Source organism: Arvicanthis niloticus, chromosome 8 (assembly GCF_011762505.2).
Source record: "Arvicanthis niloticus isolate mArvNil1 chromosome 8, mArvNil1.pat.X, whole genome shotgun sequence".
In the NCBI taxonomy this organism is placed as follows: Eukaryota; Metazoa; Chordata; class Mammalia; order Rodentia; family Muridae; genus Arvicanthis; species Arvicanthis niloticus.
The window spans coordinates 32,429,777-32,569,454 of NC_047665.1; the positions used below are offsets into that span (position 1 = coordinate 32,429,777).

A 139,678-nucleotide genomic window follows, 5' to 3' on the forward strand; every position below is an offset into this window, starting at 1 on the left:
CCTGCATGGATATCTGTGCCCCAAGTGTATGCCCGGGTCCAGTGAAGTGCAAAAGAGATCGTCAGATCCTGAGGAGCTGAAGTTATAGAGTGTTGCAAGCAGCCATGCGAATGCTGGGAATCAAACCTGGGTTCTCTGAAAGAGCAGCCAGGGCTCTTCAGTCTCCTTTTTGGCTTTTTTTTTTTAGATAGGTTCTAATTGCAACCCAACCTAATCTCAAATTCTCTATGTGTCCAAAGCTGACAGCTAACTCCAGATCCTCCTGCCTTTGTGTTGTAAATTCAGGGACTGCAGTCATGAACTACCACACCCAGCTCCATCCTGGTACTTTCAGCAGGCATAAGAGGACAAGGGTCAAATACTTCTGAATGCCAACAGGGATTGATAATGATCCTGGTTGTTTTAGACATTGCTCTGAGCTCCATAGTTTGACCTATAACTGAATTTCCCTGAAAGTTTTACAATGCATTGATTGAACTTAATTAAATCAAGAGACAGATCCCAATTATCTGCCTTTAAGAAACTTGGTTAAATAAAACATCTCCTGAGCTAGTCAGTACAAAGCCTTGTGTGGTTTGTGTTAGACACCAAACAAAGAAGACTCGGGGCCTTGGTCTTCAGCAGCCTTTGGGTATGTATTCCATACACTAAATCTTGAATAAATGAAAAAGAGCTTTTCCCTTTGCCATGAAGTTATTAGGTTGAAATTGCGCCTAAATTACATATCTGGGATGGCAATGGCTGAGTCTATAGACTTGAAAGTGGTTATTCTTTAAGCAGAGTGTGAGGAATACTGACTTGCTGGTCAGTTTCTTCACCCTAAACCCGGCTATTCCTTCTGCTGTCCATTGTCCTTGTTCTTCTGGAGCACATGTTGGAGAACTCACAAGAACACTCTTAGGATTCTGTCTTAGGCAAAGGGTGGGAACATTTAGACAGAGGGTTTGAGTAATTAAGGTAGGCAGGAAGAGTGAAGGGAGGTCCCTGAGATGGTGGCGTCTTATTCCTGAAAGACACTGCAAGGAGAAAGAGCCAGAAAGCCATGGGGGCAGCTATCTCAACAGATCTAATAGGAGAAAAAGGAGATCCAGGAACCCTAGAAAGTACCCAAACCAGCTTCCACAAAGTAGACTTGTATCTAGTCTTCTTTTTACTTTCTTTATTCTGCATCCTGATCTTCTATCTTCACAAGTCATCCAATTCTTTGTTAATGCCGAAGAACAGAGTCGGCAATGGCAGTGCCCTAGACAACCGTGAACAGCTCCATGAGGACTTTTAAGATATCCGTAGGTAACTTTCGTTCCCTTCACTAGAGAATCTCCTTCCCCAAAACCCACATTCTCATCATTTGTTTACCAGCACCAGTAATTCAGCCCCATGTTTCCCTGAAACTTTTGGTCATCAGCTTTCAACATTCCCGGGTGATTCTCCTGACCAAAAATGTCCTTGGCCTTAGGGAAACGATTAGCACTGCATTAACATGTGCTACAACCCCTTCTTGCCCCTGCTTCATAAAAGACACTGATTCCTTCCTGTCTCAACTACTTTCAAGACTCTGAACCAGCCATAAGAACTAAGTGAGCCAGGTGTGTTGGTACACGCATGTGATCTGGGCACTCTGCAGCTAAGGCAGATGTTTCTTGCATTCCAGGGTAGCTTGGGCTACATAATAAGATCATATCTCAAAAAGGGGTGGGGGTGAACTCAATTAATTTCAATTTTTCAAACATATTTTTTCTCTACCATAACTTTTGAAAATTATATTTGAGGAAAATCATAACTATTCTCTAGAATATCATTTTATATAACTCTCTCGGAGTGAATCCAAGGTAATTATGCTAGTGTGTGTCTACTCATAAGCATATGTACTATAATAACTAAGATACTGTAGAAGGAATATAAAGATCTGCAATCCTAGTGTCAAGTGTGTGTGTATATATACATATTTGGATGTACACTTGTCCCATGGTATCCAGAGAGGGCTGGGTCTAGGATCCTGCAAAGACAACAAAGTACACAGATGCTCAAGCCTTTGTACTAGTTCTGTGGCACCAAATATAGGCTATGCATGTCCTTGTACACTTGTTAAATCATCACTAGATTATTTATAATGTCCAAATAAAATGTAAATATTTATTTTACTATAATGCTTATAGAATGACAAGAGAAGGTTTGTATGTGTGCTGTACTGATGCAAAAACTTTCTGAATATGTTTCAATCTGCGGTTGGCTGAATCCACAGCAGCAGAACAAATAGGAAGAGCCAACTGTATATGCATGAGGAGGTGGGAGTGGGAGGATGGGTGAGTGTATTGGAATTCCTGTATCTAAAACGGATGTGTATAAACTTGTCATTTCAAACTTTGTGATTAATTTCAGAAACTGCACCCACAGTTACAGCAGTTTAAGGCCAGGCAGTAAGTGCTTTGGTTACATCACACAGACTCTCAGACTTCAGCCATATGTGTGGTTAATTTAGAAAATGATCGCTGTGCTTCTCCTTCACAGATTAGCTAAAGCAAATCATTTAACCAAGTCTGTTACTTTCCCAAGATGGAAATACCCTCTTGCACTTCCAAGGTGGTTTGGGGAAACAAATAGAATCGTAGTAATTTAAAAAACAAACCTTCCTTATGTAAAAGAAGGGAGATGTGATTTCACTTCTAGACCCTTGGATGCTTTGTGTTCTTCAAACCAGCAGGAAATTTAGCCAGCAAGCTTATTAAGAGGGGATTTCTTTCTTTGTGGGCTTCCATTAAATTTGCTTTCTATCTTGGATCCCCAAACATCTGAGACCAGTAGCCACTCTAGCTAGAAGATGCTAGAAGACATTATTGGTGTAATAAGTGTTTAATAAAATTACTCTGTGCCAGGCACAGAAAGTTGTAAAACAAATAATTTTTAGACTCAGGCTTGAAGGGCAGGCTATACCTTCTGCATGACCAACTGAAACATGTCTCCCGTAGTAATTGTGGCTTGTTATATCATCCTTCTCTCCCACTCAGAACTACAATTGTGCCTACTGGTTAAGCTCAAGATCAGGTTCTTGATTTGGGTTGTTATGAATGTCTTCCACTCCAGTGCATCCTCTGTAGCTAGAATGACAACTTCTTTTCTTTCTGTAGATCCAGAAGACTTCAGAGTGTCTGAAGACATGGCGTGGTGGTTTAAGTAGGTTTGGCCCCTCCACAGACTCATGTGTTTGAGTGCTTGGTTAATAGGGAGTGGCATTATTAGGTGGTGTGGCCTTGTTGGAAGAGGTGTGGCCTTGTTAGAGGACTGTGGTGGCGGGGCTTTGAAGTCTCAAGCTCCACCCAGGGTAGCACAAAGTCTCCTCCTGGCTTCCTTCGGGTCAAGATGTAGAACTCTCAGCTCCTTCTCCAGCAACATGTCTGCTGGATGCTGTGATGCTACCTGTCATGATGATAAGGGACTGAGCCTCTGAAACTGTAAACCAGCCCCAATTAAATGCTTTCCTTTTAAGAGTTGCCTTGCTGGTGGGGTATCTTCACAGCAAAGAAACCCTAACTAAGACACATAGTGTACTAGTTACTTTTTATCAATGTGACACAAGATAGAGTCATCTGGGAACAGGGAACTTCAGTTAATAAAATGCCTTCAGCCGGACAGTGGTGGCACACGCCTCTAATCCCAGCACTTGGGAGGCAGAGGCAGGCGGATTTCTGAGTTCGAGGCCAGCCTGGTCTTCCGAGTGAGTTCCATGACAGCCAGGGCTACACAGAGAAACCCTGTCTCGAAAAACCAAAAAATTAAAAAAAAAAAATGCCTTCATCAGGTTGGCCTATAGGCAAGTCTGTGAGGGTATTTTCTTGATTAATCTTTGATGGGAAAGAACCCAGCTTAATGTGTGTGTGTGGGGTGCAACACTGGGCAGGTGTTCCTAGGCTGAAGAAAGCAGGGTGAGAAAACCATGCAGATCCATCCAGTAATCAGGTCTCCTCCATGGCCTTTATTTCGGTTCCTGCCTCTAGGTTTCTGTCTTGGGTGCTTGCCCAGAATTCCCATCATAATGGACAATAAAATGTGAGACAAAACAAACCCTTTCCTCACAATGATTTTCGTCAGGATGTTTCTCACACCAATAGGAAGCAAACTAGGACACATGGGCAGCTAAACATGATCAAGTGAGCGAGTGTCTCCGTCTCACTGATGGACAGCGAAACGTCTCATCGCTATTTCCCTTTCCTGTATAACTTATGGGAACCTCAGATTCCACACATGGTTACCGCAGATCCTGCCCAGAACAAGAACATGCTGCAACACTGTCATTTTCCATCATGGCTGTGTGACACAACCACACGTCAGGACTACAAAGGCATAGTTTGTTCTCGTTGTACACATATCGCGAGAGTCAGGTCTGCAGCCAGCTGGCTGATATTTTAGATCTATCAAAAGTAAACACCAGGAATGGGCACAATATTTGTTGGGTGGAAGGATCACAGGTGATGGGGATTTGGTTACTGAGATGAAGGGACTGTGATGAACGGCCATAGGTGTCTATAACTCTTTCTTCCCAGAAATATGACAGCACACCATTGTGCATTTCCTTCATCTTCCTCATCATTCTAAGGGAGCTTCAGGCAAATATCACCTGGCCTGAGTCTGACTGACTCTGGGCTAGAGGTGAGGCTGGAGGTAACTTCAGGCTAATAGAGATGTGTGCTGTCTTCTAGAGGCAGGATTGACAGGAAATGATCACCTGTGGTCTCAGTCCTCACTGCACTAGTGAGGAAATGTGGGATGAGCTTACTCCTCTACTTTTGTTACCTCAAAAAACACTCAGTAAATGGTTTGGACCTTTAAACAGATGGATTGGCAGGTAAGAGCACAGAGGATCTGAGTTTTGTTCCTAGCATACACCTTAGGCAGCTTACAACCCTTCTGTAACTCCAAATCCAGGATGTGATGCTCTCTTCTGACCGCCACAAGCATTTATGCACACGCATGCACAACACGCACACACACGCACGCACACACACACTGAGAAAGAAGGAGATGTGTGTATCAAAAGACTTTTTGAAAGAAATTTATTTTTAATTTTTAAAGATTAGTTCTCCACAAAAGTAAAATTAAATGAAAAGAGAGGTTTACAGCCCTGATGACTAATCTTAATTGTCAACCTGACTGGGTTTGGAATAACCTAAGAGACAAAGTACAAGATGTGCCCATGAGGACATTTCCAGCAAGATTTAAATGGAGAAGGAAGAGCCATCACTAATGAGTGTGGCTGGGATTCCAGACTAAACAAACCAGAGGAAACAAGCTAAGCTCCAGCACTTATTTCTCTTTCCTTCCTGGCTACAAATGCCACACGATCAGGTGCTTTATATCTCTGCCTCCATTCCTTCCTCACCATGATGGACGAAACACTTAAACTGTAAGACAAGCCCTTCCTTCCTTGAGATACTTGGGTCAATTATTTTGTCACAGCAACAACAAAACAACAACAAAATAGCAACTCATTCATATTCCCTGAGTTCATACGTGCATAAGCGTCCCCATTTTCAACATTTTTTGTAACCTATGTGCCCCCAATGGATGTTGCTTACAATTGATGAGCTTACGCGAATACATCACTATAACTCAATTCCATAGTCAACATTAAGTTTATTCATTTTTGGTATTGTGAGTTTTATGACTCTTGGCATCATGTATGATGTGTATCTCCTATTGTATTATGCAGAGTAGTATAACTGCCCCGCAGTCCTCTGGAATAGTTGCCTCATTCCAGGATGTCATTGAATTGAACTCATATAGTTCCTATAGTTAGACTACTTTCAAATTCACCTCTCTCACTCAGTAACTGAAATTTTCTCATGTCTTCTAGTAGCATGATTGATCATTTCTTTATAATAGTGAATGATGTTCCATAGCTTTGATGGGCTACAATTAAGCCATTGACTCATTGTGAAGTTTTTCGGTTCCCCATAAATTTGGAGAATTATTAATAAATTCTAGAGCCCGTTTTGAAAATAATGACCTTTTAAGTTGGAAGCATATTCAATCACTCAGAAGGCTCATATAGAAGTATTAATTAACAACAGCCTGGTCTGCAATGCAAGACCTGTCAAAGAAAGAAAGAAAGAAAGAAAGAAAGAAACAAAGAAAGAAAGAAACTAAAACACCTAATAATAATTAGCATTGAGGTTTTCTTTTTATTACACATAAAGACATATATCAGAAAACCAAAAAAAAAAAAAAAAAAAAAAAAAAAAAAAAAAAAAGAAAGAAAAAGAAAAAGAAAAAAAAGAAAAGGAAAATGTTACTTTACCAAACAAGAGTAAAACCGTAAGGTATTTGATGTATATGTTCAGGACCTCTTCCTATATCTGATAAATTTATTCGTCTGCCTATCCCTACTTTCAAGATAAGTTGGAAATGTGATTTTTATTCTGGGCATCCTGTCTAAAAATTTCACCTTGGGAGAAAGCATCAATAGACATTCGACCTTTGGTTTGGTCATGGAAACCTGATTGCAGTGATGCCAGAATGTTGAAACGAGACACAAAAAGAAAAGAGCTAGGATCAGCTGGGTTGTGCTCACTCTGATGGAGGGCACCTACTAGATGATATATGAAAACTGAGCCTGTTTGTTATGGACAGCGCCAGAAGGAGGTGCTTAGCTCGGCTTGATAGGTCTCTGGAGGGGAGCAGTCTCAGACCGCAGTCATCCAGGAAGAGGAAACAATAACAGATGAGTTTTGTACACACTTGGCAGTTGTTTGTAAACACTCATACGTGGACAACAGAAGGTTTTGCCAGTTTTCCAGAGCCTTGCAAGGGGAAGGTTTTCCCATGAGCCTGAGGCATTGGAGTCCTTGGCATGGCTGTGCTTGTGTCAGCAATGCACGTTCACTCAGGACTTTATCTGCTTTCCACATGGGTACACGTTTTTCTTTTTAACTTTTGAGACATGCTACCTTATCAGTCTGCAAAAAGACTATAGTGATTTGCCATTTCCATCAACCTTGCCAACACAGGGCAATTTGCATATCTTGTAAAATGAATAAATGAGAGTAATAATCATCATACTACTTTATCTTATATTGTCTTAACTACATTCACACCCATTCTTCTTTCCACTGAAACACAGCTCAGATGGCTGCAGCAAATGATTCTGAGGGCGAGGTTACGTGGGGTGCTCACATCTCAGGACTAGAGATTCTCACGAGGCGTGCCAGTGTGCCCAGCATCTCCTGAGGCTCCGTTGTCGCAGATAACTTTAATCCTTGTGTTCAGAGCTGATCCTTTTCCTTTCTTCAAGTACAGACCTCCTGCTGCCAAACATATTGCTATTGGGATATATTATTTCAAAGACTTTCATAGCACAGTGAAGTACCTCTTGAGCATAAAATACACAGAGCCTGAGGAGACAGTTCCTTCTAACTACAGTTAGTCCAAGTTCAGGATCCTTATTGTTTAGTCTTGCAGGTCACCAGAGCCACAATCCGTGGCCAGACTAGAGAGCCTGATTTCTTTGGCTATGATAAAACACTCAAAACAGAAGCAAGTTGGAGAGGAAATGGTTTATTTGGCTCATACTTCCAGGTCACAATCCATCACTGAGGGGAATCAGGGCAGGAACTCAAACAGTTGCCCACAGCAGAAACTATGGAGAAATACCCTGGCTCACTCAGCTAACTTTCTTATTCTAGGACCACTTGTCCTAGGAATAGTATAGCTCACAGCAGCCTGGGCTCTCCTACATCGTTAGCAATCAAGACAACGGCAAGGCCAATCTGATGAAGGCAATTCTACAATTCTTCACTCTTCACAAGTGACTCTAGGTTGTGTCAAACTGCCAGTAACAATCACCATGATGTCTGAGCCACACCAACTAGAATTCCTACCAATCTGGAGATAAGTCCATTGTCAATGAAACTGAATTTCCTTCTTCAAAGAAGCTTGTGTTTACAGCAAAAGGAAACCATTACAGATGACCATTAATAGGACACAGTACAGAAATCAGTGAATTGTGGGAAACCCAGCCTCAGTTGATACATCTGCAGCACAGATCCTGCATCTATGGCTCAGGGAACGTCATGAACGAGGAGGCAGAAAATATCCTAAGGGTCAGAATATAAGGAAGTCTGCTTTGAGACAGTGTCTGCTAGAAATGGCTACAAAAACAAGACCCAAGCAATGACAATATTAATAGAGGGAAAACCACACAGGATCAATCCCAAATAAAGAACCACAGGCAGGTCATAACTACTTAGAGGGGAAGAATTAACCTCTCCCCTGGCTGACCCCCTAACTGGTCACTTGATACAAAGTGGTGAGCTCTGTGTGTGTGTGTGTGTGTGTGTGTGGTGTGTATGCAACAATAATAATAAAAGAAAATGGATTTCAATTAGAGAATGGGGCAGAGCATGGGAGGCACTGGAAGGAGGAAAGAGAGAAGGGATATCATTATACTTTGATTATGTTTTAAAATACGTTTTTAAAAAATATATAAATACACATTAGTTTCCCGTAATGATAGGTCCACCAAATAATACACTACTTAAAATTATAAACTCTGCAAATTTTATACAAAAAATAGGAACCACAAATCTTTATATTGTTTGAAATTTAACTCATTTTATATAGAAAATGTTGAAATTTAGAGGGAAAAAAGAAAAAGAAGATGAACATATTCTGAAGTAACAAATAGCCCCACATTTCAGTGACCTAAAAGTCTTTATGCTTACACTGCTGTCTTCCTGGGCCACTGAGGGAGAGGAGCTTTACTCCGTGTCACAGGTATAAAGAGAGCTAAAATTCCAGAGCTTTCCCACTGACCAGCATGGCAAGCAACATATTCAACGAGAAATGATCTTATATGCAGGTGGCATATTGCTTGCATTCACATCTTATTTGTCAACCCAAGTTCTATGACTAGCCTTTATTCCAAAGGGAAGAAAGATGACTTCACTGTGTACTGTGTAAAAATATTAGAGAACAACAGTAATGACGATTACACTGTATTCCCATGGAGGTGGGGGGTCACAAGTGGGCTTCAGTGTTGAGGAGGACACAATCTCCAAAGCTGTTTTGGGAACTTCTTAGTAGCTTAGAAACCAGAAATAACACATACATGAACTAACAAGGGGATTCGAGTAAAATAATGGTAGGTGGCTACTGAGAATGGAAGGACATTGAACCTCCTGACCCTTCAGATTCCTCATCTTGTTTTATTTGAATTCCGAGCACCTAGCACACAGCTTGGCATATGGTAATTGGTCAGCAAGTGTTTATTGAATTGGAAATGAGACTGGAGATACTATTCCTGGAACAGCTATTATATAAATGTAGACTGAAATGCATAGAACCAAAATGATAGGAAAGATGGACCCAGGCTTAGGGCAATCCAAGCCACCAGGGAAGAAACCAGAAATAACACATACATAAAATAACAAGGAGATTCAAGTAAAATAATGGTAGGTATCTACCTAGAATGGAAGGACATTGAACTGTATGGTCATTGTTTTATACACACAAACACACACGCGCACATGCGTGTGCGCACATATACACACACACAAACACACACACAGCTTTACAACACATATCCTCTCTCTTTCTCAATGGCATGTATTTATTAGCACAGATGCTAGTCTAAGTTTTATTGGTATGCGTGTTGAATGGGGCAAGTGAAGAGGGTGATGAGAAAAATCTTTCTCTCAGATCACAAGATATCCAGAATCACAAGAACAATGCATATTCTCAAAAGAAGGAACAATACTTATTATGTGCTTATGTTGCTTTCAGACTAGAAAATAAAATTCAAAATAAACAAGAAGGAGCAGTCATTGGACAAAATAATATTTATTGTGTACTAATTTTGATATTTAGAAAACATACAGACAAAAAAGTGAAAATTACCAGCATCGCAAAACAGCTGGATATGTGATATATCTGTGTCAGTCAACACTCACCACTGAGGTCAACTGCCAACAAAAGGCCTGAAGAGGGGAGAACTGACTTCACCTGATGGCTTCAGGTCTTAATCTGTCATGTCAAGGAAGGCCCAGGTGAGCAAAGCGGCTCAATGCACAGGAGCCGAGAAACAGAGCAAAGACAGGAAAGGCTCGGGACAAGATGTACCCCTCGAAGACACAGTCAAGCTTCCTGAAATCAGCTCCTCCTTCCTCAGTATCCCCCATATGCATTCATATTTTGAATCCACAAGTGAATCCAACTATTGATTAGATCATAGACACACCCTCATAGAAGGATTCTCTGAATCTAACAAGTCAACAATCAAGATTAACCTTTCTCTAACCACCTGCTATTTCCTTGCATAAACTGAGTTATGCTGTAGATTATGCATATGAAACTTCAGTTCAAAAGATTTTGGAAGAGCTATAGAAAATAATAAGATCGAAAAATAATTCAGGACATGGATATGCGGATGAATTATAAAGGTAATGACCAGTGGACTAATACGTCAACATCCGTGTAGGGATTTTTAGATTCATGGTTTCCAGACCTATAGCCCCAACTGTAAGTAACTTCTGCTGTACATAAATCAGCACCTATCTTCTTTATATTTACGCACCTGTTCATTATCTAACTAGCTTTACCAGTGATGACTCGCTCACCAGATAATGCTTTTCTAACAGACAACCCTGAAGTATCAGAAGGTTGGTGAGCCTGCTTCTTCATGCCCCACGGCAATGCAGGTAGGAAGGAGACTGCTCATCTAGAGGATTAGGAAACAAGACAGAGTGGGCTCTGCTTTACCCAGCAAAGAACAAAGCGTGGCAAAGTACACCCTGGTTCTTAAAACTTTGCCTGAAGTAATACATAATTTCACTTCTACTCACAGTGTATTGGTGAAACGACATCTTCTGACCCAGTTAACCCCAAGGCAGTAATCTATTAGAAATACTAGAATGTTGGCCAATAGTCTGGGTGGCACTTCATTGGTTTGTTTGAGTTTACAAAACAATTTAGCATCAAAATAGAGTTGGAGTGGGCAGTAAAATTTTTCCCAATTTGAAAATCCATTAAGAGGGTAAAATGTTTTAACCAAAGTTTGCATCAGCAGCCATTTCCATCTCTATATCAAACCCTACTGTGTTTTTGCCTCTCTTATCCTTGGCTCATATAACAAGAAACAAACCACAAAGTAAGGAACAGACAGCTGGTGCTCATATCTGACACACAGGATGAAGCTGTGATGTGCTTATTAAAAAGCAACTGCTATTCATTCTAGGTGACTTAAGTCAAACCATGAGTAGTTTTGACTACATAGTCCTAAAAGCTGTCCCTTAATATTAAACATCAACATTAGATGGCTGTCAGGAGTAATTGGGACCAGGAAAGTGTTAAGAAAATTATGTTGATCATAATCTGTAGCTTTGACAGCAGTTAATTTTAAATGTTACCATAGGACTTTGTTGACTGATTAAATGCTTAAGATATTTTTTTTTTTTACAAACGTAGTGCTAAGTATATTGTGCAAATTATAGCAAAGCTGTGGTTGTAATCATTATGTTGTATGTCTGAAATTTTGTTTATACTTTAAATACATTGATGAGTCCCAAGAGACTTTATTTGGAGAGAGTAGAATAGGTCTTCTGAGTATACCAGAGATCAAGAGTTGGGTATCTGCTGGTTTCTAGGTAGATACAGCTGTGTTTTCTCTGCACCCCATGTCTACAAAGGATTGGCTCCAAGGCTACTGTGGAGACCAAGATCCATAGGTGTTCAAATCTCATATAAAAGATGGCTTAGTACTTACAAACACTCTTCATTTTCCTATAGTCCTCCAGATTATTTACAATCTAAACGATATAGAAAGGAGGGCCTATTTAACAAGGTTATCCCCAGACATAATCATCCACTAAAGGCTTTGCCTGCTAACACCTTGATGAACACAGTGTCAGTGAGTAAGTTGGAGAGGCGCACATAGTCAGACCCCAGCGAATCTTGTAACGTTCTGTGAGTTGTACCGTAAAGTTTAGGGAATAACGATAAGGAAAAGCCTCTCTGAGCTCAGTATAAATGGAATTTTCCCCCGCTTTTTCTGCTCTGAGCTTGGCTGAATCTGCACATGTTGAATTCACAGATGAGGATGCGGAAGGGAGGGCTGGCTGTCACCATCTGTCTCAGGAGGGGACCAAGGCAGAAGGCATCGGAGCCTGCTGAGTACGGATGGAAGCCACGGATTTGGGTCAAACAGGGAGGGTGGCCTCTGCTGAGAATAGACACAACTACTCATTTAGAAGCAACTAATGAACTCACTGGGAAGCCTGTACCTGGCCTGGCGTGAGAAGAATGAGGCGGGACAGTTTGCAACCTCAGGAAGGGGAGCTGGGAAGCCGTGGGCACAGCAGAGATTCTCCGAGGCCCAGGGTGAAGGCCTACAGAGACGGAGACAGAGGGTGACTTCTCTGTGTACTGAGGAAGCATCTTAGAAAACAGTTATGAAGATGTAAGGGCAAATGTTATAGCTGAGAAAAATACACTGTTGGGAGTTAATTTAATGTCTACCTTCTTTTTAATGTTCAGTGAACAGGAAAGGAGGGCAAAACTGGAGTATGACATTTACGCTTCCTTCTCCAACCTTGAGGACCTTGAGCCAAGAGAAGAAGGTCTCCTGGGCCCCAAACTGGCACCAATTAGACTTGGTGAGTAAGGGAGAGACTGCATTCGAAAGACGCCGAGAGTCCTGCTTCCGCTCAGCTTAGTCCGCCCTCTTCACAATACAAAGTGTATATGTTTGATAATATTGCTGTGGTCTGATTATTTCTACCCTTCCAAACTCATCAACTGACATTCTACCCACCCAGGGAATAGTTCTAGGAGGAAGACTCTTAGGAGAGTGATTAGGGCCTGAGGATGGATCCCTTATGAAGGGGATCAGCTGCCCTATAGAACAACTTCAAGAGGGACCGAAGAAGTGGCTCAGTGGTTAGGGCATGTACTACTCTCACAGGGGCGCTAAGTTTGGTTCCTGGCCCCCATATCAGGCACTTCATGTCTGGCTGTAACTCCAGCTCCAGGAAAGTCCAACGCCTCTGACTTCCATGGGCTCCATAACTCACATGTATGTCCCTCCTTCCCTAGACATATAGTGTAAAAATTAAATAAATCTCTTTTTTTTTAACTGCAAGAGAAACACCTCTGACTCTTCTCACATTGTGAGGTCAGAGGTGGAGGTTGTACTCCAAGAACTACAAATCGATCTGGCACCAATCACAAAGCCTGCCAGCCTCCGGCTTGATTTTAGACTTCCTGGGACACTTTGGAGTAATTTCTGTTGTCTATAAGCTACCCAGCTTTAGGAACTAGGTAGTTCACGGGGTAAGACCACTCGCTCTGTGTGCATGAGGGCCTGAGTTTGAATTCCCAACGCATATGAAAAAGTTAGTCATGGCTGCTCGCCCGGCACTAGGGGACAGACCCAGGAGCTCAACAGACCAGTCAGCCTAGGTAAAATGGTGAGCTTTGTGTTTAGTGAGAGGCCCTGTCTTGTGGGAAAAAGGCAGGAGGTGATATAGAAAGACACTTGATATCTTCCTCTGGCTTCCACATTCGAGAGCATACAGGTGTGCACCCATGTTTGCCTATATGCACCCATGTAGAACAACATAGTTTCATTATATTTTGTTACAACAACCTAACTGGATTAAGATAAATATAAATGTAAGTTTCAATGAAGTTTTTTTATAGCTCAATATAGCAACTAAAGAAGTAGGATGCCACCATTTTAATGGAACAAACATACTGGAGTTTTAATAATTTGTGTGTGTGTGTGTGTGTGTATGAGCGTGTGTGGTGTGTGTGTATGTAGTGTGTGTATATATTCTGTATGTGTGTGATGAGTGTGTATATGTCGTGTGTTTGTGTATGCATGAGATATATGTGGCATGTGTGTGGCATGTGGTATGTTTGTGTATGTATATGGTGTGTGTAGTTTGTATATATGTGTATGTGATGTGTGTATGTGGTATGTGTGGTGTATGTGTGTGTATATGATGTGTGTGTATGTGTATACTGTGTGTGGTTTGTATATATGTGTATGTGGTGTGTGTGTATGTGGTATATGTGGTGTGTGTGTATGTGTATGATGCATGTGTATACTGTGTGTGGTGTGTGTGTGGTTTGAATATATATGTATGTGGTATATGTGTATGTGTGTGATGTGTGTTTATGTGTATACTGTATGTGGTATGTGTGTATGGTGTTTGTATGTGTGTATATGTGTGTGAAGTAGGTAGATGGCTTAGTAGTTGCTCTTTTGGAAGAACTGAGTTTGATTCCCAGTACCCACGTTTTGTAGCTCCAACTCAACTCCAGAGGATCCAAGGCCTTCTCCTGGCCTCTGTGGGCCTACACACACACACACACACACACACACACACATACACACACACACACACACACACATATACACACAAGCTAAAAATAAATCTTTAAAAATGTGTACAAACTGTAGAAATTTTTAGAAAGGCAGAAAACTATCAAGAAAAAAATTGTCCATAGTCTCACTTGGAGATGGCCACTGTCAGGATTTGATAGTTTCTCCTTATCTCAGATCATATCATGTCTAGTCATTCAGATTTGAAAATACATTTTAGATCATAGTACAAGCAATATGGACCCCACATTTATCATTTTAAAATATGACCATTTTCCTATGTATGAAAAGATTTCATGATATTATTTTAATGGGTTTAAACCATCTTTTGTGATTTTTCTGGTATTAATTTATTCACTTTTTCTATTGATAGTCATTAACTTCATTTCTAATGTTTTATTATTATAAAATATGCTGTAATATATGCATGCATATATATGAGCATAAATCTTTGTACACTTCCTGTGCTTATGCATGTACTGGGAATTGAACTCTGGGTCCTACATACTATATGCTCTCTACTCTCTACTCTCTATAATCTATACTCTCTATACTCTATACTCTATACTGTCTATACACTACACTCTATACTCTCTAAACTCTATACTCTCTATAATCTACAGTCTATATTCTCTATAATCTACAGTCTATACTCTCTATACTCTATACTCGCTATACTCTATACTCTCTATAATCTATAATCTATAATCTATACTCCCTATAATCTATACTCTATACTCTATACTGTCTATACACTACACTCTATACTCTCTAAACTCTATATTCTCTATAATCTACAGTCTATATTCTCTATAATCTACAGTCTATACTCTCTATACTCTATACTCGCTATACTCTATACTCTCTATAATCTATAATCTATACTCTCTATAATCTATACTCTATACTCTCTATAATCTATACTCTATATAATCTATAGTCTATAGTCTATGCTTTCTATACTCTATACTCTCTATAATCTATACTCTCTCTACACTCTATAATCTATAATCTATACTCTCTATACTCTATAATCTATACTCTATACTGTCTATACTCTATAGTCTATACTCTATACTTTATACTATATACTATAGTAGGCAAGTACCCTACCACTGACCTACAGCCTCACCTATATAATCTACATTTAGAATGGTCTCATGAAAATAAATTCTTAGATGTGAAAATACTGGGTCAAAAGTCACAAATATTTCACGATATATGAAACTGGCCTCCATGTTCCTGACCATTCTTCCTATGGAGGTCTGAGATCTATTGTCTTTCCCTTCGCATCTCGCCTGACTTATGGCAACTTCAACCAATAGAGTAAACAAACCACTGAACCTTGATGCCTGGGACCTGCACCCTTGGGAACTCTGAGCTGCCATAGAAACATGATTAGCTTAAAGCCATCATGCTGTAGAGAAGTCAAGACCTGGGGAGGTTCCTTGGGGTATTCCTGGGAGTCTTCCTAAATTTTGTGTCAAATCAGTCTAGAACCCAGATCTGTGAGTGAAGACACCTTCCTTCTGAAGACCAGTCCCCAGCCCTAGTCACCTGGGCCTTTGAGTCCTACCAGCTGAGGTGCTGCAGGCTGTGAAGCATAGAAAAGGCATCCTCCATGTACCCTGTCCAAATTCCCATCCACAGATTCTGTAGGCATAAAAAATGGATGTGTTAAGCCAAGTTTCTGAGTAATTTTTTTTTCATGCAGCAATAAAATAGTAAGTGGAACGAACATTCGGGGGTTCTTGATACATCCTGTCAAACTGTTGTCTAAGCAGATTGCAGCCATTTGGCCTCCCACCTAGCGTGGATGGGCTCTCCCAACACTGCGTTTGATCCACGGTGACATACTTCACAGCTCAGCCTTTTCTGTCTTTACATTTTATCATAGGAATGAATATTCACAGAGGGGCTAGCGTAATGAATATGCCCATCCCTTGGCTTCAGTCATTTCTCCTTATATCATCTGTTCCACTTCCCGCCCTCAACTTTCTATCAGCAGGGTTATTAGATTAGGTAGAAAACAAATGCCAGCAGGAAAGCAAAGAAGATGGTCATTGATATATATTAAGTAGGTACACTAGACTAGACACCGTCCTAAATGTGTCCCACAAAGCAACTCAGTTATGTTTCACAGAAGTCCTAAGAGGCAGATAAATAGACTCTCAGCCTTCCATTGTAGAGATGAGGAGGCAGGGGCACAGCAAGCTGAGGAAGTTGTTAAGTTTGCTCAGCTAGCTAAGAAATGTGAATGGCAGAACGTGAACGGACACAGTCTGGCTCTAAAACCTATGCCCATGGTTCTACTATATCCCAACTCTGCAGAGAGATCTGTTTCTAGGTGTGTGGGGGGCATTATAGCAAACTTAGTTTGTGCGATACATTGGAACAATTCCCTACTCTCCACTATCCTGGTTATCTGGGGGATGTTTGAAAGTTGGGGATAAAACACAGCACTTTCTGATGCAGAAGGCGAAAGGAAAACCATTGTTAGTTTTCATACACAAAGCCTCTTAAAGAAAAAGCCAACCTGGAAAAGAACTCTAGCCTACCAAGTCAAGAGTTCCCTTGTTATACAAAACAGGGTCTCATGTATACTCAAAGGGAAAGTATTACTACTTCTTACTACTTCTAGATTCATATGGAAGAATGAGTCTGCCTCATAGAGAATTCCTTTAATTAAAACAACAACAACAACAAAACAGGGAAAACAAGGCAGTAGAAGCCAATTCTCCAAACCCTTCCCAGCATCAGTCAAGTGGGGAAAAGCATAAAGCAACACTGTGAAGCTCAATGGAGTGGTCCAGGAAGGAGACAAGATTATGGAGCTAAGCTGAGCAGCGTGTTGGCAGAACCTCCGACTCCCTTCTCTCTTGAGCGGTGAAAATGTAAGCTTTCTCATCAATATTCAAATTTTGAAAAGTCATTCTGTGTGGCTGTTCTGTTCCTTTCTGATTGTTGTGGTGACAATGGCTGCCGGGGAGAAACTAGGGAAGCCTAGAATGGCATGAACCAGGGGATCCACTATTAATTGGAAAAGGGAGTCAAAGCCGGAGATGGGGTGCATCAGCAGAGGGGGTGAACTCTGAGACCGGAAGTAAACAGAGAGCTGGGGTTTGCTAATGTAGAGTCCACGTAGTGTCTCGTAGGCCCCCTACCGTGCTGGCTAGGGTACAGGAAAGTAAGAACCACACACAGTAAACAATTCATAGCATTTTGGGGAGAATGAGCTGGTCTTGGGTAAGGTGGGAAGGCAGTCACGAAGTCACCCACACTCCATCAGAGCAAACAAGGGCTTTGACAGAGCTGTCTGAACTTGAGCAAGAAGAAAAGAATCAGCCCTGGCAATGAGGCCTTGATGCCTGCGGGGCTGGGGGTGTAGTGTGGGTGGAAAGAACACAGCCTCACAAAAGACAAACACACCACAGCCTGCATGAACACTGAACTCCCGGAGAAGGAGAAATTGCCCTCTCCACCCTCTAAGGACAAAGGAGAGCTCTCCAGTTAATCAGGCTTTCAAGAGACACAACATGGACTGGGATTTCTCGTTCCCGAGGGGCTAAAAGGCATGTGTCAGCACCGATTTTAAGGTCTTTCCATGAACTCTCCTGATGATGGCTTTCTGAGAACCACAATGTGTGAGGCACTGGAACCTCTCAAGTAGTGACTCATTTAATCCCACAGCCACCCCACGAAACAGACTGGATTACCATCCCATTTTACAGATAAGAAAGCTTGCTCAAGAACACTTCAATCTTGATCCAGAGTTGCTCCTTTTCTCCATTGTACATGCTGGTTTTCCTTTCCCTAAAAGGCGATGCCATCTCTCTTCTGAGGTTGAGGACCCTTTGTGTCTACCTGGTACACAGAAGTGACCAGAAACTGCCTAGGGAGAAGCTAAGAACTCTTTCCACCTCCCACCTTCTTCTCCAAGGATACCTGGGAAGGTGGGAGGCTAGCTCCTACCCAGTTGTACACTCTGCTGCCTCGTTTTATATCTAAATAGCTCATTGAAATTAACTCTATCCTTCCTAAATGTTAAGATCTTTCTTTTAGGTAAATGAAAACGCTTTACCAACAGGTTTAGCTTCCCAGACTGTAGACAACACCCATCCATAAAACACCCACACAGGCACACACAGCTCTCTGCCGTGTTTTAACACAGACATAATTATGACTCACGAATAAGCATGGCCAAAGCATAAAGCACTCAACCAGAAGTTACATAAGCATGGACAACATCCATCTTCTACCCAGGCAACATTAACATGATGTGCTGTGGACTGCAGACTAAATTAACAGAAGACAGAATAGGCCATTTGCTGTAATGAATTCCTGTAGGTGGGGATGTACCGTCTAATCGCTAGCCCACAGTGGGGAGTGCAGTAATCCACCCATCAGCAATAAATCCAACAGTAAGCCCAAACGGTGCTTCCAGAAAGACACTTGGCCCATAAACCAGTGTCTCTAGAAACTGCCTGCCTGGACTTGACATCTTATATTTTGGAGTGGATTATCCGTCAGTAATCTCATTCCCACCGGTGAGTGATGATTCATTTTTTTATAAGTTCAGGGGACTATCTAAACTGCTTCAAGCCTTCAAACCAAGCATAGAAATGAGGGGCAAAACAAAAAGCCTCAGCTCAGTTGCACAGGGAACTCGTGGTGTACCTCTAACCAGGGCGATTTAAGAGTGGTTACGCCAATGTTATACGCTCCTCCCTACGGATAAGTACTTCCTGCTTCGTTTGCCCCTTGATCCTCCTTGAAATATTTGTTGCACTGGTATAAGGGGGAAAACTCGGGAGACTAGAAGAAATCCATATTGCTCTGCCTCCAAAGAGCTACAATTCACAGCCCTTCTTTTATGTTATTATCATTGCATCCTCTACCTACCTGTTCACATAGCTAAAGATTCTGACTGTGAAGTTCATAAGGTAAAGAATACCAAAGACCCCCCAGACACAGGACAGTGACTAAAGAGCAGATATGTGCAGGCGAAAGTCTCTCCGAGGAACATCACCTGTGTGGGAAAATGGTTTCATAGCTTGTAAGACTTTGGGGGCTGTCCCTGGGACTGATCTCAGAACAAGTCAATCAGCACTTCTGTGAGTTAGGGACGTCACTGTATAAGGGTTTGGGAGTGTGCAGGTTTAGAGACAGAAAAAAAGAAGTGTTTTGGTGGCGAACTTAGGAAAAGTGTCAAGAGAAGAAGGAACCTGGAACAGCCCACAGGAGCGAGGTGAGCAGAGTCCTAAGCCTAGTTAAGTGTCGAAGCAGGATTCTTGAATTCTTTAACTTCTTTTTGAAAACTCCTCTCTGGGTCCTACGCATCCACTTTCAGTCACTAATTTCTGCCTGACCACATTCTTTCTCAGGAGTTCTTTTCTTTCTCTGTTAAACAGTCACTGGCTGATTCAATCTATAGCGACTGGCCTACAGTGTATCTGCTACAATGTTTCCATTTGTGACTGGTGACGGTACAATGTGGTCCCATAGGATTAGATTTATGAGCTGGAGATGACTCAGTGGTCAAGTGCTTTGCTGTGCAAACGTTAGGACCTGAGTTCAGATCCCCAGGACCCACATAAAGCTGGATGCAGTAGCCCATGTCTGTAACCCCAACACTCCAATGACAAGACAGAAGGCAGAGATAGGAGAGTCCCCATATACCTTGTGGGCCAGCTAGCCTGGTGAGATGCCGAAGAGCAAGGAGACTTAGCAACACGAGGTGAGGACCAAAACATGAGGTTGCCCTCTGACTTCCACATGCACATTATACCACACGAGCCCACATTTGCACATATGAACATACACACACACACATACATATCATACACACACTCATATACACATACCATACACACATACAGATTTAGAAAAGATTACATTTGTCTAGTGATATAAGCATCTTGGTTAATGGTATACTCTATGATCTTCAGTGACAGGGTTGTCTAATGATTTGTTGTTCATATGTGACTCTATGAGCCACCATGTACTTAGAGATTTCAACTACATCCTAGCTACATAATTTTCTTTTCTTTTATTTTATTTTGGCAATGGGGATTGAACCTAGAGTTTCTCACATGTTTACAAGCATTCTACCGTTAAGCTACAGTTCCAACCCTTAACATTTTTGGACTATATTTATTTATGTATGTGTATTGTCTTAGTTAGGGTTTTACTGCTGTGAGCAGACAGCATGACCAAGGCAAGTCTTCTAAAGGACAACATTTAATTGGGGCTGGCTTACAGGTTCAGAGGTTCAGTCCATTATCATCAAGGTGGGAGCATGGCAGTGTCTAGGCAGGTGTGGTGCAGGCAGAGCTGAGAGTTCTACATCTTCATCTGAAGGCTGCTAGTGGAAGACTGGCTTCTAGGCAGCTAGGACTAGGTAATTAAAACCCACGTCCACAGTGACACACCTACTCCAACAAGGCCACACCTCCAAATAGTGCCACTCCCTGGGCCAGACGTCTACAAACCATCACATGTATATTTATTTTTGTGGGTGTATGGTGTGTGTGTACGAGCTCACATATTATCTAAGTATCTAAGTGGATCAGAGGGCACACCCAGAAACAAATCTGTCCTTCTATCATGTGGGTCTCATAGATCAAATTCAGGTTTTCAGGCTTGGTGGCAAAGCACCTTTACCAATTGTGCCAATATGCTAGACCCTCAGTCCTTTTTTTTTTCTTTTTATCTTTCTCTTTTAGTTATACATGTATGCAAGTGCCCTTGGGGCCAGGGGTATCCAAGCAGCTCAAGCAGGACTTACAGGTGATTATGAGTAGCCTATGTGGGTGCTTGTAGGGTTCATGGTCCCTCATCTGCTCTGCCACAGGTCACATCCTCTACCCGTGGAGGGGCTTGTGGTGTTGCCCATACATGACTAATGTCCACAAATCTATGGTGGGTGGGCTGTGGCTAGTGACAAGGGCCTGGTTCTGGGAATCAGGTGAAGCACCTACCGTCCCTTGAGGGTCACTAGGGTTTCTAGTCTTAGCTCTGCCGGGAACTTGGGATCTGTGCAAGAGCAGCGGTTTTAGTTTGAGACAAGGCCTCACTGAGTATCCCAGGCTGATCTCTGCTGCCCTAGCTGGCCTTGAACTTGTAATTGCCCTACTTTAGCCTTCCAAATAGCTGTAGTTACAAGTCTTAACCTCCAGTCTTGTTTCTATCTACATGTTAATAAGTGTCAGGTCTGTCCTTCCTGCCTAGACTCTTTCCTTTTAATTTAAGGTAGTTTTGTTTGTTTGTTTGTTTGTTTGTTTAAGGCCACCTGGTATTTCATTCTGGTGGCCCTAGTGCAAACTTATTCTCTTTAGTCTCTGGCTGCATCTCAATGTGCTATCAGCTAACAATTACATGAGCTAGACATCCGTGAGTGAGTGTCCATAAATCCTCATTCCTTCAGACTTACCACCTTTGCCTCCTGAGCATTTCCAAGTCCATTACCCAGCTTCCAGCCCGAGTGCCAGCCTTATCATCCCTCTCTTCTATTGCCCTTGAGCCCATCTCTAGGCCAATACTGCTTTGAGATCATCCTTTCCAGGTCCCCAGGGTTTCCTGAAGATGCAGCTCACAATTTTACTATCCTATATTTAGTCCTGCTAGGTATCAAACAGCTTTCCACCTGCTCATCCAGTCTGCGCATTTCTTTCCAGCTATGCTCAAAGAGGCTGTACCAATGGGTTTCCTCTCCACTTATTCCCACAGGTCTGGAAGGGATACCAGCAAGGCAAGGAGAGTAAAGTTAGAGTATTTATTCCCAGGCTTTTCCCTGCTCTGTTGTCATGGTCTAACTGTGACTTTAACTTTAGACCATGCCTGTCTGGAAGCATCTCCACACAGCTTATTGGTACCGCTCTTTCATGTCATGTTCTATCAACTGAGCTCCTACACCTCATCTCAGGCCTGGGGATGGTGATGGGTCCTGACTGTCAGTATCCTTATGGGATTACACTATCTCATGTGCTTTCTCTAAACCATCTATATGGTCCTCAACCTATGCCAGTTGGAAGAGCCACCTGTTCTCTGCAAAGATCCTTGTTACTCCGGCACAGAGATCAAGTCTTATTTGTTGACGTCACTTTTAATGCAACATGATGTTTAGCACATAGTAAACATTCAGAAATAACTGAATAAACAAACATGAAATTCAGCTGCCATCCACCAAGTCTAGCCCAGTTGTATCTCAGATCCCAGAAAATGGTGATAATTCCCTGGCTAAATGACTTTGGTATGAGAGAAAAAAGATGTTTTCAAAACCAGATGTGGAAGTATCGTTCTCAAAATGGGGGTTCATTATCAGTTAAGATTAGAGGAAAGAGAAAGTGAATTGAATTTTCTTAGGAAATTAAGGGAAAAGGAGTTGCTCTTCTAAATGTTAAGAAAAGTTACATAGATCTGAAAAAAATGAAGATACAAAAAAAAAAAAAAAAAAAAAGCCAAAAAACAAAAAACCTGTCAAGTAGCAAAGCATGATATGTCAAGCCAGTATTTGTATTTTCACTTATTTCTCATATGTCAGGGCAGCAATTCTATGATGGAGATTCAGGAACAGAATTTAAATAAGCATTAAGCACTGCCTTACCAAGCCACTGCAGGGCTCTAGAGATGTAGTAACGAATGAGATACAATTTCTATCCTCAAAAAGTTCATAATAGAGTGGAGAAGATAAAGGCAGAGGCAAAGACAAACTTCACCACTGTAAGAGCCATGGTAATGGTGTATGGGGAGTCCCAGCAGACACGGGAAGAATTGGACAACCCAGTCTGGAAGGGATAATGCACAAGTCCAGAAAGGCTTCCAGAGGGGAAGAGCTCGGTAGCGTCTGGAAAGAGTCAGGGAGACAGAAAAAGGCAACCACGATCAGCATCAGTATAATGAACAGCAAAGATCAAGGGTAAAACGCTCAGGATTTGAGGACAGGAAAGATAGCTTGGCAGTTAAAAGTGTTTGCTGTACCTGCATGCATGGGTACCCAAGTCTGGATCTCAGCACTGGAATAAAAGCCAGGTGTGGTCCCACTGACAGGGGCAGAGAGAGGAAGATGGCTGAAGCTTGCTATATGCCATCCTAACAAAAATCATGAGCTCCTTGTTCAGTGAGAGACTCTGCCTCAAAAGAACATATCAGAGAGTGATAGAGGAGGTCATCCAAAACCTTCCTCTGGCCTCTGCATGTACACACACACACACACACACACCATATACATACACCACACATGCATACTTCCCATACATACACATATGAAAAAGTCCACATTCACACATATGTGTATACACATGTACCAATGATATCCCCAAAATTAGAGTACAATGCCTGTGCTGAAAATCTGTTATTGTTTCTTGTAATCAGTGGTTTTCTTACAGAAGTTAATATTCAGATGTATTTATAAATAATTACAGATACAGAAAGAAGTTTACAGAATGAAAATAGAAATCTGCTCTCACACTGTTATCAAGCCTTCTTCATTTCTCAGAAATAATCACAGCCAGGCAGACTTCCCAAGTTTTCCTTTATGTGTGGGATAATATTTTAATATATCAACCACTGCAATTTTGTCTTTACTTTTTTTGACAACAACAACAAAAATCTTATTCTGTTTTATCTCTCTCAGTCATGCTCCTGCCATATGCATACACTGTTAGAGCTGGGTCATGAAGCACCAAGCACTGGCAACTTGCAGCCAAGGCTTTGAGTTTCAAAGACCTGAGCTTTGGGTGAAGAAAAAGGGTGGCCAGTTACTGAATCGTGGTGTTGTGCATCAAAATCAAAGCCTTGAAATATTTGGAGCTAAAAACCTATGTCATAAACAGTAGTTTGGAAATATAATAAACAAAAAACTCAATCTGTGACTCAGAGATGAGACAGGACATAAAAGGAGGGGTGAGATGGCATAGACAATGACAAGGGTGTCTGTATGGCTTAGGATGATGGACCGGGCTGGAAGCAAACACAGGGAGAAGATAGGAGACTATCACCTTCCTTCTCTAAAGCACCAACAGGTTACCAAGGACCAAAGCAATAGGTGATTCAGCAGCCATTGGTGCCATTTTCTTGCTTGTTTATTTGTTTGTTTTTTGTTTTATTTTGTTTATTGGTTTTTGTTTTTTGAGACAGAGTTTCACTGTATATCCCTGGCTGTCCTGGAATCAGCGGCCATTGAAACAAGCAGAACTAAGAAACACCTGAAGAGTTATTCAGTTGCTCTGGTGAGGATTTTCTATGCATGTAGTTCAGTGAGAGGCATTGGTTATCTAAGAGACAAAACAGATCTCTAAGATGGAGAGCAGAGCCAGGGTAGGTATAAAGCCCGTGGTACAGCAAAGCATGCTCTAGTATTTTCCCTAGGTATTCACTGCATTTGGTAGACCACAGCCAGTTCATCGTTATCCACAGTGTTAACACTGTTGACTCATGATGCATCAACTGTTCTCAATGAAATTATTTTAATTGAACTATGTGCTGATTGGAGACAGTGCATGTATTCTTCCACACATTCACAAGTAATGGGGAGTTAGGCACGTTTGTCTGTCTCGCATGAGCCAGTGTCGGTGAGCACGTTATAGGAGCTCTAATGCAGGTATCAGGGATAAAAAGCATTTAGAAGACACTGTGTGGTGCTTCTCCATTTCATGGCAGTTATCTGTGTTCTTCATGACATAGCATTGCTTCAGGATATGCACTGCAAGGCAGCAGAATTATTCCACAACAGTGTCAACAGAGATGAATTTACCATTATAGCCAAGCTTACAGAATTTCTAAAAGTGCCAGGAACAGGTTTGAAGTCTACACAGAAACAATGTCACCAGGGAACCATGTAACCACAAAGAAGTCTATCTAAGGCCAAGAAACCTCTCATCATCCCTTGACCATTGAGTACTAGACAACGACACCACTGTGACAATGTCCCTAGAGAAACAGCATCCCAAGCCTTTGTTATCCCCTTGGATGTCAGCATCCAAAGTTCATGCTACCTTCCAGGTTTCTGGGGAATACCTGCTTTAAATATGTAACCTCAATATATGCTACAGAAGGGTTTAGAGTGTGCTTACACAACTATGGATTCTGCTTCCAAGCCGACAACCTTTCCACTCTAACCATTCAATAAAATGCCGTCCTCTATCTGAGTAGTGAAAAAGTAAACCATAAACAACCTTACTTTTCCTGAATCAGCCTTTGTGTCATTTGTCCTAAGATTAATGCAGGGCTTAGCCTATTGCAAACTGAGTGGAATTGAATGGTTCCAGCTGTGAGAAATAGGATATGTAGAACTGGAAGCTGGTAAAACTTTTAACACAACCAAACCAAGGGAGCCGGTCACTTAGACTTAACACTACCAAACCGTGTGCTGGTCATCTGTTAACGCACAGAAACAATGGTAGATGTCAAGGGTACTCCCCCATGACTGAGCTCACTGCTTCTGAGTTCACCACCACAATTGCATGCATATGCCTCCTAGGACTAGTCTGATCCAGTTCTGTTCCTTGCCCTTCTTTCATGATTATCTGTGCCTGTCAAATAGGATGACATTGACCTAGCAATGGGACCCTCCCTCACCCAAAGCAAGCAACTGAGAAACTTCCCTGGGAGGTTTGGTGTGACTTAGTGCTAGAACTCATGAGATAGACACCTGGAGAGCTACTGGTAGCTGTGATGCTTTGCCTGTGTAAAGCGTGACCTCCTAAGTTTATATGTGTCGGGGCTTGACCTCACACAGTGGTGCTATTATAAAAGATAGTGGGACCTTTGAGAGATGGAGCCTCACTGGAAAAAGTGAGTCACTGGGGGTAGGCCTTGAGGTTTTATATCCCAGTCCCACTTTCTGACTGCTTTCTGCTTCCCAACTGCAGACCCAATGCGACCAGCTGCCTCAGACTCCTGGTTTGGCTGCCATAATGGAAGGTATTCTTTATAACCTTCCTCCCTTAAGCTGCTTTTTGTCAGGTCACAACGATGAGAACCCTAACCAATGGGCTAATGAAACATCTCTCTTATTTGCTGCATAGAAGGAACCAGTTATCAGTGAAAAAGAAATAAAGCCAACCAGTGAAGGAGGCCAAGGTTGTAGACAAGCTCCTTGGTAGTTTCATTACTGAAACCCTGGTTCTTAAGACTCAGCCATGTTATTGCCTTGTTGCAACTCACCTTATAAGATCATGTTTAAATTTCCACCAATAAAAAGAGGAACCATCATGTTAACCCCACCTCTTGGTAAAATATACATGTGATTAAAGTATGATGTGACATGAACTGTTATCCAACTTTCCTTTCAGAGACAATGCAAAGAGGGCTGACGAGATGGCTCGCTGGGGTTTAAGTGCTGGCCACACAGCCTGAAGACCTGAATTCAAACCCATGTAAAAAAGCTGGACATATTAACATGTGTATAATTATAGCATTCCTATGAAGATATGATGCACAGGTAGGAAATCACCCAGAAGCTCATAGTCCAGTTAGCCTGGAGAGTGTAATACGGCAGAAACATCAGACAGCTTGCCTTAACCAGATGGAAAGAGAACTGGGCCCAAAAGTTGTCTTCTGACATCTACACATGTGCCCTGGCATGTATGTGCCCTGGCATGTACGTGCCCATACCCAGACACACATCAGAAAAAGTACATAAGTAATAATAAATAAACAAATTAAATGAAAAAAATTAAAAAAGAAACATAATGCAATTTTTTTTAAAGCAGGCAAAACAGATTTCTTTTTCTAAGCAAATTCAAGTTGGCTTGCTTTGACTTACAGTAACTTACAGTATATTTTAAGTTTACATATATGGATATGATGTATAGAAAATTTCCAACCTGGGAATGGGATAATATAAAAAAGACATGGCAGTAAGTACTTCTGAAAAAAAAATTTTTTTTACAGAAGAACTATTAAGAGCATAAATTACACTGAGTGTAATCACAACCGCCACTGTCTTCATTTGCTCTGCGATTACATGAAGCACTCTAGTGAACCATCTCATCGTGAGATGGAGAACTAATGACAGGAACCGTAGCTCCAAGCAGAGCAATGAAGATATTTTTCTTATAATTATCAAAGCAAAGTTTGAATCTGAGTTCATATGCATGAACATCTCCAGACTAGGAAAGCCCTCAAAATCCACAGTCCTTATATAATTAAAATTTTTGGTAACGACTAATGATAGGTGAATGATTCCAACCAAAGAAAACCTTAAAACAATACAAGCAAGACAAGTATTCTTTGGTAAGAAAAGGGTTTGAAAACTAAGCTTTACTTTCATCAGTGCAGGTAAAGGGCGCTGTCTTGAAAGCTAGATATTTACTGATGGCCGAAGCAGGAACTCTAGCCAGAAGGAAACGGATGGAGCTCTGGGGGTACCCGCCATCGACAGGCACAGCGCTCTTGTAACCCGCTTCTCTTTAAATCAGGCTTGTGGTCTGGCTTCTGCCATAGCGTGTGCTGTGGACTCACGCAGTTTGCCAGATGGCGGTGGGAAGTCCATTAGTTATGCATCACACACCCTGACGTCCTGATCAAAACTGAACGAAATTATACCCAGGCTGAGGAGAGATGCTCAAGAGAAAAGCAGTGATTAGAATCCTCTGTATTTTGACAGAAATTTGTGCATAATCACTGTCTGTAAATAAACCCGTTCTTAGGACACAGGGACCCGAGTCTGGGGGGTGGGGAGGGAGTGGGGAGGGAAAGCTGGGGAATTCTTCCTGTGGTTTGGGCCATAGCACATGCACTTTCCCATGGTGCTCATTAAAGAACGCCAAGCCACAACCCCTTCAAGGTCATCTAGAAAAGTCCAAGAAGCCAAATGAAAGGTGACACATTCAACTCTCTGCCTTTGAGAGGAGACCCCGCCATTCTTTCATAGGTTCTAGTGGGTATTAAGAGTTTAGTCACAGAAGTTTGTTAGAACCTTTTTCCAGGAGCCAGCTTGAGGAAAAGAAGTGGGAAACCCATTCTCGGCATGTTGCTAATGAGAAAGTTACCAGTAGCCCTTTAAAAAGGACCCACAGGTCCAAATTACATAAAATATCATGAATTGATAAGAAGCTTATAGTTTTTCCAACAAATTATAAAACTGCTCACTGTTCAACATTACCAAGTTGTGTAGTGACTGCATGCCGCCAGTTGGCTGCTAAAAAGAAGACAGGTAAACAAGGGCTTGTTAACATATAATCTCCTGGAAAACCACCTTTCTCTTCTTGAAAGAATGGCAACCCGCAAAGCATGTGTGTGGAAGTCAAGCCCCCGGCCCTTCTTTAAATTGTCTTTTGACCAGGAGAAAATGAGGAAAGCCTGTATCATAATAAATGCCTGTCAAGTGCTTGGGAATTAAGAGGATATACAGTTCACGGCCAGGCTCAGTTACATAGTAAGTTCAAGGCCAGCCTGGGCTATGTGTGGCCAAGACTCAACAAAGAAAAGCAAATTTTAAAAAGCAAACAGGGAATTGGGTGTGGTAACCTGCCTGTAATGTCAGTATTTGGGAGATGGAGGCGGGAAGATAGGGTGCAGGTACAGATTAAAGTTCAAAGTTAGCCTGACCTATCTGTGACCTTATCTCAAAAACACAAAGAAAACAGCAGCCAAAACCAGCCCTGAGGGAAAGTTCCAAAAGACCACAAACAGGCAACTTTGGTAGAAGGAGTAAGGAAGAGGATGTGGTGATCTAAGGTGAACATTGACTTCAAGGTGTGAAGACAATACTCCCTACCCTTACGAAGTCCACTCTTGTGCTCACTGGATCCCTGGAACAGAGACTCAAAACGGCCTCTGTGTCAGAATCATCCAGAATGTTTCCTGAAGACATCAGGCCTGAGTACTTCTCCCCAGACCTATGAGTTGGAATTTCTGTACCAAGAAGGGGTGAATGGGAGGTGACAGACTTCCCATTTGAGCTAAGCCTCACTGCAATCCTTTAGGTTCACCATGGCTATATTAGAACAGAGAATCCAGCATCTAAAACAAAACAGAAGCACTGATTTTGTTTTAAATAAGCATAGCTTGAATGAGTTTCCTCATACACAAAGAATTTTTTTCATAGATTCATTCATTCAGTCAGGCAGTCATTCATTCAGTCAGTCATTAACTCACTCAGCAGATACTGTGTCCCTGCTTTGGAATTCTGGAAACTGAGCCAAAAAGAGTAAATCTCTGCTCTTACAAAGGTATGGCCAATCTTCCATTACCTATACAACCAGGCCCCTGGCTTTTTTTTTTTTTTAAGGGTTTTATTCTTTAATTGAACCAGATGTGCTTCCAGTAATTCCATGCATTCCTTCGTACCCCACCCCCTTCCTCCCAGCCTGTGTTCATTGAGGAAAGTCTGTCTGTTCTCAAACACAGATTCTGGCCATTGTTGATCTGAAGCACGATAGCCCATGTGTTTCTGCCATTGGTTCTCCACAGGGAACGCTTGGAGCATGTCTGCTAAACACGTGCTGGCCACCTTCCCTTCTGTTTTCTCTTCAGTGTGGCATAGAGGAAGTCTGTCTTTGAGCAAGAAGTTTGCATACCTGGGGAAGATGTTATTGGGTTGGGCAATGTCATATCATCAATCAACTGACAAGTATTTATGGAGACCTTTCTGAAAGAAGGAAATGGTTGTTCTTTCTCAAGTGAACCAAAAGCCACCCTGTGAAGAATGTCTCCCTCCAGCAACTTGAGAAAGAAGGATTTTCAAGGTGACAGAAAAACTAACTCTTGCTGTAGTCCAAAGCCAAGATCATGGCTACCTCAGAGTGACTTTTCAGGAAGGCTTCTCCTCTTACTCTCTCTCCCTCCTCTCTCTCCACTCTTCTCACCCTCCTCCCCCATCTTAAAACTGGACTGGTGGGAACCTACAGAAATAGTTTTTATCTGTTCCTTGTAGCTGCCTCATGAATTTGGACACAACAAGACAAAGACAACTCTAGATAAAATGGAGTAGAAGGAAGATGGCTCCTAAGTATCCTGTTCACCTCCTCAGGCTCCCTCATTCTCTTTATCCATCAACACACAATCCTCCCTCTTTTTGCTCCTGGCATTCTGTGTACCCATCTACTTAACAGGGTATTATAATGCCAAACCTGAGCCCACCTGCCCACCTCTGTTCACCAATGAGATACAAATAGCTACTCCCCAGTGGGTGTTCTCTTGTTCCCTGCTCCTGAAGCTGGCTGGACAGAAACATAGGGCGAGCTTTCCAGGTGAAGAAAGACCACCATTCCATAAGAAATCTAGCTGTCTCTCCTACTGGCTTGGATCACAGTCTCAAAAGACACAAGCTCAAATGTCATAATTCTGAGTGCTGAAAGCCTGCAAGTCCAAATGCTGAACACTCTCCTCCCTGTAGTGTGTGTGTTGGGGCGGTATGGAAAGATAAATTCTGGAGAGGGATTAGTGCACGTCCTGCTGTGAAAACACAAAAGTGTTTCTTTGCAACAGCTGATGAATAACCAGAATTTTAAATAGGCAGCTTATACTTAAAAACAGTTTCAGAGTACAACCTTTCTCCAAATACAAGCAAATTGGGCCATTTGAAGATCTTAAACATGAAAAATACAAGACATCTCTGTTGCCAAATTACTCACTTGTGTATCACTTCTGTGCCTTCATACAAGGGTTTGTCTAAAACAACAATAACAACAACAACAAGAAAAACTACAGCAAATCCCTCAGTGGCCTTCTGAACCAAGGACACTTGGGAATGCAGAGGTTCCTCGGAGAATACAAATGTGTGCTGAATACTGCACTATTCTCAGTGATTCTTAGTGTTGGAGAGATTGGGGTTCTATTTAACTCTCATGGCTTGAATGAGAAAAGTTCCCTATAGTCTCCTGTGTTGGAACTCTTGGGCTCCAGGGTGGCACTGTCTTGGAAGGTTGTGGAACCTTTAGGAAGTACAGGCTTGCTGGAGGACTGAGTCACTGGAGACCACTCTTGGGGTTTGAATTTTTTTTTTTATTATATTCATGTATTTATTGTACTGTCTTAGTTACTGTTCTATCGCTGTGAAGAAACACCATGACTAAGGCAGCTTTTATAAGAGAAAGTATTTTAACTGGGGACTTTCTTACAGTTTTAGAGGGATGATCCATGACCATCATGGTGGAAAGCAGATGGGCATGACACTGAACTATTAGCTGTGAGTATTACATCATGATTCACTGGCAGGAGAGCGGGGGGAGGGGGAGGGAGAAACAGAGAAACAGAGAGATATAGAGACAGAGACAGAGATAGGACCTGGTGTGGGCTTTTGAAATTTCAAAGCCCATCCCCAATGACAGGACCACACCTACTTTAGTAAAGCCACACCTCCTAATCTTTCCCAAACAGTTCTACTAACTAGGGCCCAAGTATTCAAACATATAAGCCTAAGAGAGCCATTCTCACTCAAACTTCTCTCTCTCTCTCTCTCTCTCTCTCTCTCTCTCTCTCTCTCTCTCTCTCTCTGTGTGTGTGTGTGTGTGTGTGTTTGCACATGTAGAGTTCAGAGGACAAGCCTAGGCAATTGGTACTTTCCTTTTACCATGTGAGGCTCAGGGATTGAACTCAGTTTGGTAGGCCTGGCAGCTTTTACCACAGAGCCATCTTGTCCAGCCTATCCACTCTCTACTTCTTGACTGACAACCCAAGTGACTAGATGTCTTATGCATCTGATGCCATGATTTCTCCACCACGAGGGGACCATATCTCTTCTCAAACTGTGAGCCACAATAAACCCTTCCTCTCAAGTTGCTTCTCATCAGGCATTTGGTCACCTTAAAATAGAAAAGTAACTAATGTACCCCTTGTGTAAGACAAAGTAGTATACTCTTCACAAGGTAAAATGTGGACTTGCAAAACTGTCCTTTCTGATACTGTAAAAAATCAACTGTGTATATTTTATGCCTTTGATGAATAAAAACATTCTAGAATTTGGCTGAGAAACATGAGATATTTTATGAACATTAACTTGGTGATTAGGTGGACTTTGCAAAATGAAATGGATTTCAATTGTGTCCCCAAACTGGAATGACAGATTTGGAAGTTGATATAATCAAGGTTTTTCAAAGATTTTTTTTTTTCAAACAAGGCAAAGTATTGCTGCTATATAGCCCAGACTGCCTTCAAATTCACAATCCTCTGCCTCAGCTTTCTGGTGAAATTACTGATACGTGCCATGCCCACCCATAATAAGTGACTTTCTAAGTGTTACCAAAAAAGTTTATTCCCCCCACCATACTTATTCCAATGCATGTGAAGAAAATTCAGGCGAATGGACTGACCACTTTACTTGGCAATGAGGCTGAAAGCTAGAGTGTAAAATGCATTGTGTGTGTCTGCATTAGCATTCTTTCTAACTGAAGAAATACCAGGAGCTTCTAAGAAATTAAATCTGAATTTGCCTTAGTAAGCCGGCAAGGTTAGTGACACGTTCAAAAATCAATGCCGGGAAGGATGAGAAGACACTTAGACAGCTGTGTCATCTTAGCATCACCACTGCTTCTAGCAAATCTGTGACCTGTGTGAGTAAGGTAGAGTGAATCTCTGTATCTCAAAGAACGCAGAAGTGTGGCCCAGAAGATGGCTGCGTCAGGAAGGGATGCTCGCAGAGTGTCTGCTGAATCATGGGAATGTCCAAAAGGGTAGTGCAATGGAGAGCCATTCCTCAAAGACAAGGGGTTCATCTTCAAATGAGGCTCCCAAAGTGACAGTCAGCCAGCTCTGATGGAGAACCTCCATGTAATTAATTATCCAAAGTCTGGCATTCGTTTTTTATTTGTTTGGTGGAGGTAGGAGGAGGAAGATTCTCTTTCTTTTTAAAACAGGGTCTCATGTAGCCCAGTTTGACCTCAAATATGTAGCCATGGACAACCTTGAACTTTTTGAACTCTTACCTCTAGTTTCTGAGTACTGGGATTGTAGGTATGTAACACAATGCCTGGTGTATTCAGTGTTAGTGAGGAAACCTAGAGCTTCATGCAATGTAGTCTTAGCCTTAAAATGGCTTCCTTATTTATTTATTTATTTATTTATTTATTTATTTATTTTCAAGACAGGGTTTCTCTGTGTAGCCCTGGCTGTCCTGGAACTTGCTCTGTAGATCAGGCTAGTCTTGAACTCAGAGATCTACTTGCCTCTGCCTCATGATCACTGAAATTAAAGGCGTGCACCACCACTGCCAGGCCCATAGAATACCTTGTCGCATAAACTGAATTTTCCTTTTAGATTTTATTTTCCCCTCCTCCTTTCCACTCTTTCCAATTGCCAGCATCAGCTTTTAAAATTTGCTATTCTGTGTGTGTTAGCATAGCAGCATTGCCTGTAATGGAAGTGTAAATTGTATAAAAACTTCTACAGAGTTCTAATCCATTCCATGTATTTTTCATGAATTAGAGTCAAAAAAAAAAAAAAAAAAAAAACCACTATATAACCTTGACTTTGCACATAAGCACAAAGTGTGAACGTCAAAATATATTAACTTTCTCAATGATTATAAAACTGTCTTTTTGCACAACTACATTTGTGAAACATACAAGTTCCTCGTTGGGCAGCTGTATGTGGTAGGTTTTGTTCTATCTGGTTTAATGACTAACCTCTCACCTTAGAGACTTGAGTTTTCTTTTCTGATATGGTTTCTCATGTACCTCAGTCTAGGTCTGCACTTACTGCACATACAGCTGAAGATAACCTCGAACTCCTTATCTTCCTGATCTCACCTCCTAAATGCTGGGATTACAGACACTGCCTCAGATTGGACTGATATCCTCTTAGATAGCTTGCTCTTTGTCTGTTTCCTTATGAATAAATAGTTTAAATGCTTGTATCTATTATATACACATGGCTGTCATTGGTATTCTTGAGTTATATGATTGCAAAGATTTGTTATTGACTAATTTATTATATAAAAAAATCCTATGAAGTGTCCTGTAATATTCTTATATTTCTCAAGTAATTTTCATTTTTAAAATGTTATTTTAAGTAATTTCTAAAATTATAATTTTAAAAATTATATTCTTGGGATTTTATCAATCTGGAAATTTTTTTAGACTCAAATATACACTCAGATTAAAAGTATAAAGTTAGAAAAACTCAGTGTATAGATACATGTTGTATTGTACTTTCACCTATATATGCCTGTCTAATTTTGAATTTGATAAACCAAAGCCAATGAAACTTAAAAGTTCACTCACTGGTCATGCTATCTCGTTTATGTGAGTAGCCACACAGTTAGGGGCCACAGTTAACGTATCAGGTGCCATGAAATTTCAAACGTGTTCACTATTGTAGAAAGCTCTATTTGACAACACTCCATGAATGGTAGTTAAAAGAATTGTAAATAAGAACCAGATTGTTTGGGAAGGACTTCAAAAATAAAACATAGAAATACAATATATTTATAGACGCTCTACCCTAAGTGTATACCCCAAAGAACTGAAAGCAGGAACTTGAGTGGATATCTGCATTTCCATCTTGCAGCACTGTTCCCAACAGCCAAGAGCCCATAAGCAGTTAAGTAGATAAACAAACGCTGTATGTGTGCATGATAGAATAGTATTCTGACATAAAAAGTAATGACATTTTGAAATATATCACAACCAGGGCGGCCCTTGAAACCATTAGGGTAAGTGAAATTAGCCAGACATAGGAGGCAAAATGCTTAAGATTCCACTGAGAGGCACCTGGTAGTGTCCAAGTGCTAAAAAATAGAATACTCGTTAAAGGGACTGTGTGGAAAATGGGCGTGGGGAGGAGTACGGTTTGGATGTAAATGTTCCTCACAGGCTCATTTTTTTAGAAGGTTATGAAACCCTTAAGGGGTGTGGTGGATGACACAGACTTTGAGGCTTAGAGATAAGATCCACTTCTTGCTCCACCTCTGCTTTCTGGTCCATGGGAGATGTGAGAAGGCAGTTGCTATTGCTGCCACTGTCTAAAGCCACCCCATCTTCATGCTTTCCCTGCCATGGTGGTCTGTGCCCTCAAGCCATGAGCCCAAATATATCCTCCTTCCCCTAAGTTTCTCCCTACCAGGTATTTGGTCACAGCAATGAGAGGAGTAAGTCATACAGGAAGTCATTGTTTGGTGGGCACAAAGTTTCTGCTGGGAGATGATGAAAATGGTTTGGGTACCAAGAGTTGTATGGCTACCCATCTCGAATGTATGTAATTGAATACTCACAAGCGGCTGAGATGGTAAATATTATACTGTGTCCACTTAACCACCAGGAGAAGAGGTGGTCCAGAAGAGAACACACAGAATAAGAGTAGTGCTTTGAGAGAATACAGAAGCGATTTGAAGCCACCAGTGGGATCCAGGAAGTCAGAGGAGTAGAACGGAAATCAAGAGGGGGCACCACTGTCAATGAACCCAAGGTAGCAAAGAAAATGTAAGTCTTTACTCACAGGCCCTTGTGACATTCTACTGGCAGTGTACCCCATTAAACCCCACAAGAGGCACAACCAGCCCACCAAATATGAAAGGTGTGTGTTCTGATTCCTTCCCATACAAACATTGACCACAAGAGGCCTTTGACTCCTGTTCTGTTGTTAGCTCTCTTTTGCAAATGTTCTCCGAGAGACTAGAAATAAAACAGCCCATAACTCTGCTTTTCTTTAATGCTTGTGGGAGCATCTGCCTAAGTGACATGATTCAGTGACAAGCCAAGTCAGTGTGTTCAAAATAAATATTTTTAAAGCAGTGGTTCTCAACCTTCCTAATGCTGTGACCCTTTAATATAGTTCCTCATGTTGTGGTGGCCCCCCAACCATAAAATTATTTTTGTTGCTACATCATAACTGTAATTTTACTGTTATTAATTGTAATGGAAGTATTTTTAGAGATAAAGATTTACCAAAGGGGTCACAACCCACAGGTTGAGAACTACTGTCTTAAAGAAAAGGGCGTCTACATCTGAGGTTGATAGACAGTAACATTCTTCCATCCTTCTTTATCCCCCATGTAAGAATAGAAATGACTTCTAGAAAGTAGAGCCCGAAATACACAGGAAGTGTTAGAACAAAACTCAATTGTAAACCACCTGAGTCCCAAGGTGCAAATGAATGAGTGTCAACTGTAAACTGCTATAGGTGTCATGAGTTATCAGCAAAGACATGCAGTACACACAGAACCCAAGAACATGAGAATCTCCAGGTAGCAACCTCCGATGCTATCTAGTGGTTAGATATGAGAAGGGTTTTGTCCTCCAGCAGCAGGTGAGGCCAAGGGACTGTGACTGGAAGCTCTCAATCTAACCTGCCTCTCTCTCTCAAAAATGGACATCCAATTGGCTTGGGAGGTAGCTCATTCAATAAAGTGCTTGCTTTGCAAGCATGACAGACTGAGTTTGTTTTCCTAGAACCTACATTTAAAAAGAAATCAGGCATGGTTGTTATAATGTATATTTATTAACTCTATTGGTTGTTATTCTGACCTGGCCAGTACTGATAATGGAGACTGAGTCCACTAGATTTATTTAATCAGCTTTAGCACAATTACTGGGCAATTATCCCTAATCTACTTTTCTATATGCTAGACTAACTAATTCCCAGCTGTGATCCCCAAGTTACTTGCTGTTTGAGTCTCAACCAGGCTGCCTTTTTGCTCCACTGGCTTGTCTGCAGGACACACTCTCTTCACTACACACTGGTCCATCTCCTCTCATGGCAGCCTCCCCTCTCAGTCTTTCTTCTCCTCTCCTCCTGTTCTTCACTTTCTCTTGGTCCCTATCTGTAGCTTGGTAACCAAAGCCCTGCCTACTTCTATTCTCCTCAGTAATTGGCTGTAGTCAGTTTTATTTAACCAATAGCTTTAAATTGGGGAGCAAGGTTCACACAACAAAGGCAGGCATATGTGAGAATTCACTCCTCTGGGGATAACCGGATCTCGAGTTTCAGAATGTAGCATTTGTATACACAGCAGCAGACCAACCCCCAATTCATGGTGGCACCCAATTGATTATAATTCTAGTCGATACAGGGCAGGAGAGATAGGCATTCTTCTTGGGCTTGAGGGCCAGCCAGTCTGGACTACATGGCGAACTTTGGGGGCACTGAGAGACCCTTCTCAAAATCAAGGTGAAAGGTACCTACCTAAAGAACAATAACTAAAATTTTTCTCTGTCTCTCTCTTTCCTTTCTCTCACATATACACAAAGAGGCATGCACAAATACATATATAGTCATGAACACATACACACACATAAACACACATGCACACACATACGAACACACACACATACATACACATATACCCACACTGCCTACACACATATGTATCCACCCAGACACACACACATATGGGCATTCACAGACACATATGTACCTCTACACAACTCTCCTTGAATACACATCCATGTACACATCCATACACACATGCATGCATATCTATATACATGTACATCATATACATAAACATATACATATACACAGACACATATACGAAGGAATATGTGCATGTGTATGAACACACACACTCACTCACCACTGGCATTTCCTTTTAAGGTAGAGTCCCAGACTGAGGACAACCCACTGACAGTAGAATCAAAATGGGTTAAGGCCAGGATACAAGAGGAGGATTGGAAGGTTAGAATAGATCTAGGGAATGAAAAAGGTAAAATCAGAAACATCTTGGAAAACGTGTCTCCATGTTCCCAGAAGCAGTGAAGAAGGAGCCTTTGAATGCTTTGATGCTTACTCAACTATGGGTGGGTCTGGGGTCATATATGTATGCATATATACATATGTATCACATGTGGAGGTCAGAGAACAACTTGCAGGTGTCAGCTCTCACCCTCTTCAATAGGTTCTGGGGATTGAATTTAGGTCATTAGGTTTGGGGAAAAAAATGTCCTTGCTCACAGATCCATCCTGCCAGCTCCTAATGGGAAAATCTTTTAGAGGGTCAAACAACATTCCACCCACTACATTCTTCAAAGAAGAGTGAACGCATACCTTGTAAAGGGATTGGTGAAGTGCCATAAGCCTCAATGACACCTTCCAAACAAAGTGACACTGTTGTTAAACAGATAAGAGTGTACTGTGGTTCCCAGAAGTGTGGCCTCCCCAGGCTTCCGTGGTGAAGGCCTGGTCTCCAGCTAGCCGAGTTCTACTGAGAAGCGACTAGATTTTGAGGTTGTTAACTTCATTAATGGGCTACCATGGAGAATGATCACTAGGGCTGTATGTCTTGTTTTCAGCCCCTTCTTGATTGCTTCCTGACTGTCATGAGGTAATCAACTTCCTTTACCATATCCTACCTCAGACCAGCCCTAAGCCATTGGATCTGGCTAACCATGTACTAATACTGCCACGAGCCAAAACACACCTTCCCTCCTCTTGGTTGTTTTTCTCAGATATTTTGATAAAATTGGACTAAATGACATGGAAATAAAGACTGCATACATCAGGCTCATGGTTCTTTCTCTAGGAGGGAGGGTCATGTTGAGGATAGAACAAATGACTCAGACCTCAGGGGCTCAGGCAAGCTCCACCTCTAGACCTGGGTGAAAATGACAAAGGTGTCCACTTTTAATGCCCCACTGAGGCACACATTTATTTTGTTTTTCCTCATGTACTTTGCAACATGGTAAAAGTGTATTTCAGAAAGGCCAGGAAACACACCCCTTTGAGATGGTCCCCTTTCTTACCCAACCCAGCATATCTTGTCCGAATCACATCACTTGTTAGCTGGGCAAGAATTTAAGTACAAAGATGATTCTCATTCACACTACAATCTAAATAGAACCATGCTCACAGTGCTAACAGTTGAATCACAGATGCTGTATATGAGGGGGTTTTCTATGTTAGTTACCTCCCCCCACCCCAAAAGACTGATTTATAATGCAGACAGATTGTTGCCAGGTCACCCATGTTTGTGTGGTCATTTTTACCAAAGTGCATTCTGTAGGTCGTATGCATCAAACCTATCCTGTTTGCAAATGCAGATTTCTGAATCACAACCAGAGAGCTAGATTCACAAGATGCAAGTGAGGGCAGTCAGTGCTCTATGCCAGAAGCACATCCTGGATATATTTAAAGCCCTGCCCATAGCCAGCAAGAATCTTCCTGCCCAAAGAGCTGAAGGCAAAGAACCCCTATCTATAGTGATGTAATGGTCAGTTTTCTAGGCTATGCACTGAGACATTTTGTTATCAGTGTTTGATGTGGTAATGCCTTAAGGACATATATTCATCTTTCTTCCAAACCAGGAAGCTGAAACAGAATGTTATTTCTTTGTGGGCAATTAATTGAACTGTCAAGTAAAACCCTGAAACTACAAAATGGGTCTTTCTCAGATGCTAAATCTGATACTCTAAATCTGACGTGGCAATTGATTTGTATAAGGCACAGTCTGAACTTTTGCTGTGCTAATGAGCATTTTCCTAAATCACCTAAAACTTATGATTTTTTTTCCATCTCAAGATTCCATATTGAAGTTTCATACAACTATTGGATTCATAATGTTTTGGGGGCGATGACTTACAGGTGCTGACATTACTTTATCTCTAAATTGAAAATGGACATTTTTAAACATGTCAATTTTATATCACTACAGATAGAATATTTATATTGTATTCAGATATATACATACACACATATGTATGTATATTACATATATACATAAACACATATATGTATATATTACATACATACATACACACTTATATGTATGTATATACATACACTATATGTATACACATATATACATATATCTGTGTGTGTGTAAATATGTGTACCAGAAGGGGAATCCAGAGCTCCTATTAACTGACAGAGTGAGAGAAGCTCAAGATAAATTATAAACACTAAAGCATTTAGGTGTAGGAGCAAGAATAAGTCATTTGATGGGCTTAAAAGATGGCTCAGTGGTTATAAATGTTTGCTGCTCTTGCAGAGACCTGGAGTAAGAGTCCTAGAACCCATGTTACATGGATCACAACTGCCTGTAATGCCAGCTCCAAAGGATCCAATATCCTCTTCCGAATCTCCCGGTACCTGAACTGGCATCTCTGTATGTTCTAAATCTCCTTCATTAAGCAGAGTGTACTTGAAAATTCCTCACCAGAATCTATAGCCCAGACCACAGTTAGGCTCTCTGGTGTTCAATAAGGAACGATGTGCTGGCAGGAGATCTATAAGGTGAGTAAGAGCTTAGAGGTTTGTAAGGCTAGGTACGTAGGATAACAGCTGTATTTGTTTCTGAAGGTGTCATACAAATCACCACAAAGTGGACAGCTCAATAGAAGTGCATTCTAGCACAAGGCTAGAGGTCAGAAGACCAAACTCAAGTTGTCGACAGGGCCTTGCTCCCCTAGGTTTAGAGAGTCCCCCTTTCCTCTTCAGCTTCTAGTGGCTGTCAGTTGCCTTGACTGTGACTTCTTGCTGCAACTTGTCTTCATCGTCACAGAGCTTTGTCCTCGTGTCTAGATGTGTCTTCCAAGGACACTTGCTGTTGGCTTTAAGGACACCTCAGGATAAGCCAGAATTATCATGTATTGAGATCTTTTTCTCCTGTGTTGGTTCTAGGAATGAAACTTAGATCATAGGGCTTAGTACCAAGTGTACCTGGACCCACTGAAAGATTTCTTTGGCCACAATCTTTTCAAGGCAAAAGAAAAAAAATGAAAGCTATCTAGCTAGAAGGTGGCAAACATCACCCTAGTTACATCTGAAAAGACTGCCTTTCCCCAGAGAGTGTCACAAACATAGGTCCCACTGAGTATAAGGTAGGCCTATCTTTGGAGGGTCCTATTCAATCAAACACATAGGCCAATTCTAAGACAACTAGGTAGCTGTCATAGTAAATGAGAGAGAATGGTTGTTGGCAATGCAGTCTGTCTCTAGCATTATGGAAAAGCATCTTCAAGAGGAGGTGACGAGGGTTCAGAAACAGGCCACTAACCAATGAGCAGGATGGAGTGGAATGGACAGCAGAGGTGACTTTATGCATTATCCTCAGTTTCTGAGTCAGGACCCTATACTCCAGGACACGATGGTGTTTTCAGTTAGAGAAAATCACCAAGCTGCACCAGCAAGAGGACACTGAAGTCTCTCGGTAGAGGCTGGGAGTCAGGCTGACCTACAAAGAATTACAAAGCATGCTCATATGAATTAGTAGCCTCCTGAGTAGTTACCTCGGACTACACAGCAGCTGTGCTCCTAGCACACTGCACATGCGGTACGGCCTCTTTTCAGCGGCACCTTGCAGCATGAGTTCTGGAATATGAGGTTCCATTTACCATATCAGAAGACAAGTGAGAGCCAGGATGAAAGATAGGACTAGTGAGATAGTACACCAGAAAACAGCGCTTGACATAAAAGCCTGGTGAACTGAATTCGATCCCAATCAAGTTGGAAGGAGAGAACCAAGTCCATACACGTGTCCTCTGGACTCCACATCCTTGTGGCATTCGTACATTCTGCCAACACCCATATACATCACTCACCTCCCCCAACACAATAATAAAAAAATAAATGTATGTAGGGTGGAGAGCAGAGGACAACTTTGGGGAGTCAACCTTTTTCTCACCCACATGGGTTCTGGGGATCAAACTCTAAGTTGTAGCTCTCGGCAACAAGTGTACTTTGATCAGAACCATCTCTCTGACTCCTATTTTCTTTTAAAACACAGAGCGGGGGGAGGGGGGGGATGGCAGAGTCAGAATGCAAACCCAGATTATTCTGACTCCTAAGTCAGTAAAATGTGCTAACTCTCCACCAAGGACTCATGGATTCTAGGGTCTGAACTCAGGCCCTGAGGACTTACCAACTGGGAAGTTTCCTCTGCTCCCAGGGTTATGTCCTACTTACCTTACTACTGGTCACCTATGGGTTTGCAAAGACTGGAATCTGGTATTGTCTCTAATGTCAGATGCAGCTCTCTAATGACATGTTGCAACACCCCTCCCCCATAACCTCCCTACAGTAATATCATGCAGCTGGTAATATCCTAGCTTACAGTATTAGCTTTCTCCATAGTGATCCATAATGCAAAGCGACAGTTATAAAATAAGATTAAAGAAGTTGCTATCCTCCGTCTTACTCAACCAGGTATGTATGCCTTCTAGATTCCACCTTATCGACAATACAGACACAGCCGGTTCTATCACTGGCCCCAAATCTTCAAATGTACAAATTCTATGGCTCTGCAACAAGCTTGAATGCAAAACCACTGTATTTCCAAGCCTGGTATAAAGCTTAACAGTACTTTTAATTCCAGAGAAGGTAACTGAAATGAAATATTAGATGGTCCTAACATGAACTGACCCAAATTGTTAGGCTTCCCATAGGGTTTGAATGTGAGCTTGGATAAATTAATCATCATCATCATCATCACCATCACCATCACCATCACCATCACCATCACCATCACCACCACCACCACCACCACCATCACCATCACCATCATCATCAATACTCAGGTGAAAGGATTCCGTGTAATGCAAGCCTCATCATCCACTGAGCACCCTACCAAATACTCTACATTTAAAAAAGTATAATGTGCCTGAGATAGAACGATTTATCTCAACAGCTGTTTTGCACAGTTCTCAGCTGCTAAATGAAAATCTGGTTTCTACATCTACATCTTCCCTCACCTTCCTCCTCAGTCTTAAATACTTTTCATTGTGCCTGTTCATGTGAGTGCACGTGCACGTGCATATGGAGGCCAGAGGTCAACCTCAGATGTTTGCCTCAATAGCTCTCTACCTTAGTTTTCAGAATAGGGTAGCTCAATGAGTCTGGAATTTACCAACTGGCTTCACTGGCTGACCAGCAAGCCCCCAAGGATTTTCAGGGTTCCATCTCCCAGTTCTGGGATTAGTGATACATGCGGTCATACCTAGCTTTTTTAACGTGAGTGATGGGGATAAAATTTAGGTCCTCTCATTTACACAAGTAAGCATTTTACTAACTGATTCATTTTTCCAGCCCCACAATCCTCATTTTAAAGAACCATGATTATTCACCTTAATAGAGAAGCCATTTCGACAACTATTCATTTTCCTTGATATTTTTTGATATATATATATATATACACACATTTTTTTTCTTCTCTTTTAAAATAGATTGGGTTGTAATGTTTGCTGTTTGCTAAAGAATTTCCTGGAGTCTGAGGATGTAAAGAGCTGAGTGCAGGCAGCTTTCACTGGAAGTCCCACGTCACCATAAAAGCCTGTACTACTTTGGATTACTGCATGGCGGATTAAAAACCCGCGGATCAGTTCTAGGTTAGACCTGATTAACTCCCCTGGGTGTTTCTGGGCCAGAGAGGGTGTTTGTTAGACTCAAATCTATACTTGTAGTAAGAGTTCACTGAACAAAGAGTTAATTTTTACTTAAACCGAATTCGGGCTAATCATGAAGCTGCCAGGAATGATCTGGAATATGAACTAAAGTGTGCGTGCAGTCGCGTCAGCTGAACCTTCTACCCCCACGGTTCAGTCTGCCCACATGCTTCTGTCTATCAGCCTCGGCCTCCGGATCCGCTCTCACGTCATTGGTTGGATTTCAGGAAGGAAGAAACCCAGGATTTAAAGGGCTCAGTTTTCCACCTGCCAGGCCGGGTCCAACTTGCCTTTGACACATATTTGGGAAAATTTCTATCAGTTCTTCATTTACTATACTGATTGGTTACAGGAAACAAAGTCCCTGAGGGTGTCACCTTGACAATTTCCAAAACCGAAACTTGCGCTCAAGACTAAATCCACACTGAGTCTGCGAGGCAGAGTCCCTGCCCAGGTCATCAGAGCCAGCCCCGCGGGTAGGAGCGAGGGAGGGGCCTGGGGTGGGCGTGGCTTTCCGTGGGAGAGTAGAACTTTGCCCCACCTCCTAAGAAGCCTGCTCTGCTTCCAGCCAATCAGGTTAGCCTATGCAAATAGAGCCCGGGTCACCCCGGTAACCATGGTGTGTGGCAGCCAATGGAAAACAGCCAATGGCGACCTCGCTCCAGGATTGGTACCGAAGTAAGGAGACAGGGATCCAATGGACTGTGGGAACAGTCCTCGGCGGGTTGAGGGGCGGAGATATGCAAATATGGTTTGAAAAGCCGGCGGGAAATCTGAGTTTCGCGGGAGGACCTTGGCGCGTAAACCGTATCCCTTCATTCATTGTCAGCAGCAGCTTCCTGGAGCCATTTTTCAGCTGCCGGCCGCAGCACCCGGGCTGCCGCCACCGCCTCGCAATCCGTTGCATCGGCTGCCCCCGACGCCTCCATCCCTCCTCGGGGCCTGATATCCGTGCGGCCGGGACCCTCCTCTCTCCAGACCCCCGATTATTTTTGGCCCCCGGGGCCTGTGCGGTGCGGAAAAATAAAAAGAAAAGAGAGAGAGAGAGGGTTCGGAAGCGCCGGGAGGGGAGGCGAGAAGGAGAGACTTGGAAACTCCGGGTGCAAATAATAAAGAAATTGAAAGCAATACGTTAATATATCGTAACACTAAAAAAGAGCAGGAGCGAGAGATGAGAAAGGGGATCCAGCCCGCCCTGGAGCAGTACCTGGTGACCGCCGGGGGTGGGGAGGGGGCGGCTGTCGTCGCCGCCGCCGCTGCAGCCTCCATGGACAAAAGGGCACTGCTAGCCAGCCCCGGCTTCGCCGCCGCCGCCGCCCCGGGCACGTACATCCAGATCCTCACTACGAACCCTTCCACCACGTCCTGTGCCACCTCCCTCCAAAGCGGCGCCCTGGCCGCCGGCCCCCTTCTCCCCAGTGTCCCCGGCACGGAGCCGGCCGCCAACAGCCTCCTCTACACCACGCCACAAGGACCCTCCAGCAGAGCCGGGCTGCTGCAGCAGCCACCAGCACCAGGACGCGGCGGCGGCGGTGGCCCACCGGTAATACCCTCCTCAGCGTCCCTAGCCCAGGTGGGAGGCGGGCTCCCGGGAGCGGTGGCGGCGGGAGCGCGAGGGTGAGCATCGTGGGCCTCGTTGCTGTCCCTCCAGCGTGTGCTTATTGTTAGCCTCGGGGTGCTTTCCTGCGGACGGTGGGGGCACGTGGGGGCACGGGTAGGCACGCAGGGCAGTGGGGAGTCCCTCTTTGCAAGCCACATCCAACACTCCAAAACTTTTCGCGCCCCCCCTTCTTTTCCTGCACTTTTCCCTACCCCCACTCTCCCCTCCCTTGCAACTCGAAGCTTCCTCTTTCTCGGGCGTAGGAAGGGGTCACGCCCCGGATGGAGAAGGGGGTGGGGGAGGGAGTAGTGCACTGGAGAGTGGGGGACCCCAGAGGATGTAAACCGGGGGACCCGAGGCGTGCAAGCCTCCCCTCCTGCCTCTGCCGCCCCTGGGCGGCCGGGGGTCCCTCAGGCGTGCTCCGAGCGCAGGGGCGCCAGTGCCTGGCACCTTTGGGGACCTAGCTCCCGGCAACAAAGGGGATCTGGGAGGTGGACGGGTATCGCGGTGGGGGAGGTGGAGCTGAGAGCCCCAGTGGACTAGGGCTCGCGCTGTCTGCGACAAGGGGCCGGCGGGCGGGTGCTCCGGCCTGGGCGCATCTCCGCGGTGGCAGCGGCAGCGCCCGCGTGGCCGGAGCGCCGGGGCCTTGCTCACCGGGCCCCGGGCCTGCCCTTGACCCGCCTCTCCCCTTGCCCCTTCCTTCCCCGCCCTGTCCCCCTCCCCGCCCCCCGGCGACGGAGGGCGGGGGCAGCCGGGTTCCCGTCCCGCCGCCAGGATCTGTCCCTTCTCTCCGGGACCCGCCGGTGACGTTTCGCACACGTGCGCGGAGGACGCGCCTGTGACTGGGGAGGAGGCGGCGGCGGGAGGGGGCGCTGGAGGGGGAGAGGGGGCACCCACTTCCTCCTGCTCGCCGGCTCCCAGGCCTGGGACGGTCCCGGCGCCCTCGCACCCGGCACCGCCACCCTCCCTCTCCCGTCCCCACCCCCCCACGGCGCCCGCCCTCGCCCGGCGCCGCCGCTCCACTCGGCCTCGGGCCCCCTCTCCAGCCGGCCCCCTACCTCCCCCGGAGCCAGGCTGCTTTCGGAAATGCCCTTACAGCAGCAGGTTAGTGACCCGGACCGCGCGGGGGCCCGAGCCACCGCCGCGGGGACCCGGAATCCCCGGGGGGCCCGAGACGGAGGGTAGGCGACCGAGCGGGGTTTTGGAGTGGGAACGGGGGGTTGGGTGCTTGAGGGAAATGAGTAAGCAAGAAAAATCTAACTAAGTAAATCCCCGGCCTCCGCTTCTAGGAGCCCTGGGGCGGGAGTGGCCGCCCCCGGGGTGGGTATAGTGTTTACGTGTGTTTCTTTTGGGGGGTGGATGGATGGGCAATTGAAACCCAGATGAGGGCTTCACGCCCGTGGCCGAGTTGAGCTGCTTTCTGTCTTGCTTCCCTTGTGCTGGAGGGGGAGGGGGCGGGTCAGAGGGTAGGGTGTCTGTGGGGTTCCCAGGCCACCCGCCACCCCCTCCCTTTGTCCCTGTAATTTATAAAGCGCCTTTGAGAGATGATTTAGGTCAGTATGCGGCTTCCCTTTTTGTTGCTACTAGAAAGAAGTGTGGCCCCGAGGTCTCCCCCTCTTTCTTTCTCTCCTGCATTCCTTCCTCCATGCCTACTGTCTTCACCCTCGTGTTGAGGCTTGGCCCAGACCAGGCTAGAACCCACCCGGACTCAGATACCTACAGTTGAACGATTATACCAGTCGAAGACCTCACCTAGTCTTAGGTCTAGATGTATTTGTTTTAGCACAATCAGTATTGTGCTGGGGTCTCTTAAGAAAGTCTGTACACATATATAGGACTTTGGGAAATGGGGTGGGTAGAGAAAGAATTCATTTTTAAAAATTTCTTTTCTGTTTATAATTTTCCTCTGGGTTGGATCTCGAGTGCTTTCCAGCCTAGAGATACTTACTAGGAATGTGTGATAGATACAGTCCCAGTCAGAGAGGCTCATCCTTTTAGTGACTAGGGTCTGCCAGCAGGGGGGAACAGTACAGTAGTACCTGCTTCCACTGTGTACAGTATCCAGTGTGCTAGATTCTCAGGCACAGGATATTCCATGCTTTCATGAGCAGTAAATACTTTTACAGACTTGATTAAACATGTTTAGGCCATACAATAAGCCCATTTCCCCGCTACACACTCGGCTCCTATATCATAAATAAGCAGAAACAACTGGCTATTGACACACTTCTTGGATTAGATTCAGATTTGCAGGGAAAGTTAGTTTTGATAATAGGAAATTGTGAGGCTACTGAATTACTCTTTAAAAAATGTCTTAGATTGTTCATTGGGCCAGCTCACCAAGGCTGTCTAACCAAATTTATATGTAGTTCGCTGTAGTTTAAGTACTTAAAGTATTAAAATACCGCCCTCGCCGTCTTCCAAGTTATTTCTAAACTTTTATTATCCTTCTAGCCATGAGGTTATTATTCCAGGAATATAGATTGTTTTGAACTTGTATACTCAAAAAATGTTTCATTATAGGAATATAAGTGCCTCTTACGCATATTCAGAAGTAGTTTTATGTAAGATTGTAATGTATGCTGAATCACTGGTTAATCTTCCCTTCCAGAGCTGTGTCTTCTGGGAGGGGTATGAAGTTTATCTCCCAAGTGCATACAAAGTCCTAAGTGTGCTTGATTTGTTTATTTTTTTTTTCTTGTCAGTGTTTCCTTAGGCTTCCAGTTAAGTCTTGGAATTTATTTGATTTTGGTTTTGAGGCAGGGTCTTTTATAGCCTTGAACTCCTGGTCTCCTTGCCTCAAGTGGCCAAGAGCTGAGATTAAAGACCTGCATTGCCATGTGTTTTAGAATTCTGTTGATATTGTTCCTTAAACTTGAAGGTTGGGAAGGCATATGGAATGAACTGAGATAAGACTAAACATTTGTGTTTAAGAAGAGGTGGAGCTCTTCAGGTGCGCTGAATTCTAGACCCATCTGGATCTACTTTTCAAGTTCTGTCTGCAGAGCATCTAAGAACTTGACAGAGCGAGTGACTTGCCCTCTTGCTAACTGTATAGCCTTCTGTCTTTGTTTACAAGTTGTCTGCTATTGGACAAATAACTTTATCTGTGCAAATGGTTCATTCTGTAAGGTAGGACAATAATATTGAGACTTATTTTTTTTTTAAAGAGAAACATGGTAATGAATGTACAATACTTAGCTCAAGACCTGGCAAATAGTAGCTGCCCCATAAAATTTGTATTTATACATCAATTATTTCTGTAACTCAGAGACTACTTATGTGCTGTCCCTTTGTTTACCTATGTATGTGAGCAGAATGATCACACGTTTTCTAAAGTGATACATAATTTCATTCTTCCAGAAAATTGAGAATCTGTCAGTGCAAGAGGCAGCTTATCGTGTCAGATTTAATTTAATCCAGTCATGGCAACCTGCTGATTATACTTTTGAGAGAATCTTCGGTACCTGGGAATCTCCTCTGAGATTGGAGGACCGGGGATGCTGTTTCAACAATGTCTGTTCCCCACAACAACTTTGAAAGAAGAAAGATGCGGGTTCCTGTGGTTCTGTATGCAATGTGCTCACTTCCACTGAGACATGTGGTGGATGCCAAGTTGAAGCTGGGAGAGAATTTTTAGTCACTACATACCCCAAAATGGAAGTTTTAATATAATGCAATGCCCAGGCGTGGGCAGTACAAATAGCTCCCCTGTAATCAGTACTGAGGGTGCCACCCTAATCATCCTTGGGAACAAAGCACCCTTAACTGAGCCAAAGCACCCAAACTTGAGAACAGGAAAGGGTGTGTGTGTGTATGTGTGTGTGTGTGTATTTTTCTAAATATCACCACCTTGTATAATACTTGGAAGGACAGTCTGAGTTTAACAGTGTGCTGTGTAAAGTTAACTTGGAAAAAGAATATACTCTGGGATTAGAAATAAATACCATCACCTGGGAAAGGAGAGGGAGGGAGGGAGGGAGGGAGGGAGGGAGGGAGGGAGGGAGGATGGATGGATGGTGGGGGGGGGTCTTAAAAATAAGCAGTAGTTTCTCCTTAACTTTTCTGATACTGTCAATCTCCGGTGAGAAAACACACACACACACACACACACACACACACACACACACACACACCTTTAATCCTTTTCCAGTTGGCTTTTTTTCCAACTTACCCTGACATATAAATAGTTCATATGACTGGCTGGAAGCGTTGTCCCAAGCTAACCAACTCCCAGATCTTTTTCGTCATCTACTTTTTAGAAATATTTTAATCAGGGTGGATGAAAATCATTTTCTTGATTTACTGAATCCCTCAAAGTCCATGAAATTACCTGAAATAGTGCAAGGAGGAAAGATGCCAGTTCTTCCCACCCCGAAGCCCCATGCTTAGGGGAACATCCCTGAGTTCTTTGAGGTACAAAGTATGTGGTTTGATGCACACTTTCATGGTTGTGAGCAGCTTTAAGTAGTGTTTCAGGGATTGTGTTTACAGTTGCTAAGGAGTTCCCGGCCAATAGTATTTCATGGGACTAAGAAGACCAGTTAAAGGGAAACCTATTATGTATAGGAAACCACAGATGTAAGGCCTTTTACCTCCCCATCCTGTCTGCCTTCCAAGAATGACTGGGAAAATGATCTTGCACAGAGAAGAGGTTCTGGTACTACATAAGGTGCCAGAAAGCAATAACGCAATGAGACCAGTAAGGTGGGGGTGGGGTCAATACAGCAGGATTATTTATCTGGCTTTCCCATGGAGGGGGCGTTTGATTTATTTTCCTCTCATACTTTTGCTTTAAAAGCATTTAAGTTGTCAGAAATATGTTTCTCTACCCTACTCGCCTTAGTGGGAGTCAGTCTTGTGGCCACAGGTTATCTGTAACTTTGAAGATGTGGTAAAGCCAGGATGGAATCCAAAGGCCCCTGTGAACTTGACTTCACTGGCGACCCTAAGTACCAGGCTGTGGTTGGTGCTTTGTCCTGTAAAGCTGGAGCTGTGTCATCTTGAAGCCAGTGAGAAGATAGCAGCTAGAATGCAGAAGATGCAATTAATGGCTCTATTGTTTGTGGCCATTTGTAATGTAAAGGGATGGCAACGTTCCTCTAACTTGACAACAGAATTTCAGGTTAGCACATTCAATACTTGGTAAATCTGATAGTCTCGGAAGTTTAGAAAAGTTTTTCCTATCCAACCCACTTCTTTTGCAGGTAAGACAATTTCAGGCCCACTGCACTTAAATTACCCAGCCAAAGTCACAAGTCAACAGGGGGCTCAAGCCAAAACTGAAATTGGAGATTCTTGCCCTCTTAGAGCCTCTTTGTGTGAGGAGAGGGTTAACTGTCTTATATGCCCTACGTGGGAGGCTTAAGTGTGCAGACTACGTTTTAAGTTTCCATCAGGAGCAGTTACACAGCCCCAGAGACTCTGAGAAATCAAGGATACTTTAGACACTCAGTGGAAGGGACTTTTAAATGGAAAGGAACGACAGGTTCCCCAAATAGTGGTAGCAGTGTTTTTCAAAGCTTGATCTGATATTTGAGTTTTTAATTATTATTCTTTGAATGTGACATTTCTGGTGCCCTGACAGAGATAAGAATTTTACTTAATTAACAACAGCCTAAAAGGACTTTTGTAACTTTCTTGAGAGGAACACTAGGGGAAGTGTTGTCCTGAACCATCTACATCCTGAGTGACCGTCACCGTTTGCAGGGTTCCCTGGGCCTTTGTGTTACGCCATTGACCAAGAGGCTCTTCCTCTGTGGTTAACACCAGGAAGATTTCTGGTGTGTCAAAGCTGCTGATCAGTTAACTCTTTCAGAGGAAGCAGTCTAAAGCCAAGGCTCATTTCCTTAAAATGACCTTATTTTACTTGTGGAACTGAGAAAGCTTAAAAATAGAATTGCTTCAAGCTCTGAAGCCGGAACGTGAAACATAATCCAACATGGTTGCAGCTCATAGCCTGCCCTGAGACAGGGGTATCTGTTTATCTGTAATCCACCAGCCAGGAAGGTCCCCTGTGTGTGTAAGGGCTGACTTCCTGTGAGCCGTGAGTAGCCATTGATGAGAGCCCGGTTATCAGTAAGGCTGAGTTCCTCTGGAAACACATTTGATGGCTGGAGGAGGTGAGTGCCCTTGGCCTTCCCTGCCAGCTCTTGCCAGTCTGCCCTGGAGAACCTTGCGACTCTTCTCTCAGACTCTTGAGTGATTGCTGAGAACGGCTCCATCCTGTTCTAGTCTCATGAGCCTGTTGTGTGGACTCACAGTTGGAGGAGGTGAACACAGACAGGATTTATATGTTTCCTCCTTCCTGCACTGGGGCTTTGGGAAAACAGAGGAGCGCCCTCCAGCCTTACTTAACACCGTCACATCTGCCCTTTGGAATTGAACCTCTCTGTCCAGAGATGGCGGCTTGAGTAGACAAGCCACACTCTCCTAAAAGGCAGAGTGAGAGACAGCTAGGTAGAAAGTTACTGATGGAGGCTGGAGTGCTCTGGGTTCCTTTTCTGCCTCTACCTGCCAGTTGGATGACTTGGGCAACGGCTCCACCCTCTTCATTTCTCCTCCTCCTGCGGTAGCGGGGGTCCTCACAGGCAGGGAAGAAGATGAAAGGAGTTGACACTGGGAAGCACTTAAGCTAGTGTCCCACAGATGTCATAGAGGTGCCAGGCCGTCTCTTGGCACTGTATTTTGTGTCTTGGTTTTTTCACTACGATTTCTCGTCCATTTAAAATGGACGCCTCTATTTAAATTGGCGCCTCCGAGAGAGTGATGGGGAGGCGTGTGTCCTGGAGTGGATGTTGCCTAGTGCAGTCAGTGGACTCCTGGTCATTCTTACCTCTTTCTAAAGCTGCCCGTTGACACGGGAAAAGAAACAGGAGAATAAGTTTTTTTATTGTCATAGTGTAATCAGCAGTACTAGTGCTGTGAATAAAGCCTTTATTTCTCTGATGGAACATGTCCGTGAAACGGCACGAGGAATGCAAATTGCACTGTTAACATAATTTCATGTCTGTACAGTAAGCCTACAGTCTAGCTTAAGACTGGCTCAGAAATTGGATGCCAAGCCCTATCTAACTTGGAGGCGCCTTGGGTATGTATGTTAGGGCCAGGAACGCGTCTTGTTCACCAGAGGCCTCTAAGCTCCCACTGAGCCTTTTAGTCCCTCGTTCTCTCTTTGTTTGGTTTTGAGATGGTCTCACGGAGCCCAAGCTGGCCTCCAGTTCTTAATCTGGCTACAGCTGGTTTCACCTCTTGGTCCTCCGCAGCACTGAGATCACAGATAGGAGCAACTGCATTCCACTTCGTTCTCTCTGCTCCATCTGCCTCTTGCAACTCCCTTGGACTTGCAGCTGTCTCCCTGGCTTTGGGGTATTGTGAAATCTTGATTTGACTATTCCTGCCTTGTTTTTCCTGCCTCTTTCTCATCAGTCCTTTCAGACTCACCTGAAAGAAAGTTTCATGCAGAGTATAGTCCCTGAGTCCCCAAGCCTTGGAGAACTTCTGTGACTTCGGGCTTTTCTGGTGCACCATAGACTCCCTTATATCACTGTTGTTTGGGGTTTTGCCTTTTACCAAACCATCCTGACCAGAGATCAGTGTAGCTGGTTTTCCATGTGCTCTTTGCAAGGCCTTTCTGATTGTAGAATGAACCATTTGAGAAGAGGCGTTTTTCGTCAGATGCCTTCATTGTGCTTGGCACCCCATTAGCTCTGCTAGGGATAGGAAAAAAGGATGTGGTGGGATTTGCCCACTTTTGAGTTTACCGTCTTGTTTGGGAAGACAAGCTTTAAATACAAGCCGATCTGCAAGCAGTACTAAACAAGAGTTGGAAAGAAAACAAGACTCATCTAGTCCTGTGTATGATGCAGACAGGAAGTACCACAGGAGAGAATGAGGGTCATTACACTCCACCTGGCTTTCAGAGCCAGAGGCCATGGTTCCTGTAATGGCTCATCTCAGGGCATATCAGTGTGCATCTTAAATGAAAATGTTGTTGTTGGTTCTGGCATGGTGGTACATACCTTTAATCCCAGCATTTGGGAAGTGGAGGCAGGAACATAAAAACCTGGGCTATATATTAAGTTCAAGGCTACCCAGGCTACGTGAGACCATGTCTTTAAAAAAAAATGTATCTCCCGGGACACTAAACAATATATAGATACCTGGGCCATACCCAGACTAGCAGTCTCTGAGGGTAAAATTTTTCTTTAATGTCCCAGACCATGTCAATATGTGCTGCCCATTGGCCCACCAGCCAGGTGGAGAGAGGCAGCTGGCTTTAATGTGCCATAGTTTCCATATGAGACTTGAACCCACAGTAGGGCCTCAGGAAGTCAGTTATCATGAGGGCCACTAGTTGGACTGGTGTCAGTATGGGGGATAAGAAGACAGTTGGGTATGGTAGTAGAATTGCTCTAGCGGGACTTAGGAGAATTGCTGAGCTCAAGGCAAGTCTGGGTTAAAGTGAGACCCTGTTTCAAAACAATTACTCTAGAGTAGAGGTTGTTGCTTTCATGAACAGGCACAGTGAGGGACAAATTGGGAGTAGGAGAAAGTGGGGTAGAGCTGTTCTTGTAGAGAAAGTGGGTGTTATCAAAGGGGTGCTAGGTGCCTAGTCTTGGGCAGTGGATGCCAGAGGCCAGGGTATTCCTGTGTGTTGCCAGACATCCAATCTAATCCAGAACGTCTAAAAGTTTTAAAATGTTGGTTTGATTGAAGAGCAAAGTGTGAAGGCCAAACGAAATAGGTCTCTAGGCCAGATTTGGCTTAAGGGCTGCCACTCCGTAGCTGATGGTCTATGGGATAATAATAGCCAGTGTTTATAGAGTGCCCGTGGGTATCGAGGGCACTAGACTAAGTGCCTTCCTCGCCTTAGCACGTTAGCTGCATGGCAACCTATGCAGTGGATGTTATTACCATTCTTGTTCCACACAAGAGGATGCAGGCTGCCAGGGGTTAAGGGGCTGACTTAGGGCCATGATAGTAAGTGGGACAACTAAACTGCCCCCAGAGTCTCCGCTGATTTCCTCTTTCTCCTCTGTGGCCTTGCATTGGTCAAAGTACATAGCAGGAAACCAAACTACCTGTCTAAAAGGAAATAAGTTAGCGGTTTACCTGGCACCAGTTAAATAACCTTCATTCAAAGTGCTTGGGACAAGAAGTGTTTTGATTTGAGACTTTAAGACAGCCACTTACTGCTTAGGCCAGTGTTCATTTGTTTGTTTGCTTGTTTCTAACACAGTGCTATTTGCATATAATAATGCAGTGTTCTTAGGAGTGGGTCTAAACACCAGTTAATTTGTGCTGTTGACACAGATTTAAGGTTTACATGATACTTCTAACAATTATGTAGGACACCATTTTATGATGTTTCAGATTCTTAAAGTTTTGCAGATTTTCAGATTAGGGATATCCAACCTGTAGTAAGATTAGCCTTTAGCATTTGATCCAGGTAAAGATTTCCAGATCCATCCCTAACCCTAGTTGGAAGCGTAGCATCTGATCTTGTGAAATATGTAGGCAGTCACTAATAAAGTTTCTTCAGCAGGCAAGAATCTTGTAGAGAATATTTGATGTTTAAACCCATCTTTTATTTTAGAGAACAACAGACCTGAAGGTCTTTGTGTCTACTCTTCCAATACCAGCTTCTGGATTTCTAGGTCATTGCCAGGCAAACCATCTAAAGATGTGTTACACAAAAACCCAGGGTGCCAGGCACGGCAGCACGTGTCTGAGTCCCAGCTCTGGAAAGCCAGGTTGATCTCTGGAGTTCCTTGGCCAGCTAGTCTAGCCCTGTTTATGAGCTTCAGGCTCAGGGAGAGACCCAGTCTCAGGAAATAAGGCAGAGCTGGGCACGGTGTCGCATGCCTTCATCCCAGCACTCAGAAGGGAGAGGTGGCTGACCTCTGAATTCCAGGCCAGGAAAAGCTACACAGTGAGATTCTGTCTGAAAGAAGAAGAGGAGGAGGGGGAGGGGGAAGAGGAGGAAAAGAAAAATAAGGTGGAGAATAGTCTAGGAAGACACCTGGTGAATTCCTTTGGCTTCTGCATGCACCCGCTCACACACACACAGCCACGTGAATACACAAATCACACATAAAACCCAAAGGTGATACAAGAGGGAGTTTGCCAAATGACTGAGGATCTAAGTTTAAGAGGCCAAAGTGGGAAAGATTGCTGTGTCCAGGCACCAACACCGACTGGATGCCCTGCTCTGAGTGGTTTAGTCTAACTGTAGGCTTTCTGTTCTATTGCTCTACTCTCCAGGAACAGATAACCAAATGGAGAGAGAACTGGACTTGAATTGGAAGAGAGCGAGGGCGTGTCTGAGGTCATGGATGCTATAGAATTGATGTAACTGGTTGGAGAATGGAAAGGGGGCTGGGATTACTAGATCTTTGACTCAAGATGTGTAACTATGGGAGCAGAAAGAATAGTTGAGGATTAGCACAACCCTAATTGTGTGGATATCCTGTGTGGAGGGACTCCTCAGTGGTGGGGAGGAATGTTTATTATGGTCTTCCTAAGGGTCTGGGCTGAGCCTTGGGAGTGTTCTCAGCTCTGGCATAGAAGTTACAGTAGAATTGTTCAGAAACCACTGGCCCAAACCTAGTGTTTCTAGTTTTTGGAGGGAAAACCACATAGGTGTAGAGGTACAGAAACTTTCACACTTCTGCTTCTCCCTGTGTAATATGAAGACACGGCAGGTTCATCAGACTGATTTGGTGGTGGTGGTGGTAGGGAGATCAATACTGTCAGGGATCCCAGAGACAAACCATCAGATATTATTTATGATGCTTTACCAGGCCTGTGCATGGCAGCGAGGCTGCTCTCACAGAGGGCTGGGGTTTTGCTGTATCACAGAGCACAGGACCAACAGGGGAGTGCCATTTTTAAGGACAGTCATGTAATTGTGTCTGAGATTAATGTGACCCTTTTCTTCCTACTTTGCTGTGCTCTTTTGATTTTTGCTAATAAGGAAAAAAAATCTTGAAACTGCTTTCTTATGCTGCGTCAAATTGAAATTTTTAGATGATGAGGTGTTTTGAGGGATAGGGCCAAGTAGATTCTAAATATCTACAATTAATTTTTGAAAATATGTAACACATTGAAGCCTGTTTGCACCACTCCTTGAACTGACTGATTTTGTTGCTATATTGGATAGCAACGTGTGTAGCAATCACACTAACACTGTCCGAAGGTTTCCTGCAGTTTGTGTTACTGCTTTGCTTGTTAGCATCTCAGACACCCTGATTCTGAGAACAGTGAGTTTTCAACCCTGGAGAGCCATGACACAGCAGTAGAATATGGAAGGAGCGTGGGACTTGGCAATCTGACTCGAGAAACATCCTTTCCCAGTTACCAGCGTGTGACCTTTCACCAGTAACATCGGTGAGACACACTTACCTAAAATAGTGATTTGGTCTCATTGGCTGGTTGGCCAGATTAAATGAGATAGTGTTTATAGGAAACAAGACTTGTACTTTCCTCTTCCCAAGATAGGACGAGCCCAGTTTTGGTCTAACTTTCCAGGAAATCAAGCTGTAAAAAAGTACCTCATTGAGCACTCCCTTTTTGGTATGTGTGTATGTCTTGGTACTCTAGGGGGCTCACGAGGTGATTAATTTGTCTCTGTGACCTTCCAAGAGCGTCTCGGTATACCGGGGTGGTGTTCTCTAACGATGAAGATAATGTGCAAGGTCGTAAAAACATATCAGTGATGCTTCTTAGGCGTCTAGACTTGGGGGCTCAGGAGGACAAGAAAGCAGCCTTGGAAAAGTTTAAAATGGAGCAAGCCCGTTAACATCTTGCTGAGGAAGACAGTCCTGTGCATTTAGGACACCTAGTGTGTCTACCATGCTCTTAGATGCCAGAAGTATCCTGGCAGCTGTCATAATGAACATTGGCTCCAGACATTGCTAAATGTCCCGGGAGCAAAAACACCCTTGATTGAGAACCACTGGGCTAGACCTTGAAGAAAGGGGTGTTGCAGGAATCACTCATGGATCTCTTCTCTCTCTCTCTCTCTCTCTCTCTCTCTCTCTCTCTCTCTATATATATATATATATATATCATAAATATTTTTATAAATGTATTGGTGTGTGTGCATGTGGAAGGCAAACTCAGATGTACCTCAGGTGTCATCTCTTTTTAAAATTTTAAGACAGGGTCATTCATTGGCTAAATAGGCTACCTTGGCTGGCCATTAAGCCTCACAGATTCACCAGTGTCTGTCTCCCTAGAGTCAGTCACCTTTCTTAACATGGGTTCTGGGACTTGAACCTGAGTCCTCAACCTTATATGGTGAACACTTTATCACCTAAACTGTCTCCTGGCCCTAAAGTACATATTTTGTGCGAGCATATCTTTGTTCGAGCGTGCACGCATGTGTGTACATGTAGTTTTAATATTTTAAATCATCAGCTAATATTTAAACAAATTTTAAATTTGCAAGCAAGTGGTTCCTTATCCTGACTTTTCACTTTGAATTGCCCAGCCACCCTGCAGACAACGCTATGGCTTACTGCTTCTCCAGTCTTGGTAGATGGTACTTTGTGTAGCTGGCTGAAGCTCTGTCTGTCATATAGACCAACATGATACTAGTTTACTGCAAGGAGCCTCTCTGTAACTCAAAACAGAAAGACTTCAAGTCTGCAGTTCGGAGCAGTAACTTACATTGCCATCGTCCTGCTCGATCAGCTGCTCCACTCGATTTTTAAGCCCAGTCCACTACTTCACGGTTGGATTGTTGGGCATATCATCTTTTTATGGCCTATTTCCTCCTGGTGCCTGCCTCTAAGGATAGCAGGTACTTGTAAGTGCTGGCTGCAGCTCTGCCCACAGCTGAACACTGAAGTTCTTGTCTTCATCATCTCTATATGATTATTACTCAGGCCGACCTCTGTTCCAGGGCAATTGAGCAGCTAGCAGCAACTCTTTCTGCTTGCCTTCCCTAGGTGGCAGTGTCAGCCACTGGGTGCGCTGAGTTATTTAACTTAATTGGCAGCAGTGTAGAGAGTGACCCAGTGTGTCATGTCACCTGGTGTTAGTAAGAGCGGTATCAGAACACACAGAATTCCTCATCCTATGTGGCCTTATAACTAATGAAGAATAAATACTTGTATTACGATTTCTGATGCATCTTGTGCATAATGGCTCATGTTGAGGGGTTGTAAACCAGTGTTATCACTTTGGGACTTGTGGATGTTTTTTCATCCAGGATCCCAAGACCTACTGAGTCAAAAACTTGAGTGTCAGAGCTAATAGCATATTTGATGACCAGTATGAGAGCCAGTGCTTGAGGAAAGGGGTCTGGGGAGAACCCAAGGGTCTTTGATTGGGCTGTGGTATCAAATAAGTGTTGCTTGTGTGTTGATTCTAGCCTCAGTGTTTACATACCTGGGTATGTTACGGTAATTCAAGATGGCAGCACTTTGTCAGCTCGTCTTTGTATGGACCAACCATAGTTTTACATGGGATGACTGGGAGGGTTCTGGCTAACAGAAGTTCTTGGTCTTTCATTTTCATTGGCTTTTCATCAGTAAACACGAAAATAACTATCTTTGTCTGGAGACATTTTTATTTTAATTTGGAGATAAAGTTTAATGTAGCCTAGGCTATCCTTGAACACTATATGGTCGAGGATGACCTTGAACTGCTGCCTCCATCTCCTAAGTGATAGTTACAGGCCTACTGTGTCCTGTCCAGTCACTTGCAACCTGTCTGTTTTACCATTGTTAATCTTGTTTTAATTTCTTAGCTGTTACTTTATCTGCTCCCACTAAAAATCTTTATGTGTGTAATCAAATTGCCAGCCAAGCACAGAAGGCTTATTTGGAAATGGAATGGTGGTTCTCCTTACATGTTTGGTAGTTTGAGTATTTAAAGATACTGTGAGGAGTAATGAAATGGTAGACCGTGGGAAAGAGTCCAGCTGGGAACTGGGCACAGCATAACCGCAGGATAAATGTCCATGTAATTTCTGCCCTGTCCAAGTTCATTAGAAAAGCCAAAGCATTAAATAAACAGCACCGTTCGTTGTATGAAAACTTTGGGATTCAGTTTGCATATGTGTTACCATCATAAATTAGAACAAGAAGCATAGAATCTAAAGTTTTGATTTGTTAAAAACTTGTCAACAAATAAAAGGGCTGAAGATACAGCTCAATGGTGGAGTCCTTGCCTAGCTTGTACAAGGCCCTAAAACCTACCCCCAATACCACAAAAGGGGGGAAAATAAAAGCCTTTTTTAAGTGTGTGTGTGTGTGAGTGCGTGAGTGTGTGTGTGTGGGGGGGGGAGATGCTTTTGTTTTTCTGTTTTCTTTCTTTTTTGTATTTTGTTGTTTCTTTCTCATGGGATATGCCAGAAGGTATTTAGTTATTCCCACTTGATTTCTGTTATTTTTGATTCTAGCTGTTACTATTTTAAATGGCGCTACATTGGATGGCCACAAATAGCCCTTCATCAACTGCTAATGAGGACACTATCATTCATGGCACACAGCACAAACTAGCCTGCTGCCCTCCCGCCCACTGCCGTCACTGCTATTGTGTATTGTGAAAGCGGCCATTGTTGAACATTACTGAGTGTCCTTAACAAACTTGGAGCGAATAAGACAACCACTAGGTATAGCCTTTTTGTGCAGTCAAGAGACTTGGTCACCATGTAAGTACGGCTACACTTACTGATTAGAGGCATAATTCTAGGGCAGGGGAATAACTCACTCAGTAAAATTAGGTATGGTATCACACACTTGAAATCCCAGCTCTGGGGAAGTTGAGACAGGAGGGTCCCTTGGGCACATCGGCCTGCCAGCTTGGCATAATCAGTTGAGTTCCTGGTACCAGTGAAAGACCTTGTCTCAAAAGACAAGGTGGAGACATTCTGAGGTTGATCTCTGTACCTGATCATAAGAACCTTCACACATGAAGATATGTGTGCGCATGTGCAAGCACACATACACAAAGCATGATATAGTCTGTATTGAAGTTAGTAAGTAATAGATTATTTTCATTATCAAATATTTGTGTATCCACAGTTGTTGTGCACCTCTTTGCTGTCGTGTGATTGGCAACATGGACTTATTCATTATTTACATCAGTGTCACTAGCATCACAGAAGTAGTAGATTGTGCGGACATATTAGGACAGCCACCATGTCACTAGATTAGAATTCTTCAGCTCTCTTACAGTCTTAGGACATCAGAATTTCTAAGTGGTCTCATTAACCAAATGTCATCTTACGTACATAACTGTGTGTGTGTGTGTGTGTGTGTGTGTGTGTGTGTGTGTGTGTGTGTACAAATGTGTATTTTTTATGTCTTGGGATAGCAGGGCACATGTATTATCATTATCTTCTCTCCCTGTCTACTTAGACCTTTTCTTTCCCCTTAAGTCCCCTATGACTTTGGTTATTTTACTTAACACGAGATATCAGGGGCTTTTTATGGTGATGTTTGACACTTCCTCCACTCACCAGCTCTCTTACAGTGGGTGACAGCCTCTCTGTCTGTAAATCCAGGCAAGGATACAATATACTTTTAAATGCACCTGCACTAAACACATGCAGACGTTCTTCTCGTCTATATATACTCCCTAATCAATACAGTAGAGCAGTAGTTCTCCGCTTAGTCCAGTGGCTCTCACAGGGGTCTTCTTAGTCCAGTGGCCCTCACAGGGGTCTTCTAAGACCATCAGAAACCAAAGATACTCACATTATGACTTATCACAGTAGCAAAATTATAGTTATGAAGTAGCATATGAAAATAATTTTATGGTTGGGGTCACCTGTATTAAAGGGTGGCAGCACTAGGAAGGGTGAGAACTTCTGCAGTAGAGTAACAGCTGCGTTCATATTGTATGAGGTAATACTGAGGGTGACCGAAGTGCACACAGAGGTCCTGGGGATGAGAGAAGCCAACACGATGCCATTTTGCTTAAAGGACTTAGGATCTTTGGATCTGGGACCACAGCAAGGTGGTGGTTCTTAAACTAATCCCCTCGGGAACTAAAGAATAACCACACCATAAAGGTAATAACATCCTAGACATTCTGGCCAGAGAAGACATCTACATAACTCTGGGAGTTGTCTACTTATTCAAAAACAGTGTACTGTGGTTAGCTGTCAGAGAAGAGACAGATCTGTGGGAAATCCAGAAGTACTGCTTCCCTGAAGAGGATAAAAGCCAGGGCAACTCAACTCGTGTCTCTGTCTGTCTCTCTGTCTGTCTGTGCATGTGTGTTATGCTCCCACACGTCTGTGTGTGTGTGTGTGTGTGTGTGTGTGTGTGTGTGTGAGAGAGAGAGAGAGAGAGAGAGAGAGAGAGAGAATTTAGAAAGAATGTGTGTGTGTGTAGATGAAGCCGCCTGTCATCTACATAGCCCACACTTGAACTATGAAATTAGGTTATTTTAAAAGTACCCTCAAAGCAAGTGCTGGAAGACACCCAAGTACCACTACAATGGACAAATATGGGCTGGAGAGATGGGAAAGATTGGAGTGGTGCTTGTGCTAAGACAGAGGTGAAACTGGTGATGTGATGGCGATGACAGGAGAGAGCGAGAGGACTGAGGTCTACATGCTATCATTGCCCAGTAGGGTCAGCGAGATGGTGCTCCAACAGCCTGGAGCTTATGCAGGCACAGACTCAGCCCCAGGACCTGCTGGACCTGCTGTCCGGCTGGGGGATCCCCTAGCTCTAGGCGATGATGGAGGCCAGGGATGCAGAAAGGTTCACTTTGTGGATTGAAGGACCACCATGATCCTCGATGCCATCAGAGGCCATGTTGGTGTCCATTATCCATGCTGCTGCCCCAGACCGTGATGAAGCCTCCGATTCATGAAGCCTTGGTGATGTCCTCAGGCTTTGCTTCCTCCGGGAGCCATGCCAATGTGAGTGGTGTGTGTAACCACCTGAGACCATGTTGAGGCTCATGATCTGGGCAGCTGCTAAGGGCCATGCTGATGTCTATGGCCTGTGTTGCCACTGAAGCCCATGTGAATGCCCACGTGGGTGGGGAGGGGTGCTCTGCAGTCCTCAGCGCTGTATTTCGCAGGTGTTAGTTGTCTGTGCCACAGTTCTCCTCAGCTGATGCCTTCTGGCCCAGCTACAGGCAGGGAAAGACTCATCCTTCCTTGGGGGCTGGCCACTAGCAATTTGACCATACTCCAGTGAATATATAAGCCACCCAAAATATACTTTTGGGGGAGGTACAGGTGGGGAGGGAGGTAGGTATGGGAAGATGGGAGGTGAGCACGATTGGGCACATAATGTGAGATTCCTAAATAATTGTTTTAGAAAAGTACCCTCATTCCCCTCATGATGGTCTAAGTTTCTGTGTTGGGCTACATTCATAGCTATTTGGCTTCAGTTTGGGCTTGAACCCTCCCTTCTCACCAAGTCGGGTAGCCCCTTGAGTCTTATTCTCTCTGGTGGTTTCTGCTAGCTCTCTGGGGTGAACATCAGGAAAGTGATTTTCTTTGGGGACCTTTGAGGCTGACTCCCTAACAAGGCCCAGTGAGTTCCCATCAGGCTTGAAGCAATGCTATTTATTAGTAGTAATGTATTGATTTTGTGTGTGTAGAATGGACCCAGAGGCCTGCAACCATGAGTCCATTTGAATTATAATTTAAGATATCTGGCAGAATAACTGCTGAAACGTTATGCCCTAGAATGGAAATGGTGAGTTGTTTAGTGGGCTTTTTGCAATGTAGTGGGTGTGCAGTGTTTATTCAAGTGTGCTTGTCTTTTTTCAGAAAGTGTGTGTCTGTGTGTGTCTGTGTGTGTGTGTGTGTGTGTGTGTGTGTGTGTGTGTGTGTGTCTGTGTCTGTGTGTGTCTGTGTGTGTGTGTGTGTGTGTGTGTTAGCCAGAGGACAATCTTGAGTATTAGTCTTCATCTTGTACGGTGTTTGAAATAGGTCTCTTACAAAAGCTTCTGGCAGTTCTCCTGTCTCCATCTCCATCCCACCGTAGGGCATTGGGATCATAGACAAACACAGTGTTCAAGTGCGGCTTCACCTGGGGATTTGAACTTGGTTCTTCATAGTGGCAGAGCTAGCTAGCACTTTTACTGGCTGAGTCATTTCCAGCCCCACATCCAAAGTCCTTAAATGTGCATTTTATCCACAGTTAAATGTAGGCACTTAAGTCAGTGTCATAAAGCATGTAGAACATGGTTTTGTTTGCTTATTTATCAATCCATATTATATGATTTTGTCTTATACCATAGAAGGTACTTGGAGTTAGGGATATAGCTAGCTCAGTGATAGAGTGCCTAGGGGACAGAACCCTAGGTCCAATCACAGTACGGAAAAAAAAAGTCTCCTAATGCAAGCCTTCTTGCATTTACTGTATGACTATGCTCTAGTTTTACAAAAGCCTTGACGGGTTCCATCTAGACTTGTATTTTGTTGTATGCATGCTTCTTATGTCTGAAGTCAGGTCTGGGATATCTATGCCGTCCTCTGCCTCCCCATGAGCAGTATCTGTTGGATCACCATCTAGCCTCACGTTGGCATTATGGTCACAGGTTGGCCTTTCCAGGGCTGGGACCGCTGGGACCACTGAGACCTGTGTGCCTGGAGTCCTGACCTGGGCTCCCCCCCGGCTGGGCCTTCTGTCCTCCCGAGGGCTTTCCTAATCCTTACATGTCCTCTTTCCCATCCTCCCTTCCCCCAACACAACTGCCCTGGCATCCTGGCTTTTTCCATTCTTGACAAATGATCTGTCCACTGTAACTGTAGCTAAGCTGTGCTGCTATCTGTTGAAATTAGACCTAGAATCTAAATGTGGCTTCATGAAATGATGGGCAAGACGTTTTTCTCTTCAGGGAGTCTGGATGATTGGCATTCAAGCCAGCTCCCAGTAGCTTCTGAACCGAGGGAAGAACATGGAGTGATATGCCTGGAGCTTATGTAGAATGACAGTCCTCCATGAGCCACATAGTGTTGGCGTTTGTGGTTGCAATGGGATGAGGTAGGGAGCAGTGTTTGCTGCCACTGCGCCTGTGTTCCCTGAACACGTGGACTGACTTCAACCTGGTGACATCTCTTATGTAACAGGAATCCCAAACTGCTGTGTAGTCACACTTGGGCTCAGAGAGAGTTAAGGCTACCTTCCCCTCTGACTGGCCACAAAGCCACAGGGAGTTTTGCTGTCCAAGGCTTCATTCTGCTACTGAGTTCTAGAACCCGCCTTCAAGAGCTCACTGCCTTCATTCTTAATGATGTTGTGAAGGTCTAGAATCTTATTTTGAAGTTGCAGATGAAGGGTGCCAGTCAGCAGGAGACTCACGCAATCCCCAAAGAGGAGGTTAACGTTGGACTTCAGCATTGCTTGGGTTTAAGAGCTTGTGTGCAGTGGGAACTGGGCAAATCTGTGATGTGGGATAGTTGCACCTCCTAGAGTGAAAGGTGGACTAGGAAATAACAGGTGTGAGTGGATCACCAAAGGGCCAAAGGTTGGCACAGTCAGTCAAGTACTGGCCTCAAGGTGAACATGTGAAGTTGAGTCCCAGAACTTACATGAAAAGAAAGCCGAGCAGGGTGGTGCTTACTTGTAATCCCAGCTCTGCAGGCACACATGCACAAGTGCATCCCATATGCGATGACCACACATGCTTTCTTATTTTATTTTTTTATTATTATTATCTTTTGGTGGTGGGGGGGGCAGTTTCGAGACAGGGTTTCTCTGTATAGCCCTGGCTGTCCTGGAACTCACTCTGTAGACCAGGCTGGCCTCAAACTCAGAAATCCGCCTGCCTCTGCCTCCCAAGTGCTGGGATTAAAGGCGTGCGCCACCACCGCCCAGCGCTTTCTTATTTTTAAAAGAAGGACTCATAAAGTTGGTTCTTGCTGTGGCGAGCAAGCAAGAGAATGAAGCCAGAAGCAGTCTCCCGACACAATTTTTTTTTTTTTTTTTTTTTTATGTAAAAGGTAGGTAAGTCTCTGTATAGCTATGCTGTGAATATACTTAGGATGATTTTGGTCAAATGGGGTTTTGTGCACATACTGTTATTGGAAGTTACCTTGCAGTGATCAGTTTAATTTTAATGATTTTAACAATTTCTTTCATTTTCATATGCTAGAGTGTTTTGCCTGCATGTATGTGTGTGCATGCATGTACAGAGGCAAGAAGAGGATGTCAGATTTCCTGGAACTAGCATTAAGGATGGTTGGGAGCTGCCACATCAGTGCTGGCAATTGAGCCCAGGTCCTTTGGAAGAACAGCAAATGCTTTTAAAAACTAAGCATGTGTTGAACCCCCTACATTGGAATTTTCTTTTAAACTCTAGGACCTTGGGAACATGTGACTTGGTAAAGCAGACACGGGGTAGAAATGGTCCTCCTAGACCCTTAGTTCTCAACTGGGGATGGTTTTGCCCCCTCAGGTGAATTGAGAATGTCTGTAGACATACTTGATTGTCATTACTGGTGTGTGGCAGGCACTACTGGCATCTGACCCATGCAGTTGAGGAATATATATATTTAAACAATCTAACATAGGCAAGGCAATTCCCCCATACAATAAAGAGTAAACTGACCTCAAATGTCAATACACTAGTTCTCTTGTGGCCCCAGTTCGACTTTCTGAATTTTTAGTGGCCCTTGTTCAACCAAAAGTATTAAATGAGATAAAGAAATGACCACTCTTCATAAGTTAAATTGTACACTGCTACTGAGAAGCGTGATCAAGTACTGCTTCTGGCTGTAGTTCATCCCTTCATCCAGTGAGTAGCCACTGTATGAGCTACCCACCTGTTAGTTACTGAGGCATCCACTTAGCAGACTGATTGCTTTCACAGTATTTGGGTTCAAGAAACCTAAATGACTTAATGACATCCTCGAGCACAAAAATAGTAACTGTGGCAACTCAGATTCGCCAAAGAGAAGCTGTGAAGTGCTTCCTTCGAGTAAAAAGGTGAGGGCTCTCAGCATCCAAGAAACAGCGTGCTGAGATTGCTGCAGTGTACCGTAAAAACCAACTTGTCTGGAAAATGGCAGACGAGGGAAGAAGGACATGGGCTTGGCTGTCATACATTAGACTGCCAGAGTTATGGCCACAATGTTGGTTGGGGCTCAGACCCGATGTAAAGGACATTAGATTTGTGGGTAGGAGACACAAACAGAAAGTGTGTTCTGCCATTCTGGTAGGCTAGAAGGCATTGTGTTTGTATGAGGAGATAGGGAAGGGAGCCTGTGGGACAGAAGACAGTTACACAGATTGCGGGGTGGGGCTGGAGGATGGGCCTGGACTGCTACTTGTATTGTAGTGCTCTGTGTGCTTGCAGTTGCACGTTGTGGCTAGTGCTTGAAGTTTGGTCTCTCCTTAGTTACTCTGTCTTATTTTTTGAGGCAGGTCCTCTCCTCAAACCTGAAATTCACCAACTCAGGTAGGCTTACTGGCCAGCAAGTCCCAGCAGCCTCCTGCTTCCACGTCACCAGTGCTGGGATTACAGGTGCATGCCACCATCTCCGGGCTTAACATTATCTCAGATATTGTACTTTACAAAGTGTTAAATAATACATCTCCAGTAATTACTTGCCATAAGGAAGGAAATAATTTCTGAAAGTGATTTATAAAATGTGTTCCATAGTTACATTCATTTGTCTCGCAGTGTAGCCCAAATAAACTGGTGTGTGTGTGTGTGTGTGTGTGTGTGTGTGTGTGTGTGTCCCTGGGGAAACATCAACAAATGTCTACCTCCTTCAGGCAAGCAAAGACATCAAACCAAAGACGAAATACCATCATCCAAACCTGGTTTGGTGAACCAATTTGAGTTGATTTAAAGGAGTCTAAGTGAGAGGTGACTTTGAGGAACACAGGAGACTGGGGCAGCCGAGGCACTGCAGAGCCCATCCCTGCCTGGCTGAGGACTCTGTAGCTGCATCCCTGGAGTTGTCTGTGTAGCTTTGCAGGCAGCTCCACCAAAGACTCTCCCTTTTCCATCAGTTCACAGCCTATACAGTCTCAGAGAGGGACCCTTTCTGAGTCATACAAGCTTCTAATATTTCATGAGCCCCTCTCCTCGTTCATAAGGGAATATTTTATACATGGAAGGAATGGCTACTCACCACGGGGTTTAGTAATGTCCTTTGTGACATCCAAAACCACCAGAAACCCCATTTCAGAGGCAAAGCTGGGCAGGGGAGAGAGAATCCTTTGCATGGGTGATGTCAGAGATTGCTTAGAAATCTGTCGAGGCAGTGAGATTTAAACCCCTCGTGTTGCTCATGAAGAGTAGATTTTCTTTCAGTGTTGAGTTTCAGTGAGCAGCTAGAAAAGGTGGATGGTGACTAGAGAGTGACTCACTTGGGAAAATACACACGTACCTCCAAAAAGACAAATCCTCAAAGACAATTCACAAACGAGAATGCCGAGTCACAATGTTCTTCAAGGCTCATCAGTGTAAGGACACCCATACCCACCTTGTGGGAGGAAAGCAGCTGTCATAGATTGCCAACAGCATCTTTACATCTTTGTGACTTCAAAACCAGTCCATTGATGGGGCAGGGACGGAGGAGGTGACTCTGGGTAAAGATATATATATATATATATATATATATATATATATATATATATATATATTCGGATCCTCAAAACCCACATGTCTGTAATCCTCAGGCTCAATGAACTCTGTCTTGAAATGTAAGGTAGAGGGGCTGGAGAGATGGCTCAGTGGTTTAAGGGTACTGGCTGATCTTCCAAAGAGAGGACTTGAGTTTGATTCCCAGCATCAGTATGAATCCATATGACTGTTGACAGTTCTAGGGGATCTGATACCTTCTGGCCTCTTTGGACATCAGGTATGCACATTGGTGCACAGACATACAGGCAGGCAAAACAACCCATACACATTTTAAAGGGGGAGGGGGAGAGCTCTCAAGATGATTCAGCATGTAAATAACTACACTTTCTCCAAGACTGAACCCCTGAGTTTGGTTCCTGGGATGTACATAGTAGAAGGAGAAAACCAACTCTTAGGAGGTGTCCACGACCTGCACATCATAGTACACAGAATAAATACGTGTGTGTGTGTCTGTCTGTCTGTCTGTCTGTCTGTCTGTGTCTGTCTGTGTATATGTGTGTGTGTGTGTGTGTGTGTGTGTGTGTGTGTGGTGTAAAGTTGGAGAGCAACTGAGGAAGACACTCGATGTTGATCTGTGGCCTCCATGTGCATACATCACGCACAACATAATGTCCCCTGTAGATGCTTGCTAGCTTCTATGACTTGAAAGGTGTTTTTGGCCCTGGACTGTGTGCGGTCTGCTGAGCGAGCACTCTGCTTCCACAGCATGTCCCTGGGCTCCCTCCATTTCCCAGCCAGCTCTGCAAACTGCGATGGTGTTAATGTAATGGCCCTAACATTAGGTGCACATGGTACTTACTGCCTGGTGCTCTCACCAGTGGCTTCCTAGTGCCCCTGCCACCCACAGCACCCTGTAAGTCAGGACAGTTGATGCCTCAGGAACAGCTTCTCACCCTGGGGGAATGGATGCCATTAGATGAATGAGTGGTACTTGGGGTTCTATTTTGAGTGCTTCCTAGGGAGCCTTAGCAGACTTAGGCCACTGCTTTCTGTCTCTACAGCCTTGTACTTTCTGGGGTCAGTTCCAGTTAAATGATAGAAATGTACTCTGGAGACCCAAAGCCCAAGGTCATGGTGTCACCAGGTTGGTGTCTCCCGAGTGTCTCTGTGCTGTGCACAGGTATCCTTACTATATCCTTACTTTTCCATTCCGATCAGTCGTAGTGTCACCACCTGACCCGAAGACCTTGTTTTATAACTTCATCTCTTTAAAGGTGCTGTCTGCCAATGCAGTAACATTTTGAGGTCCAGGGGTTAGGGCTTCTTCAGCACATGGATGGGGGGGCACTGTTCATAACACCTATAAAGAACAATTTGGGCTAAAATATGTCTTTCGATGGAATTATTTGGCTTTGAGATTGGAGGTTTCACAAAACTCTACTTTATCTAAAATTGACCTGCCGTAGAAGTCTCCCAATGAGTCTGAATGAGGAATAAAGATGGCAGCCATCTCCTCTTATTCTGTTAGCCTGGGGAGGCATGGAAGAAAAACTGCTGTCGGACTGGAGAAGTGTAACACCTGCACCAGAACACAGTGAACTGTTGGAAGAACCCTGCTTCCATGGGGTTGAGCTTATAAAGGAACAGTTAGGGTTGTGTGTTGGCTGTGGTTGAATTTGATGCTTTCTAGAACAACTTTGGCCCAGAAACCCTCACATAGATTTGAGTGTGACCTGCAGCGAGAAGGGTGAGTGATGAGAACAGAATGTGGCAGGAGCAATGAGCAGGCTCCCTTTGTGTCCGCAAAGAGACCTGGGGCTTCTGTGAGGGGACAGTTAAGCAGGTGTGTTTGGAGCATGGAGCTCTCTTTGAGAAAGGGTCTGTGGTACAGAATTGTTCAAGGAAGGCTTGCAGGTGCTTACAATTTGTGCCCTGCCCTGGGCCATCGTGCCCCCTGCTTCCTCTCCCTGAAGCAGCCTGGACTCACATTGGAGTGTCTTGTCATCACAAGTGGAACCTCACAAAAGCTTGTGTTCACATTTTGCTTCCATCCACTCTGCCTTACTCCTTGTCCTGTCATTGACCATCTGAAGTCAGTATCTTAACTGACTATGTAATACTCCATTATTACGTGCTAAATGAATGAAGGCATCCACGCAGGCAAGGCACCTGTAACACATAAAAATAAATAAATACAAACTTAAATTGACTTTCGGAAACAGAATAATAATATGCTGTACTACTTAGAGTTACTATTGCGATGAGACACCATGGCCAAAGCAAAGGCTTCTGCTTCTACGTCATAGTCTGCCATCAAAGGAAGCCAAATAGGAGGGTCCTGGAGACAGGAAATGATACAGAAGCCATGGAAAGGTGCTTGCTCATTATAACTTGCTTGGCCTGTTTTCTTATAGATACCAGGACCACCAGCTCAGAAAAGTCACTACCCACAACAGCTGGACCCTCCCCCATCAATCACGAATTAAGGAAATGCGTTATGGGGGCATTTTTTCAATTGACCTTTCTGATGAGTCTGACTTGTGTCAAGTTGACACAAAACTAGTCAGGGCATAATGTAGAGTCAAGAGGAAGAACAACATGAAGCATCTTCTTTGTTGGTTACTGACATGACATTGTAACTATTCCTTGTTAAATTTTAGCATTAAGGAAAAGAAAACAAAACTTAAATAAAATGGAACCAGACCTTCAGAAGCTCATGAAGAATTCCAAAAGCTAGATTTTTAAACAGATCATTATTGGGCAGAGTTCTAGAGACCACCCATTGTTTTATTGGTTGAGATAAGGTCTCGGATCCCAGCCTAGCTGGCCTGGAACTCACGATGTGAACTCCAGGGTGGCCTTAGACTTGCAGTAATCCTCCAGCTTCAGCTTCTTGTCTGCTGGGATTGTAGGTGTGCCTCACTGTGGAGGCTGTGTTGATAGTCTGTAAGTGATGTTTATCCTTCCTTCCATTGTGAATATAAGGAGTGAACCACAGTAGAGTTAAGGGAAGCAGTGACTTCCTCACCTACACAAGTCCCAGCTGCCTTCTCACGTCACATTTCACATATGCTGCTGCTGTTTTAAGACAGTGTGTATATTTATCATGGTTTTGAGATTTTAAAGCTACAGGAGTTCTTTGAGCCTCCTGGATCTTCGACTCTAACAGGCATGTTACTATATCACACATACCTTTTTAGTGCTTTGAATAGCTGTGTTTCCATACAGGACATTTCCTTGGCATGTTTTATTTTTCAGTGTGCAAAAACAGTAGTGGGCCTAGAAGCCTGTCCTAGCCTTTGCTAGGTGTCCAGAAGGGAGCAGGCTGGAATGGAACTCGGCTGGTTCAGTGATTGCCTAGCACGAAGGAAGCTCTGAGTCCAACCCCAGCACCATGTAAACAGGCTCCCATGGTGCATGCCTTGGGATCAAGTTGGATCGGAAGTTCAAGGCCAGCCTAGGCTACTTTGAGACCCAAATCTGGGGTAGATCTGTGTAGAACGAGAAGCCCTGCCACCTCATTTTTAAATGTGTTCTTGAAGCTCCCTCTAGGAAGAGCTCCCTCCTCAGTGCAGTGGGCCCATCCCTCCTTTTGAAGCCGCTCCCACATCTGTCAGTTTCAGAGTGGGTTGTAATGGTAGCTACTCAGTGTATCAGGACTGCCACAGGATATCCAGGCTTTGATGAAGGAGCAGAAGGATCTAGGACAGCTGGTCAAAACAAGCTTGTCCTCCCTCGTGGGAGGGACAGAGCTTTCCAGTTGATCTTTTGGTTAAGACCTTAATTAAAAACAGCCTCGGTCCACTTGTGGCAAGAATTTATTAAAGGAAAACAACCATGAGCAAGTCAATGTTGTCTTCTCAAACAGAGCGCCCACATGGGAATCACGGCTTAAATTCTGGTGAACTAACACAAGGAGCCAAGACACCATGGACTGGTTACTTAACAGTTTGTGATGCATGTAATTAGGGGGAGGATTGATCTCCGAGATCTAAGAATCTCTGTACTTGAAGACACTATGATTTGTGGCTTAATTAGAAACCGTGGTGTCATGGTGCCAGAAGGAAGACGTATAGTCCTTAATTTCCCCCTGTGCCACCTCAGTCTTGTGCCTCGAAGTCTCTATGGAGTCTTCCTTATTACTGGAAGTCTCTTGCTTGTTCTTTGTAAAAATATAGAGAAACCCACAAATTTCTTCCACAGCACCTTAGGGTTGGCAACAAGGTATCAGCTTTGTGGTGTTTGGGATCAGAGGGTTTCAGGTTTCTGAGGCTTCCCGGCAATGACACCCCATTCATTGCCAATTGCCTTTCTGATGGCTGTATCATCCTTGGTGTGAGTGAGCACTGGGGACCCAACTGTGACTCACAGGGAACCTCATACACAATCATAGAAAACTTGACAGAATGACCAGTGGGAAACCTGGACAGGGACCTGCCTGCAGGCCCTGGCATCAGAGAAGGCACAGGAGCATGGTGCCAGAGCTGGAACCCCTGGCATCAGTTGCAGATAGGTGTGGCCTTGAACTGAGCAAGGTCTCTCTGGGTTTATTTGTTCTTTCCAACAGCTGCTCTTTGAAGTCTTAAATGGTGTATCCATTTTACAGAGGAGGAGCTTGAGGCCTAGGATAGTTACAACATGCCCAAATTGGCAACAATATCCACAAGCCCAAAAACATTAAGTGTGTGGGGTGGGGAACAGCTGCCAACCCAGACTTCTTGCTGAGAGGGGGTTGAGCATTATCATTTGGTCTTTTAGTTTGATGGTGAGATCAAGTCACTTGATAATAAAAGGCAAGGGAAGCAGAGGGACCACACAAACACCCCCATCCCTCCCACAGGGTTTTTCTCTGGCTCAGACTGTGAGATCAGCTTGCCTCTGCCTCCCAAGTGTGAAAGAATAAAAGCATGGGCCACGATGCTGATTGGTCACATGAGACGCCATCTTAAAACAAACAAACCAAACCCTGGACAACAACAATGAAAGGGATAATAGAAGATTAAAACAAAGGCAGTTTGTTCTTTTTAAAAGGGAAGGGGTGGGGTAGGGTGATATGCATTGACTTGCTGGACAGACAGTAATTAGGATGACATGGGAGGTAAGAATGAGCTGCTGGATATATACTACTAATATTAATAATAAGTGCTGGTTTATTATAGCCTTCCTTGGTCACTTCCAACTTCCTCAAAGAAAAAGAGAACTTTTCAAACTGAGGCATGCTTGATCTTAACATACTTGAGATATCAATTCCAGGCTGCAGTCTTATTTATTAGATGACTTCCCACTTAGAGTTAGGTGCCCTGTTTCCCTTCCTTAAAAGTCCCAGGCCAGGCAACAGTGATGTCCACCTTTAATCCTTGCAGAGGTAGATGAATCTCTGAGTTAGAGGCCAGCCAGGTTGCATCGTGAGTTTCAGGCAAGAATAGGACCTTAAAGACTAAGGGAATATCTATGCTGCTTATGGTTTAAACTGTTCAACTCCACTGATGTTGTTCTGATAAGGAGAGTCTCGGGAAAGCATTTTGGTTAGGTCAACTTACATAGTGGGAAATCTTTCAAAACTCAAAATTAAAAGTTGGTCTGAGGGTGTGAAGAGATGGATCCATGGGTAACAGTGCTTTCCTGTGCCAGTGTAAGGACCCCAGTTTGAATCCACAACACTCACATAGAAAGCCAGTCATGGCCAGCTGTGTCTGTAACCCAGCTTGGTCCTGTCCTCTGTGGAGCACACTTGTGCGCATGCTTGCACACACCAAGGGATCTGTCTGTATTCACAGTTGATAAAAAGAAGGCTCAGTTGGTGTACCAGTATGGTTCAGTAAAGCATTGGGCGGGCAAAAGCAGCTCCTTCCAGTGACTGTCATTTTGACTGTGGTCGCTTGTGACATGACAACACCATAGTGTTCGACTTTCGATGTAGACGTAAGCCGTTCTTATTCTTGATCCTTTGCAGGGCATGGAAAGTGGCCTAAGCCAAGGTTGGAAATACAGTGAAACAACAGTTGTCAACAGAAAACATTAAAATTGGGGTTTTTTGAAAAGTAGTCTGTTCCTATAGTGTTGGTAGATTGTTCTGGCTTTAGTAACAGCTATTCTCATTCAGCAAAGGGGAATGGAAAACTTTGGAGCAAAAGCCTCTAATGTCCAAAGGAAACACAGTGGTCTGGGAAAACAGTGTGCTCAGGGAGAACGGAAAACACTTTGTTTCATAGCCTGGTGGGGAAGGGACTGGAGAATTTTCTGTCTCCTCTCTCCTATCCTGGCTTGGTAACAGCAGAAGAGACTTGCTCAGGGCCAGCCTGAACATCGACATCTGCGCCCAAGTTCTGCTTGGTTGTGAGACTTATTTAATGGCATGTATGACTCTGAGACTATTCATGATAGCGAATGCCACAGATTTGGCTGGGTAACATGATAGTTTTTATTTGCTTTAAGTTAACTTTAGCTTCTAGTGAGGCATGACGCAAAAGGGCACCAAGCTTGGATCCCGAGGCCCGAGTTCAAGTTTCATCCTTGACATTAGCTTTGCCTGAGCAGATCTGTGGGCTCTGTTTTCTTGATCCATGAAGTAGGAATCCTAACACTGGTGAACTTTCTCGAATGTGGTGGTGAGGGACTTTGTATAATTTAAAGCAGTGGCAAGAAGGCAGCAAGGTATCCCTCCCATGGTCGGTTTTTTTTTTCTTTCAACTTTTGGATAATCAAATTTACATAATACCCCCGACACCATTGTTTGTATTTCTGCTTCTTGTTGGTGATGGGTTCTCATGTTGCTGATTACCTCTAAACTCCCCCGTGCATGGGTAGCAAGCTCTGAACTCTCCCTTCCTGTTGCCTCCAGCTTCCACGAACTTAGATTGCAGGTAGGTCTTACCGGGCCCTCTTCTCTGTATTTTTACCCAGGACCTTTTTCTCCATGGAAGTCTATACTACATGTTATAAGTTAGGGTATTTCTCTTGCAGCCTTTGTCTCTAGTGAGTAAACTTCAACTATCCCTTCCATATAATTCATCATTCCCTTAATAAACTTTTGTTTTCCTTCACTTGGTTAGGTCTGAAACAGGGTCTCTCTGTAGCTCTTGGTGTTCTGGAACTTTTTGTAGATACTGTAACTCACTCTGTAGGCCAGGCTGGTTCTGAACTAGTGGTCAGTCTGTCTCTACCTCCCCAAGTGCTAGGATTAAAGGTGTGCATTGCTCCTGGCATATATGCGGTTTTTCACCATCTTAAATCAACTCGTAGGTGTAGTTTTTGGCTGCAGAGTAGGAATTGATAATTACATTCTAGTTTTCTGTGAATATAACCAGTCTGGGTAGCATGGATACCAGAGTGGGTTTAGTGAATCAACAGACCACATACCAGCTATCTCTTGTGCTCTGGTTTGGTTGTTTTTTTTTTTTTTTTTGCCTGACCTGGCCTGATTGATTGGCTGTTGTTACCCACACGGGCAAGTTAGTTGTTTACAAGCAAAAATTAATGTAATAGTAGACTGCCATTTTAATCAAGATGTTCTTGTAGTTGAAGAGTCTCCCCCCAACAAAATCATGAATTTAGTTGATTTGAGAGGCTCCCTTGTTGATGTTGGGGTTATAAAAGGGACTCAGAGGTCCCTTAGTATAGTATGAGGTTTTGTGAAACACTCAAAACTTATCTAAAATTCTGACCAAACATATTTTCCTTCTGATTTTTCTAACAAAAAATGGAAACTCCAGCTGTATAAATAATGATTTTTGTTTGAAACGATTTCTTCCCTTGTTTTTAGAACCATCGAGGGAATTCAATTATAAATAGGGCTTAGCAATGAACAACTGTCACTGTGGAACAGAATGCAAGATTGTTCCAGTTTTGACCCTAGGCTCCCAGATGGTGAGCACGGTAGAGAAGCCAGCACTTTGTGAGGTGGAAAGGGTTTATGCAGATGTTGCTTTTTGTTGTCTTAATCTTATTTGTTAACTTATTGCTCAGTTGGTTTAGATGACTTAAAACATCCTTTTCTTATTTTTATGATGTGGTTGTTTTATCTGCCTGTGTGTCTGTGCACCACATGTGTACAGTGCCTATGAGAGCCAGAAGAGGGCAGTAGATTCCCTGGAACATTCTGGAGTTGCAGAATGTTGTGAGCTGCCATATTGGGGTTGAGAATTGAACCAGCCTCCTGGGGGGAGCCACCAGTACACTTAACTATTATTAGTTATTTCCTCTTCTCCTCTTTAATTCACACATATTTTAACTGTATAAAATGGTACTTTCTCTGTGTGTGTGTGTGTGTGTGTGTGTGTGTGTGTGTATGGTGAGCATGTCCTTCATGTACACCTAGAGGCAGAGGTTGACCTCAATTGTTCCTCTATTACTTTCCACCTGATTTTGGGATGAGGTCATTCAACCTGGATCTTAGCACTTAACACCTAGCATCTATCTGTCTCTGGCCCTGATGCTGGGATTGCAGTCAACACAGGGCTATGCCCTGCTTTCTTCATAGGTGCTGGGGATCAAACTCTGGGACCTCTTGCTTGCATAGCAAGCACTTTAACCCAGTAAGTCATCTCTCTGCCTCTAAAATGAGATTTTCTATAACAGTTTATGAGATTGCTTTTTGCTGTTATGGTTTTGGATGTGTGGCCTCAATCCCCATATTTTCTTTAGACAGATGACTTTTTTATAGAGATATAGACCAATTAGCAGGTTGCTTGTTTAGCATGCAGGAAATCTTGGGTTCCATCCTCAACACATCATCCACATACTGTGATGTTTGCATATAATGCAAGCACTCAGTGGGTGCAGTTCAAGGCCAACCTGGCCTAAGTAAGAGCCTGTCTCAAAACAAAAAGGGATAGCTCATATTTATTTACCCCCCCCATCCTATTTAGCATAAGTGGTAGGAATGCCTGAGTCTATGGCCTCTGTTGATTAGGTTTTTTTTTTTTTCTGTAGGTTTGTGTTTTAGTTACAAACAAGGGCACACGTGTTTAGCCAGGATGCAATAGAAAACCTTGTCAACAAATCAGATGCTTTCTGATCCTCCTTATTGTTGTATAACAAAGTTTTCCCCCATGTTATTGGACGATTGGTTTCATCACATATTTATACATTTTGTTGTTGTTTTATATCCTTTTGTATTTTTTTGAGAGTTTATGGTGGCCCAGAACTTATTAGACCAGGCTGATCTCAAACTCAGAGAGATCCACCTGCCTCTGTCTCTTGAGTGCTAGAATTAAAGGCATGCATCACCATGTCCAACCCTTGTCACATTTTGAAATAAACTTTTTTTCCAGGGAGTCGGTTTTTTTTTTTTTTTTTCTCCATTCCACACATATTTCAGAAGTGTTACTTCCAAAGAAGTTGTTGCAATTACTTAACACAGTTATTAAGAAAAAAAATCACAAGAAAGATGTAGTCATTAGTCTAAAGAAATAGGAGAGAACGTGACTTGTGTTAGGGGGAGAGCCAACAAAAAGCTCACTGTCAGCCCAGGGTATGTTCGGTCCCTTATCTCTCTGGCTTGTTGGTAGGAAGTCACTGATAACCTGTCTGAAAGAAGGCTGGTCTCTTAACTGTTACCCACTAGATGCTGGCCTTTAGTGCTGATGGTTAACCCTTTCTGAGGGAAGCTCCTCAGGGGCGACTTGTTTCTCTCGGAAGTAGAAGCCGTGTGCTGAAGCCTAAGGCTACTCAAACTCTGCTTTCCAGATTGACCTATGTCTGCTTTTGCCAGGAATAAATTCAGTGGCCATCTTGAAGAAGAAACGCACAGATGGTTATAGGAAGGGCAGTGATGGCGGGGAGGATGGGAGGGTTCTACTGCACTGATGGGAAGGTCTTGCCTTCATGAGAACATCTTAGGAAACTTGTTTTTACCTTACTGTGGTAAGGTAGATGGAACATGCATCTTTTATTCTTTATTTGGTGTATATGTGTGTTTATTGTTTATGTGTGTGCTCTGTACGGGCATGTAGAGATGGGCTTTCTCCACCTTGTCTTTTGAGATAGAATCTCACTGAATCTGGAAGTGACCACTGGGCTCCAGGAACCTTCCTGGCTTTTACATGAGTTCTTCGGATCAGGTTGTGGTGCCTTGGATGTGAATCATTTTACCAAGGAAACCGCCTCACCAGCCCCAACATTCATCATTTTAACTATTTTTAGGTGCAGGACCCAGTAGAACCCGGTACATCTATCATGCCTGTATTTCCAAAGCGTTTTCACTGTCCTAACACAGACTCCCAGTTCCCTCCAGCCCCTCATGACGACTATTCTGTTTTCTGCTCTCTATGAACTCGACCGCTCTGGATAACTTGTACAGATGGAACCCAAACATTTGTCTGCCCAGTTTGCTTCAGTTAGCACAGTGTCTTTAAGCTTGAGCCATGTGTGGTATGGATCAGAACCTCATGCTTTTTCTGACAGCAATGGTTCTGTTTATGTGTGCGGCTATTTGTTTACCCTTAATGTACTGAAGGGCTGTTGGTGCAGCTCCATTCTCTGGCTCCCACCAATAATGCAACTGGATGTTAGGATGCTTGCACTTTCTCTCTTTCCAACTTCCTTGGGTCAGAGAACTTGCTAAAGAACACTTACTGCTCTTGCAGAGGATCCAGGTTTGGCTCCCAGTAACTGTACAGACTCATTTGGGTGTGTCTCCAGAAATAGAATTGCTGTCGTAGTTACACAGAGGGTAACTCTCTGAAGAACTATGAGAATTTCTTGCAGCGACTGTACTGTTTTACATTCTGTGTACAGCAGAAGGCCATGGCAGGAGGCATGTTTACACATAATCTGCCTCATCTTCATTGACCACTGCATATTCCGGTATTGTTTCTGCTCTGTGGTGGAGCCCCCTCTCCTGGCCCAACTGGCTTCAGTTTTGTTGTTGATCTGGTTGGATGGACCTGTCTGTCTGTGAGGTGTGGAAGGTGTGGCTCTGGGCAACTTTGTGCTCTTAAGCATGGGGGGGGGGAGCAGGGTGGTGTGTGTAACCCTGTGCCCCCCTCTGACTGCAGTGAGCCTTCTCATCCTCTTGGAAGCCACCCCTGTAATAGGTGCAGCTTCATGCGAATGAAAAATTCATTCCTGTTCTGCCAGCCTGAAGGAGCGGCTCCTCACGTGTCACATATTATTTTACCAATTATCTCGGTGACTCAGGTGCTTTTCATTTCTCAAAGCGAAGTTTAGAGTAGTGTGAGCTCCTGGAATACTCACTTCTGTGATGCTTTCTGTCATTCCAGTAAAAGGAAGTCTTCCGAGGAAGTTTAGGATTATTTGAAATGCTTTTACACGTTCCCTTAGCTATGTAGTGGTGTGGGTCCTACATCTAAGCATGATTCCTTGCATGGAGCCATGTAGATAAAGCCTTTCCTGAACAGTGGATGTTTCGAGTCTTTGCTTCTTCGTGTGGTATTACTTTTCTTCAACTTTTGAAGCCTTTAGGGGCAGCAGGTGGTTTGTTGTGGGTGCCATTATCTTCTTAACAGATAAGAAGACGTTCAACACAGACATCAGGATCTGCCCAAGAATTTTCCGGGGTGCCATCAGAGGGCACACTGTAGAAATCAGGTCATCTGCCTTCCTTTATGTGACCAACCTCCACAGACACTCCCCAGGTCCAGGGCAACCCCTTTTTACATTGGTTTGTTGCTGTTTTTCTCATGGAATCATTGTGCTGGGCCATATGGACCTACAGTGCTAACCACTCATTCAAAACCTGAAATCCTCAGCTGGACCATTCCCAGTAACATGTTTAACGTTTGGCTAGCATGTGAATTCTGGTAGGGCTAGCCTTCACAAGTTACATGACATGTGTCTGCTGCTGCATGTCTTCCGAAAACTAACAGTGAATTTTTCTCTGATGTGAATTTTCTGTCAATCTCTCTGTTATTAGCTTCAGAATGGCGGGGTGCTCTTTCAGCTCAGCCCCCCACTGTCTTAAACACTTTTAACAGACCACATGTTTACAACATGACATACTGTTTTAGGTAGCCGTTAACAAAGTCGTTTTGGTTGAGACAGTCTCTTTGTGGCCCAGCCTGGCTTTAAACTTATGCTAATCCTATCCCCACTGTACCTGGGCTAACGTGTGTGAGCCGCTGTGCTTGGTTAACAGGTTTATTATAAAGTAAGCTTGATTCAGGTCCTCAAGAATAACACTTATTTGTAGCTACACAGTTGATGCTCAAGACAGAGGAATGATCTGCTTGGTTCTTAGCGGATTCCTCCTGAAAAGAATATCTAGTCCCCACCATGGTCCCCGGTGAACAGTCAAGTGTTAGCTGTCACCTTTTCTGAAAGCCGGGTTGTGTGTTTTGCTGGTCCACTAGTGTGTGTGTGATACATCTGTGCCCAGAAGGCAGTTCGAGAAGCCAGCCCCAGGTTGGCAGTGTTACACAGCTTGTTTGTATGCTCACTTACAAGCAAGCAGAGTCCCTGAAAATTAAATGTTATGCCAGCCACAGCGGCAAAGCAGAAAACATATTTTCTTAACTGTTTGATGCAAGACTTTGTTGTTAAGTCTTGGGAAAAGTTACAAGTTAATCCAAGGGCCTTGGGAAGTCCCCCTGAGTCATGGACGGGTGTGGTAGCGTTGAGATGTAGGCCGCTAGGGTTACCCAGTTCCAACTCTTTGGTCTGTTTATCCCCAGGCCCAGCACAGCTCCCCTAACACAACCGACCTGCACTGATCTTGATACCCTTAGGGCCCGTGGACAAACCCGAGTCATCTGGGTCTCAGCTTCTTCATGAGGGCGGAGAGTTGGGGTCTGAACAGAGAGACTTACTCCTTTCAGATAGACTTGGTGACGCAGCATGTCACCCTTGAAAAGAATAGTATTTGCCTTGTCGTCCTTCTCAGGATTCCTAGACTTTCAGCACACTAACTAACCATCGACCGTTACCTATAGTTAGTTAGTTCTAGGAACCCCCTGGGTACTAAACTGCACAGGTTCTCAGGTCTTCCATTAAAAGGTAGTAGTAGTACACCCTCTCGTGCTTTTGTTCCCTCGGGGCCATTTCTAAGAGCCAGTGCAGTGTAATGCTGTACTGTGTTATTTGTGGGGATGAAACAAATGCATACGGTGAGTACAGACAACTAGATTTCCACCTGGATAGTATCTTTAGTCCTTGTTTGGTTGACTGTACAAGTGTCTACTTTTCTTCTTTTTTTAAAACTAGAAATTATTTTTATTAAGTGTGTGTGTGTGTGTGTGACAGAGAAGCGGGGTGGGGAGACATTGCATCTCTTGGGGCTGGAGTTTCAGATGGCTGTTAGCCGCCTGGTGTGGGGGTCTCAACAGCAAACATTCTTATCCACTGAGCCATCTCCCCGGTCCCATTTCTCCATTTCTATAAGACATGCATTCTTTTTCATTCGTGCATTTGAATTCCATCCTTGCTCCCCCTCTGCATTTGCTGATAAAACGTGGTACATCTTGTAATCCTGGCTTCACGGAACCAGGAAGTTTGTCTTCACTCTTGGCGACAGCACAGTATGATCTCTGCTGATTGTTATTAAAAAAGACTTGGGTATAATTAATGATCGTTACAGATTCAGTTTTCTGGGCTTCAAGTCTCCACTCTGCATCTTTTATAGTCCAGAGTCCTCGCTGTGACAGACACCATGGAAGCTACTCTAGCTTGCAGTTTCCTACATAGCAGAAAGTTTTGCCGTGTATGACTTGGAGAGGAGGAAGTAACTGGGTTTCCTCAGCAGTCTGGCTTTAAGCAGAAGGCTCGTGTGTATTAAGCATGCTTACTTTCGTGGAGTTATTTCAATGAAGGTTTTTGGACTTACCCTTGAAGGCATTGAAATGCATACTTAATATGCGTGGGAAGTGCATGAAACACCACAGATGATGCTCAAGGGTGGGGTCACTGCTGCACATGATGTGGGATGCCTGTTTGCAGACTAGGAGTTAGCACGAGCTTTGTAGCCACTTGTTAGATTATTTTCCATTATGTATTCAGGATGGACAGCTCAGCACTGAAAGGGAACCTATGATGTTCAAAGCAAAATCCGAATCTGTGTTTACCAACAGCAGGTTTGTGAAATGTTACTATTTTGTAATGGGAGACAAACACCTTAGACCCAGAGGTGGTCCTTCTGTGAATTGTCTTTCTGGTTAATACCGGGATGTGATAAGTTAGATTAACATATCAGCTTGTGTCTCGTCAGGGAACATAGGTTGGTCTTCAGAGCCTAAAGATCTAGGAATTTCCACACTGTCCTGTTTAATGTCATAGTGGAGGAAGAGTCCCTAGGCAGGGCCTGGTGCTCCACAGCAGGTGATAGATGTGGGGGAAGGGTAATCTTTCCCTTGTGAAGTTTCTTGCCCCTAGGACAAAAAGGTTAAGCAATACTGTGTTATTAAAGGGGTGTGTATGGGCAGATGGTCGTGGATCCAGGCACAAACACAAGAGAGGAAAAACAGATAATTCTTGCTATTTTTGCCTTTTATCAGACAATTCACCCTGCCCCTTGGTACAGAAATGGATTTGTAACCCCCATGTGACTGAGCTTCCTACCTAGGGACCCTGGACTCTAAACTTTAGCAAGTCTTAGCAGTTCACTACTGTAGAACACTCACTCCCCAGCAACCTTCTGGGGTTTCCTTCCCCGGTAATGACAGTGACCTCTATTGATGAGGCCTCCAAAGATAAGGTCCATGGTAAATTAGAAAATACACTTTCATTACGCCGTCTTGTGCAAGTGTTGCTGTACAATTAGGAATTCAACATTAAGAGAATAGCCTGTGAAATATTGTCTGTGTGTAGGGGGAGAGGAAGGTAAGTTACAAACATGCTCGTCCATTGTAAACTGTCACCAACAGTCACTGCTATCCTTTTTTTTCCTAAGGTTTAGTGTGTGTGTGTGTGTGTGTGTGTGTGTGTTCACATGCTCATGCATGTGGATGCCCTTGGAGGTCAGAAGAGACCACTGGACTTGGAGCTGGAGTTACAGCTGGTTGTGAACCACCTGTATGTATGCATGGTGCCCAAAGAGGCAAGAAGAGAGCATCAACTCCCCTGGAACTGGAGTTTCAAGTAGTAGTGAGCAACCATGTGGGTGCTTGGAATTGAACCTGGGTCTTTGGAAGAGCAACCAGTGCACTTAATGACTTGAGCCATCTCTATTTCCATATTTTATTCTTGATAGTAGATAGGGTTTTCAAGTGACTAGAGTAAGCTGTAAAAATTAAAGTAGCCTGGGACCTAAATTTTAGTTATCACAACTGCCTTTGATGCTGAGCAAATAAGGACCAGGATCAGGGAAGGAACACAGTGAGCTAAAACCACAGCAAGGTCCAATCTCGCTCCATCCTTTGGGCCTTCCTGGTTCCACTCGGCCTCATTCTTTCTGCAGGTGAATTACAGATGATGTTGTGTAAAGCTGAGCAGTGGATAGTGGAAGCTAGTACATGATGGGCTCCTGGTCGCTTTGAGTATCTTGAGTGCTCCCAGCGTCAGCAGAGGCTTGCAGACTGTCCCTCTCTTGCAAGGCTGACAGCTTGGGAGATGCTGTCCTGGTGCTTATCCATATCCTAGGCAAAGTTAAACTCTTGTCGATATTTTATACATCCGTGCAGCAGCAGGCTGACCAGAGATACTTTGATACTTTATAGGGGAGCTTTTTAAAGGGTATGTAGCTGGGCATAATGGTTCATACCTGAAATTTCAATAAATGGGAAACTAAAGAATAAAAGATTACAGGGAAAAGGAACACATTTGTGTATAGGGTTTGGGATGTAGCTCGGTGGCAGAGCACTTGGTGTAACCAGTGCAGGGTGCTGGGTTTGATCCTCAGTCTGGCAACAACAGGAATGTAGAGACTGGTGATAGCCAGCCTATCGCCAGACACACATGGAGAAACTTTGGGTGTTGTGACTTTTATACTGTATCCAAAAGTATGACCTTCACTTTGAATTAGCTAAGTGGCAAATTTGAGAGGTTGTAGAGGAACAGGCTAGATTTTCCTGCCTGGTCTGGGGAATTTTGTGTTTGAAGTCTTTAATTAGGTGTTCTTGTTGATTGTCTGTTCATTAAAACAAAGCTGGAGGTGTCTCATAGTAAGACACCTCCTATGCAAACATCAGAGCTCACTTAACAGCATCAGCTGGAAGGAGATATAAATTCATTGTGTTAATTGGAAGAGAGAATTTATAGAAAGTGAGTGATCCCGTAAAGCTAAAAGTCTGGCTGCTTTCATCTCAGAGTTGTGCTTTAGTGATGTGTCTCTGAAAAGTCCATGTCTGCAGGGTGGACTTTGCCATGGGAATCCTGCCATCTCTGAGGTCAGTAGTACCTTTGGCTTAGCTTGGTGACTTCGTTCCTATTTAACAAGTTTTTTAGGTTTTTTGTTTGTTTGTTTGTTTGTTTGTTTGTTTTGCTTTGTTTTTTTTAACTGAGCTGTGCTGAAAACATACCTCTAAGAAAAGATATTCCTGTGTGTACTGAAATTTTTTCTTTGTACATGTTAGTGTGTACGCATGTCTATGTAGAAGTCAGCCTCTGGTGTCCTTCCTTGGGCAATGTCCACCCTGTGTTTTTTAGACAGGGTTTCTATATTGCCTTGGAGGTCACCCATTAAGCTAGGTCGGCTGGCCATTGAGTCCCAAAGATTCCTGTGTCCACCTCCCCAGGCAGCATGTTCTGACCGCCCCCCCCCCCCCCCCGTCTTCTTTCTTGTTCGCTCACTCTCATTTGCTCTCTCTCTCTCTCTCTCTCTCTCTCTCTCTCTCTCTCTCTCTCTCTCTGTGTGTGTGTGTGTGTGTGTGTGTGTGTTAGTGTGTGTGTGTTAGTGTGCATGCATGGTCACAGTGTACGTTATGGAAATCAAAGCAGAACTTGGAGCAGTCAGTTCTTCTTTGCCATGGGGATCCTGAGGATTGGCCTGAGAAGTCTTTACCCACCGAACCGTCTACCGCCTCAGCAGCCCTCTGATTTGCTTGTTACCCTGTCGTCTTAGAACAGATGGCAAGGTAGCACTTGCTTGCACATTGAACAACACTGAGTTCTCCCGGCCTGTAAATGAACATCACTTCCTACACGTGCAGATTTGTATGTAGGGAATTTGGGGCAATGTGTGTGTTCATAGATAATGTCTAATGGTATTGATGTCCCTGGGTACTTATTGTTTAAATAATGAATCTACCAAATAAATTGTGACTCTATGTCCTTCCCATACCAGGCAAGTACTCTACCACTCAAACTACATGCCCGTTACCTCCTGCTTTGAGACTAAGTCAGTAGTGCTGGCATTGAACTCACAGTATAGCCCAAGGGGTCCTTGGATCTGCAATCCTCCGGCCTCTTCCTCTCTGGTAGCTGGGATTACAGACCTGCACTGTGGGCCCAGCGTGATTTCCTTTCCAAGAACTGACTTATTTTGCACTAATAGTGGCTTAGGAGAGCTTCGCCAGCAGAGCAGGCTATTGTACATTCTGGATTCTTGCCGTTCTCATGCAATAAAATAAAATAAAATAAAATGTACAATATCCATATGGCTTGGGCTGAGTGCCCCGTCATTTGTGTTTCTCTTTCTCTCTCTCTCTCTCTCTCTCTCTCTCTCTCTCTCTCTCTCTCTCTCTCTCTCTCCTCTCATATACTGCATGCCCTGCACTTAATTTGCTTTTCTTCCGGTTTGTTTGTTTGCTATCTCTTTGATATGTGAGGTCTTTATAAATACAGGGAAGATTGCCTTTAATTCTGATATGACCTCCGAGAATTCCTCCCAGTTGATCACTTCTTTTATCTTCAAGGGTTTTTTTTTTTTTTTGTATGCCTGATACAGATGTTGTATGTATTTGTGTGATACATACATACTCGTGTCCACATGCTCGCCGAGGCCTTGGATCCACCTGCCTCCCTAATGCTGGCTTACAGGTGTTCAGTACCATGTCCAGCTTTTACATTGGGAATCAGACCTCAGATCTTCATACTTGAACAGCAAGTGCTTTATCAGCAGAGCCTTCTGGCTGGACGTTAGAAGTTACTTGTTTTGTTTTGCTTTTAAGACAGGGTTTCTCTGTGTAGCCCTGGCTGTCCTGTAACTCACTCTGTAGACCAGGCTGGCCTCGAACTCAGAAATCCTCCTGCCTCTGCCTCCCAAGTGCTGGGATTAAAGGCGTGCACCACCACCGCCCGGCTAGAAGTGACTTTTTATAGAGCACATTTCTTCTTAACTTGTCAGCTCCTGCATTATGGATCACAGAGAGCCTCTTGCACTGCCCACTCACACAGAAGAGTTCATTCTCATTTCAGCCAGAATCTCTGTGGTATCATCCTTTCTGTGTTTAAATATATGATCCATTTGATGTGTGTCCCAATACTCTGAAGAGGACGCCCCTGCCCATGGCCTATGCCTTCATTATAAAGATTTTTAAAATGAAAAGTACACACTATGCCCATGTAAAACTAGAAACTATGGGGTATTGGAGGCATATTGGTCCTTTTGTAGCTAAAGGCAGTGCCACCCTCTCTCTTTCAAGAGTAATAATGTTTACTCTTGAACATGAATGAGTGAACGAACTGAGTTCACCTGTGTGGACAGACCTAGGGGGATGATGAAAGTTTGCCTTTTGGAACAAATCCCAAGATATACCAGAAGACAATGTCTCATTTTACTTGAAGTGTTTCAATTTCAGTCTATATTCCCAGGCCTGAGGTTGAATAGAAACTTCTTGTTACTTAAGAATTGTGCCTTTTGTGAGCCCTTAATGTGATGATGCTCAAAGGAATATCTGCACTCTTTGGGAGTTGCCAGAAATGGCTGCTCCTATCTTTGACCTATTATCAGGGTTCTTATGGCAAATGCCAGAGGTTTGGGGACAGTGCTCAGTTGGTAGAGAGTTTGCCCATCATGCGTGAAGCTCTGGCACCGTTACCGCACACATCCGGTGAGGTAGTGAACACTGGTGATCTCAGCACTTGAGGAAGGGGCATGCGGAGCCCTAGTTCCAAGTCATGCTTGCTACATAGCAAGTTCAGGGTCAGCTTGGGCTACGTGAGGCTGCTGTCTCAAAAGACAAAAACAACTAAAAGCCCTGCTCCAGCGAGGCTCAGCCAGTTAAAGATGTGTAATGTAAAAAGCGGAGAATGGAGATTTGGGGGGGTGGCTGCCCTGGGAAGGGGAACAGATAAGGGTTACATCGACCTATTGCTCCCTTCCCCAGATCCCTTGAAGTCTGTCTTCCAGGTCCTGACTTTAGGATTTGGTTAACAGAGGGCAAGAAGTGTACTGGGTCACTCAGCCTTGGTCGAAGAGTGGTCCTGCCCACCAGCTCAGCTCTGGTCCTGCGGGTGGTCTGATATTTAATTGTTGATCTGTTCCTTGATGTCATCTCTCCCTAGTGGATTCCTACCAAGTAACTGATTCTGGCGCAGTATCGTCTTCTTTGGGGGATTAGCTCTTCTGGAATTGAAGGTGACTGAAGAGAAAATCTCTGTGCTCTCAGCAAATGTAAAGGCAGGGGACAGAATGGAAGCAGAGATGTCAGTCTTTGCTGCTGTCTAGAGACTGTACATCTTGTCACTCTGTAGACCCAAGAGTGGAGTCAGTCACCCGTGATCCTGCGTGCAAGGCCCCGAGATCCTGCCTCTTAGTGATCGATCCCTCCAGGGGAATCTGAACATGCTCCAGAGTGGGTCCTGTTGTGGGCGTTCTTAGAAGTTGTATTTAATTTTGTGATAGCAGATCACGGTCTTGCCGTGCTGCCGTCTGAGTGGGTGGGATTGGCCCTTCTTGGCCTGTAGCAATGTAAGGACTTAGGAAGTGGTGATAGCTGTTATTTGACCCTGGTGTGCTTAGGAGTGGGAAATTGCTTCAGGAATTTTCCAGAGCTATCACAGAGTCACTGCTGCTTTGGACTCCGTTGCATCCGAAATCGCATCGGACTAGGCCAGTGCTTCCCAATGTCATATAATTAAAAACCAGAAGAGCGGGTTTCCAGAATATGCTAGGAAGTTTTGTGGCACTGGAAACTTGTTTACCGACAACAAAAGCAGCATTGTTCCTCCTCATCCCTCTCCACTCTGCCTTTAAAAATAATTTGACACCAGAATGGAATACATACTTACCTGTGGTGGCTGTGGGCCAGAGAAAGCGAAGCTCGCCTACACAGCAGTCATTTCTGAACCTCTGTGCCCACTCTTCAACTTAGGGCAGCTTTGCAGGACAGAATCCCCTAAATCCCTCTGAGAAACCTTAGCACTGCCCCACCCATATCTGTGTAAATAAGTTCATGCCTCAAGGGTGAGACCTGGGAGTTGCTTTTTCTAAAGTTCTCCCAGACATTTCCATTGTGTACCCAAGTCTGAGAACTGAGCCTTTAAAGTCATGGGGTTTCTTAGTACAGGGACCAAAGATCACACATGATTTGAAAGAGATCTTGGCCTGGCAAGATGGGTGAGCCAGTGGGTAAAGGCACTTGCTACCAAGGTTGAGGAACTGAGTTTGACCCTCAAGATGGACTCCTACAGGTTGTCCTCTGACCTCCATGTGGACACCATGGCATATGCATGCAAGTGTGCACACACAATAGACAGACAAATACATAACTGGAATATGAAGAAAGGTCTCCTCAGGGTGAGTGTGGTTAGAACAAGAAACTGGTCGCTTACATAGCAGCTCACATGGAGCTTAGCTTCTGGAATGCTTTGCCATCCGAGAAGAACCTCAGTGTGTTTGTTTCCTTCTGAGTTTCTTCGTAATGGTCTTACTCGTTGAATTTGCTGGCTGCAAGCGAAGGTAATAAAATGCCAGAGGCCGCCCTTGCCAGGGGGGTCAGGGCTGGACTTTCCTATTTGGCTCTGTTTTGATGGCATTAGCAGATTAATTCGAACCCCTTCTGGAGACTTTGACCTCTACAGGATTGTGCTGTCTTAGAGAGCACCAGTCCTTTCTAGATCTTTCCTGTTAACATAGCAACCATTGAGAATCCTTCTTGGGAAATCTTTGGCCTTACTTATTGGCTTTCCTGTAAAAGTTTCCCTGTACAGAGTCTTTCAGAGTTTTCCACAGGGAAGGAAAGGTGCAGACTAGGACCACAGCTGCTCAACATAAAGGGAGTTCTGAAGCTGGCCTGGGGCACAGGTGCTCCAGGGGCATTAAGGGGAACGCTATATGGTCATACAAAGAATGTAATCCCAGAGCTGGGGAGATGGAGCAGGGGGAGCCTAGCAACTCCCTACACAGCTAAGCCAGTCTAAGGAATGTGCCGACCGCAAGTACAGTGAGGAAGTCTTTATCAAACAGTAAGGTGGAAAAGCAGTTGACAAGAAAACCAATGTTCACCTCTGGTCTCCATGCACGGACGACCGATATGACCCTCACTAGTATGAGGCTTCAGACACTGAAGGCATTCCTAGGACATTTTCTCTCCACTTTCTACATCTCAGACTCCCTGGATCCACAGCTTGGATCTTACCTTCTGTCCAGGCTCCAGGGTTAAAGAATAAGTTATATTTTGCTGACTTGCAAAACCAGCTGGATACTGGTGCTACAGAAACCATGTCTTTTTAACTCAGGTATTTGTGGGTTTTTTATTCGCCTTTGTAAACGGCTGAGAACAGTGTTATAAAGAACATGCTCTTAAACTGTGATGTGAGTCAAGTAACCCTTTGTTTAACTCCTTGTTTTTTATGGAATGGCAGCCTCTACGCACACGAGTGGACAGAAGGTGCGAATGGATATGCATTGGAAGGCGGGGTTAGCGTTAGTCCACTGATAGAAAAAACAGACCACCGTCAATCACTACAAGGTCAAACCATATGCCTAAAACTATTGTGCTTTGGGGAATTATGTGCTTTGAATGTGTAAATAATATTCCCGGACCCATGAGCTTTGACTACTTTGTAGAAATCCTGAGTTTTTGTTTACCCTATGTGTATGTGTTGCTTCTTAGCCAGGTGGTTATTTTACATTAATAATGATAACATTGCAAAAAAAAAAGCCAACTTTGCTGATAGGAATCTCCACGTGTGTTCCTGGGGTTCTGTGGAGTTCAATTGGGAGTCAGTCATCAAGAAAAGCATGCATCTGAGACCCGTGAATTAAGTTGGTCACAGGTGAGCTTTCTCAGCTATGCAGCGGGGGAGGGGGAGTCACGGGAGGATGTGATGCAGATAGCCTTCCAAGATGAGTGGTTTCTCCCTGTCCTCTTGAGTTAATCTGGAAATAATGTAGTCTAGAGAGAGACTCTGTTCCCAGACTTGTCGTGTTCAAACAGAATGGAGCTTCCTAACCCTTTTCCACATTGATTATAAAGAGTGTATTTTAAACAATTCCCTGGTATACATGTAATTTTCCATGTAGTGAAGATGAAAGCAAACTTGCACACTAATGAGATGGATATGTCTATTTTACAGTACCATTCAAAGATACACTCATTTGGTATTTACGTGGATGCTCTCATAATGCTTAGGAATGATAGGGGAAGAATAAAGGTCTTTGTTTTCCATAATTAATCTACCCTGTTTCTGTAGGCACACAGTTTTGTGTAGACAGTAAAGTACATTACATTTTATGACACAGATAATTTTAAGTCTGAGCCAGCATGTTGCAGGCAAGGTGCACTTGTATTCCACGGAACGACGGCATGCACAGTACAAAGTGTGCATGTGTGTGCACAATCAAGGCTGAGGCCAAGAAGACAGCTTAGCTGGTAAAAGTGACAGTCCTCACACCCGATCGCCTGCTTCAGTCTCCAGAATCCACATGGTAGAAACAGAATGGACTCTAAGCTGTCCTCTGACCTTCACAGATACAACACACAGACAATAATGAAAGGTTTAAAAAAAAAAAAAACAAAAAAACAGAACACCAGTGCTTTTGAGTACTGTCAAAAATGCCTCATTTCACTTCATCTTTGAATTTTAATTTGGTTTTGCTCAAGAGACCCTTGATAGTGCCAGGTTTTTACCATCCCCTCATTAGTTACGTGACCTCATAGAGGGTTGTGTGTGAGCTAATGCGAGGTTTAGTGGGTGGAGGCATTTGCTCCCAAGCTGATACTTGGTTTAATCCCCTAGGACACAAGACAGGAGAGAACTGACTCCTGCAAAGGTGTGTGTGTGTGTGTGTGTGTGTGTGTGTGTGTGTGTGTGTGTGTGTGTGTGTGTGTGTGTGTATGTGTACGTACACACGCACACACATGCAAAATAAAATAAATAGATATATAAACGTAAGAATAGAAGCTTTGAACTGTTTTCTTAGATCTCTGCTTGGTCTTCTAACTAGTAAATACCTATAAAATAGCATCTAGTGCTTAGAGTTAATATAAGGTACAAAAGCTGGAAGTCATTAAAAGGTAAATGGGTTGGAAAACAAAATCAAAGCAGACAGAATCTCAAATTGGACAGCTAGCTGTACTTGCCACTGTGGCCCATAGATGACTTGATGCTCGATGTCAGCTAAATTCCTGTTCACATAAATAGTTGGTTTCCCTGTGATAATGGAGCTACTGAGTAAAGCCAGGATTCTTCATAACTGGAGCAGTGTTTAGTGACTTCAGAATTATTGGGCTTGTATATTTCAGAGCTGCAGCTCTCTTTTCCAGCCCATATTTCTTACCACCTTTTTTTCCTAGTGTTTTCCAGATCCTTTTATGTGCATCTGAAAACTGAACATGATTTCATATGTATTCATTAGGAATCCCTGCCAGAGGCCTTTCTGTTTGATATTTTTTTTTCCCTCTGAACCTCAAAGGTAATGGTCCTTATAGAGTAGAAAAAAGCTAACAGGGGCCTTGTTCTGCACTTTTGTGGGTAAGTGAAAGAATTTCCAACCACAGCCTCTCAAAACATTTGCCCACATTAGTTGTAATGGGGAGTTAAAGCCTCACTCAGGCAGCAGCATCGTAATGCTAACTGCTGAGTGAGAGTGGAGGAGCTGTGTTGTGTTGTGGGGATCCATCCATTTGCCAACCAAGGTGCCAAGGAATGGGTGACACTGGTCCTCGCCAGCTAGTGTCCTCTTCAGACTATGGTACTTCCCTCAGTGTGGAGAATCTTCTGGTGAAGCACCCTAGAAGCACCTGGAGATCCCTTGTCTTTGATGTTGTTTACAGAAAGTGCAGATTCTGATCTTAGAGATAGGCGATGGGTGTCTTTGTGTGAGTTAACTTGCTTCCCACAGGTTCTGTTGCCTTCTTTACACACTGAGATGGCTCAGAAGTGGGTAGACCTGTTGTATGTGGTTAGGATGATGTTCTGTAACCCTGGTGCTTCCCTGGCAATAACTGGGAAACCTAAGTGTACTATTCAGAAGGACCCTCCTGAATAAGCCCCGACTTCAAAAGTCATTCAGCCTGGGGTGGTGTACGCCTTTAATCCCAGCACTTTGGATACTGAGTCAGGTGGAGCTCTGTGAGTTTCAGGCCAGCCTGGTTTGTATAGCAAGGTGCAGGCTATATAGGGTACATAGTGAGACCCTGTCTCAAAAAAAAGAAAGAAAGAAAATTAAATTAAAAGTTGCTAATCCTGTGTTTGCCTTATTGAGTGTGTTGTGTGGGGCAGTGGGGGTGAGGTACATATGAAGTTGGGTTTCTGCAAGATTTTCACAGTCACTTGTTCATTTCTCTGAAGTGTCCTAGTTATATTACTAAAGAACATCAGGAGGAAGGAAATCACTGGGCTTACCTGGTTTTTAAATTTTGTTCTATGTGTATGGATGTTTTGCCTGTGAATATGTATGTGTACCACATGTGTTCTTGGTGGTTGAGGAGGTTAGATGAGTGTGTTGGATCCCCTGGAACTGGAGTTACAAGATGGTTGTGAGCCAGCATAGGGTTGCTGGTCCTCTAAAAGAGCAACAAGTATAATAAACCTTTCTGAGGAGCCGTCTCTTCAGCCTGCAGGTTGTATCTGGAGAGATTTAACTGATGAAGAAATACAGTGTGGAAAAGTTTTTCAATCACTGAGTGAAGAGACTGCTGTGAATTTTTTCCTGTTTCCACCATACTACATGAACACTGTCTTGTAAACAAGGTAGATGGCTCCTGAGGACTGACCCCCAAAGTTGACCTCTGGCTTACATATCTGCACACACACACACAGCTGGCCAGCATGTTAGAATTTTCTGTATGGTATCTATTTTTTTACATAGAATACATATTTGCTGTATTGCAAATAGTTCTGCTTTAAATGTATTTTTATTTTTAATTATATGTAAGCATATGTGCCTGTGAGTATGTACACATGAGTGCATTTGCCAGAGAAAGCCAAAGGTGTAAGACCACCTGAAGCAAGAGTTACAAACTGTTGTGAGCTGCGTGGTGTGCATGCAGGGAATTAAACTTGGGTCTCCTGGAAGAACAAGTGGTCTTAACCTTTTGGCCATCTCTCTATTCCTGATGGTTGTCTTTTAAAGAGATTTAAAATCAAGGGAGAGAAGTTGTGCCCATCACTCTGCTGATGTTCTTCCTGCCTATGCAGGTTTCCACTCGACATCATCTCCTCAGAGGGTTTTAATATTTCTGCTCTTGGTCCACTGCTGAAGAATCTTTTCTACAGGCACTGTTGGGGATTGAACCAGGCACTTGCTCAAAGTCTACACTAGGCTATATCCCCAGCCTTATTTTACCTTTTATGTCTAAGAAAGTCTTTTCTCTCTGAACAGTGAAGGGTATGAAAGTCAAGCTTGCCAGTATCTACTCTTTCAATACTTAAAAGCTGTTGTTCTGGTTTCTGAGTGCATTGTTATAAGTAAGAATTGTTCTATCATTTTTGTTCTTTTACTCTTTAGAGAATTCTATTTTCTCTTTATCACCGGGTTTTTTTTTTTTTTTTTTTTTTGTTATTGTGAGCCTAGCCTTTAATGGCTAAGCCATCTCTCCAGCCCCTTTATCACCGGTTTTAAGCAATGTAGTTGTACTATGTCTCTAATTGTTTTAAAAACTTTATTCAGTTACTGTCTGTATATGTGCAGTACAACATACACACAGAGATTAGAGGACAACTTAAAAGAGTTGCTTCTCTCCTTCCACTACTGTATAAGTTCTGGGGTCAACTCAGGTTATCAGACTTAGCAGCAAGCAACTTCATGCATTGAGCATCCATGTCTTCAGCCTTTACTTGATAGAATTTTAGATAGATTAGACAGACAGATGGGTTAGTGGGTGGATGGGTGAGTGGATGATTAGTTAGTTGGTTTAGAGGATGGGGCTCTGACCTTAATCTCTGCTTTGACCTGATTCTCCTTTCTCCTGTCCCATGTGCTGGGATTCTAGGAGTACACCACCATTGGGACTCTAGTATTTTTTTTTTAACTGAAAACTAGGCATTGTTGGGTACAAGACATTTTTGTATTTTTTGTAAGTATTCTTGAACTTCCAAGTTGCACACACTAGTTTCATCCTGAGGTCTTGCTTCATTGGGTGTGAGCAGAGCAATATTTATTGGTGGGCTGCTTTTAGCCTTGAGTGAGGTGACAAATACTAACTTCAGTTCTCTACCCTGTACCCATAATTTACGCAGCATTTTTCGGCTGCCTGGTAGGAACAGACATAGTTTCTGGCCCCTTAGGAGTTCCCGCCACCATGCACGTTGTTTGTTTTTTTCTGACTCAGGTTTATTTACATCCTCGAGTTCTCTTTTATGTTCTCTGTTCTTGTATGTTCTCTGTGCCCAGCTCTGCTCCATTGAATCTGCAGGAGGGACTTTCCATGAATCTCCAGTGGGGTTGGGGGGCTCTCACTCACTTTCTTCCTTCCCCCAACTCCTGTCCCTTTCCTTCTGTTACTCTGTCCATGTTCTTGCTGCTTTGACATCCCTCACCCATCCTTCAGCTCCATCCTCTCAGCTCAAGAACATCACCAGATCCACCTGGGCTTCTCCTTCCTCTTCTGCAGTCTGGAGATTTCCAGACTCCAAATGCAGAAGGCTTGAGTTTATATAGAATAAAAGAGTGAGCAGAGCTGCCTGTCACTTGTCTGTGTTGGGTGTCCATGGCTCAGTGCAAGACCAGCAGAGCTTCCCGTTCTTTGCCTGCCTTCCTTGCTGTTGAAACAGTTTCACTGTTCTGATTGTCCTCAAACTCGTGCTCTTTTCATGATCCTCTACCCTCAGCTGCTCCCTAAATTACACGTCAGCCCCCAAGTAAGAAACTGTGTTTGGTTTTTCATCTGGCTATAAACTGTGTCCGTATTTTTGAATGGCTGAAGTCATAAAAGGGCATTCTCTCACCGTTTTCTAGCTGTGGGATTAGGTTCTGCAATTCAGATGGATGGCTTAGCATCCCTTATAGTCCTCAGCTAAAAGACTAAAGCATGGCTGGGATCTCTCATTACCCAAAAAAAGATGATTGGATGAGCAATACAGAGTCCATTACTAAAAATACAAATGACTGCTGAGTGTGGTGGTGCACACCCTTAATTTCAGCACTCAAGAGGCAAAGGCAGGCAGATCTCTGTGGGTTTGAAACCAGCCTGGTCTACATAATGAGTAGCAAGCCAGGGCTACATAGTAAGACCCCATGTCAAAAACAAAACAATAAAAGCTGCACACAGGGAGATGTCTCAGTGGGCAAAGCGCTTGTCCTACAAATGTGGGAACCTGAGTTCAAATTGCCAGAACCCATGTAAAGTCAGTCAGACATAGTCATACATATCTGTAATCCTAGTATTTTTAAAGCAAGTTGGGAGGAAGACACAGATTTCCAGTGGCTCATGGGCCAGCTCACTTGGTATATGCAATAGGAAATAAGAGACCTATTTCAAAGTGAGAAAGGTAAGGACTAATAACCCAAGGTTGCCCTGTGACCTTCATACACACCATATGACATTCATGGTGGTATTCATCCTAAATGAACACATACATTGCACACACATATAAAGATTTTAATAAGAACATGTTAAGTTACAGAAGGAATTTTTCCCTGCAGTCCTACAACTGACTGTGGTCCAAAATATGGCCCCTTGCCTCTTTTCTAAATAAAGTTTTAGGAGAACACAGCCCAGTCCATTCTTTGATATTCTCTCTGTGGCTATGCCAGAGCCTAACACACTCCTCTACCCTCTGCAGAACATGCTTTTGAACTCCTGTTTTATTTCACTGCTGTTGAAGCAAGAAATAAAAATCACAAGGCCACAAGTTAAGACTCAGAAGAAAAAGTAGAATAAACTAAACTCTACTGGAGTGGAAGATTCCAGAACACTTGCTGTGAGAAATCTCTACAGCAGGATTAGCCCAAACTTCATCACCACTTGCCACCGAATATATTTTACATATTTTTGCCAAACTTAAAAATAGAAATTTGGGTGTCCAAAGAGTATGTTCCCTTGTGTGGATAGTATTTATACAGTTAAGGTTAGCAGTTGTTTTAAGGAAACAACACATCACAAATCAGGGGAGTGCATTTAAAACCGTCTCTTGAGTTACTTGTGCAGTTCTCCCGTGTTCAGAAAAAGCTTATCATGTTTGGACTTGGAGCAGAATTCCGGCGCTTCAGTGCTCGTGTCCAGCATTTCCATCCAGACCACTCTGCCAGGGGACTCACAGACATGGGTTACTTACAGCAGCAAATTATCTACAACTTACTATAAATATTGCCATTTGCCCTTATTTTATGTAAGTTATATTAGGCTTAGTTGGTTTATTCACTGGGTCTTTCTCCTTGCCTTCTACTCCAGTTGATACAGATACAGGAGTAACCTGGTTTTGCCTTGGTTTTGTTGTTTTTAATGTTAACTTATTAGCATGTGTGAGAGGTCAGAAGATGGTGTTGCATCGCCTGGAACTGGAGTCATAGGCAGCTGTGACCTGCCATGCTGGTGCTGAGGACTGAACCCTGGTTCTCTTTGTAAGTGCTCTTAACTGCTGGGACATTGCTCCAGACCCTTTTGTTTGTTTTTAAGACAAGTTCTCATGTAGTCCAGGCTGGCCTTGAACTCAAGATCCTCCTGTCTCAGGAGGAGACTTGTGACCCCCTTTCCTAGGGTTACTATTGTGGTGAAACAGCGTAACCAAAAGCAAGTTGGGTAGGAAAGGATTTATTTTGCTTATGAAGTTTCCACATCTCTGTACATCAAAGGAAGTGAGGGCAGGAATCTAGAGGCAGGAACTTATGCAGAGGCCATGGAGGGAGGCTGGTCACTGAATTGCATCTCTTGGCTTATTCAACCTGCTTTCTTATAGAACCCAGGACCACCATTTTAGGGATGGCCACACCCACTGTGGACCAGCACAGACCTCTCCCCTCCCACCCACTCCCATCAGTCACTAAGAGAATGCCCTACAGGCTTGCCTACCACCAGATCTTATAGAGAAATTTTCTCAGAGACTGTGCCTTTCTGTGGTCCCAGCTGACTTAGAACTCTCCGTGGATACAGGGCTTGCCTTGAACTTGGAGCCAGTCCCCTGCCTCTTCTTCCGCTGTGTTGAGGTTACAGGATTGTGCCACCATGCCCAGTGAGACTTAAATACAGAGGATCTCTGCTGCTTTGTGACTCCTGACCTTCATACAATCTGGGCTATAAATGAAGGTCTGTCTTCCCAAATATGTAAGTGATGAGAGAGAGCCTTGATGGGAAAGACAATTCAACAGACTTCTGGAATGCCAGGAATGGATACCATTGACAACCAAGTAGAAGAGAGGAAGAAACTGAACACAGCCCTGGAAAGCCTTATAAGTATCAGTAATAAAACCAAGAGTCAGTGGGGCTCCAGTGGAAAATGGTAGGCTCAGAACACTTGAATGTATTTTATTTTAGGTTTTAATGTCACCAGAGAACAGATAATTTATTCATGAAACAAAAACAAGGTAGAAATAAGTTCATGAAATCTAATAGTGGGACTGGAGAGATGGTTAATGGTTAAGAGTGCTTGCTGATTTGAAGAGAACTGGGTTTGGTTCCCAGCACCCATATGAGGTAGCTCCCAATTCCCTGAAGCCACCCCACTTTCTAGGGATCTCACCCTTTTCTCAGGTTTGTAGGTACTACACACTTTAGTGCTTACACATACATATACACGGGTGTGCACACACATAGAAATTACATAAATGGAGCTGGGGAGATGGCTCAGTATTTAAGGACACTAGCCACCAAGCATGACAACCTGAATTTAATACCAGGACCCACATGGTGGAAGGAGAAGACTGACTCCTGCAAGTTTTCTTCTGACCTCCACATGTGTGCCTATGCCCATACACAAGCCCACATTAAAAAAAAAAAAAAAAAAAAAAAAAAAAAAAAAAAAAGTTGGAGCTGTTAAGATGGCTTAGCAATTAAGAGCATTTGCTGCTCTTGCAGAGGACCTGGGCTCCCAGAACCAACATGGCAGCTCATAACCATTTGTAATTGGTTCTAGAGGATTCAATTCCTCTTCTGACCTCCGAGGACCAGTATGTGGTGCACACACATGCAGACAAAGCACTTATATACATAAAAATAAGCCCTTTTGTCTTTAAGGTTTAGAATTAAATAATAGCAAAATCCAAAAGAATGAGGCTCAGGTTGGCTGTAGGTTTCTCAACACTGATGGTAGGCATGGAAACAAGTCTTTGGAGCTCTGGGGACCACTGATGTTCAGCTTTGAATTCTTTCCTTAGACTATCAAGTACTAGGGCAAAATGCGTGGTTTTAATGTTCCATACACTGTTTGGATGTGTTCTTGAAAAGCCGTAGGTTAATAATCTACAAGCGTGCTGACTCGGTTGTAAGCAGAACTAGTTTGGGTTTATTGAACCAGAAGAGGAACTTATTGAAAGAATATTGGATAACTTATAGGGTGATTGGGAAGATAAAACCAATCTTAGGGAACAAGTGGGAGGCAAGGAAACCTAGACAGCTGGAGCCACAGCTAAGACGAGAAACCCCGTAAGGGGCACAGCAGTTGGAGTTTCTCTGAGGCTAGCTAACCTCCTGGGCCTCTATAACGATCGTCATGTTGCTGTGGTGACACCACTGGGGCTATCATCAACATCTGATCTTTCCTAGGGTTCAAGTCCAGGGTGGGTCTGTTCTTTGCCTCCATCCATGTCAAGGGCTTAAGAGTTTTCCAACTTGTAGCCCTTTTTGATCAAGAAATTTTTGTATGACCCGAGGTACATGAGTTATATATAATAGGTATACAAACTAAGCATTTACTGATAATAAATTATTTAAGAGTTGTTTCAAGCCATTTTTGTATAACATGCAATTTTACAAACACTTATGTAGGACAAAGGCAAATTCGCATACTGATAAAACAGATGTGCTTTTTATTTTAAAATGAACAATGAAATCTTGAGCTGGGAAAATTGCACCTCAATAGTAGAACACGGACCTGGCCTGCTCAGGTTCTGAGTTAAGTCCCCCAATATTCAGATTCAGAGGGTGAGGAGATGAAGGAGTTAAATATTGGCAGAACACCACAAACTAAAGCATATTCAACCTTTTCCACAGTAAATTGATATTTTTGCTTTCTTATCTTCGATGTTGAGAACACCATTCACATAAATGTATAACTAAATGCGGAAATATGATTGAGGGGCTATTTCAGAAACACTAGGAAATCCTGTCTTGTCCTCATGGTTTTAATGGACTGAAGTCAACTTAAGCAGTAGTTTTTGGGTTTTTTTTATTCTAAGAGTGCACTCCAACGGTACATTAATGTGATTTTCCTATACTGAGGAACAATGGTAGGAAAACACTAAAAAGTCTTTTGTTTTCCGTAATTAAGCCACAGAGTTTCTGTCAGCAGAAAGCTTTGTGTGTATGGAGGAAACAGTAGTTTGTAACCTACATAATCTCAGATCTGTGCTGCTTCCTGGGGTGTGTTCATTCGTGTTTTTCGGAAGTGATGGCATGTGCGGTGCTAGTGGTGTCTTGTGTGTTCAGAACCAAGGCTGCGGTGAAGGTGTCTGATACAGTATGGGTGAACACCCACAATCATTTCATGTTGTTTAATTTTGGGTTAACTTTTTATGGTTGCACATTCAAAAACTTTTGACTACTACCAATTATTTTGTATGTGTGTGTGTCCTAAATGTGGTTATGCAAACTTCCATGTGGGGTCAAGACCCTCATCTTAAGAAGCTAGATGTTATGTACAAGGTTCCAGAGAAACTAGAAGAGAGGTATTTTCAGCTTCTGAAGCAGATGGAGCTACTTGCCATGCACACTGATAAAACAATGTTTTGAGGGTTTTTTGTTTTGTTTTTGTTTGTTTGTTTGTTTGTTTGTTTTTAACATAGGGGCCCAGGTTCCGACACTAGGCAGATAATATAATGTCACAGAGGCTTCAGCACTGTGACAGTGAAGGAAGATGGCAGAACTACAGCCATGTTGGGGACTGGGAAGCAGCCCAAGGGCTAAGTAGCAGATTGGGAGACATAGGCAGAATGAAGAATGGGGATTCTGTAGAGTATCTCAGATGGAGAGAGAGGGAAGTGAAGGGTATAGTAAAGCCAAGAAAGAACTGGACACACAGCGAGAGTGCACAAACGTTACGGGAACTTTTCCTGACAAGTTGGAAGCATCCATTCACCTCAGATATGGCAGCAACAGGTCAAAGAATTGGTTTCCCCCAAATCCAACCTGTGAGCCGCTGAGTTCACCTGGACTTAACTTCAGGAGCCTGGGCAATTTATCAGGCAGAAGTTAAAGCACCCAGAGGTATACACCAGCAATAGTTAACTGAAAGGAAATACAAATTCTGTTGTATTTGACTTCAACATGAATAAACATTTCAATAATTAATCATGGTGTGTATAAATGGCCTATTTATCCAAGGGTATAGTGTGTTTATGGGGTAAAGGGAGGAGAGGTGAATATGGCACCACTGGAAGATAGCAGCCCAGAATAACAAAGTTGGCTAAATCAAGAATTGGCTGCGTACTCATGTTACATAGGGATACCAGCAGCAATGGTGACATTGGTTCTCCTGGGAAGGCAGCCACTGTAAATGCTCTGAAATGTTAGACTTTGGGACTTCTATTTCTGTTTAAATTATCTTAAATTATTGTTAACAACAATGTAGCAGGGCTGGAAAGAGAGTTGAGCAGTTAAGAAAGAAAATTGTCACTCCTGCAGTGGAGTTTGATTACTAGCACCCACATGGAGGCTCACAACTTTCTGTAACTCTAGTTTCAGTGGATCCCACACCCTCTTCTGACCTGTGTGGGCACACTGCGTGCACACAGTACACAGACATACACGCAAGCAAAACACCAATAATGGTGGTTAAAATAACAACAATGTACAGGGCAGGTAAAGAGATGGCCAATGGTTACAAATGCATAGTGCTCTTCCGGAGGACCTGAGTTTGCTTCTCGGCACCTATGTTGGGTGGCTTACAACCACCTATAACCCTAGCTCCAGGGACAGCTGACATCTCTGACCTATGAGGACACCTGCAGTCAGATGCATATACTCCCACAGAAACAAACATACACAACAGCATAATTTTTGAAATAAGTTTTTAAAAAAAAAATGCGTAGGAAGGAAGGCAGATACTACTAGTTCATGACTAAGTGGCTTCTAAGCATTGTGTGTCAGCTTGCAGCTACTTTTCCTTTAGAAACTCTCATAAATGGAGAATTGGATCCCCAAGTGAGTTCATACATTAAAGTTATAGTGAAGTTTAAAAGTCAGAAAGAGGGGAAATAGCTGAGCTTGGGTACTGATTGTAATGCAGGAAATCATGGTGGGAAGATGACATGGGGCCTCAGGTCACCTGTTCAGCTTTGGTTTCTCTAGGTTCCTCACACACAAGCTCACACAGGATGTTGATCTGAACTTATCTCTTAGATCTCACTGCAGGATTCCCGGTGCATTCCTTTTGGTTTGTGTGCATCCTCTTCAGTAGCAGGCACCATTGTTTCTCCCTCCAAGACTTGCCCATTTATGGTGGACACAACTGGGAAGAGACGAATATTTGAGAAATGGCTGTTTGATTTGACACAGTGTCTCCTTAAGTAGCCCTGGAGGCCCCACAACTCACTGAACTCTCCTGCCTCTGCCTCGTGAGTGCTGGGATTAAAAGATGTTTGTCATCCTGCCTCAACTGCTACACAAATGCCCAAGAAGAAATACCTGTTGGGGTTATACTGTGGAATTGCTTGTTTAAATGTCCAAAGTTTAATATGTGGATGTGGCCGTTTTAAAAATACAATAAAATGTTACAAAAATAAGCATGCCGTCATTGCCTCATTTCCTTTCATTGTACTTCACAGAAATAGCCAGCATGAACGTTGATAATGGATCTTCCTATGTGGTCCAGGCTAGCATCGTTCTCATCTTCCTGCTCCCACTTCCTAGCTTAGCTTGCCATGGATCTTTCCACGCCTCTCTCCCTGTGAGGAACTTTTGTTCAACAGTTTTATGCTCCCAACTCCCCCCGTGTGCTCATATATCTCTTTCTGCAACTCTAATCGCCACAGTATTTTTTCTGTGTGGTGTGTGCTGCTTAAACTCCAGTCCATGCACAGAGAGACACAGTTATATACACATATCTCTTACAGGTTACAACACTAAAGCATTGTGGTAGGGAATTAGAGATTGATCCCTTGTCTTATTCGGTATAAATAAACAAATAAATAAATGTATGGTGGGCGTGTCCTTTGCTTGCTCTGGGGATCCTAAACCACGGAAGACTTGAGCTACTGGGCTAGCCATGTTGGCACACTTTTAATCCCAGCACTCAGAGGCAGAGGCATGAAGACCTCTGTAGATTCAAGGCCAGCCCAGACTACTTAGTGAGTTCCAGGCTATATAGTGAGATCCTATCTAAAAAATGAAACTTCTGGACCATGAGTCAGTCTCATGTAAAATCACGCTGTGGCAGCCCACAAGTTGCTACGGAAGCAGAGGACGCTCACTCATCTCCTGCATCAGAAAAGTGAAGGTTGCTTAGAATCTGTACAGACCACATTCACTAATTAGCTCAGTACAGAAAGAGTGTGTTAATACGTATTCCACAGAGTCATCATTAACATTTATGGAGAAATTATTATATAATAGTGTTGAATGCTCAGTCACAGCTTAAGTAAAACTGTAGTTTGTTAATTATGATATTATGCAGACACGAGGAAGCAGTGTCTACTCGCAGTACCAGGTATCACACTTCAAGACCTGTTGTTGATAAAATAGTGTTGGCATTGCTGTTATTTGTTTAAAAAAAAAAAAAAAGACAGTATTATACTATGGTGGTATATATCTCTATGTAGTTAGATTTATTTACATAGAATATCTGAAAAGTTGTTGTCCAAGTAACTTCCCAGTGCTTATTTTTGAGAAAGGGACCTGGGGATCAAGAGCAGGAGAAAAATCTTGCTTTTCACATTTACCTGTTTGTGGCGATTAAAGTGCAGTTTGCCTTTATTATAGAAAGAACAGCTTTGGCTTTTCTTAATGGATAAAATCATCTTCATGTTTATTGTGACGGCAATATCAAGGGGCTAGAGAGGTAGCCCTGAGGGTAAGAGCTCTTACTGTTCTTGCAGAGGAGTGGGATTCCTAACACCCATGTCATGTGGCTTACAGACTCCTGTCACTCCAGCTCCAGGGGCTTCACTGCCCTCTTCAATCCTCCAAGGACACCTACACATGCAGATTTGTGTACACATGCATGCAAATAGATACATGAATGAATAAGGCACTGGAGAAGTGGATCCCTGACTGAGTGCTTCTTCCTCCAGCAAAGGACTGGAGTTCAGTTTCCAGCACCCATAGCAGGTGGCCCAAAACTGCCTGTGACTCCAGCTTCAGGAGATTCATAATTTTTCTGGTCTCTGTGGGCACCTACACACATACATATAAATAAAAACTAAAGGTGGTATTGATTTGCAGTGATTCTTAAAATGTTTTTATGTGGCATTATTCCCCAAGCTTCTCGTGACACAGTGATAAGCCTTGATGAGGCATACCAGTTCTGGGCTCTTGGAGAATACTGCTGGGTGTTGTAAATTTCCGTCTTCTCACGTTGGACGGAAGGTGATGGCAACTGTCGTATGAAGAGATCATTCAATGCCATTGCATCATCAAGTACATAGTTCACACTGGTGTCATATAAGGCTGTGGCAGGACCTTGGCTTGAGCTATCAGTCTTTCCCTTTACCTCAAGTTAAAGGGCTCAGTCCCCAAGCCTCTGGTCGTCTTACCTGAGCTTTTGACTGGCCAGCTGTGTATCAGCTGCCCTGAGCACTTCACTCATCCTTACTGGCTGAATATGAAGGCAATTCCAGAGGACAAAGATGGTTGGTGAGGTGCAGAGAAGGGTGTGGTGCCTCCCCTTGATTATCAATCTCCATGATTACTTACTCAGAGCCTTCTGAACCCAGTGTTTTGAGTTTTTAACAGAAGCTTCATTATATGGGCATGATTGGTTTAATTATTGCCCAGTGACAGCCAGCTCAACCATTATCCCCCTTTCCCTGACTGAAGATTTGAGTTGGGGCTAAATTCTCTATTATGGCTGGAGACTGACACTCCTTCACAGGCTTGTCTTGAATGCTGTTTCTCAGCTTAGGGAGTTATTTGTTGTAGGGCTATGGAATCTTTAGGAGGTGGGACCTAGGTCACTAAGGTCATGCCTCTGAAGGAGACACCAGTCCCTAGTCCTGGTCACTGTGCTATGATGCTAGCGTCCTCCGTACTCCCTATAGCTTACACTCCACTGTGCCTTTTCCTCTGTGATGGGCTGAAATTCCAAAAGCCATGAGCTCAAATAAACCTTTCCTTCCTCATTATTTCTGTCAAGTATTCTGTCACAGGAGCACAAAAGTAATAATATTAAGCCCCAACCCTCTAGTTACTGCCACCCCTCAACTCATCAACATACCAAAGTCAGGTCACCAGAAAATCCTGAGGTTCGGGGAGTTATGTGTAAGAACACCGAATGAAGACCAAATACATGTTTCATATCACAGTTTTCAACCAAGATGCTCACACTGAGCAGACAAAATGACAACAGACAGAAGAGACTCAGCTGCATAAGTCAATGGAGGCAACACTATTTAATCTAGCTTTTTGTTTTACTAAGTATATAGGATTCAGTTAGCCATGTTCAGCATTAAAACAACAATACCCTATCACAGATAAAAATGTAGCCTTTGCCCAGAGTCCAAACACTATAAGCATGTTCATATCAGGGACTTAGAGGAAATGTGTCATTCATTCAAGTCTAGTCAGCCCTCCCATTCATGAAATGGAAGAAAGGGGATAAAATAAACCAGCAGAAATACCCACGGAAGAAAGTGGAGCACCATATAGGGATCATTTTCCATAGCCCCTTGTGTCTTCAACAGGGATGGCAGATGTGAACTGACTTGGTAGGGACGGGATGATTGATGGAGCTGCTAATGGCCTGCCCAGTTGGACACTCTGGAAAGGATATCTTGGGCTGCCTTTCTTTCATAGCTTGTTTGTGGTGTAGGTCTCTATGCCTCATGATTAATACCCTTAAGAGACGGAAACATCACAGACCTGTGTTCTATCACCTAGCACTTATTGTACTGTCTGATATTTAGAATTGGTTTGCTTTGTTGATGCTTAGTAACCAGAGTCACACATGGAAACTACTGGTCCTTGAAGTTAGAGCTCAGGCTCTTAGCAGTAGACCTCTGGGGACTTTGTGCTTTCTTAGGTCTTTCCCTCAACACAAATTAAAATGGCCTAGGGTGATAAGGCAAAAGTCACATACCTCAGCTGCTGGCCAGAGGATAGATCTTGACTGAAAAAGTAAGCAGATTTGGGGCCTCTGAGCTCTTCCTGGATCCCAGACTTCAAATTTGCCTTCTGTTGACTTTGCCTTGGGTAGAGGTGACAGTTGTTTGACCTCTTGGTTGTTCTTCATGGACGGACGTAACAGGATCAAAACACGATGGCTTACTATCAGGCAGTCTAGCCCCTATCTCTAACAGCTTTCCAATTGCCACAAGAAGTCACACACACACACACACATGCGCACAAACCTTACCATTCTACATTCTACCAGGACCCTGCAGCTCCCTGTTACACCCCGGCCCATCCTGACTTACATCCTGCTGCTTACAACACACTTCCAGTGTTTCAACCCAAAGACCTTTTGGTAAAGATATTTTTATTGGCTAAAGCAACAAAAAAAGTGTGGAGAAGACCAAGTATTGCTCCTGATGCAGGAGCCAAGTCAGACTCCTTTCTCTCTATCCCTGTTTTCAAGCCTAAAGCTTTTGCCTATAGTTCCAGGAAAAACCTCAGAGTTGAGTCATCCCTTCCTTCCCCAGCTGTAGCCTTCTACCATGGAACCTAGTCGCTGTGGGGGTGGGCCAGGAGACAGCACTGCCATTAGCCAAACCTAGGTGTGCTCACATACACTCAAACTCTGAGGGGGAAAGGCTGGTTCTCCAGAGAGAGAGAGGGAACAGTGGCCAGGATAACTCAAAACTATGCAACATACATGGATTGGACAAGAGAGCTGGGAGCAGGCAATGATCTGAGGGATGCAAATTGCTGGGTTGTCTTTCCTGGGCCATTTGATGAGCCTTTAGCCCTGTCGAATAGAAAAGTAATGCGCACACACATGCATACTGCGCGTAATACTCAGTCTTTTATAAAGCCAAAGTATCATTTTAACATAATCAGTATCAAAATTAATAAGCTGTTGGGCTGGAGGGGATGGGTTGGTTGATAAAAAGCTTTGATATCTGGAGTGTATTGGAATCTCAGCACTGGGGAGCTGGAGGAATAGATTCGTGGAGCTCACTCACTGGCCAGCTAGACTAACTTAATATACAAATTTGAGACCAATAAAAAAAAAAGTCTTATTTTAAAAATCAAGATAGGTGGCACCCAAGGAACAACACCTGAAGTTATCCTCTGGCTTCTACGCACACAAAATGCATAGGCTGGTTTTTTGGTTGGGTTTTTTTGTTTTGTTTTGTTTTTTTTCCAGTGAGTATTTGAGACTTGTAGAGTATAGTGTGTAGGTTGGGGTAAACTGATGATCAATGCCTGCTGCTATTGGACTAGATTAGCCAGAAACTTTTCATTAGCAAGCCAGATAGCCATCATCCTCTGGTAAGTGAACTGTATCCCATATCATAGGCAGTTAATCTGAAGTTGTAAATCTCACTAAAAGAAGCTTCCTAAAGGGAGCTTGGTAGACATTGTCCCACCGGGTGTCTAGTTGTGGAGACGCCTTGCTCTAAACACACCTAATAGTTGGACGTTAAATGCTTCCCAAGCACTTCGTCTTCTGTCTTGGACTATACACCAGGGAAGGAAGTGATCCCTATCCTTGCTTACCACGGTTCCTAACTGCAGTTCCCAGTATGTATGTAGAATATGTTAAAAGGGATATTCAGTGGAGTGAAAAATAAGTTCAAAACTTACATGAAGTTTCTTTACTTGCCAGCTATTAGTGCTGTTGGTTGTAGCTCGTGATGGTATATTTGCGATGTTTATTTTTTCTGATGAAGGGCCATTTGTGGCCTTGTTGTGTTCCTCTGAATCACTCATTTGACGAATGTATATAGAAAGTGTGATTGAATACCTACAGATCCAGGCTCTTCGCCAAGCTCCAGGATGCTAAGATAAATGAGAACTGACTTAAAGGAAACGAGAGACAGAGAAGTAACCAGTAAGTGTTAGGGTATAAGCACATACAGTATTTAGGGAGCACAAGGAGGAGTATCCAACCAGGTGAGATGGAGAAATCCCCACAGATGTGAACTTATGTTCCATAGTGCATGAGATGTTCTTAGCAACCAGCCCTGTGCCCCGCACATACACTGAAACAGTGCATAAATGATGAAGCCAGAGCTGAAGAGTCACTTTGTCCAACCATCCAAGTGTAGGTCCGGCATCACTGCAGGGGCGGGGAGTTTGTGTGATAGGGTGGGCTTCTGTGTAAGACCCTGACTGTGGGGCATGACAAGCCACAGAGTTGGGTAGAGCAGGAGAAGGACAGCACACACAAGAACCAGTGACAGCTATCTCCCCTTCTGATTACAGGCAAAACGAAGGCTGGAGCTGGGTGAGAGTGGCCATCAGTACCTCTCAGATGGTCTAAAAACCCCCAAGGGCAAAGGAAGAGCTGCACTGCGGAGTCCTGATAGTCCAAAAAGTAAGGATGCTTTCATCTGTTTCCCTGTTCTCCTTGGTGTGGGACTCCCAACTCGCAAAGCTTGTGGCTGGAAGGGTGCCAAGGTGTGAAAATTTTTGGCATGTTTTCTTCTTTATTCCTTTCTGTGCCTATCCAAAGATAAATAAATAAATACAATTTCTTCTGGCACCTAGGAAAAGGCAGTAGTCACTCCAGTACCTGAATGCATTTGCATTTTAAACTGGTCAAATTTAATTTTCCCGTCACTTAATGGACATCATTTGAGTGCAAGGGTGGAGGTGCATGTGGTGGCATAAATGATGCCTCTGCCAACGTCGTTCTCCAGCTCTTCACATCGTAGCCTAGAAACTAGACAGAACTTGCCTAGCATGAGAAGGCCTGGGCTCAGTCCCCGGCACCACCTAAACTGACAGTGGTAGCACACATCCCTAGTCCCAGCGTTTGGGAATTGGACGGGGAAAGGTCAGGAGTTCAGCAGCACCCTCAGCACGTGGTGAGCTGAAGGCCAGCCTGGGGTACACGATACCTTGTCTCAGGAAGGAACAAAAAGAGAAAGTAGGAGTTGTGCTAAGTCCCAGCTAATTTCTGCCTCAGTGAACACTGTCTTCATGTCATTTGGGAAGGAAACGAATACATTATAAACAGCCAGGTATCTCCTCTGTTTCTGCACTTAGTGCAAAAGCCAGCTTAGGCTTGGCTCTTCCTTGCCCATGATTTCTCTGTTCCGCATCTGCAGTCTGTGTGGAAGGACTAAATGAGAGCCTCACCGTGAGCTCCTACAGAAGAATAGCACAATACTAAGTAATGATGTCTCCTTTAAAGGAGCTGGGAGCTTGAACTTTTGGGGCTATTTTTCATCAAAATAAGAATTTTTCTGAAAGATGGATTGACAAGAGATAACATAGCAGCACCCGAAGGGTCTGCTTGAGAGTCTGTTTGAGACCCTGTCTTGAACAAAGATGACCTGGACCCATGAGTTTAGGCTTCTTAAATGAGATTCCCAGAGGCTTCAGCGACTTTTTAGCCATTCACCGCCTTGACCCAGAGAATAGGGTAAGAGAACATAGAAACTACTGACAAAGAGTCCAAGGAAATGTTATTACCCGATAGGAAGTCTTTATTATCTCTTCCTTTTCTGATAAAACAGCCTCATAGCTTTCTGTAACTTACCCCCAAACAACAACCAGCTTTGCTTTAGATACTAATCTGGCTGCCATGGGAAAGAGGGCTTGCTTAGCTGCGAAGAAACCCTTCATTTCTTTACCTTTCCCCCTATCCCCCACCCGTTCGGTTTTTTGTTTTTCTTTAAGCTCCAAAATCTCCCTCAGAAAAAACGCGCTATGATACGTCACTCGGTCTGCTCACCAAGAAGTTTATTCAGCTCCTGAGCCAGTCACCTGATGGGGTCCTGGATCTGAACAAGGCAGCGGAGGTGCTCAAGGTGCAGAAGAGGAGGATTTACGACATCACCAACGTGCTGGAAGGCATCCACCTCATTAAGAAGAAGTCGAAGAACAACGTCCAGTGGATGTGAGTAGGAGCCCCCTCTCCCTGGCACCAGCCAGCTCCTCGGGGGCCTTTATGACTGCCTCAGTTTATCCAAATTTTAGCTTCTACATTCAGACCCATACTTCTAGCCCCTGCCTCTTCCTCTTTCTCCCAATTTTCTCTTTCCCCCTCAGAGTTATACGTAGAAAGCCAGGGGTGAGGATGGAGCTTACTTAGTAAGTAGAGTGCTTGCCTAGAAGGCATGAAGCCCAGGCCTCGGTCCCCAGCCCCACATATACTGAATGTGGTATTAAATAGCCCCAATCAGAAGTTCAGAGTCAAGTTCCCGTACATAGGGAGTTTGAGGCCAGCCCTATCTCAACAGAGGCTTTCTGTTCAGATATTGATGAGTCTGTATTTGATTAGCATAAATCAAGAAGATGGTGGGATTCAGTAGACCCTCTGCAATTATAAGTTGGGAAGGAAGCTTTTAGCCGTCACACTTAACACCTGTGCATATGTGTGATCTGTAGATGCACGTGTATGCCTCTGAACAAACACAGTCATGAAGTAGATTCCCCCCTAGTTCTAATAGATAACACATTTTCTCTGCCAACGAAGGCAAGACTTCAATGTCTGGGTTTCTTCTGCAGAGATGTGTGGACGAATGTTTCTAACTCTGCATGATAATGTCATTTGTGAGTCACGGACAGAGCCAGGGATTTCATAAGTACGACACTGAACTATTAAATCATATTAAAAGAGCCAAAACTGGTTAGGAAATGTTTTGAAAAACTATACTTTGAGGGCTGGCGAAGCAGCTCAGCCAGTGAAAGGATTGCCTCAAAATCCTGACAACCTAGATTCCGTTCCTGAAAGAAACATTAAGGTAGAAGGAGTGAACCAGTTTTCCTTTGGCCTCTGTACTCCCAACATGGCATGGTATATCCACACACTCAGAATGAGTGGAAAAAAAGAAAAAGAAAACTGTGTAAATACAGTTCGAGGGCTGAGGATGTAACTTAGTGGTAGAACTTGCCCAGTGTGCATTAAAGACAGCCCTGACTGAGTAGAGTCCCCAGTGTTGAAAAAAATTGAGTAGATTTCCATCTAAAATTGAACGGGTTTAACTGTGTTTGTGTGTGGAGTCGTGGACAGCTTGGGGACTCACTTTGACCTGTGCCTTAGAGAATCCTGGTAACTACTGGTCTTTCTTCTCACAGATGCCTAGCACACCTGTTCGTCTGCCCCCGGGGATGTGTGTGTTAGGTGATAGTGGTAGGGGACCAGGTGGCTGGGTTTTTTTTTTTTTTTTTTTTTTTTTTTGGTTTTTTTTTTCCCCTCAGAATTTTGAGACTCTGAACAATTAGACTTTAAAAAAAAAAAAAAAAAAAGACCCTGAAAATAGCTTTTCATCTGACTTCTGTGATGTGTGAAAAGTACGTGACTATATTTATTAAACTGTACTTATAAAGCTCTGCTCCTGACACTTGGCTAACAAACAACACGATGTGGGTGAGGGGCTTATTGGCCTCCGAGGACTGATTTTTTTTCTTTCCACCACCCCTTTAGCTCCAGTAAAGCTCCATAATCTGTGTTTGGGTTCTAGGGGCTGCAGTCTGTCTGAGGATGGGGGCATGCTGGCCCAGTGTCAAGGCCTCTCCAAAGAAGTGACCGAGCTCAGTCAGGAAGAGAAGAAATTAGATGAGCTGATCCAAAGCTGTACCCTGGACCTCAAACTGTTAACCGAGGATTCAGAGAATCAAAGATATCCTTTGTGCTGCTGCTGGTGGTTAGAGCCTTCTGTACTGTTTCCAGAGATGACAGACTAACTATTCACGAGGTAGATAGCTGTTACTCTGGTATCACGCAAACTAGCAGTGTGTGCGTGTGTGTGCGTGTGTGTTGAATAAAGTACTTTTAGACTATGTGGAATCATTATCAGTGTTGACAGCCAGGTGAGAACTATTTTTTAAAGCATGGTATGTATGGTGGAAACGTATGAGTACAGTCACATCATAAGAACACACTATTAAAAGATCTTGCAAGGTGTCTGTATCAATATCGATGGCTACGTTCAGCAGATTTGCCGTGGCGTCCCAGAATTTTAGTTCACATTAGCTGTCACTGCTGAGGTTCTCGCCCCTATTTTTTTTTTCCTCAGACATTGTAGCAGTTGGAGTTTGCTGAGTCTATCTGGTTGGGCTACAGTTGAAGATAGAAAAGTAAACTGTATCTGGGTGTACTGGGACTGCCTGTAATCCAGGCAACAGGGAAACTGAGTCCTGAGTGTACAGCCACCCTGGCTACAAGGCCCTATCTCAAGAACACAACAATTATTCTTTTCTAAGTCAGGTGTGGTGTTGCACATTTGTGATAGCAGCATTGGAAAGTAAATCAGGGGTTTAAAGCCAGCCTGGGTACCCTAGCACATTTAGAGTTAGTCTAGGGTACTCAAAGCAGAAAAATCAAGAGTTCAGGGTTGTCTGTGTGTGCCTAGGGAGTTTGAGACCAGCCTGGAAATCTTGTCTTTGAAGAAAGAAAAAGCAAGACATAGTGGTATGTGCCTTTAATACCAGTGTTCGGAGCCAGGTAGAGTTCCAGACCAGTCCTGTCTACGTAATGAGTTCCAGACTGACTACAACTACATAGTGAGTATGTCCTGTCTACCTTGTCCCAAAAAATTAAATGAAATCTTAAGAATAAGAGAGCCTGGTGTGGAGAGCCCCGCAGCAATCCCAGCTTTCGGGGGACAGAGGCAGGCAGATCTTTGTAAATTTGAGGCCAGCCTGTTCTCCATAGCAAGTTCCAGGCCAGCCAGGGCTACACAATGAGACTCTGTCTGTAAATAAATAAATGAACAGTAAGTAGCTCAGTAGGTAAAGGTGCTTGCCTCCGAGCATAAATACCTGAGTCTGGCCCCTGGGATCCAGGTGGTAGAAGGAGAGAGGTGACTCCTGCAAGTTTTCCTGACCTCATAGCTCATGCTGTGACATGCACTGTGGCACACATACCCACTCATTCACATGGGGCTTTTTAGTTCATTGTTGAATTGGAGCTCCGGTTTGGAAAAGCTGCATGATTACACATGATTGACAGCTGTCCTAAACATGGGGCTTATAGTGCTGTCATTCCTGTTGACTTTTTCTGGGACCTTTGTTACAAAACACACACACACACACACACACACACACACACACACACACACCAGTTTTCTTGAAGGGGACCACTAATCAAGAAACAGATTTCAGAGGGAGCCACATCAGATGAAGCACGTTTAAGTTTGTAACTTAGAAAATGAACTTATGAAATTTATCTCAATCCTCCATTCAGTTCCCAGCTTGTTCACAGATGTGTTGAAATTCTGCTTCCTGCAGCTTGTTGAGTAATTGTAGATGAGTTTCATTTTAGTAAGCTCCTGTCACATAGCGTTGACAGTGGGCTCAAGGTTAAAAACCTGACTATCAATTTATATAGTATTCTCTAAAAACAAACACAGAAAATAGAACCATTGAGTGTTCCAGAAAGGCTCCCATTGGCTTCTTCGGTGGGCTAAATGGTGGCCAAAAGCCTAGAATCTTCCAAGAGCATCACACTTACTCCTGCTTTAAGTGCTGAAATTTGGAGAAAAGAGTCCAGTACACGCAAACACCAAAGTGTGTGGGTTCATTCATTCATTCATTCATTCATATTTTAAAAGCTGACTACGTCATAGACCTTTAAGCCCAGTCAGAAGGCTGCAGGCCTGGTCAACATAGCAAGGCCCAGGCCAGCCAAAGCTACATGGTGAGACACCATGTTTCAAAACACAAACCAAAAATAAATAAATATGAGAGTTCTGACCTCCACAGGCATCAGGCATGCACACAGTGCACAGACCTATATGCATTCAAATATTCATACACTTAAGAAAATAAGGGTTTGGGTTTTTTTGTTTTGTTTTGTTTTTTTAATTTAATCTCACTAAAGGGCAGATAAGATGGCTCTCTGGATAAAAGTGTTTCTTGCTGCAAAATCTTGGCTGGTGACCCGAGTTTGATCTATGGAACCCACGGTGGAGGAAGAGAAGCTGACTTCTAAAAGTTGTCAGCTGACTGCCACACTTGCTGTGATGCATACGTACACACAAGTAATTTTTAAACGATTGACTAGAAACACGTCATCAAATGTGTTCCTCCGTGTCAGTTATCAAGAGAAAGCCTTGAACCTGTTGTCTCTACTGCTGAATGTCTGTCTCTAGCTGAGTTTGTGTGAGCACGTTTGTCATCCAGTAAGTGGTGTGCTCTTTCATGATACCCTTTAAGGCTTAGCTTCCTGGACACTTAGAGGAATTGTTCAGTACTTGGAAGTAACTACAGAGAGTCGTGAAATGTTAATTTATTCTTTTTAGCTAAGTCATTGTATCTTAATTCATTCAGTTGCTCAGCACCTGGGAGCTGCTCACCTCCTTGGGAACCCTGAAATGTTCTAGTGATAATAATAACAAGGGTAATTTTTCTAACAGAAATAATGATGCTCTGATCTCCAGGCAATATGTAATCACAGCAGCCCAGGTGCACTCAAGTAAACAGGCTGTCTGCGGAGCAGCAGTCTCCATTCTTCCCCTGATGTGTTTGCTCTTTATTCATTCATTTGGTGCCTGCTGACACTTGCTAATAGCAAGCAGAAGTAGCTGTGGTCTCAAATTTTGATTAGTAAATCTTACCTCCCCCACCCCGCTGCAAATTAGGGCCACCTGTCAATCTATTTGATTGACAGGGCATTTCACTGAAGTTCATGGAAGACCAGTACACAAGATTGGCAAGATAAAGTATAGATTTCTTTTAGTCTTAAGTATCAACCAGAAAGGAAGAGCCATAAGGAATCCATTTATCTAACAATCCAAAAGGGGAGGCATACCTGTTCTTTCAAGTCATGAAACCATGGGTAATTTTCTATGTCTGTTGCGTTGTTTTTATGATAGCTATGTCTGTGGCAACTAGATGGAAGATTTCCTTAACGCTCATCACGTTAGCTTATGTTACATATCAAGATATTCGAAAAATTAGTGGCCTTAAAGACCAAACTGTTATAGTTGTGAAAGCCCCTCCAGAAACAAGACTTGAAGTGCCTGATTCAGTAGAGGTAAGGAGACGGCGACGCGGTCCATCTATAGAGAACTTTCCAGAATACCTGACCTGAAGAATCATTGACCCCCTTCCCAAGAACTCGATAATTCTTTCCCATTTATTTCCCTTAACCTAAAGTTTAAATGGGGTCCAAAAGTTCCCTGCTTATTAAATGCCCAATACATCTGGTTTCGATTTAGAAGGGTGTTGTGGTCACAGCAGGCGTTAGTGTCCGGTCTCTCTTAAACTTGGCTTTTTTTACAGTTTGTTATCTGGTGGTTGTGATCAGTTTGAACCACTTAAGAAATTTGATGTTGATTGCCTTGTGTATGGACAGTCCCCACTATGGGTAGAGCTCCAGAGGGTTTAGAAGTAGCTCTCTGACCTAGCCCATTTTAAGAATTCTTAAAAAATCATTTGTAGCATGTTTACTGTGAGAAAATTAAATGGGACCTTGGGGTAATCAATAACTGAGAATATTGTAAGAAAGTAGGACAGCGTTCTTATAATTGCTTTCAGGTGTACTTTGATGATATCAGTCTAGGCTGTAATTATAAGAAAAAGGAACTATAGTGAAAAGAAAATACCTAGAATATTTAAAGGTAATACCTAAAATATTAAAAATATTAAATATACAAAGAAAACACCTTATACAATTCCAATGTTATGACCTAGATGAGGAGGGCCTCTAAATATTAGTGTGCTGAGCAAGCTGAAAAGATGGCTCAGTGGTTATAGCACTGACCCCTACTTGGGTCCCAGAGGACCCAAGTTTGGTTCCCAGCACCTATGTAGAGCCGCTCCTAAGAACCTGGAACTCCAGCTCCAAAAGATGTGGTGCCCTCTGGGCCTCTGGCAACCAGCCACACACAGGAAGCTATATTCACACATACACAAGAACATACCTTTAAATAATGCGCTGAAGAGATGGCTTAGTGGTCAAGAACACTTATTTCTCTGCAAGAGAACCCTAGTTCAATTCCCAGCAGCCATGTGGTAGCTAACAACTACCTAATAGCTTGTCAGGTACCCAGGGATACACATGGTGTAAAGATGGACATGCAGGGAAAACACAGAAACGCATATAATAAGAATAATTTTTTAAAAATAAAAGTAATTAAAGTAAGTCTTGGGCTGGAGAGATAGCTTAGTGGTTAGAGCAGTGGCTGCTCCTTCAGGAGACCTAGGTGACTCCCAGCATCCACACAGTTCACAACCATCTATAATTCCATTCTCAGAGGATCCAGTGCCTCTCACAACACCAACATATATGCTGATGTATAAGGATGCATTCAGGCAAAGCACAAGTACACATGAAAATAAATTAATAATTCTTTTTCAAATCCCCTTATAATCCAATTATTTTTAAAGTAAATAAATAAAAATAGTTTTAAAAAATGTGCTGGGCAGTGGTGATGCACACCTTTGATCCCAGCACTTGGGAGGAAGGGACAGGTGAATCTCTTGAGTTCAAGCCCAACCTTGTCTACAGAGTAGAGTGAGTTCCAGGAAAGCCAGGGCTACACCCAGAAACCCTGAATCAAAAATAAACAAGCAAATTTAAAAAGAAATCAATATGCTTTATTTATTCTCTTACTCACTTAAGCTCCTGACACTTTAAAATGCTGTTTATAAATTGGTTATTTGAGTTTAATATTAGAAAATCTTACTGTGAGAAATTAATAGAAATACATTATTTGGAACATTTAACAGAACGTTAAATAGTTTGTAAGAAAAGAATACAGCTAAAAAAGACCTGGACACCCCCAAGCACCCGCCCCCAAAATTATTTCTCTAGCATGAATCAGCAAACTTTTTAAAGCTCCAGGTTCTAATTGTCTTTGGTTTTGTAAGCAACATAGTTTCTGTTTAGATTATTCAAGTAATAAACTCTCCAACATGTTACTATGTAATATGAAAATAGCCAGAGGCAATATAGGCAGCATGAGAATGGCCACAAACTCTCTGTCCCAATAACACTTTATTTACAAAACTGGATGGTGAATTGCATTTGACCTTCAGACTATAGTTGTTTGTGGGCCCCTGCTCTGGGAGAATGTCAGTACTGACAGACGAAGAATGGGGGAGCAAAATGAACAACGATGTCGCCCTTCCATTTCAGTTTTAGGTAAGATGTGCTTTGGTTTTCATTTCTAAGTGAACTTGATCTCTTTCTTGTTTCTAGAGCCTACAAATCCATTTGGCAAGTACCCAAGGGCCCATTGAGGTTTACTTGTGTCCAGAAGAGACGGAAACACACAGACCCATGAAAACAAATAACCAAGACCACAATGGGAATATCCCTAAGCCCACTTCCAAAGGTAAACAAAGATTTCTAAGTCTTAACAAAATGCTTGGGTCCACTAGACTTCCATTATTGGTAGGAGTCATGTGTAACCCATCAAACTTGCCAGAGAAACCAAACTGCTAGGCAGGACCAGTTCACAGGGTCCGTGCCTGCAAGTGGGCCTGGAATTTATGGGTGACGCTAGCTGCTCCATCATTCACCATGCTAAAGGCCTGGTGTGAGAGGGTGCTGTGCTTGCCCTGTAACAGGCAGGAAAGAGGCTCCATGTCCATTCTGAACTTGCTGCTGGGTCCTGGGTATCCACCAGTTGGCCGTAGGATGCCCTGCTCCTGTTAAAGCCTTTGTGTTGTATGGAGAAGATGGGGAGAGAATCTGCATGTTATCAGAATACTTTCCTGAGGCATTATTATTAATTTGTAGACTAAAATAGTGATGTTGGTTCAAATGGTCCCTCACCCCTGATGAAGACCCTGCAGACTCTTGAAAGCAGAAAACTGTTGACTTGGTGTACCAGACAGTGGCTGTAGACAGTCTTGGGTATCAGCCATGCTTGAGTTGACATCTTGGATGATGCATCTGAAATCATTAGGGATGGGATTGTAAAGACAAGCCTTGGTCAGAGTCTTGAGTCTTCCTCTCCAGGGCAGTGAAGAGAGGATGGATGTGGTCAGAAAACAGCAGGGACGTACCCCACCTCTCCTTTCCTTCCACTGAACAAAAGCTCTTGGGAGCTTCAGCTTGGTTTTAAAGATACAAAAAAATCTTTCTCAAAAAAAAAAAAAAAAAGTTTAAACATGAGTAGACTAGAACAAAACAAAGTGATGTCACTCTTCGTGCCTGTTAGCCTAACGGTGATCTGTGTCCTCAAGTAGCCACACTGAGCTGAGGGGCAGCAGCATGTACATTCTTCCCAAAAAAAGTAGGTTGGTTGGTTGTTTTTTGTTTTCTCCTAATTTTGGCTCTCCTCCCCCGCTCTTCCACTCCCCTTACAGACTTGGCTTCTAACAACTCAGGACATAGTGACTGCTCGGTTTCCACAGCAAACCTCTCTCCTCTGGCCTCCCCAGCCAACCTTTTACAGCAGACTGAGGACCAAATTCCTTCCAACCTTGAAGGACCTTTTGTGAACTTACTGCCTCCCCTGCTCCAAGAGGACTATCTGCTTAGCCTGGGGGAGGAAGAGGGCATCAGCGATCTCTTCGATGCCTACGATTTGGAGAAGCTGCCCCTGGTGGAGGACTTCATGTGTAGTTGATTGGGCTTTGTACAAACTGTCCTTATAAACCAATATTTTTTTATCACGGAATCAGAACGTGTATCGCAGTGTTGTCCCTTCCTACCTTCTTCCTCCAAGAGTATCATGAAGTAAACTTCAGAACAAAGCTGACATTTTGATGAATTAAATTTTTTTTTTTTCTAAGCGCACAGTTGCAGGCTCCCTTGGGAAAGCCCTGCCTGGTCCCAGGCTCCCAAATCTTCCTGACGAGTCAGCAAGCGAGAAGATGTGCAATCAGGTGTCTCTCACCTGTCCTTTACCCCCTCCTTCCTCTCCTTTCCTTGCGGACTGGCTTGCTGTGCCTAATGGATGGGCTGTTGAATGGGTCCGGCCACCTGGCCCACTGGAACACAGCACTCTCCCGTAATAGCATTTCAAGCCGTGCCTTCTCTGCAGAATGCATGTCTTTGTGAGTCTGCTAAACATGGAATGGAATTCTGCCACAAATGCAAGCTTGAAGTCATGCAAAGGAATGACACGGATTTCTTCAGCTCTTAGGAATATTTAAATTACTCTCATAATTCAGTGTAAGCTATGGGCCACGTGTCCCACTAGGAGGCTGCAAGAGCCTCCACAGCCTTTTGGATGAAGAACTTTGTTTGCAAGTACTCATTGCAGATACAGAGACTGGTAGAGTTCTGCTGCTCGAAGCTGTTGTGGATTTCCCTGTCTCCATACCCCACTTCCGCTTCCCCCATCCTGCGTATTTGTGAGTTTCCGGTTGATTACTTGCGACTTAGGAGTTCCTTGTGGGTTGTTTTAGAATTTTTTATTTTTCTAGCTGCCATCGAAGCATTCCTGTGGCACCCATCACTATTTCAATTGAATTGTTTACCTTAAGGCAATTTTTGCAAATTCCTATTCCTTTAGCAGAGGGAGAACACCTCTACTGATGAAAGCATCTAACCCTGTGTCACCTAAGGTCCACCAGCCTCTGCAAGAAGCATCCTCTGTCTTGCTTCCTTTCCCAGGAGGGGAGCTTGAAGCGAGAACAGATCTGGAGCTCGCTGGCTCGAGTGGCCCGCAGTGAGGACCTCGGGCCAGATGATACAGCTGTCCCATGGAGCAGCAGGCATGGATCCCTCCATCCTTGGGCTTCCCGGGCCCCTGCGACCGGGGAAAGGGCTCTAATGCCACACTCAGGGAGACCACTTCTCAGGATGCGGTCAGGTGGAGAGGCCCTAGGGAGAAAGACATCCCATGGTGTGAGTGGCATTCTATCAGGGACGCTTCCTTAAGTTGGAACGAGGAGCTCCCACTGTGTCTGGGGGTGGACTAGTTCTAGCTAGAACCCATTCACCCCATCCACTGTGAGTGGGTGAGTTTGGACTAAGGGAGGACAGGAGACAGGAAATGCACTGATAGAATGCCAGGGCGACTCCCTTGTTACTCCTCAGGAATGGTGTCCCAAACTGGAGGCTTTGTGTCAGCAAGGACCCTTCCAGTTACTTCCAAGAATAGCGTTCCCACTGGCGGGTGGCAACAGCCATCTTGTCCTGGTGTTGAATATGGCATAGTACCTCAAATCCATTCCTTGGATGCTAAGGGCTGCGGAAGTGAGTTAGTCATGAAAACTAACCTCCAGCTGAGCAGTTTGAAACACTATGTGCCTGGCCTGCCCAGGAGGCACGTAGTAGGCACTCAACTCATACACATTTGATCGAGTTGAAAATATCCCTTGGGAAAACCTTTTACTAAACCACAAGAACCCTGGCCAGTTTACTCTAGATAGATTTCCACAATATGCAAAGTGGTGGTGGGGGGGTGGAGACAGAAGACACCGGCACTTTAAACTCTGTGTGTGGGTATGCGTGGTGTATGTTTGGGAAGAAAAATCAAAAGGTGCAGACTATCTTCCTCTCTCTTCTTCAGCCTCCAGCCCCGGCCTCCTCCCCTCACACACTCTGGACTTGGTACAGAATAATCCTTGTGGTCCGAGCTGAAGCACTGGGGTGGAGGAGGGAGGGGGAGCTTCGTGTTAAGTGCCTACTGGAAATGCACTGTGGGGTTTTTTCCTGTATGGGAAACCGTTTATGCCAAGCTTTCCCCATGCCCTGTATTTATCTCATCTGGTTAGCTGCCTCTGCTCTGGCTTTGTTGTAATTCTCTTTGCCAGCCGCATAGGGCTGGGTTTCTTTCCCCAAAGTCTAATGACTGAACTCACCTGGCTCTAGGTTGTTGTGTGTCTGGTTGACTTTTCTTGTTGAAACTATTCGTATTGTAATGCCGTATTTATTGTTTTAAGAAATGAAAGGAATACTAATAAGTCTTCAAGAAGTCTTTCATGCATAAGACTTTCTCCAGTTAAGGGGCTTAACTGGCGTTCGTAGTGTGAGACATCCATATTATATTCTGTTTGCATTTAGGCATTTTCTTTGCTCGTAGTATCTGGCACACAAGGTAGATGAGTACTACAGTATTTTTGTTACTTTAAGTCCTGAGATGCAGGTTCCCTGGTACCATTGAGTTGCTGCTACTAAAAGCTCACATACGGAATGGCTGAAAGTTACACGTGTGCGAACGAAGACGGCGTGAGCCTCAATTAAAACTGTATAAAGGGCAACACATGAGCTGTCAAACAGTGTTAGGCGTGTGTTTGTGTACATAGCCGTTTTATTTAAGTTGATACAGTCCGCTCACATTGCCATTATTTACCAGTTTTGTACAGAGATAGCAGTTCATTTGTAAACACTGCCAGAATATTTTCTAGCTGGTTTGTAATTTTTTAAGACCGTCGCCTTGGGTTTTTTTGTGTTTTGTTTTTGTTGTTTCACCTGTGACTCTTGTTTGCCTTTTTTTTTTTTTTTTTTTTTTTTTTTTTTTTTTTTTTGTCGTTCGTGTAGCTCTGTCTGTAAATAGAATCGCAGTATTTAAAGCTTTAGCTTTCAGGAAAAACGAAGTAAGAATCCAAGTGTGTGCATGGCAGGTTGTGTGTGTGAGAAGGGATCTGAGGAAGATGCCTTGCGGAGGAGATTGGGTGGCAGTTGGCAGGGTGTGGGAATGTCTTTCCTACGGGGTACATGCTTTTGTAAAAAGGAAGTGTTTCTCCCAACAGTGGGAGTAGGCAAACTACTAATCAGTTTAGCTTTGTGTTGTATGCTAGTTTAAAAAAAATAAATAAATAATGTAATATAATGTAAAAATAGACAAACAAACAAACAAAAGCTTTTATGATGGATTTTGTAAATAGATTTGTTACAGGGTGACCTGTTCCAGCTGTGATCTTACCACTTCAAATGGATGTAATTTGAATAAATTTTGTATGGTAAAGGGTCAATAAAATGATTTTTTTTTAAGAGTTCAGACTTGTGGATGGATTTTCTTAGTGTTATCTTAAGTTCTCATGGGATGGGGTGGTTATTTTTTTAGGCAGGATATTCTGTCTAGGTTGGCTTCAAACTTGCTATGGAGCTGACCATGGCCTTGAATTCCAGATCCTTCTGCATCTATCTCCTGAGTGCTGAGATTATAGGCCCATGGGGCGCCCCCACACCTACTTTGTTTATGTGTTGCTGGAGCTTGAACTCAGGGCCTTGTGCATGCTAGGCAAGCACTCTACCAACTGAGCTACATTCCTAGCATGTTCCCCTTTATAGATAGTGTCTTACTATGTGGCCTAAGCCTATAGTGTGTTTAGTCTTTCATTATATATGTCTTGGATATTTTTCTATGATAGCACTTACAGGCTAGATTCATGTTTGTAATGGCCACATACCATTCCAGTGATTAAGATTTTACTTGTTGAGGACTTCCGGTCTGGGCCTGAGCACTGAGCAGACCACCAGCAGCAGCTCTGCACCCAACCTCACAAAACCCAGATGAAGCTGGGCTACCAAGAGCTCTAACCAGGGCAGTATCTCAGGTAAGGAATCAGCAACACTCACCCCAAACAGGGAGTAACCGGGACACACAGGGACCCAGGAATTCACTCCTGGCCAGGAGCACTGGTACCTTCCGGTCTGGGCCTGAGCACTCAAGGGATCGCACCCAATCTCACAGAACCCAGAGGAAGCGGGCTCTCAAGAGCTCTAAGCCGGGCGGTACAGCAACACTCACACCAAATAGAAAGTAACTGGGACCCAGGAATTCACTCCTGGGTGGGCATACCGGTTCCTTCCTGTCTGGGCCCGAGCATAGAGCAGATCCCAGGAGGCAGCTCTGTACCCAACCTCACAAAACCCAGAGGTGGCAGGGCTCTCAGGAGTTCTAACCTGGGCAGTATCTCAGGTCAGGAGACAGCAATACTCTACCCAAACAGGGAGTAACCAAGACCCACAGGGACCCAGGAATTCACTCCTGGCCCAGAGCACTGGTTCCTTCCTGTTTCCGCCTGAACACTGAGCAGAGCTTGGACCTCAGCTCTAACCCCAGCAGCAATACTCACCCCAAACAGTTCTGAAACAACCAAGATAATAGGAAAGACAAGGCTCCAGTCAGAGACAGCTCAGGTAGCACCAAGGAGATCCAGATGGGGAAAGGCAAGTGCAAGAATACAAGCACCAGCAACCCAGAGTACTCGGCTTCATCAGAACCTAGTTCTCCCACATTAGAAAGTCCTGAATTACCCATATCACCAGGAAAGCAAGAGTCAGAACTAAAATCACTTCTAATGATGATGATTAACACCCTCAAAGAAATTGAGGAGAACACAGATAAACAGGTGAAAGCCCTTAAAGAGGAAACACAAAAATCCCTTAAAGAATTACAAGAGAACACAACTAAACAGGTGAAGGAATTGAACAAAAACATCCAGGACATAAAAATGGAAGTAGAGACAATTAAGAAATCACAAAGGGAGACTACCAGGGATATAGAAAACCTGGGAAAGAAATCAGGAGTCATAGATGCAAGCATCACCAACAGAATACAAGAGATAGAAGTCATAGATGCAAGCATCACCAACAGAATACAAGAGATAGAAGAGAGAATCTCAGGTGCAGAAGATACCATAGAAAATATTAACACAACTGTCAAAGAAAACACAAAATGCAAAAAGTTCTTAATACAAAACATCCAGGAAATTCAGGACACAATGGGAAGACAGAACTTAAGGATGATAGGTATAGAAGAAAGTGAGGATTCACATCTTAAAGGGCCAATAAATATCTTCAACAAAATTATAGAAAAAAACTTCCCTAACCTAAAGAATGAGATGCCCATAATCATCCAAGAAGCCTACAGAACGCCAAATAGACTAGACCAGAAAAGAAATACCTCCCGTCACAATAATCAAAACACAAAATGCACAAAACAGAATTTTAAAAGCAGTAAAGGAAAAAAGGCCAAGTAACAAAGGCAGACCTATCAGAATTACACCAGACTTCTTACCAGAGACTATAAAAGCTAGAAGATCCTGGATGGATGTCATACAGACCCTAAGAGAACATAAATGCCAGCCCAGGATATTATACCCAGCAAAACTCTCAATTACCATAGATGGAGAAACCAAGATATTCCATGACAAAACCAAATTTACACAATATCTTTCCACAAACCCAGCACTACAAAGAATAATAGCAGGAAAGCACCAATATAAGGAGGGCAATTATACCCCAGAAAGAGCATGAAAGTAAGTCTCTTCCAACAAACCCAAAAGAAGATAAACACACAAACAATGCCTCTGCTGTTAACAAAAATAACAGGAAGCAATAATCTCCTCTCCTTAATATCTCTTAACATTAATGGACTCAATTCCCCAATAAAAAGACAGGCTAACAGGCTGGATACACAAACAGGAAGACAAGGGAAAGCCCACACTCACATGGAAATTGAACAATACTCAATGATAATATGGTCAGGGAAGAAATAAGGAAAGAAATTAAAGACTTTTTAGAATTTAATGAAAATGAAGACACATCATATGAAAACTTATGGGACACAATGAAAGCGGTGCTAAGAGGAAAACTCATAGCTCTAAGTGCTTACAAAAAGAAACTGGGGAGGGTATACACTAGCAATTTGACAACACACCTGAAAGCTCTAGAACAAAATGAAGCAAATACACCCAAGAGGAGGAGACAGGAGGAAATAATTAAACTCAGGACTGAAATCAACTAAATAGTAACCAAAAAAAGTATACAAAGAATCAATAAAACTAGGAGTTGGTTCTTTGAGAAAATTAACAAGATAGATAAACCCTTAGACTAATCAGAGGGCAGAGAGACAGTATTCAAATTAATAAAATCAGAACTGAAACGGGGGACATACTAACAGAAACTGAGGAAATACAAAAAAATCATCAGATCCTACTACAAAAGCCTGTACTCAACAAAATTGGAAAATCTGGATGAAATGGACAATTCTCTAGACAAATACCAGTTACCAATGTTAAATTAGGAGCAGATAAACCATCAAAACAGTCCCATAATCCTGAAAGAAATAGAAGCAGTCATTAAAAATCTAGTCACAAAAAAAAAAAAAAAAAAAAAAAAAAAAATCTGGGACCAGATGGTTTCAGTGCAGAATTCTATCAGACCTTCAAGGAAGATCTAATACCAATTCTTTTCAAACTGTTCCACAAAGTAGAAATAGAAGGAACACTACCCAATTCATTCTATGTAGCCACAATCATGCTCATACCTAAACCACACAAAGACCCAACAAAGAAAGAGAACTTCAGACCAATTTCCCTAATAAATATCAATGAAAAAATACTCAATAAAATTCTCGAAAACCGAATCTAAGAACACATCAAAACAATCATTCATCATGATCAAGTAGGCTTTATCCCAGGAATGCAGGGATGGTTCAATATACGGAAGTCCATCAATGTAATTCACTATATAAACAAATTCTCAATTGAGGAATCTCGAATGGTTGAGAAGCACCAAAAGAAGTGTTCAACATTCCTAGTCATCAGAGAAATGCAAATGAAAACAACATTGAGATTCCACCTCACACCAGTCAGAATGGCTAAGATCAAAAACACAGGTGACAGCAGATGCTGGCAAGGATGTGGACAAAGAGGAACACTCCTCCATTGTTGGTGGGATTGTTAGCTGGTACAACTACTATGGAAATCAGTCTGGTGGTACCTTAGAAAATTGAACATAGTATTATCTGAGGACCCAGCTATACCACTCCTTGGCATGTACCCAAAAGATGTTTCAAAATACAACAGGGACATATGGTCCACTATGTTCATAGCAGCCTTATTTATAATAGCCAGAAGTTGGAAAGAACCCTGATGTCCTTCAACAGAGGAATGGATACAGAAAATATGGTATATTTACACAATGGAGTACTACTCAGCTATTAAAAAAAAATGAGTTCATGAAATTCTTAGGCAAATGGATGGAGCTTGAGAATATCATCCTGAGTGAGGTAACCCAATCATAAAAGAACATACATGGCATACAATCACTGACAAGTGGATATTAGCCCAAAAGCTCACAATACCTAAGACACAATGCTTAGACCACATGAAACTCAAGAGGAGGAAGGAAGACCAAAGTGTGGGTGCTTTTTTTTTTTTTTTTTTTTGAAAGAGTAGCAAAATATTCAACCAGAGCTCCCAGGTTCTAAACCTCCAGCCTGAGAACAGAAAGGGAGGGACTCATGGCTCCACTTGTATAGGTAACTGAGGGTGGCCTCGTTAGGCAACAGTGGAAGTGGAGGACTATGTTCCCGGAAAGATTGGATCCATAGTGTTGGGGAATTTGAGAGCAGGGAGGTGGGATTAGGAGAATGGTGGGAGCACACCCTCATAAAAATTGGAAGAGGGGGTATGGGATAAGGGGATTTGGGGGAGAAAGGAAGTGGAGATAACAGTGAAAGGTAAATATGTAAAATACCCCCCCCAAAAAAAAACCCAGATAATGGGTCTGGAAAAAAAAAAGATAGTTTACTTATTTCAAACGATTTTCAAAGGTTTCCAGGAGAAGCTTATTGGCTAAGATCTTATTTTAAGCTCTTCACAAAAGAATTTATGTCTCTGTTTAATATTCTCAAGAGAGATGCAAATCCTAATTTCTCTCAACAATTAATTGACAAAAGAGGAGTAATTTTACAAAAAGTAGAAGAAGCTCTCATTAATTTATATATTATATAGATTCATATAGATTGATTAATTGTTGGCTGTTTTATAATAGTCCTTTGATAAAAGAAATTATTAATAAAGAATTATATTTCTTTAAATAGTGTCTTCATGACTCTCTGAGGGTGGAAGGGGCATGCCTTGTTTACTCTTAACTTTCTAAAATTGAAAGCTCACGGCAAATCTGCTGCTGATTGCCTCTGGCATTGCTGAGACCAATAAAAACTAAGCCACAACTATGTGGAAGGACCCTTTTACTCTTAAATGGAATGGCCAGGACCCAGTTCCTACATGGGGCCTAGTATTAATATTCATGTTTGATACCACAGAAGGCACAGCTAAATGGCCACCAAAAAGATTAATGAACTAAATAGATACCCCCACAAAACCAGGCCCAATTATAAATAAGATGAATAACAATTGACATCCAGGGAAGAGAAATTTCCCTGATAATTCCCTTCTTTTTTCCTTTCCAGATAAAAAATTAATCACTGGTGATGTCTGCTGTTAGGAGTTCTAATCCTGATGCTGGCTTCTGGACTTATACTACTCAGACCTCCAATGGTCCTTTGACAAGGATGTCAAACAGCTATAGACTGATATCACTAATCTGAAGAAATCCCTCATTTCTCTGTCTGATGCAATCCCCCCAAATTGCAAAGGACTTTATTGGACTTGATTTTCTCTTTTACAATAGAAAAGATTGTGTAAAGCTCTAGACTGTGTACAGCCCTTAAAGAAGAATGCTGCTTTTACATAGAAAAAACAGGGATGATTAAAGAGAGCATGAAAAGGGCCAGAGAAGGTCTTGAGAAAAGACAGAGAGAGAAAAAGAAAAATGAGAGCTTGTACAAGAATTGGTCTTCAACCTCTCCATGATTGTTAACCCTACTTCCTTCCATCTTGGGACCATTAATTAGGTTATTTTTGCTTATTTCCTTTGGCCCCTGGACCTTAAATAGGCTGACTAACTTTGTGAAACAACAGATAGATAATCTGATAGCAAAATCTATTCAGATACATTATCATAAGTTAGCTATGGAGGACCACAAGACTCTAGATGAGGATGTTACTCTACCCAGGGTGCTCCCGAGTCCCATCTCCACCCAACCTAAAAGAGGGGACTTCTGCCCCTAGACCAAGCAGTGAGGGGCCACCCAGAACCCCCTCTGTCTGGCGATCTGAATTCTTGCTTAGGCTGTGAGGCTAAGCACTGCAAGGGAATATAAATAAAAGTTAAAAATATGTTTCTGGGTTTTCTGAGGGACAAGCCTGACTGCATAGGGGTTGATGTCAAAAGTATCCCCTTTCCAGGAAAAAGACATCGGGATGGGTATGGCCCTCATGCCTCACTGGACAATGACAGGAGGACTGGAGCCATTACAAGGTCCCCTTTAATTACTGGAGGTCAGGCCTCTATCCCTGCCTTGGCAAGATTAGAATTACCACAGTCCTTCTATACTTGGAGAAGGGAGGAGATGTCAGGGGCAGCCCTGCTTATACACTGAAGGCCTAAAATCAGCCATAAGCCTAAAATCAGCAATAGGCCTGACATACATGCCTGCTAACACAGGCAGGAAAACACTGAAACAGATGGCTATAAGCTATTGTAAACAGGCAGCTTTTGTGGAAATCTACCAGCTTGAGTAGTTATAGACCTTGTAAATAGGCAGCCTTGGCGGATAGTACCAACTTAGATAAGGACAAGTGAAGCATAGGCAGACTCATAGTGACCTGACCCCTGAACCTTCACCCAGCTGATACCCTGTTCTGAAAGATATCTGTACTCCCCCTGAACATCTATGCTCCTGTGTCATCCCCTTCCCCACATCCTACATTTTCGTGTTTATAACCCCTGTGTTAAAAAGTAAAAATTATGATTTGATAATAATAAAAAAAGAAAGAAAAAGAAAAAAAAGAAATGAAAAGAAAAGAAATAACATACAGTGTCCCCCTGGCTCTGCTGACTTAGCTTCAGACAATCCATTTTCTTGTTCTCAGAAATAATTTGAATTATAAAATGTTATTGTGGTTTTTGTTAGTATGCTGGGTAAAATAATTTTTATTGATTTCATTTTAAATTTCAAAATTTGTAGTGAGTTAAAATGTCCTTCAACATAATTATAGGTCATATTTATTTTCATATCGTACAATGCAAGTTAATCTGTTGAACATTTTTTAAAAAATGGATTCCTTTTTGAGAATTTCATATATGAGCACTGTATTTACATAATTTTTTCTTTCTCTCCTTCCTCCCCCTCTTCCCAACCCCAATACTTTTCAATATATCTTATTTAATTATTGTTCATATATGTATGTATATATGTATACATGTATAAGTATGTATGTATATATAAATACTGATAAATAAAGTGTTTTGGGGAAAAAACGATTTTACTTGTTACCCAGGTGATTTCTTACTTTGAGGAATGGATGGGGTGTTGGGGCATAGTAGTTATGCCAGGAACTATTTTTAATGTAGTAAAATACACAACAAAGCTTATCATTAGTGACTTTAGTTTGTTGTTCACAGTGCACAGCCATATCTATCTGGTTCCTAAATAGCTGATCACCCCAGAAGGAAAAAAAACTAAGCAGCCACTTCCTTTCCCTCCTATTAAATGCTGGTGGCAACTGCTAGTCCATTATGCTGTCAAGTGTTGCCTTTCTGAATATTTCCTATAATGGAATAAAACATCTGTAGTCTCTAGTCTGGCTTTTTAGTACAATTTCAAGCTTCATCCATTTAATAGCATGGCTAATACTTCATTCCTTTTTAATGACTGAATAATAGTCCATTGCATGAATATGCCTCAGTGTATTTATCCATAAGCTGATACATATTTGAGTTGTTTCTGACTGCAGGCTATTAGGATTCTAGACACTATCTTGAGTGCTCTGATGTATTTTCAAATCATGTATGAGTTAGCTCGTGCTGCCTCCTCTTCTACCTTAGAACATAAGTTCTGTGATGTTTTCTGTCTGGTTCACTATTATGCCCTCAGTCCCTTGAGTAGTGCCTGCATTTACTAAACCCCTTGTAAATACTTGAATGTAAGTTCTGTTTGTTTGTTTTTTTTTTTCAAGACAAGGTTTCTTTGTGTAGGTCTGGCCATCCTGGAACTCACTCTGTAGACAAGGCTCACTTCTAACTTAGATCTGCCTACTCTCCTTCCCAAGTGCTGGAAATAAAGATGTGTACCACCACCACTCAATGAATGGAAGTTCTGATTAAACTGTTAAAAAACAAAAAATACCCAAGGGTAGGCTGGAGAAATGGCTCAGCAGTTAAGAGCACTCACTGCTCTTTCAGAGGTCCTGAGCTCAATTCCCAGCAACCACATGGTGGCTCACAACCATCTGTAATGGGATCTGATGCCCTCTTCTGGTGTGTCTGAAGACAGCTACAATGTACTTATAAATAAAATAAATCTAAAACAACAACAACAAAAACCCAAGGGGCACTTTTTTTGCTTTTGCTTTTTTGTTGTTGTCTGTGTATTACTGTTTCTCAACTTGAATGTGACTGTCATGTGTTCTCGTTTGTGTACATTTTCACCCAGAGCTTAGGACCTAGCTTTTCTGTCATCCAACATGGCTGCTGTCATAGGCAAGGAAACCTGTGTATTTGGTCAGCAGGTCATCAAGTCTACAATCAAGCCAGAAACTGACGCCTAACAAAACAAAAATATGTTTGTTTTTTTTTTTTCTTTCAGCAGTCAACTGATACAGCGCTGGCAAACTGAAGAATTTCTCACCCACAAAAACAGCTGAGAAGTTTAGTTAGACAGATGAATCTGAGTCCAATTACATAGGGTTGAGTTATATATAGAAACATGAACTAAAGATGAGGATCTGTAAATATTTCAGAACCATGCTTGGTTATTATATAAGAATATGGTGAGGAAGCCGGGTGGTGGTGGCGCACGCCTTTAATCCCAGCACTTGGGAGGCAGAGGCAGGTGGATCTCTGAGTTTGAGGCAGCCTGGTCTACAGTGTGAGTTCCAGCCAGCCAGGGATATACAGAAAAACCCTGTCTCGAAAAAAACCAAAAAAAAAAAAAAAAAAAAAAAAAAAAAAAAAAAAAAAAAAAAAGAATATGATGAGGAATAATGTCTACGGTGAGGGAAAGCTGGACATTATTAGCCTGAGTAACATTTAGAATTAGCATATAAGGGCTGTAAAGGCTAAGCAGGTAAAGGCCAAGTCTGATAACATGAATTGTATTCCTATGACCCGCAAGGTGGAAAGAGAAAACTGACTCCTGCAAGTTGCCCTCTGACCTCACATCATATATAATAAATTAACACATGAAAATAAGTAGGTGTATATTTTTAAAAGATAGCAGATATGATAACGAACAGAAAGTGGTAGCTTTATGCCAGGTACTGTTCTAGGTACTAGAGTTGATGGGGTTGGAGGAGGGTAGGTATAGTTACTTGGCAGAGAAGGAACTTTTAACTAAGAGAAGCAAATATGGATCTTTTCACACCTTCCTTTCTAAAGCCATTTGTGAAAGATGCAGTAGAGCAGATGGCTAGAGGCAGAAGCAAAAACAAAGGATCCAATCCTGTCACTGGGGAGCTCTACAGAGCATCTGATGAAGGGAGGTTTGGGGTGATGCCCAGTCTCAGGCCTGTGCATCTGAATGCAGGGGTGCTTGGAGAAGATTGCCCAGAGAGACACAGTTCAAACACTACTAAACCAAACTGGCCCTTTGTCTGCAAGGTAGGGTAGCCTCAACCTGTATCTCAACTATAACCTTGATGTGAAGAAAATCACAAGATTCAGTCGTAAATCCATGTGGTTTGAATAGGACATGTCCCTTGCATGCTCATGGGCTTCAATACTTGGCCTCTAACTGGTGTCACAACATATTATTTAATTGTGTGTATTTAAGAATGTGTATATCATCAGTACAGGAACCTTTGGAAGCCAGAGGCATTGGATCCCCTGGAGCTGGAGTTGCAGGCAGTTAGTTATGAGCCATCAGAAGGATGCTGGGAACTGAACATGGGACCTCTACAAGAGTAATATGTGCTCCTACCCACTGAGTCATCTCTCTCCAGCCTGGGTTGTGGAAACTTAAAAGATGGAGGAAGTGAGTCACTGGTGGTGGACCTAGAGTGTAGTGCCGCATTCTTTCTGACTGCAGATATGACCAGTGGCTTTAAAGCTCCATGCATTCCCCTCCATGGTGGACCACATTCCCTTGAACTGCAAGAGAAAATATAGCCTCAATTTGTGCTTTCTCAAGTATTCGGTCACCACAATAAAATTGTTGATGAGGTCATCTATCTGTCAGTGACCTGCAAAAACTCCTGAACCAACTAGTTAGAATCAATCTGTTTGAAGTCGGATCTGCGGATAGCTTCCAGAATATACTGAAACTGCGTATGGTATGAGCAGAAATTCTGCAGTTACTTAGCAGCTTTCTCGAATGTTGGGCTCTTCTACCCGCAAAAAGGAATTGAGCTCTTGGAACCCAGAAGAGTGGCATTCAATAAAGCCTCAAGTTCTGGAGTAAGATGGTAGTTCTAGAACTTTCCTCCAGGTAGCATTATAAGAAGACTCAAAAGGAGAGGTGGTGGCAATCCAAGGACCGGAGGAAGGAAGAAGCTGGTGATTGGACAGCTAAGCACAGAGAAAGGTAAGAAACAATTGATATCTTCTACTCCAGCCAGGAAGTCCAGTCCACGGCCACAAAATCAGCCCAGAGGATACAGACAATCCCTGCAATGTCAGACTGGAAGTCATATACAGGAGAACATAGTGTGTTTGACTTTGGTTGCAGGCTAGCATGCTCTCAGATCATGGAGCGCTACAGCAGGGAGCCATCTCCAGAGGACAATGAGACTTGTTTGGACTGAGCTACTCTGGGGACCTAGAAATAAGGAATAATCACAATTCAGGAAAGCCAAGCATACCCTGTAGCAAGGTCTGGGTGGTGGCCAACCAGAGATCCTTGTAGATGGGGGGCGGGGAGGGGGGAATTTAGACATAGTTGAAAGGCTGTTCACTGAGCTCTGAACCCAAGGTCTACTAGATGTTCAGATTCTGCAGCATCCCCCCATTGGGTGGATTTTTGCTGGATGAGATCTGAAAGCACTGAGCTAGGCAGGCAGAGAAACCCCATGCCTTCATCTCTCCATCAAGTAGCAGAATTGTTTTGTGCCTCCTTCTCTAATGCACTGGAATATGTTCCTTCACTTGGGCGTTTGCATCATCACACATAGGATGTGCATGCTCCGGAGAGGGAAGACTGGAGCACAGGATCCCCTGCTGGGGCAGTAGTGGCTGCTGCTTAACTGTGGGGCTGAGAGGTGCAGTGATAAAGGATTCCTATAAGACCCCCCTGACATATGCTTGACCAGTCAGCTCTCAAGTCCACAACACCACCAACCTGCACAGTGGGAAGAAGGAAGAACCACACTAGATTCCAGCTCCTGCCTCACAGATTTCAATGTAAAAGGGCCCAGAAAGAAGTTCCTCCAAAGTCTACTTTTCTGTTTCCACCGTTATTTTTTAAATATTGCTTTCGCTTTATTTTTTTCATCCGATTTTCTGTATTTTATTTTGTTATTAGATATTTTGTAATGGATGTGTGTTTCTGTGTATGTAAAAGTTCCTGTGGGGGCCAGAAAAGGGAATCAATTTCCCTGCAGTGGAGTTACAGGCATTTGTGAGTCACCCAGTGTAGGGGCTAGGAACTGAACTTGGGTCTCCTGGAAGGGCAGGAAGCCAGCAAGTGTTCTTCACCACTGAGCCATCTCTCCAGCTTGTTACTATATGATTTTATGTCTTGCTTTTTCTTTATTAGTGTTTTCTTTAATCATGCTTCTTCACTACTTCCTCCTTCCCTTCTTCCTCTCTCACTTTCTCTCTCTCGTCTCTCTCGGCTCTCTCTGGCTCTCTCTCTCTGTGTCTCTCTCTCACTCTCTCTCTCTCTGTGTGTGTGTGTACTTCTTTTCCTTTTATGAGTTTTTTAGCTTCACACTTTTCCTATGCTATTTTTCCTCTCTTTAGTGTGGTTACAGGTATGATGGGCATGCTTATTGGTCCTTACTGTGTTTCTCTGTCAGATCTGTTCTGGTATGCTTTCTTTCTCTTGAGTTGTGCTGGGGACTGAGCCCTCAAGGAATGATTGTTCATCAGAAGAGAGAGATCTGTCTTCACAGATGCATAAATCTTCCCATAGACACCATCAAACAAGAACAACGAAGAAGCAAAGCAAGGACTCCTCCAAAAGCTGCTTTCAGATTACTGAGGCAGAAGAATTGAAATAGCTAAAATGTCAACAAATTAAAAGGTCCAGGTTTGTGTTTTGTTTCTGTGGTAAAACTGCTCAAACCCCACTTTTACGGGAAATGATTTATTTCAGCTTAGATTTCCGTGATTGGTTGATCTCGCTTGTCTGTGTCCAAATCAACTTAAACATGAGAGCTTTTCATGATGGATTATTTGAAGCAGGAAGACCCACTCTGAATGTGCATGGCACTTTCTGGTGGCAGCACAGACAAAAGGACACGGAAGAAGGAAGCCTTTGCTCTTTGCCTATTTGTACTCACTCTTGATAACAAGCCTGTTGCCGAAGCGTTCCTTCACCAATGTTACACAATCGACTTCTTCCAGCTTGTAGGGTGGACTGAAGGCCAGTAGCTCTCTGGAATCATCTAGGCCTTCAGCACCAGATACGGACTGCTGAGACACCCAGCCTCATGGACTGAGCAACTACTGGTCATGTGAGGTAGCCATTGTTGGACAACCCAGACCATATTCTGTGAGCCAATCAGTCCAGTTCTATTAGCTCTGTTCCTTTAGTGACCTCTGACTCTGACTCATAAAGGTTACAGCTCAGCATCAAGAGAAACCAGGACAGGAGTTCGAGGCAGAAACCTGGAGGCAGGGACTAAAGCAGAAAACTATGAGGGAATACGGCTTGCTGCCTTTCTTCTTCTGGCTTTTTAAGCTACTTTTCTTTTAAAGTTTGGTATCTTTTAAATTGTGTATACGAGTGCCTGGATGCCTATGCCTACAGAGGCAAGAGGACATTGTATCTGCTGGAACTGAAGTTATAGATGGTTACAGATGGCTACCATGTAGCTGCTGGGAATTTAACCCAGGTCCTTGGGAAAAGCAACCACTACTGTTAAACACTGAACCATCTCTCCAGCACCTTTAGCTACCTTTCTTATATAACCCAAGCCTACTCTCTTAACAATTAAGAAAATGCCTGTGGCTAGAGAGATGTCTCAGCAGTTAAGGGCACTGGCTCCTTTTCTGGAGGACCTGGGTTCAATTCCTAGCACCCACTTGACAGCTCACAACTATCTGTAATTCCAGTTCTAGGGGATCCAACACCCTCATACAGACATACATGCAAGTAAAACGCTAAGCACATAAAATAAAAAAAATCATTAAAAGAAGAAGAAGATGCCTCACAGACATGCCCACAGACCAGTCTAACACAGGCTGTTATTCAACTGAGGTCCCTTCTTCCCAGGTATGTCCAGTTAACAATGACAGTACTATTGTTGTAAGTAACCAGTTACCTCAGAAAGAATTAAACAGAAGAATGATGTGAGAAAGTTAAATCAAGACTTGGATGAAGAATTCAGCTGCATGGGTGATAAATAAAAAGGTATCATACTTTGAGGGCTAGGTAAATGCCTTGAAGTCCCTGCTATGAAAGCCTGAGTTCTGGAGTTCAAATACCCAGAACCTAATTTTAAAAGGGTATGGTTGTGGTTCAAGATGGGTCTCTGAAACTGGCCATTCTGGCCAATTGCTGAGCACCTGGTTCAGTGAAAGACAGTCTCAAAAAGATAAGATAGACATTGTAACCAGGCAAGGCCTCATATGGAGGGATAGAGTCACCAACCCAGCCATAAAACCTCCAACCTACAATTTGTCCTGCCTGCAGGCCATGCTGGGACAAACATAATCATCATCCGAGAGATTTTTATCCAGCAACTGATGGGATCAGATGCAGAATCCCACAGCCATATATAAGTAGAACATGGGAGTCCTATGGAGGAGTGGGAGGAAAGATTAGAGGATCCAGAGGGGTCAAGGACACCACAAGAACAGGACCCAAAGAATCAGCTGACCAGTATTCAAGTGGGCTCACAGACATCAGGGAGCCTGTATGAGTCTGACCTAGGACCCCTGCATGTATGTTATGGTTGTGTAGGTTGGTGTTCTTGTGGACTCCTAACAGTAGGAATCAGGGCTGGCTTTGACTCTTTTGCTTGCCTTTGGGACCCCTTTCCTCCTGGATTGTCTCATCTAACCTTGATGTGAAAATATGTGCCAACTTTTGTAGCTTGTTATGCCATTTTTGGTTGATGTCCCTGGGAGGCTTGCTTTTTTCTGTGGGGAAGTGGAAGGGGCATGGATCTAGGGGAAAGGGAAAGTGGGAGGAGAGACTCAAGGGAGGGGAAGAAGGGAAAACCACAGTCAGGATATAGTATATGAGAAAATAAAGAAAAAGAAAAACTGTAGAATAACTGAAGAAGACACTAGACAGTGATCTGTAGCCTCCCTATATTTGTACACACACATACACACACACACAATCAAGTACATATATACACATGTATACACATATGCAAAAAAAATTCTAGGCAAAAATTAGAAATATTAGCTACCCATTTTCAGGACCCTTTTTTGCTACTCTACTCAGTAGAAAACTTGCCAGCTAACCTTAAAAATCAAAAAGAGAGATTGGTGAGGGCTCAGTGGTTGTGAGTACATACTGCTTTTGCTAAGCGCCAGAGGTCAATTCCTAGCATCCAAGTGAGGTTCATATATCCAAGGCTTTTATAAAGGAAAATAATTCAAGATTAAGAGCTCAGACATGATTCTTTTGATGTAGAAGGAAGACATAAATTATTTAAAAACATAAACTATATCCAATGAAACTACACCAGGAAAAAAAAAAAACTTGGTTTGTATATGCTTGGCCCAGGGAATGGCAGGATTAGAAGGCGTGTCACTGTGGGTGTGGGTTATAAGACTCTCATTCTAGCTGCTTGGAAACCAGTATTCAAGCAGCCTTCAGATGAAGATGTAGAACTCTCAGCTTTGCCTGCACCATGCCTGCCTGGATACTGCCTTGCTCCAACCTTGATGATACTGGATTGAATCTCTGAACCTGTAAGCCAGCCCCAATTAAATGTTGTTTTAATAAGATTTGCCTTGGTTATGGTGTCTGTTCACAGCAGTAAAACCCTAACTAAAACAACCCCTAAATCTAGAAGAAGAAAAAAACATGACATTCCAGTGTAGGATCATTTAGAGTCTGAGTTGGTTAGCTGGCTGTGATCATGACACAGGTACAAAGAGTAGAAAGAATCACACTTGAGAAAACACATTGAGACAAGACTATAGATTATTTTTTCAATTAATGATTGGTGTGAGTGGGCCCAACCTGCTGGGGGGGGGGGCAGTGCTACTCCTAGGCTGGTGGTCCTGGGCCATGCAAGAAAGCAAGCTGAGCAAGCCACGAGGAGAAAGCCAGTAAGCAGCATTCTCTGTGGTCTCTGCCTTAAGGTCCTGCCTTAAAGTTCCTGCCCTTTTTGAGCTCCTGCCTTGTTTCCTTTGATGAGGAACTGCAATTTGGATGTGTAAATAGACCTTTCTTCCCCAAGTTGTTTTTTTGTCATAATTTATCATAGCAATAGAAAGCAGTCAAGCATATAGTCCCACATAGAAGCAATGGAAAAGCACCTCTCTTCTCTGCTAAGAGTAGAAAACAACAAAAGAATGAAAAGTTACGGGGGCGGGGTGGAGGCTGGAGGAATCCGAGTTACTTAACAAAGGCAAAACTATTAGAATGACATGTATCAACAGAAATCCTAGATGCCAGGAAAGCATGAAGAACTAGTGCCTATCAAGTTCTGAAACAAAATAGTTGCCATTCAAGGTTATTCAGCAACATTTTTCTATCATGAAGAAAAGGAAAAATAAATGCTGGAGGATGCAATTCTCATATACTATTGATGAAATGTAAATTGGTCCAGCCAGTATGGAAATGAAAATGGAAGCTCCCTCAAAAAAACAAAACTAAAGGTCTCAAGAGATGAAATGGCTCAGTAGCTAAGAGCACGTGTTATTCATGCAGAGGACCACAGTTTGGTTCCCAGCACTCCAAGGCAGTGAACAACCATTTGTAGCTCCAGTTTCAGAGGGTCTTGCTCCCTCTTCTGGCTGCCATGGGCACTGTATATGCATGATGCAAAACACCCATACACATAATATAAAAGATTCTAAAATAGTCTTTAAAACAGAACAAAAATAGGGCCTGAAGAGATGGCTCAGCAGATAAGAGCATCGAATGGTCTTCCAGAGGACCTGTATTCAATGGACAGTACCCATGTGACTCTGGTAATCATCTGTAATTCCAGTTCACAGTATATAATACCCTTACCTAGCCTCTAGGCATCTAACAGCTTCTAGCATCTAGGCCCACATGTAGTATATGGTCATACATTCAGGCAAAACATGCATACACATAAGATACTAAAATAGATCTTTAAAAACTAAAAATAGATTATCATATGATCCAGCTATAATTTGTATATATACATGAAATAGATGATATTTAGAATTAGTCTCAGTGGTCCAGCTCTGCTAGTTTCCGAGCCACCACCATGTTGGAGCTCTTTGTCCCCATGTCTTCTTCTGCCCAATCACCAAGCTCCACTGCAAATACAATGTAACAGGAAAATATCCTGCTACACATATATAGCCCCAAGGAACCAAATCCAGTATACAATAATGATACCTGAACATTCATATATCATGGTCAAGTTATGACATCAGCTTAGATGCCCATCAAAAAATCAATGCATAAACAAAGTTTAGTATACATATATAGTAGAATATTGTCCAGTCATAAAAAGAATGAAATAATACCATTTATAGAAAAATTGGATGTAACTGGAAATCATGTTAAATAAAACAAACTAGAGTCAGAAAGACAAATACCATTACATTTCTCTTGTGAGAAAAATCTAGATTTTAAAAAAAAAATATGTAAATCTTCAGTTAATGAAGATTAAGGGGATGAGTTTAATAAAAAAAATGTCAAAACGGGGGTTCATGAGATGCCTCAGCAGGCAAAGGCACCTCCTGATCAGTACTTGCCATTCAAGCCCCTGGATCCACAAGGAAGAAGGAGGAACTTTACTTCTGAAATCTGTTTTCTGTCCTCTGAACATTATATAGCATATGTGCACACACACACACATGAATATGCAAATAAGATAAAATGTAGTAAAGAAATGTCACAATGAAACCCATTCTTCTGTATAATTAAAATATGCTGGTTTTGATAAAGGCAATATTGAAGATACAGCTTCGCTAATAGGAGGTTGGAGTGTTACATGTGATATGGAGATCAGTTATTGTGCTCTTAAATCTAGAACTGGAAAGAGATGGAAGAGTGAAAACAAGAAGAATTTATTAAAGTATTTGCAGAATTTTAGAATACCAGATATTCTGAGAATGTTCTTCGGGTGTGTTAAAGAAATAAACTGTGAAGCCTCTGATGCTGGAGTTTCAGGGTAGTACAATGGGAAACAGAGGGAACAAAATAGAGCAGTGTTATCAGAGTCAGGGTCCTGGTCCAGCCTTGGAAGTAACACTGGAAAGCTCAGCATTACTCCTGCTAGGAAGTTTTACGACTTGGTACATCCCACATGACAAGAATAGAGTTAGCTCCTAGCTGAAGGGTAGAAGGTGTTTTCTTCTCCACATCAACAGCAATGGCTGACTCTCCTCAGATCATAAATAAAGAAGTGTAGGAATTTAAACACAGGTGTTTAGATAAGTTAATATAGGGTCTTCAGAGATGGCTCGACATTAAAAGCACTTGCTGCTTTCAGAGGATCTAAGTTAGGTTCCCAACACCACATCAGTCAGCTTACAGACACCTGTAGCTCCAGCTCCAGGGGGCTTCAACGCTTCTGTCCTCTGTTGACACCTGTACACACACACATATACCCACACAGAGATACACACATACAAATAATTTTTAAGATAGCAAAAGAAAGCTGAAAAGAAAAATAGTTTATAAAAGGTAAGCTAGGGCTGGAGCAATGGTTCAGTGGCTGCTCTTCCAGAGGTCTTGAGTTCAGTTCCCAACAACCACATGGTGAGTCAGAACCATCTATAATGTGATCTGATGCCCTCTTCTGGCATGCAGGTGAACATGGTGATAAAGCACTCGGACATTAGATAGATAGATAGATAGATAGATAGATAGATAGATAGATAGATAGAAAACAAGGGTAAGCTAACAAAACAAAACCACTGTCTAGTTTGTCAACACTGACAAAACCACAAGACCTGAAAAGGATCACAGAATCATAGGGCATGAGTTAGAGACAACTGCACGTCCAGCAAGGAGTGCATTCCATCATGAGCCCTACCCTCTGTGCGCTGCCCCACACCATCCCACAGCGGACTGGGGATCAAACCTGGAGCCTTATGTATGCTACACAAGTCACTGAGCTACGTCCTCAGCCCAACTTTTCATTAAGAAAATGTTCCTAGCCTCCTGGTCCAACAGTTTCTGCTACATATAATCTCTCTGTTCTCTCAGACACACCCATCCAAAGTCCCACCCTTCCGAGTCTCAGCTTCAGAGCTGAAACCTAGATGTCATGGTTAGCTGATTAATTTTATTTAATTTGA

General features: G+C 43.2%; 1 protein-coding gene across 4 annotated transcripts; it reads left to right on the forward strand.

Annotated features, from left to right (window-relative positions):
* Positions 1-44,451: 44,451 nt before the first annotated feature.
* E2f3 (E2F transcription factor 3) lies at positions 44,452-121,244 on the forward strand. 4 transcript variants are annotated; one of them, XM_076939214.1, is made up of 7 exons: positions 44,452-45,172; positions 107,650-107,761; positions 109,090-109,291; positions 110,859-111,017; positions 114,259-114,373; positions 116,543-116,678; positions 117,658-121,244. In XM_076939214.1, the coding sequence occupies exons 1-7, from the start codon at positions 44,801-44,803 to the stop codon at positions 117,918-117,920; spliced, it is 1,359 nt and encodes a 452-aa protein (XP_076795329.1). In that variant the 5' UTR covers positions 44,452-44,800; the 3' UTR covers positions 117,921-121,244. The 4 variants fall into 4 exon arrangements, with proteins under 4 accessions (XP_076795329.1, XP_034365442.1, XP_076795331.1 ...); XM_034509551.2 differs by having other exon boundaries at positions 44,454-45,172; positions 109,072-109,291; XM_076939216.1 differs by lacking the exon at positions 44,452-45,172 and adding an exon at positions 46,033-46,333.
* The last annotated feature ends 18,434 nt before the right edge of the window (positions 121,245-139,678 follow it).

Bases quoted from the DNA above. Each gene is read 5' to 3' on its own strand.
- E2f3 (XM_034509551.2), top strand. From the start codon at position 44,801: ATGAGAAAGGGGATCCAGCCCGCCCTGGAGCAGTACCTGGTGACCGCC. The intron at 109,292-110,858 runs GTGAGTAGGAGC...TTTGGGTTCTAG, and splicing joins AAGAACAACGTCCAGTGGAT to GGGCTGCAGTCTGTCTGAGG. The intron at 111,018-114,258 runs ATATCCTTTGTG...AACGCTCATCAC, and splicing joins GAGGATTCAGAGAATCAAAG to GTTAGCTTATGTTACATATC.